Below are 138,156 nucleotides of genomic sequence, written 5' to 3'. Positions count from 1 at the left end.
GAAGTATTTCATCCACAGCTGCTCCACCACCGAGTCTGCTGTGCTCATGGCTGTAGCTTGTGACCTCTCTGTCGTGATCTGCAGCCCGAGGCATACATCCCCCCGACAAACTCCGTGGCACCAAGACTGGCATGGGGTTGACCATCTGGGCAGTACTTCTGGTGTTCCTGGCCTCTGTTCTCCTGAAGATGCTGTAATATCGCTGGGTAAATGGTCCCTTGCACTCTTTCCTGTCTACACCAGTGTGGCTTTGTCACATTTATGAGACAGCAACATTTATGGCTTAAATGTTTGCTCTCTCCTCAATGGCTTTAGACTCACGGTTACTTTTTCTGTTGTTGATCATGATCCTTAAGACTGTCTTGAGTATTGCATCCAAGGAGGAGCGGTCCAGGGCCTTCAACACCTGCACCTCCCATATCTGTGCTGTCCTAATCTTTGACATTGCAGTGATGAGTCTGTCCACGATTCACAAATTTGGGAAAAAATGCTTTTCCTCCTGCTCGCATCCTCATGGCCCACATCTGCTTGCAGGTCCCACCATGATGAACTGGATTATGTACAATGTGAAAACCAAACAGATCTGTACCTGGACCACCAGAAAGCTGCAAAAAGCCAGGTGTGACTCCACGGTCATGGTGTGAGCTGCATGGGAGCTGAGGGGTCTGACCGTGGTTGCACGGGCGGGTGGTAAAGCCTTGCAGGTGGCAGTGGAGTCACCCAACTCAGAGACACAATGAGAACTAGCTTAAAAGTTTAAAGGAAAACTCATCACCTGGTGTCAACTTGAATAACTGCTAAGACTTAGGCAATAAAATTCCAGCTGAAAGGTGTGCCATTGTTATGGTCAGATGCGACTTCTTGAAATACACACATAAGATGTTATTAACTAGAAGAAATGCATATAACTTTGATGTAACTGCATAAATATTTTAACCAAACATAATTTCCTCTATTGGTTTTCCTCTTGCAATAATGTCTAATGGAGAATGATGTTCTGTCTGCTTTCTTTGTTAAAAAAAAATGGAAGGAATAAATATTTCAGTAAATTTTAAAATGTTGCAGCAGAGTACTGGATATATCCACCAATATTATGCTAGGAATAACAGCAATTTGTATCAGTTAATTAGGGAAAACAGCCATCGCAAGGATCAGAAGGGGGTTATCAGTAAGGACAGTTATTCTCAGCGGGTACAAAGGAGAGTTAAATATTAACCAGCAAAGGCAAATGCTGGCTAGCATGAGATAGACAGGGTCAAGCTGACAAGGGAGGTCCTCGAGGTGGGATTCCTGCTGAATGAATCATCTCAGACAGGCTGGCTGAGCTGTGAGACCCACCACGAGGATGGGTCTGCTATAGGTCTGCCCGGGGTTTCATGCACAAAAGTAAAGGTATGAGTCTGCACTGTGAGCCCGGTGTGTCCAGGGCATGCCAAACCCTGCTGCCTGTGCACGGGATGGGCTGTCAGCCCACAAACAGAGGACTGGAGATCTTCCTTCCTTGGTAATGCATGCGTGATTAATCCATGACTTTATCATGTATTTCTATTTCCATGTAAACAAACAGGGTTTGGAGCAGGGGGGAGTTAGTTTTGCTGCCTGGCACTCAAATGCCCTATTCCACCAGTATTTTATACCTGTTGTGCTATGGTGTGAGCTCACCAAGTTTTCCCTCCAGACACCTTTGTGAGCAAAGGCTCTGCATCTTCCATCTCCCGGCACGTGCCATGGGAAGGCTGAACCATACTTCACACTGTTTTTTTCCTCAAAACCCTGAAAGGATGAGCTGATGCACGGCTTTGTGGGACAGAGATAGTAGTAAGGACAAGACATACATGGTCACGACCCATCCTTGAAGACATTAGTGGTCTACTAATTGCATGCCTCCAAGGGAGAGAGGAATTCCTCGGGCTCTGGTTGCTCAGTGGCACTTTCATCTATTTCACGTTGGATGCTGAAGGCAGAGGTGGATTAACACACAGAGGTCTCTGGCCGATCCTCACGGATCTATGAATTTCAGAGAATTGTTTTACCACTGCAGGTTCCCTGCTGTGATCTGGCCCTGCTCATCACACAGCCCTGCCTTACGTGAGCAATCCTCCTTGTCCTAGGACCATGAGATTTCTCATCTGGGGAGCTTCTTGTATCTGCTTCTGTTGGGGATGGTGAAATGAAGGATTTTCTGGTCCATGAGTGGGACACACTTCCAGACCGAAGTGGGGTCTGGCCCCAGCCCTTCCCCATCCCAGCAGAGCTTCAAAAACGTCTCTGGGAAATCCAAGCTGCCCAGGGATGCTCGGCAGTCCCAAGTGTGGTCTTCCCGCCTTCCCCTCCCAACACACTCTGCTCCAGCTGCTTGTCCTGGCCCTGCGACACGCTGCTCCACCTTCTCCTTTCCACCTACCCAGCCCCAGGCTGCAACACCTCCAGAAAATTGCCAGAGCTGCCCTCTTTCCTCAGAAGCTCTCCATCACCTGCAGACATGATGCAATTCTCTGCTTCAACTCCTGCCCCACAAATGGGAGGGTTTTTGCCTTTTTCGTCTGTTGGACAATGTCTCTGCTCAGCAATATTGCAATCAAATCAGAAACCAACAGGGAGCAAGAAAGGCTGAGCAGGAAAGCCAGTGTTTTCTGACATGAGCCTGCACTCAGCCGTGCGTGAGCAATCCTTGTCCCCGGGAGCGCTGGGGTCCTGGGCTTGGGGCAGGTAGGGAGCACGTCCCAGCCGCAAAGCCCCTGGCTGGCTCTGGCTGCTCCCTGCAGCGACGGAGCGATGGGCTGTCCGCGTGGGTCGTGTGCGAGTGGAAATGTGCACATTGCACAGCAGCATTTCGTGTTACGGCAGAAAAAGCCCCAAGATCTTTTAAAACTCTTAAACGCCAGTCGTCTGGAGCTGCAGATCTCTGAAAATTCCTGTGCTTGTTGTTTTAATGCTTTCTGTTGAGACTCCTGGAGGGAAAATATTCCATCATTTGCATACAGTAAATCTTTAGCATCTGGCTTTTTCCTCAAGGCAAACATTTTCCTGAGCATTTCTACCCTGACTGACAGTTTCACTGTCAATATAGTGACCGAGTAATTTCTTAGTTATTGCTTAGAAAGCCTCTCTCTGGAAGTCCTCCTTTCTCCCGGTTGTGGATTTTTCTATGTGAAAACACCCCCCCACACACACTCCCCTGTATGAATTTCCCACACTCCCTACATTAGTATTCATACTAATCCTGACCAACTTCCCCTTTCTTCCATTTTTCATATTTTTTACAGCTGATTCACCTTCCTGTGTAAATCAAAGAAAGCAAGGTGTCTGTGTCTGTCAGCTCCCACATAAGCTCCCGGATTTCTGGTTGTTTTCTACCAAGTCTGACAGAGATGGAACAATCGTGGGGATGTCGAGAGCCTCGAGGTTTAATGAGAAGGGTCCGGTCTCTGGAGAAGTGACAGGCAGGAAGGAAGGGTCTGGAGGGGCAGCTCAACCCTGCGCTCAGCATCGGGAGCCACGTGGGATGCAGAGCAGGGCAGGACAGACATCGACGCTCCCATCGCACAGGACTGATGTGCTACATACGTGGTCTTGAGTGTGGCTCTTGGGAAGATGCAGAACCTTGAGCCACAAACCATTTTATAATAATTCACCCCATTTGTTAAAATTTCTGGGTTTGGTTTCGGTTTTGTTTTCCTGAAAAAATATCTGGGGACAGATCTCCAATTATTACAAATTACCAAAAATTCAGTGGTGGAAAGGGAGCAGTGCTGACGCTTGGCAGTAGGAAAGGCCAGTAAAAATTAAATGATTGATCATGTTTATCTAGCTTGCACTGAAGAGGTCAGAGAAACTTGAACAGTGAATCCTGCATTTAGTCCAACACAGTATGTTTTTCTCAGCTTATACCTAGGAAAATGTTTGATATTTTCTGAAAACTTTGAGATACACGATATAGAAACATGCACTCAATGGGGAGCTGGACATGGCAGAGTCCAAGCAGAAAACATGCATCTCATCACCATGTAGGTCCAACCAAACCCACCGATAAAGCTCTGATGGTAATGGTGTAACAGCAGATTGCATCAGGTCAAATTCCGGTCTATGGTTCCCCACTAATTTCTCTTTTTTCATTAGTGTTGCAATTTAGTCTGAGGAAACATCTAGCAGGAAATCTGATCAGCAGTGATATTGGGCTGAGTCTAAAAAAGGTAGGAAAATGGGTTATATTACATGCGTACACTCTGCTGCTTTGGTCCAGACCATTTCTCCGTGCTTTCCTTTCGAAGGAATAGCATCCCTCTCACCGCACTTGCCCAGTCCTGAAGAGTACTTGGGACACCTTTTCTCGAATTACTTTGTTCTTCATAGTGTAGACAATGGGGTTTAACATGGGTGGCAGGAGCACATAGAGATTGGCCAACAGGATGTGAACATGGTGGGGGACGTTGTGGCCAAACCGATGAGTGAAAAATGAGAAAAATGCTGGCGTGTAGAACATCAATATAACGCAGGCATGAGAGCTGCAGGTGCCAACTGCCTTGAGCTGGGCATCCTTGGACGAGAGCCTGAAGACAGCCCGGAGAATGAGGACATACGATACCCTGATGAGCACAATGTCTACGCCTGGGGACAGGAGGGTGGTGGCAAAGCCGTACCAGATGTTAACGGAGATGTCGGCACAGGCCATCCGGGCGAGGCCCATGTGCTCGCAGTAGGTGTGCGGCATGACGCTGTGTCCGCAGTACGGCAACCTCTGAAGGAGGAATATTGTTGGGAACATCACACAGAAACTCCTGGCGATTGCAGCCAGCCCCATCTTGGCTACCACCGTGTGCGTGAATACCGTGGCATATCGCAGGGGGTTGCAGATGGCCACGTACCGGTCAAACGCCATGGCCAGCAGAATGGTCGACTCTGCAATGAAGCTCACGTGTATGAAGAACATCTGGGTAAGGCAGGCGTGGAAAGACATCTCCTTGGAAAGGGACCAGAATATGCTCAGGGCTTTGGGCACTGCGGAGGAGGATAATACGAGATCTGCCACCGCTAACATGGCCAGGAAGAGGTACATTGGCCCGTGGAGGCTTCGCTCCGTCACAATGACAAACAAGAGGATGAGGTTGCCAAGGAGCGCCGCGATGTACATCAGGCAGAATGGGATGGAGAGCCAGGTGTGCAGGTGCTCCAGGCCTGCCATGCCCAGCAGATGGAAGGAGGCAAGCCATAAGCTGGTTTGATTGATAGCTGCCATGGTGGGGAGAAAGCTGAATTAGTTTGGGGTCCTTTCTCTGTAAGTGAAAATAGGGGAGGAGGTAGGGAGCACAGTCCATAATACAGAAAAACCCGCCTGAGTTTCCTTGGAGCACTTTATTTCTCTGAATGCTAAAGTGTTTTAAAAAATCACCCCCCCCACACATCGGGGAAGCGTGCTTGAGATACTGACTCCGAATCAAGTAATAAAATAAATTAAAAAGTGTATTTCGTACACTCAGATATTGAAATCCAGCAAAGGGATTTACCAAAGTTCACAAGCTGGTGCAAAAGCTTGGCAAAGCACCCAGGAACCCAGCCCCTCCAGCTCCAATGCTGTTATTTACTGCGCTTTTGTTCTGTAGCACCCAAAAGCATCTGAGGCAGGAGACAAGCTGGGACCGACTGACACTGATTTTATTCAACGTGCTGTTTCTTTCAGTAGCTGCCTCACCTCTCTCACTCATTCACATCACATTTTGCATGACGGCAGACTGCGATCCCTGCAAGGCAGGGGAGGCTCGCCCAGCATCCAGGACAACAAGGCTGTTTACTGATGGCTGCATCGCGTTGATACAAAAGGATGATCCATGAACCTGTGCAGAACAAAGCAGAGTGGAAGATCAGCACCCCGCAGAGCACCTGATCTCAGGGAAGAACAGCGTGCCGGGCAGGCAGAACACCCGCTGAATTTTAAAGCAAATTCAGAAGCAAAGGTGTAAGGCAGAGCAAGGCTGTTGATAGGAAAGCTGGGCGATCCTGGCACAGAGTTTGCACGGAGGAGCTCAGGATCCTCAGTGTTTGCTCGTGTCAGAGCCCGGGGATTGCCCCACAGCATAGTGTGGGGGGTGTGGGGGGCATTTGCACTGCGGCTGGGTGAAATACAACCCAGCAGCGCTGCCCTGGTGCAATCTGCCCCACACTGTGTCGCATCTTCCTATGCTGGTCTCAGCTGGCCACATCTGACACCAGATGTGCACTGAACAAGCCCAAATCCTCCAGTGACCCGACATGCACAGGGTTTGTGTGCGCGGAGCCCTCTCTGTGCACACCAGGGGCTGCTGCAGCTTTTCTCCTTGGTGCTGCCTTGGCACTTTTGTCTGTGCTTCCCCTTCCTCTGCAAGTTGCTCAGCCCTACCGAGAAGGTGACTTGCAGTATTTCCAGAGAAATAACGCAGCCACCCATGAGGGCAGCACCAGCCAAACTAGTCGAGATGTGAAGAAGAGCCATGAACCCTTCACAGACGATGGGTGGTCAGGGCTAGGTCTCCAGCTGCTCTGACTAGCAATAACCTGGTAATGACAGCAGAAGGCTTGCTGATAGGCTTTTGCTTCTTTGAATCCACATCCCGGTGCCCTTATTGGGAATTATACATGAAAGGCAACATGAGGTCATTAGGCAGGCCATCAGCTTTGTAGAGCAGGGCTGTGATCTCCTGCATGAAGTGTTGATTCAGGTGGAGCCTGGGGAACTCTCCTGCAGGTAGCTGCTGCTGGTAGCACAGCCTTCAGGTCAGAGAGGGACCCTGGAGCCAAAGTAGCAGTGTTTACATGGCAAACCTTTCCTGGAAAATGGTGTTTCTCATCTCAGAGCCTGAAGCTGCAGACTGGAGTGGTCCAGGAGAGTTTCTCTCCACTGCAGAATTTTACCTTCTAGTTCAAATCAGGCACCTCAGCCGCAGAGACCTGACGAATGACAGCTACTGCAAACAACTCACCAGCTCCTGTGACAGCCAGGAATGAGGATATCTGCCTCTGAACCTGAGGGGACACCTGCAGAGAGAGGCAGGGGGTGGCAATATTTATACACTCCCCCTGAGTCCCCATGGGGCTCACGTGCAGCCGGGAGCGGCAGAGCTCTGGCCTGTTCTGCTTGGCCAAACACCATGGAAAGTACACAAAATTAATGAGGTTTTGAGTAGAACTCCTTTAGCGTGAGCTGCCCAGTGAGAGATTACCTTCCATTGCCTCCGCAGATTATGGCATGGGACAGAGCACACAAAGCCATCTGTGTCATCTCCTTCACGGCGGGATCGGGATGAGGTGGGATGGCTGAAGACACAGGGATGAGTGATGCTGACCTCCTCCAGCCAACCCTACCGGGATGACACAGGATCTGCTGCGATCACTGCCTCTAGCCTTGCTCTGCCTGCCTCCGTGGGTGTTCAAAGGCTGCTGCTTCAAGCACCAGCGTGATTAATACAGTAAATGTGTCTGCTCTCTGCTTTCACTGCCATTCCTGGTCTGAATGCTCAGCCTCGGCTTGTACTCTGTGAGGATTCTCTTTGGGGGCATAAAAAGAAAATCCAATATTAACAAAGAGTGTGAATGGTCAACCAGTGGGTGAGCAGAAAGAGGTTGTGTGGGAATGGAAACTAATAAAAGTATGGAGAGAGTAAAACTTGGGTACCTTAAATTAAGCACTAAATCTAGATTTAGTTGCTGAAATAAAACCAGACAGATTGACTTTAGCCAGATATTTTATTTCCCAGCCAGATATTTTATTTTCTCTTTCTCCTTCCTTCCTTTCTTTTTCCTTTTCTTTCTCAGGAAAATTGTGACCTGACATCTTAGGAATCAACATTTCAAGATTAGATTTTCAAGCCCTCAAAATTGGGATATTTGCAAAACATCATTGTCACCAGCTGTTGGCATGTGCATGCCTTATGGCTGTCCAGCCCCAGCACATATTGCAGCACATAACCCCTGGCTCAGACTGACTATAGTGTAAGTATTCATGGTTTTAATTAAATACGGTCCTCAAGCCTCAGGGACCCACTTGACGTATCTTTGGCATAGGCAGACTAACTTGCTTTCTAATGCCTAAAAGTCAATTTTATACTGTTAAAGTTGGAATTATCCGTGCCCCGCACCTAACTTGGGTATCCCTCGCTCTGGGTTAGTCAGTGGCACATGGGTCTCACAGGGCCTCTGGGGGGGGGCTGGTGTCACCTCATTTCTCTCTCTGCGCGCAGGGACCAGGACCTGGAGCAGTCCCAAGGGCGGCAGGTTTTGTCATTGCCCAGCAGCTTTCAGGGGTTCCTCTCTCCTGTCCCATGCTGGTGGCAAGCTACGGCTCAGGTCTGAAAAGCAGGTGTGGGTATTCAGTTCCTCAGCTTTTGGGTTTTCAACCTAAAAGTCTCAAAATCAAAGCACAGCTACCTTTTGAATGTAGCAACCGTATTCAGGGGTATGTGTGGTTTACTTCTAGACTATCTCCCTGCTTCAGACAAAGGAGGAAAATGAGAAAAGGAAGGAAAAAAAAAAAAAGGAGAAACATCCTTTCTGTGAAGGTCCACACATGGGACACAGAACCTGTGGGGCAAGGCTGGCATGGAGCAAACTGTTGTGACCCCATGGATTTGCTTTCTCATTTGTGGTCCCAAAGCAGAGATACGCCAATGCCCCCACATCCCCCCTTGTAAACACAAGGAGCTCCCCACTGTGGGCTGAGGCCATGGAGGCCTGGGAGCTGCAGGGACCAGGAGCATCCCACATCCCGCATCCCACATCCCGCATCCTGCATCCCACATCCCCCATCCCCCATCCCCCATCCCACATCCCGCATCCCACATCCCACATCGCCCATCCCTCATCCCCCATCCCTCATCCCACATCCCACATCCCACATCCCGCATCCCACATCCCCCATCCCTCATCCCTCATCCCCCATCCCCCATCCCCCATCCCACATCCCGCATCCCCCCATCCCCCATCCCCCATCCCACATCCCCCATCCCCCACCCCTCATCCCACATCCCTCATCCCACATCCCACATCCCACATCCCCCATCCTGCATCCCCCATCCCGCATCCCACATCCCCCATCCCGCATCCCACATCCCACATCCCCCATCCCTCATCCCTCATCCCCCATCCCCCATCCCACATCCCACATCCCCCATCCCGCATCCCACATCCCACATCCCACATCCCACATCCCGCATCCCACATCCCACATCCCCCATCCCTCATCCCTCATCCCTCATCCCTCATCCCACATCCCACATCCCCCATCCTGCATCCCCCATCCCGCATCCCCCATCCCCCATCCCCCATCCCACATCCCCCATCCCGCATCCCACATCCCACATCCCACATCCCACATCCCGCATCCCACATCCCACATCCCCCATCCCTCATCCCTCATCCCTCATCCCTCATCCCACATCCCCCCATCCTTCATCCCTCATCCCTCATCCCCCCATCCCCCATCCCCCATCCCCCATCCCCCATCCCTCATCCCACATCCCCCATCCCACATCCCACATCCCCCATCCCACATCCCACATCCCTCATCCCACATCCCTCATCCCTCATCCCACATCCCCCATCCCACATCCCACATCCCCCATCCCACATCCCACATCCCGCATCCCTCATCCCGCATCCCTCATCCCACATCCCCCCATCCCGCATCCCACATCCCCCATCCCGCATCCCCCATCCCGCATCCCGCCCCGCAGCACCCAGCAGAGGGAAGCAACGAGCCGCGCTCGCCCGCCCGCAGCCTCCCCGGGGTGCTCGGCCTGAGAGTGGCAGATCCCCCGGGAAAGGATGGGGAGTTTGCAGGATCCTGGCTTCACGCCTCCCCCGAACTGCAGCCAGCGCTCTCGGCTGGCGGGACGGCGTCCAGCCTGGCCGCACTGGCCATAGAATCACAGATTTACAGAATGGTTTGGGTCGGAAGGGACCTTTAAAGGTCATCTAGTCCTGCAATGAGCGGGGACATCTGCAACTAGATCAGGTTGCTCAGAGCAACTGAAGCTCTCACCAGAACAACCCCAAACTTTGATACTGGAAGAAGCAGAATTACTGGTCTCCAGGGTCTTTAGTTGGGGCTTGCCATTTCATTATACATAGGAGGATGCATATATGTGTCTTCATGGGTTATATAGATGTGTGCCAAGGGGTCTGAGCCTGGAAAGGCCAGGGAAATCCACTGGACCACTTTTTAAAACAGTTACAGTTCCCAGTAACGGTGCCTCCCAAGGACAGACTGACTTGTTACTGTGCTGGGTGCACCGTCCATAACAAACACTGTCAGAAAACACAGTTCTTAAATGTTTAAACTGTTTTAAAATGCCCATCCGAGGGCTGTCAGTTTATACACCTGCACCTCTGGGTCAGCTGGAAGAGGACAGCTCCTTTTGAAACAGCTCTCCCCTCAGCTCAAGTGGGAAGAAATCAATCTTCGAAGTCCAAATGAGCCAGTCTGAGGAGGCGTTGTGCTGCAGTGCCTTATGGAAACTCTCGCATACTAATTAGTGCATGCTAATTCACTGACAGTTATTTCAAGAAATATAGTGTTGTAACCTAACCCAGGAAAAATGCTCCAGGTGAAACAAAGAAAAACCTAGAAAGGAAAACACTTGTGTTTTAAACAGAAGACAATACTTTTGGTTCATATCTGAGAGTCCAAAAGCCATTGCTTGATATAAAGTGTTCCCCTTGCAGACCTGGGGGGGCTGCTTCTATTATCAGTCCCCTGTTTGGGACACGGGTCCAACTGTGTCTGTGGGGGGTGAACCTTGGCAGCCCCAGTCCCCTGTGCCCCTAATCACCCTCATCCTCTACCTCACATGTAATGGATCAAGTCGGAATGGCCAGTGACCAGCCTGGTGTCCCTGGGGCTGAACGTGGTCCCAGGTAGCCGAAAGCGCCATCAGAGAGAGCAGTGCCTGCCCTGGCACCCGCACCGGCACCAGTGCTCACGTAGACATGGCCAGCATGACCCAGCCCCGTTCCTCCTCAATGGGCGGTCAGGACAGGACACGACCCTCACCCGCTTGGTTCACAGCCACGCTGTGTCCGTGGGTCCCTCGAACCCTGGAGCAGACCAGAAGCCTGTCCAGATCCATGCCCAGACCCTGGGCCTCGTTCGTCCGCTCCCCAGCTCCAGCCTTGGGTCTCTCCACGTTCTGGTCTCCTCCCATCCATCAGTTAGTCCAGCACTACGTTTGTCACCAAATCCCACACATACGCCCCTGTACACAGAGAGCAAGGTCACTCAGAAGAGAGCCAGACGTGAGTTTAATGAGCAGACAGGACAGGCTGCGGTGATCAGGTGCATGGCCTGGAGACTGCATTGACCAGCGACTTGTTTCTACTTGATCAGCCCCTTTACCAGCCCCCTCCATTTTCCCATGCTGGCTCCTTCCCAAAACACCTAGATCCCTCCTTTCCCTTGCTTTTGGTCCTTCTTCTAAACAGCCCATAATACATTTTGCACATTTCCACAAGCCCCTTAAATCACCCCATATAAACTTTTACACAAGCCCCATCAAATATCTTGCACTGCCTGCTCTTTCCCAGGGCACCCATGAAAATTTTCTTTCTCCCTTCTTAGCAGTTCAGCTGGAACCTCTTTGCTCCCAGCTCCTCCAGCCACCCCTCAATCACCGACCTGAAGGTTGTGGTCTGCGTTATTGTCTGTGTTATCTCCTGGGGTCTTGGGTTGGTGTGTGGAGGTGTGGTTTGTTATTTTTCCTGTCTTCTGCCTCTGTTTATATGTTGAAGAGCCATTAACCAGATGTTCTTACAAACCATGTTTCTTACATTGCAAGTATCTTTTACCTTCCATATACCTTTTACCTTCCTTATATCCTCACTTGCCACATATCCTTACATTGGCAGAAGTTTGGCATGTTCCCCTCTCCTGGTTGGTCTTCTTGGGGGTTGTACCCTGTATAAGACAGTTGGCAGCGACCGTCATATTGGCTTCACTGGCAAATGGCAACCCTGGACTTGTGGAGCCCTCTTTGGCAGAGCATCCTCAGTATCCGTCTCCGGATCGGTTTGGTTTTCATGCTGTAAACGATAGGATTCAGGATGGGTGGAGCAAGGAAATGGATGTTGGCTGTGAAAACGTAGGCCTGGGGGGACACGTGTTTGCTAAACCGGTGCATCATGGACAGGCAGATCATGGGGATAAAGAAGAGCAGGAGAGCACAGATACGTGAGATGCAGGTGTTAAAGGCTTTGAGACTCTCCCTCCAAGTTGCCATGTTCAGGATGGTCTTAAGGATGAGAAGATATGATAGGAAGACAAAGAGCAAGTCCAAACCTAGTGTGGAGAGCAGCACAAAAAGGCCATAGATACTGTTAACCCTCGTATCTGAGCCTGCACGTTTGATGATGTCTGGATGCAAACAGTAGGGATGGGAGAGCTTGGTGACCCTGGTGAAACACAGCCGAGTCAGCAGGATGGGGAGTGGGAGCTGGACAAGGGCGGTCCTCACGACGATTGCCACACATATCTTGGTGGTCACTGAGTTAGTGAGGATGGAGGAATATCGTAGGGGGTGGCAGATGGCCACATAACGATCGAAGGCCATCGCCAGAATGACAGCAGATTCAATATCCGTGAAGGTGTGAATGAAGAACATTTGGGCAAGGCAGGTGCCAAAGCTGATCTCCCTGGCCTGCAGCCACAGCATCCTCAGCATGGTTGGGAATGTGGACGTGGACAAGCCCAGGTCGGCCACAGCTAGCACAGCAAGGAGTAGACACATGGGTGCGTGGAGGCTCCGCTCTGCCTTAATGATGGAAAGCACAGTCAAGTTCCCCAGCAGTGCCAGGAGGTACGTAGAGCAGAGAGGAACAGCAGACCACATCTGAGTGGTTTCCCCATGCTGGAAAGCCACCCAGAAAGAATGATAGGGTCCTGGTCTGGCTGCTGTTGGTCCTGGTCAGGATGAAACAAGGATGCTCCATCTCATCCCTGAACAGCTGCCCTGGAACGAAGGCCGTCAGGGTCACAAACCACACGCAGGCAGTGTGGCACTAGGGACAGTCCGGGAGCCCTTCCATCTGCAGCCTTGGATGAGAGGCATCACCCTGACCAGCAACGCGGTGCTGCAGCAAAGCTCACCAGGAGCTGTACTGCAACAGTCTGAGCGTACTCACTGCCGCCTGCGTGCACACTCTGACACAGAAACCATGCACCGGCAGAAAGCACGTGTGTGTGTTGCACGCCCAGTGTAGGCAGGTCCTAGTTCTGGCTGCCTTCTGTTCATAGCAGGGCAATGAACAGCTTAAAAACAAAAGTCCAAGAGTGCTTGTGTAAATGCAAATCGAGAGAGAGAAGTGACATTGCAATTAGAGAGGGCTGTGGTGAGCTCTGATCTTGAATTTTGTGCTTTTGCTGGGAATCTCTGGTGAAAGAAGAGGAGGTGATAACAGATCAGATACTGGTCTGCCTGCAGAGATAAGGCAACTTTCTTAGGAGTGGAGACCAGTAGAGCCTGGCCCTTTTAGACCAACAAAACACAGGCCATCTACAAACATACGGAGGGAAAAAGATCTATGTAAGTTGAAGGATGGTGATTACTCCCAAAGCAACGTCTGTAAACTGCATGCGGATAAATGTAAGATGGAAATTACAAGGACATTGAATAAAAGCGGGATGTCTCTGGACATCCTCCCGCTAGAAACACGGGGAGGAGAGATGGAACTGCTTTTACGGAAAGTTTTCTTTCTGTAAACTCATGGTGCCTCATGCTGCCAGGAAGGATGGGGACAGGACTGAAGGACTGTAATCTCTGGAGTCCTCTCCCCACGGCACTTGCAGGCTTCTCCGCATGCCTAACTCGGGTCCTCACGTCTGTCTTTGAAGGACCACCTACCGCAGGGGTTCCTGTGCTCCCTTGGGTGCTTGTTCGGGGGCTGCAGGGACCAAAGCCAGTGCACCCTCAGCATGCATCAGTGAGGGTCACTGAGGTCCCCGCAGCCCCAGGTTGGCTCAGCGTGGTCCACATCGACTTTCTAACCTCTTCTAGAGAGGTCTTCCCCCCACCACCATAAGGACGTCCCATGGAAAGCAACAGGGAGGAAGGCAGTGGGAATGAAAGAGTGCATAAGAGGGTTTTTAAGGAGCTGCTCTGGAAACGATGGTTTTGACAGCTAAGTGAGATCTGTTATGGAGGTTTACGTCACCTTATCTGGAATATCCACCTGCAAGTGTAGAAAAGTTTTTGAAACGATTTAAATAACTATAAACCCATTACATTTAAAAATACCTAATCCATCTATCTGCTTAGAATATTGCCATTCTTTCCTCAAATTCATAAGGCTTCTAACCCACAGCATCTCTCTTTGCCCTTCCCTGTCCCAGTACACGGGTTTAGGACCCAGTGCAGCCCCCCTGGATAACTGCAAAGACAGAACAAGTCCCGTGCACTGACCTGGGCTTGCACAGAGCTGCAGAATTTAATGTGTGGGAGTTTGCTCTGGTCCTCAAGAGAAGCTTATCAAAGATCATCCGCTACAGTACGTGGAGGGGAAGGAGGAGGAGTTAGGGGAGAAAGTTACCTTCAGACAAAAACATCTGCAGGATCAGCTAAAGCGGCCGTAATTCCCAGTTCAGTCTTCACCCTGAGAGTACAGGAACTGTCAGAGGTTGCTTTTAATTGCCCTACATTTCTGGTGTGCCCCATCTCTTCCTCCAGAGCTCTGACTGTGCTTTACACACACTGTGCTAGACGGATGCTGCATCAGTTGCGTGCACAAAGAACTGGGGAACTCCCTTGTCTCATCCACCTTTCACGCAACAGACCGGCACGGTCCCAGCGCAGCACGCACCGGAGCCAGGCAGCATCGCTGCTTCAAGCATGCAGAGCGTGAGCTGGGACTGGGCTGGCAGCATGCAGGACCCTCCCAAATTTGAGATCAGGTCCATACCAAGCTCTCACATGTCACAGCCTGTCAGGAAGAGCACAAAAGAAGGGTGAATCCTTTTGGTTGCTTTTCTAAGTGATGACTCATTTTTTAACTCTTACAGTTTGATGTACTCCCAAAAATGACAAATTCCACAGATGCACCCCAGAATTTCACTGAGACCAAGTGTCCTCACAAAGCTGTGAGTGGAAAAGGGGCTGCCCCCTGCTCTAGCGTGAGGAGCGGCTCTCTGAACGGATGCAGGGCTGCCTATTCCCCTTTGCAAGCAGGGAACCATGAGAGTTTGGGGTCTCTGAAAGGTCTCCCATCTCCGTGCCAGCCCTCTGGAAAGGGGACAGAGCTCTGTGGAGCAAAACCTACCTCGGGTAGCTGAAATGAGCTGGTCCGTAGGAGGGTGACAGGGGTGTTTGCAGGTGCAGGTATCACGGACACTGTCCACGTCTGAGAGGAGCCAGGACCCAGCTGAGCCCTCACCAGTGGCACAGTGCAATCTGCAATGACAGAGCAAAAAGCCCACTCACGGCTGCCCTGAGCTTCCCCCCAGCTCCGCTGCAAGGAAACAGCCTGTTCCTGACTGTCAGGGCTCGCAGCCGCAGAGGATTTATAGCAGACCGTCAGCAATCCCCCGTGGGAGAGGGCTGGCCTGGGAGCAGGAGGGCTCTCTGTTTCTCAGGACTCAGAGAAGATGCATCTCAGGAGAAGATGCATTAACCCCCACAGCACCAGGTCCACCCTGGCATGGCTCTGCACCGAGCCATTGGTCCCTGCTGATGGCAGCAGGGGATGCACCCTGGAGACGCCTTCCAGAGATGCCCTCCTCCTCCTCCCAGCCTCCCGCTCCCCAGAGGGTCAGGCCAGGCGTGCTGTGGGTGGAGGAGCTCCTGCTCTGTGGCAGGCTGATGGATCGATGAGTCCTCAAGGATGTTCCCAGCCCCACTTCAGTTCTGTGGATGTGTGAGGAAACCTTGGGACAAGTCCAGGGTCTCTGGAGCAGACCAGAGCTATGTGGCCTTGTGTCCTGTCCCCAAAAGTGGTCTTAGGTAGACACCAAGAGAAGAATGTAAGAACAGGGCAAGTGTGGTTAGTAATTCCTCAAGCACCTTCCCAGCCCTCAGCAGTCTGTGGTCTTGGGGATTCCTGAGCCAGAACTGTTTCATATTAACGTAATAGCCCAGGAAGGACTTTTTTCTTCCGCCAAAGGTTCGTTTGAATTTGAATTTTGGTAACTGCAACACACAATGGCAAGAAGATCTAGACCCACCACTTTGTGCTTGTTCTGAACACACTTCTTTGGAGGGCTCCTAATTCATGTGTTGGAAGAGACAGTGTACACTTGATCCCTGCCACCCATCTTAGAGCCATTCAAGGGTGGCTTGTGCCAAAAGCAGCGTCCAGGGTGTGACAACTGCCTTCCTGACCGGTGCTGCATGCTATCTTCAATGTCAGGTCATACATCTTGGTTCTCCAAGATGTGATGAGTTCGCCTCTGTGGTGGGTTGACCCTGGCTGGGGGCCAGGTGCCCACCAGAGCCGCTCTATCACTCCCCTCTTTCATTAGACAGGGGAGAAAAGGTACAGTGAAAAAAAACTTATGGGTCGAGATAAGGACAGGGAGAGATCATTCTCTAATTATCATCACGAGCAAAACAGACCGAACTTAGAGAGGGAATTCATCTTATTTATTACTAAGCAAAACAGAGTAGAGGAATGAGAAATAAAGCCAAATCTTAAAAACACCTCCCCCCACCCCTCCCATCTTCCTGGGCTCAACTTCACTCCCGGCTTCAACCTCCACCCCCCCCAGCAGCACAGGGGGACGGGGAGTGGGGGTTACGGTCAGTTCATCACGCCGTGTTTCTGCCGCTTCTTCATCCTCAGGGGGAGGACTCATCACACTCTGCCCCTGCTCCAGCATGGAGTCCCTCTCACGGGAGACAGTCCTTCACAGCCTTCTCCAACGTGAGTCTCCTCCACGGGGTGCAGACCTTCAGGAGCAAACTGCTCCAGCGTGGGTCCCCCACGGGGTCACAAGTCCTGTCAGCAAACCTGCTCTGGCGTGGGCTCCTCTCTCCACGGATCCACAGGTCCTGCCAGGATCTTGCTCCAGCACGGGCTTCCCACGGGGTCACAGCCTCCTTCGGGTGTCTCCACCTGCTCCGGCGTGGGGTCCTCCACGGGCTGCAGGTGGAATCTCTACACCCCCTCATCCTCCCTCCATGGGCTGCAGGGGGACAGCCTGCCTCACCATGGTCTTCACCACGGGCTGCAGGGGGATCTCTGCTCTGGCGCCTGGAGCACCTCCTCCCCCTCCTTCTGCACTGACCTTGGTGTCTGCAGATGTTCTTACATCTTCTCACTCCTCTCTCTGGCTGCAAAAGCACTCTCTAACTGTTTTTGTCTTTCTTAACTATGTTATCACAGAGGCGCTGATTGGCTTGGCCTTGGCCAGCGGCGGGTCCATCTTGGAGCCGGCTGCCATTGGCTCTATCAGACACAGGGGAAGCTTCTAGCAGCTTCTCACAGAAGCCACCCCTGTAGCCCCCCCGCTACCAAAACCTTGCCACGCAAAACCAACACAGCCTCCCAGGAACATCTGCCTCAAGCTCATTGGTCCCTGTGGGACACACATCTGCATGGTCTCACATATGCATCTCTGCCTCTTCTACCTTCCACCTTTCTTCTTCTTCATCCACTGTTTCAGGACCAATGTCTGCCGCCCTGTCCATGACCATGGCCAGCCTGGACCACGCAGACCATAAGCCTCACTGGGTATGGCATGAAGACCAAGGAGATGTGGGCACGGGTGTCTGGCGTGCTTCGTTAGCGGCAGCGCAGCCTGGAGCCCAGCACTCTCTGGCAGGTGAGGCTAGATGAGCCTGGACTCAGCATCCTCCCCCACGGCTGTCCCCAAAATGCCTCCCTGAGCATCCCAGCTCCCTCCAGCTGTCGCGGGTCACTCCGAGATCCTGCAGTAACTCACCCAGCCTTTAGTCCTTCTGTTGGGGTGCTTTGGGGTGCGGAGCATCGTGATCCCCCGAGAGCAGCCACTGGAGCAGTGAGAGAGAAACGGGATTCGAGGGAGCACTGTGAGATGGTCCGCCTGGATGACACGCTGAGTTCGGCTGGGCCGGAAGAGATTCTCCAGGACATCCACCTCCATCCCTGCCAGCTCTTTGTGGGTCCTCCCTGCACAGACCCCTTGCTATGCCCTTCTCATCTGACAGCAGACACTCTTGCAGTGTGGCAATTATACGTTAATTTGGAAGGTCAGCAGCAGGTGTAGGTATGATTTAAACCTCCTCTCAGCCCTTAGAAAGGTTCTTGTGAGAGGCAGAAGGTTCATGGGGATCTTCCTAAATCTTGGAATGGATTTTACCACAGCACTTGGTGCGTTGATGGATTATTATGTTTTGAAAACAACATCATAATAAAACAAACGCCTTGGGTTGATTTCATCCAACTACAGGAAATGATGAGAACAAAAGGTTTTAATGGCCATTGTTGGTGAGGGGGAGAAAGGGAATATTTAGTGCTAAGTGTTGCAGCTCAAGAGCTTCAGAGTGGATGAAGATGGCCAGCTTTCAGTATCTAAAGTCATATTTATTACTGTGTTCTTTGGGACCTGCCTTCCCCCACCAGTAAAATGCTAATGAAAAAATATGGTGCGCAGGGATATGGTGAATCCATTTTTAGTGCAAGGAGGAATTGCATTAGGGAAATGTTAACTTAAACATCTAAACCATTTGTGTTTGTGCAGCCATCCTGGTGGAGCCATCTCAACCCCCCGGCTGACCATGGGGAACAAGCCAGGCTGGAGGCAGCAGCGCAGCATCTCTGCCTCTGAGCACGGGGCTTGAGCTCTCCAGGACCACGAGACTGATCACAGCGGGTCCTGCCTGGGATGGCGGCCCAGGACTCGTGGCAGGTGCCTTATTTTCAGGGTGAACTGAGATAAGCACACCATATTCCCATTCTGGCTACCTGGGGGCTATTTCCACACAAAACCTGCACTCGCCGTGGACTGTCAAGAGGGAGTTTTGCTCACCACTAGCTCAGGCACGAGCGCTGATGCTTCGCACGCCCCCGGGCACAGCAAAGCGGTGCACAGCCCCTTCCCTCTGCCCTGGCCCAGCAGAGGCACAGCCCGTGCAGGCTGACTGCAGGCTGCAGCACTGGTGACTTCTGCAGCAGGTCACTACAGGGAGCCGGGATCTCATCCCACTGCCTGGACCTTCCTCCAGCTGAGATGCAGCGTTGGGGGTGGCGTTGGGGAAAAAACAGGCACGGGGGTTTTCCCACAGCAGAGCGGAGCTGGACCAGTTTCTGTAAACCTGGGTACCTGGAGGTGATGTTAGAGCCTTCCCAGTCCAGACCAGCCTCAAAGGGGTCTGCTGCCTCTGTGCCCGAACATGCAATGAGAAAGTACCAGCCTCTCTAATGCTTGTGCCTGTGGGTAATTCCCATTAAAGAGAGGTGTGTGCGAGAGCCCCTGAGTGCTGCTATAGGGTCAGAACAAAGGATGAAGTGGGTACAGGGGAGGAAAAGGATGAAACTAGGAAATTCACCCACAAAGTCTGTCCTTGTGCATCTCATCAGACCCAGAAAGTGTGGCAAAGGATGCGGTCCCAGCCCAGAAAAGCCAGAAAATGCAGCAGCTGGATGCCTTGCACTTGATGTAGACAGGGTGAAGCTCTCCTGGGAATCAGCTGCTGAGAAGACAAAACTGGGCTTTGCTTGCAGGGAGGTTTACTAAATTGGTGCAGGAGGTTCACTGGAGCAGCACAGCTTCATGCTCTGCCGGCAATAGTGCAGGACAGGGCATTTATCAGGCAGGGACACACTGTCCTCACCCCTCCCTGAGCCGGTGGCCATGCCCAAGGTCCATCTTTAATCACCCAGATCACCTCAGAAGCAAAATTCCCCCCCAGCCGGATGGTCCGCAGTGTGCACAGGGCCCCTCGCAAGGCTCTCCGTCCCCTCCCCGGCCTCCGCGGGCGGTTTCTGCTGCTGCTTTGTCAGCAGGAGAGGATTGACCCTGTGGGCTGGAGACCTGCAGCAGGTGACTTGAGGTGGTGGGTACAAGGTATTTTAACACACCTTGCTGGTGTGCAAACGAGCGTGCAAAGCACTGGGCAGCAGCTGTGCTGCTGCTCTGGCTTCATGTTGGTAACACGGCTGGAAATGAGTGGGGTAAATCAAGCCTTGGGGAGCTGGGGGGCAGCTCCTTTCCCCCCAGCTGTGCCCTGCTGTCCCCTGCCCTCCCTTTGGGAAACCAAACCTGGGCGGTACTGCCGAGAGCAGCTTCGGAGCAAGCCCCAGATTAGCACCACACACGGCCCAGATGGAAAATCAGCACCCAGACTGGGGAAGGGCTTGGGGCATCCGAATCCTGGCATCACCTCTGGAGATCCCAGTCGCTCTGGAGGGAGCCCAGGTGCCGCTGGGCATCCCCCTGCCCAGTGCTCGCAGGCTGGCAGCACAACAGGTGTCCACGGCTGTGCCTCAGTTTCCCCTCTCACCCCATCCTGGCCCAATTTGGCATGGGCACGCTGTGGGGTTTCACCGACACTAGAGGGAGCAGGATCCCTCCCATGGTAGTGAGGTGCCTGCCGGGGCCCACAGCAGGTTTGCCACCCTCCAAAATTGCAGCCGGCTGTGGACCCACACAGGGCAGGGGTCTGCGGGTCCCACAGCCGCGATGCACCTTTCGCCCAGCAAAGCCACGCTCACAACTCGCACGGGGCCGCGGGGGCTCACGGGGAGATGGGGGGGGTCCTGGGGGGAACAAGCCGGGTCTGCCCAGCGACTCTTGCAGGAGGGCTTGGCCAGCCTTGCTTTTCTTTCCCCGTCCCTTCCTTAAATCCATGCCTCAGTTTCCCTGCCTGGAAAAAGAGGATTTGCTTTCATTTGTATTGCTCCTCTTCCGAATGAACAGGCATTTTAAACGTGAAGAAGAAGGCACTTCCCAGGGCAGCAGTGGTGCCTTCGGTTCCTGCAGCCCGTTTGGAATGGGCTCGTGTAAAACACCAGGGATCCCAGGGTGACAGGAGATCCCAGGTGAATTTTGTGCCTTATGATATGCAGCAGCTCAGCCTGGACAGCTCAGTGCTTCCAAACAGAAATGTTTTGGGCTGTGAATCACCCCAACCCACACTAACCCAAAAGCCCCTCAATCCCAGTGAAAGAGGTCGGTGTCAAGGCAAGTGCAAGAGCCCAGAGCTCGCCCCGAGCGCAGCAGGCTCAGCGCCCGCCTGCATGGAGTCGTGCTCAGAATTGCACAAACACCAAACTGCCCTGGCATCCATTTCCAGCTAAAAAAGCCTGGCTAAAGAAGATTACATCTTGTGGTATCCCTGGTGTAGGAGCAGGGCATGGGACAGCAAGCACCCCCCCCTTTTTTGAGGGGGATCCTGCCACGAGCATTTCGTGACACTTTGGGTGCAGCTGCCCTGCTCGATGCCTCAGTTTCCCCGCAAGGATCTCCGCCTGCCAGCCAGCACAGGGGGAAGCAGGGGGGCACGCCGATCCCCGGAGAGCATTTCTCTGGGAGGGGGAACGAGGTGGTCTGCTTCCCTCTCCTATGGAAAAAGGAAAGGTTTCAAAAGCAGCCGCACATTTCACCACCCCCCTCACACACAGACTTGCAACAGGGCAAGAGGGGAGGATGAAGAAGAGGGTCTGGCTATCAGGACATGTCCTACCGTCCCTTTGGGAATGTGAGTCACCTGAGCCTGCCAGGGGCTCTGCCCCAGAGGTGGAGGGCAGTCATGAAAACCACGCTGCCGCAGGGGAGAGCAGCCTGCGCTCGCCCGGGTAATCCAGGGCCGCCCTGTCTGTCCTGGTTCTGCTAAGAAAAAAAAATAATAAAAAAAAAAATTGCTAAATATTTTTCAGCTGGTTGCTACACTGCCTCAGCAGAAATATTTTCTGCAGCGTCAGAAGTCTGACGCAGCATAACGGGGAACGCTGCTCCCCGGCCAAGGGCTGCCTTATCTCTGCGCAGCCGGGCTCCTGTTTGTGCCGCCCGAGTTATCGCCCCGCCGCAGCCCCGCGCTGGGAGAGGCTGCCGTGACTCAGCACCCTGCCGCGGGTGCTCGGCGTCGGTGCAAACTCATTGCACTCAATTTATGATGGGACAGCCTGCCACAGCAATACGGCAGAAATAATAGCTAAAACATCCCGCTGCAGAAAATGGGCTTGAGTCCTGGGCACGGGAGTGAGAGCCCCGTCTGGCTCTGCCAGGCAGGCGATGTGGGTTTGAGAGCTGCCTTTCTGCCTGGATGTCTGAAACAAGCCTCAAAATTAAGCGTGCCTCTGGGCTGGGGTGAAACAGGGTCTGTGGGATGTTCCCTGACCTCCGTCCTGGCGCAGCGCCGCAGAGGTGCTGTTATTTGGGACCCCCTGGGAGAACGGGGCTCTGCCTAGTGTGCGATGCTGGGATGATGGAGATGGGTGCTGTGGAGAGCTGACCAAATGAGTAAGGACCTTCAGGCCAGTCCCTGGTTCACCCACAAGTCCTGGGACCACAGAGGTGGTGGGATGAGCTGCCGAGCACCAGGGCCTCTGGCGGGACAGCTGGAGAGAGGGTCTGCCAAGGGCTGCCCCACACACAGGACTTTGGTGCATCCCTCCGGGCAGGGGGCTGCTTTCCCTGGTGAGGGGTACCTGGTACAGGCAGCCCTCAAAGAGCTGCTCAGCGGCTGCAGGGGGATTTTCCCGGGTGCCATCCCATTTTCAGAGCAACTTTTGCTACTTGACTAAGTAGCAGGTGCCAGGCTGGAGTCAGGTCTCACTTTCTGCCTTCCTAAAATCAAGTCCCAGCACAGAAACAGGCCTGGCTCTGTCCAGTGCCAGTGTGAACCGCTTGAAAAGCACCAGGGGAACACACAACCCCTACAGAAAATGTGTTCCTCACCCAGCTGGTCCTATGCCGCAGACAGGAGGAGGAAAGTCCTTGTCCGGGCTCAGCAATGCGCTTCTCGGTCCCATCGGAGGAAGGTCCTTGCTCACAGGGGCATCTTTCATTAGCATAAGCCCCAGGACTGTAAGGTCTGAGACACAGCTCTTGTGGTTCCCATTCAGTGCTGGGGGCTCTTTCGGGGGGGGGTGTCTGTGGTTAAGGGACCCTTCTGCAAAACAATGATGGGCAAAGCCAACTGCAGGTCGCAGCAGTTGTAGTGCTGGGAGGACTGGCTAGGTCCCTCGGAGCTAACCTGCTCCTTACAAAAAAGGATGCCTGAGCCTTGTAAGGGGGGGGAACGAGGCCATTTGCCCTTACTCTGAAGTTTAAATGTGTGGAGGGTTTCCTGCTCTCCACACTCTACTTCTGCCCTGCAACCAAGTGTCTTCCCGGAGCAGCGGGCTCCTCTGCTCTTCCTGCAGCAAGACTGGGCTCAGCGTGTCCCAGGAGCCCCAGGCTCCCTTTCTGACCACGGGTGCGGAAGGATGCGGGGAGGAGAGGGGAGCAGCCTTACCTTTCAGGTATGAGAGTGCTCCCCAAGGCACGAGCACGGGCCAGGGCTGGGGGAAGCGATGGAGGGAGGCAGCGTCGGACACCATCAGCGGCAGAGCAAAGGCGGCTGCTGATGCCCACCCTGAGATGGGGACCCACGCGTGCCCTGAGAGCCCTGCAAAGGCCCCAGGATTTTCAGAGGCAGAGGTTTCAGGCCTCTTGTCTAAGGTCTCAAGGATGGTCTCCAACCTGCCTGGCATGGCTGGGCGTCCCTCCCGCGGGGGTTTCCCTGCCCAGCTGGTCCCACAGCGGGTCAGCCCAGACCTCTCTGCTCCACGGCTGATCCTGACCGCCTGTGCCAGCACCTATTCGGTTCTGCATCTCTTCCCCTCCTGGGCCTGTAAAGCACCCAGGGTCCAGCCCTGGGCAATGGGTCTTTCTGGCTACTTTCTGCTCTCCTGCACCGACGACTGTGAGTTTGAGCCCTGCATCAGCAGAATTGCATTTGCAAAAATGCTGAGTCCAGGGGAATTCCCCACCGAGCTGCCAGAGCGCAGAGGCACAGGAGGACAAGGGCACCGGGACAGCCCTCAGCTCCAGACACTGTTTGTGCCTCCAGAACCGCAGGGATGCTGCAGACCACCAAGGATCAGCACCTTTGGATTAGCCACAGTTGAGCTGAATTGCCAGCGAGAGACGGGAGCGCAGCTGCACTGCAGGATTTCAGTGTGTGGGCGCAGGGACGTCAGTGCCTGGGCTTTCTGCTTTGTAGGTTTCCTAACCAGGGCACTGTAATTCATGCTGCTGTGTTATCCCGTGGTATTATAATCACTTATTTCATCTGCATGGGCAGAAGACCCCAGAAGGGATATTTTCCTGATTTTCCATCCCTTTCTCTCCCCTCTGCTCACCTCCTGCTCTGCCAGGGGCCCTGGGGGACACACTTTTAGGGATCCCCACATGGCTAGAGGGGGAAGGGGAGAGACCCAGCTCCCATCTCCTGATCAGCTGTGTTGGTGCACACTTCACTCTGGTGTGAGGCTGCCTTTGGGCACCAATAGTGAAGGAGATCCTGAAATCCTGTACCGTAACACCTCTCACCTGCCCTAAGACAAAAAAGACTAGGAAAACTCAGTTTACCGCACAGATACCAGGGCTGCACGCTGGTGTGACGAGCAAACGGCGGCAGCTGATCTGTGGTTGGAGCCTGTGCTGCTGCTCGTGTGCCAGCAGGCAGCAGAGCCGGGCCCCATCCCCACGAATAACGCAGCCCATTTCTGCTAAATCCAGGGCAGAAAACAGGTTGTTGCATCTTGAGGGCGGCCGGGCGCTGGCTTTTATCTCAGGTTGCAGCGAGGGCGGCGAGGAGCTATCTGGCGCGGGGCTCGCAGGGCGTGGGCGGCGATGGGCTGCCCGCAGGTGATAGAGGGGAGCTGGGCACGGCCGGGGTGGTGGGGTCCGAATCAGCCTCTGTCAGCCTGATAGCCGGGTCTCATGCTACTTTGCTGCGGCCGGGGATGCTACACCGACCCGAGCACGGCAAAGCGAGGCAGAGCCCTGATCAGGGAGAAGTGGAGCAAAGTGTGCACCATGCTGCGATGGAGACTCTTCACACGCCTGGTCACAGCTGGAAAACCCCACCTGCCTCCCTCAACCCCTGCCCTGTTGCTCTTCCCCACCTCACCGACCACGTCCCTTGCTCGAGCTGTCCCACTCGGGTGGCACAGAGCTCACGAGGGATCGTTCTGCAGCCCAGGGCAGAGGTTCTGGTAGGAAGCCACAGGCTGGACCTTCTTGCCTGGAGCCTGTGTCCTTCCTGTGCTGAACAGATGAAAACCCCAGCGAGGGTGAGGGGTGAGCACAAACCAACTCGGTTACAGGCAGGAAGAACACTGCCTTAAATGAGACTGTCTTGGAGACAGCTTGTCATGAATAAAAAAGCTGCTTTTGCCTATTTCTGGATTGCTTTTTCCCAAGTTCTTGTGTTGAGGGATAACTCAGAAGCTGTTTAATTAAATCTTTAGCTTTTCCCTGAATATCCTGGCTCCTGTGCCTGACCACGTGCCTCTCATCCCTTCACCTCACTCAGCTCTGAACCCCCACAGCCTGTGACACCAGACTGACTTATGGAATCCCAGAACCCCAAACTGGTTTGGGTGGGAAGGGACCTCCCAGCCCATCCAGTGCCACCCCTGCCATGGGCAGGGACACCCTCCACTAGCCCAGCTTGCCCAAAGCCCCATCCAACCTGGCCTTCAACACTGCCAGGGAGCCAGGGGCAGCCACGGCTTCTCGGGGCACCCTGTGCCAGGGCCTCAGCACCCTCACAGGGAAGGATTTCTGCCTCCCATCCCATCTCCATCTCCCCTCCTGCAGCTTCAGGCCATTCCCCTTGGCCTGTCACTCCCTGCCCTTGTCACCAGCCCCTCTCCAGCTTTCCTGGAGCCCCTGCAGGGACTGGAAGGGGCTCTAAGGTCTCCCCGCAGCCTTCTCTTCTCCAGGCTGAACCAGCCCAACTCTCTCAGCCTGAGGTCTCCATAGCAGAGGTGCTCCAGCCCTCCCATCATCTCCGTGGCCTCCTCTGGCCTGGCTCCAACAGCTCCATGTCCTTCTTGTGCTGGGGACCCCCGAGCTGGACGCAGCACTGCAGGGGGGTCTCACCAGAGCGGAGCAGAGGGGCAGAATCCCCTCCCTCAACCTGGATGGGGTATGTCCTGGTATGTCCTGGCAGATGGCTTTACAGGGATATAGGGACAGGGATGTATGAACAGGGTCAGGTCACATCTCCTGCTGTGCCCTGGTTGTCCTCTGTGCATTTCTGTCGCAACCAGCCTTCAGCCTCCAGACAGGGTCACTTGAGACCCAAATTTCAAACCCAGGAGATTTCCTATAAAATTAAAGCAACGCAGTAAAAGGCGGTAAGCCAACTAAAACACTGAGGCCCATGCTTGCACGATACGTCATTATGTGGCATGAAATCCAGGCTGGAGCAGTCAGAGCAAGGGGTGCTCCACACCTCCTGGAGCCAGGCCTAAAGCGTACAAAGGGTTAAACCTGGATCCTGAAATTAGAGATCCCCGTTAGGGGCAGAGACGCATTCATTTAACCTGCAGTTATATTTTCCCTTAGTTTATTGTTACGGCGGAGAAACAATTTGAAATGTCTTTATGTTGAAAGCAGAGTGCCTCAGGCGATGAGCCACAGCTAAATTAGATCTAACTCTCCTTGCGGTAATAACATCAAGCTCTCTGCCTGCTTGCTGTAAAACTCCAGTCTGCTCCGAATCTGCACCATGGTGCGCCCGTACCTCTTCTGTTTGTAGTCTTTCCTAGTATCCCTTTTTCTCCTACGGAAAAAGATTGCATTTTCAGACATTCTCCTTGGCTTTCATGCTCAGGCTAGTAACCAGACAGTCCCAACCGGAGAAAGTTGTATAAATTATGGTGATTCAGACCAACCTGCTGCTGCTCTGTGTGTCCCTGAATTCGTCACTGACCACATCCGAAAGGGTTTTTAGCAGCTGCTCTGCAGGTTCCTTATGGTCTGTGAGCATTTGGGAAGTCTTTGCTGTGGTCCCGAATTTGGTGTTCACCTGGACAGTAGCCTGGAGTCCCCTTTTGCCCCAAGCACCCTTTTCTGGAGCAACCCTTCGTGGGGTACCTGCACGAGCAGTGTGGTGGGGCGAAGTCAGCTCTGCCCTGCCAGTTAAATCAAGGCACTGGTGCTAGGCTGGACACCGCCAAAAGGACCGGTGGGGTAGGAGTAGACTGAAGCTCCTGTATGAATTTTACAGCCCAGAGTGGCTGTACAAGGTCGTTCCTGTTATGGACTCTCCACATCCAGAGGTGTACAAGTCTCCAATATGACCGTAACCCGATTAGCTGACTGATTCACCTGCTATTATTCCTTTTCTATGAGTGCTCGTCCTACTGGATTTAAAGAGTTTAAAGAATTACTGTGGGTATAACAGAAGCCATTAGAAGGAATCAATTCAGAAGAGCAGCACCAAATGAGTTTGCCTCGACAAAACAGCTGGAAGGACTTCAGCCTCCCTTCCTCCTGTTTCCTCTGCCTTCTCCCTCTCCCCCTTCCCCTCGGCTCTTTGTCACCATGGTTAACCATCCTGTGAAGAAATGATCCTGCTCCTGCAACTGCACCAGCAAAACCAGACCCAGAACGGGTCAAAGCATGGGACCAGGACCTGAGGTTTATCACTACAAGCCACGTCGCTGCCTGCTTTTCTGCAGAGTGCAGAAAACCAGCATTTATTAACCATAGATTCTTGTTAATACAGTTAATGCTCTCCTCCAAGCCCCTGTGTTTGATGTTGTCCTGCTTCTCCCAGGTTTGCACTCACCCTTCCCTCAGCTTTTTCATGATGCTGGTTCAAATGCAGAAGAAAAACATGATTATCCTTTCTTTTTTAAAATTCAGCTTTGCAGAGCTGAAAATGAGACTCCTATCACAGATGAGGCAAAAGCATTCCTAATAATAGACCCAGATGTAGCTTGGATTTTATTTTCAATGCGGGTCTGCCAGGAAATGTGGACTACAGGACGAGAGAAGTAATAAATGAAATGGCCATGCAGGTCATTTATTGTCATCCCCCAGATGAGCGTACAGCTGTTTTGGTCAGCGCTGTGCTCGGTTGTATGAGCTGGCTGGTTCACATGATGGGAATATCTGCCTGTGAATTTAGGGTCATACACATTTGATTTCACCCTTTGAGTCCCGTCTTATTGAAAATTGACAACTTCTGACATCTTCAGATCTCCTCAGGAACCGAGGGTGTGTGACCGTGTGTCTGCTCTTTAGGTGAGGAGCTAAAGCGAGCGCTGGCCACCTGCACGATACAATTATCTGCACTGAGCAGCCTCTGCTCCACAGCCCGTTATCAGACCGCTCCAGCAACTCACCCGCTGCCCAGAGGGGCCCGTGGGCCTTGTCTGGGATTCAGAAATTTTTTAAAAAAATGAATAATGCCTCCTAGGACCCTGCGGCAAGGAGCTGCAGATGTGAAGCACCCCAGCTGGATCACAGAAACGGGCTTGTGCCGCTGCTCAGCACAGCTCCGCTGAGATCAATGGACCAGTATCGATCTGTCACTGGAATGGGTCAGACGTCTGGATGAAACCTCCTAGGCTGCCTACAGACAGACCCAAAAGTCTTGCCAGGATGCCATACACCTCGTGCATCCTGGCTTTGCCTTTCTGACCGTGGGAGCACGGCTTCACCTAAGGCTGAAAAATGGGAAAATGCCCCTGCAGTTCAATGGGCAGGTGACACCCTGAGTCAAACAAAAGCCTTTGGTCACATCCTGTCCTGGTGGAAAGGGATGTTGCCGGGCTGGTTATAACCTGGTGAGTCCTGCTATCCTTGTGCAAGGCATTTAATTTCCCAGCAGGGAGCGGAGGGTGAGGTGCCTGCCTCGTTAATACTGGACACGCATTAAAAGAGCAGAGGAGCCTGCCCTGGCACCAGCATCCCACACAGGAATTCCTCAAAACCTGGGGCACGGGGAGGTTCCCTCTGTTTCATTAACACGTGGCCGCACATCCGTGGATCTCCAGCACCCGGTTCAGGTGTGGAGGAACTGGACTGACAGGCTGATGTTTTCCACGGTTTCGCCTGATGAAAGGTGTCTGCTTAGGAAAACAGACAAGGGCTTCTCTGCAGGTCTGTGTGTCCAGAGCTGCAGAGCTGCGGCCAAGGGCAGCAGCACTCAGCATCCCCAGGAGCGTGCTCCTGTGCAGAAGGACCTGCGAAGCACCTAAGTTCATAAATCCGGTCATCTATCGGATCGGAGAAATATCCCTCAAGTTTAGAGAGCCTGTAAATCCGACTCAAAGGTTGGGTGCTGCTGGCATGAGGCCGTTGCAAAGCACCTTGCACACGGGTGAGTGCCTGCTGCAGGCTGCAGGGCATGGGGCAGTGTGTGCACGCAGTCATGGGGGGGAAGGAGAGGGAGATAAGAAGGTATTGTGTCCTGAGCCCGCCTGTTAAGCAAGGGCTTTTTCCTTGAAGACCACACCTCAGTGCAGACTGACCACTCCACAGACAGACCAACCCACTGCTGGTGCGGACCCCCACCCCGTCCGCAGCCAATGACCCCGCAGCGCAGGACGGGGAGGAGCTGCCGGCAGTGGATAAAAGCCTCCGTGGGGTCTGCAGCTCAGCTACGGGGTCTGTGTCCTCCTGCAGCTCTGAGCAAAGCCGCCTGCCACCATGGTGCACTGGTCAGCCGAAGAGAAGCAGCTCATCACCAGCCTCTGGGGCAAGGTCAACGTGGAGGAATGCGGCGCTGAGGCCCTGGCCAGGTAGGTCCAGCTCCCGGGCATCTGCTCAGCTGCACCCTGCATGGAGAAACTGTGGCATTTGCATTTGGGAGCACTAACGTGTCTGCTTGTGTCCCTCCATCTCTCCCCAGGCTGCTGATCGTCTACCCCTGGACCCAGAGGTTCTTTGATAACTTTGGGAACCTCTCCAGCCCCACTGCCATCATCGGCAACCCCAAGGTCCGCGCCCATGGCAAGAAAGTGCTCACCTCCTTCGGGGAAGCCGTCAAGAACCTGGACAACCTCAAGGCGACCTACTCCAAGCTGTCCGAGCTGCACTGCGAGAAGCTGCACGTGGACCCCGAGAACTTCAGGGTGAGCAGCTGTGCTTGGGGCTTGACCCTCTGTCCCTCCATCCTGCAGAATAGCTCAGTGCCTGGAGGGTATCAAACAAGTGTAAACAGCACAGAAAGGGGCTGGCTTGGATGGAAACTGGGGGAGAGGAGAAGGCTGGGCATTTGATAATGCCAGGGAAATGCCAGGCTCCAGGCTGTGAGTGGTCTGGGGACAAATATAGGGAGATGCTTTGGAAGCCTGGAGGCTCGTGCAGGCATGGCTTGAGAAAAGCAGGAGATGGATGTAGGGATGCCAAGTGGGACTGAGGGTGGAGAGCATGGGGGGGAAGCACCCGAAGGGTGCTGCTGCTGTGTCAGTGCCATGTGCAGCCTCTCCCTGCACCTCCTGGCCCCCAGGATGGGGACCACTTTGTCTCCCCTTTTCCCAAGACTGGCAGACGTGGGAGGAGAGGAAAAGCAAATGTGGGATGTTCAGGGACTGGACACTGATGGGAAGAGATGAGATTTGGACAGGTCTGAGCATGGAGACAAGGTCAGTAGATGAGGAAGAGGAGCAGGAGGTGAAGGAAGCAAAAGACATCAGGGTGCAGGGGGGTGACAGATGGAGCAGTTCAGGCTGGAAGGGACTGGCAGGGCTGGATGTGGCTGATGGCCTCTGTTTCAGCCTTTCTTTAAGCCTGACTTTGGGGATGTAGCAGGTAGACCTCACACTGACCACAACCCTCTGCTCAAGTAGGCATGGGGTTTCACAGCAGGAAAAAAAAAAAAAAAGACAGAAAATGTCTGTAAATAAAGTCTAGAGGCTGGAAAAAGCAGGTGTGAGACAGAGCAGGTGGATGCTGGTGCATGTGGTCAGCACAGGAGTGTTTTCCTGCACAGAGAATTCAGCTAGAAGAGCTTCCCTGGGGCGCAGCCTCCACGACCCACCAGAGCAGCTGGGTTCCCCCCAGCCCATGGTCCCTGGGTCCTGCATGGGGCAAAGGGGTGCTCAACTCCTGGCGACCTGATTTCCTTCCTTCTCCTCTCCAGCTCCTGGGAGACATCCTCATCATTGTGCTGGCCGCACACTTCGCCAAGGACTTCACTCCTGCCTGCCAGGCCACTTGGCAGAAGCTGGTCGGCGTGGTGGCCCATGCTCTGGCCTACAAGTACCATTAAACCCTCCCGGAGGAAGATGTGTCTGTAACAGTCAATAAAAAAAATCCACGTTTTCTGAACTTCTTAGCGTGCTGCTGTGTCTCTGCGGCTGCCTGTGGGCTGGGAGAGAGGGAGCAGGGGGCAGGAAAGGGGGGGAGATGGCAGCATCACGCTGCAGAGAGGCACCCAGGCTGGCCAAAGGGCCAAAGCCAGTCCTCCTGGCTATTTGGGCTCTCTCCGAAAAGCATCAGCCTGCTCGCTGCCGCCCTTTCCTGCCCGCCTGGCGGGGTTGGTCCTGGACCTCCACATACAAAGTGATTTTGGGATGCCCCGTGCACATGGAGCTCCAGTGGGACATGTGGGGACGTTGGTGTCTAAACCAGTGATGGGCACGTCCCAGCCCACCTGGTACCCCTGAGCTTGCCAAAATCACCAGGGACCGGGGGGATTTCTGACCTATCCTGCGCAGAAGGACGAGCTGCAGGGCAAGCCGGGGCCCCTCTGGCCCTAAACCTCTCAACTTGTGATGCGTACACGGATATAAATTTTCAGAGACTCACTGAAGCCAGCTTAGATTAGGCAGAAATTTGGTCCTTTATATTTCGGTACTGATGTATTTTTAAGCAGTTGATCAAAAGCATTTTCTGAATCAATGAAAATGCTCTTACCATTGCTCTCGTGCATTTTGATCAGAATACGATTATCTAAAAGAAAATGGGTATGATCCCAAGAGGAGGGGATGAGGGCAGCTTTTAAACAGGACTGATCAGAGCTTTTTTTACTCAGATTGGCTTAATGGAAGAATGTTTTTTCACTAGAATGGAAGGATTCTGCGTAAGCACATCAGTTTCAGCAATGCTTTTCCAGGAATAACTTAAAAAGCAACAGGGACAGACCTGTCAGTGTTTCAGAATGACGAAATTCTTGTTTTATATGATCTAGGAGTAAATTTTCTGCCTTTCTCCTGATAAAGCAGGGATTTGCAGTTATGACCCCTCCATCCTACTCAGACAGCCCATCTGACAGGCAAAGGATCCAGCCCCGCCGGCAGTGCCGAGAACCTCCTGGGCTGGGGGAAAAGTAAAAGAAACAAACCCCAGAAACCAGTCCAGCTTTCCTGCAGCACGTCACTCCCCTTTCAGCCAGCCGTCGGGCATTTCAGCGTGATTTCAGGAGGTAACACCGTTCTCAATGTCTTGTTCCAGCTAGCACAGAAGTGTAATTCAAAAGCTTGGAAGTTGCCACCAAACAGAAAAGGTCTCCTGCGCTTGAGGCACGGACGGACACAATTAACGAAATGACCGTGTGTGCACCCAGCTGGGTGCAAGCCAGCAGCACACTCTGTTCGTGCGTCTATACCTCGGGGTCCCAGACCAGCAAGCGCTCGCACAGTGGCTGTGGACCTCAGCAGTGTGTTTCCAGCCCACATTAACGCAGTGAATGTGTACATCGTTCTGCTCCTCCTCTCCTGCCCTGTGCCATGTGGGGATGTGGAACGTGTCCTGCTCCCTGACCGTGTGTTACAGCCAGCACCTGGATGGTTCTGTCGGCCTCAATCTGCAGATAGAGGTACAGGCACGGGGCAGGATGCGGTGCTGGTGTTGCAGAGCCAGGGTGCCAGGCTTTCCAAGCAAGAGTTGCCCCTCTCTTGTGTGAAGCAAGAGCAACTTTTTGACCACCAACAGCCCTTCGGACCCCAAAGCAGGGCTACCGGTGGGCCCTGGATGGCAGGCTAGATGAACACCACGGCAAGCCTGGTGTTGAAATGACACTGCTGCCTAGTCCTAGCAGTGTTGCATCGGTAGCTCCAACAGCTCTTCAGAGAGGAAACGGTGTCAGCAGTACCTCCTTCCTTTGCAGCCGGGGAATGGAGCAGCACAGGGGAAGGGGCTCCACCAAAGCCTCTCCAGCAGCTGCTGGGAAAACAGGAACCAAATGTGCATTTCCAGACCATCAGGCTGTGCAGACCATACCCCTTGGGGAGGAGAGCCCAGCCTCACCAGCACAGCGACAGGGTGAAAAAGCAGTGCTGGTGTTTCTCTGCAAGATAAAACGTCCATTGTAGCATTTCTGCGGTGGCGGTGCAGAGTGATGCTGGGATGCTCAGGCAGGGCTGGGAGCCACGAAGTGCCCAGGGGACGGTGAACCCTCAGCTTGGTCCTTAGCAGCTGGCTAACAGCAGCTGGCTCGTGCTCAGGACCTGACCTCTGCTATCTCAGTGAGCCCTGGGTGCTCACTGTGAGCCCCAGGATCTCTGCGTGGTGCAAACGGCCTTTTGGAGCCCAGAGTTCCAGCCCTCCATGGCCTGACCAAGGCAGGGCTGGCTGATGCACATTCCCATTTTGCTGTCTGCTGCTTCCATGCCAGGGAGAAGGAGCAAGCTCCTGCCCTCAGCTAGGAGACCACGAGAGGCTGGCACGGAGTGGGATGAGGCCCAACAGGGATGTTCAGCTGGTGAAAGAAGATCACAGCAAATAAAGTGGGAACAAAGACACCTTTAAGACCTACTGGCTTAAGACAAAATAAACTTGTGTTTTGGAGGAGAGAGAACAGGCTGGCCTGGATCCAGAGCGGCAGAGGCTGGTACAGCTGCCACCCCTGCTGATAAGGGTGCTGGTAAAGCTTGGCGCGGGACACTGCCTGCTGCAATCAGAGTGACCAATAAATTCTGCTTGTTTCATAAATGCTGTCACTGTAGCTGCTTTTTGCCACCATTGGGACAGTTTATCTATAAAAAGGGAAGGATCTCACCCATGGAAGTGTGCATGGCCCAGTGTGGGGCCACGAGATGAAGAAGGACTGTAGGGACTCTTCCACCCACATGAAAGGAAACAGCCAGCTGGAAGGATGCTCGAGGGAAGAGTCCTGAGCACAGTGAAATCTATCCCAGGCAGAGAGCAGAAATGCCCCTAGTTTTCCTTCTGGGGATGAGCATGCTGCAGGGTATCGCTGTGGGTGCACTAGGGGAAAGGAGATGTCCAAGTGGACACCAGTGACAAGTGGCGTTCCTCAGGGGTCGGTACTGGGACTGGCAGTGTTTAACATCTTTGTTGGTGACATGGGCAGTGGGATCGAATGCACCCTCAGCAAGTTTGCCAACGACACCCAGCTGTGTGGTGTGGTCGACATGCTGGAGGGAAGGGATGCCATTCAGAGGGACCTTGACAGGCTGGAGAGGTGGGCCCGTGTGAAGGTCAACAAGGCCAAGGTCAAGGTCCTGCACGTGGGTCGGGGCAATCCCAAGCACAGCTACAGGTTGGGCGGGCAATGGATGGAGAGCAGCCCTGAGGAGAAGGACTTGGGGGTGTTGGGGGACGAGAAGCTCCACATGACCCAGCAATGTGCGCTGGCAGCCCAGAAAGCCAACCGTGTCCTGGGCTGCGTGTCCAGCAGCGTGAGCAGCAGGTCAAGGGAGGGGATTCTGCCCCTCTGCTCCGCTCTGTGAGACCCCCCTGCAGTGCTGCGTCCAGCTCTGGGGTCCCCAGCACAAGAAGGACATGGAGCTGTTGGAGCGAGTCCAGAGGAGGCCACGGAGATGATGGGAGGGCTGGAGCACCTCTGCTCTGGAGACAGGCTGAGAGAGTTGGGCTGGTTCAGCCTGGAGAAGAGAAGGCTGCGGGGAGACCTTAGAGCCCCTTCCAGTCCCTGCAGGGGCTCCAGGAAAGCTGGAGAGGGGCTGGTGCCAAGGGCAGGGAGTGACAGGCCAAGGGGAATGGCCTGAAGCTGCAGGAGGGGAGATGGAGATGGGATGGGAGGCAGAACTCCTTCCCTGTGAGGGTGCTGAGGCCCTGGCACAGGGTGCCCCGAGAAGCTGTGGCTGCCCCTGGCTCCCTGGCAGTGGTCAAGGCCAGGTTGGATGGGGCTTTGGGCAACCTGGGCTAATTGGTGGGTGGAGGGTGTCCCTGCCCATGGCAGGGGTGGCACTGGGTGGGCTGGGAGGTCCCTGCCCACCCAAACCACTCTGGGGTTCTGGGATTCAGTGGAATCTCCCTTTGACTCTGTGAACTGGAAAAAAGCTACAGAAATTGCCTCCACTTGGCATGTTGTGATGAAGTCTTCCCCTCGCACCCTGTGCCGCTAAACAGTCCCCTCAACAGAGGACCCCTGTACTGGGAGCCCTGAGCATCCAAAAATTGCCAGCCAGACCTCTACTCCCAAGCCATAAAGGATGTGATTTTAAATTGTACTTAAAACACCTTCGATCGAGATGCCCTGTCAAGTAGGAGGGTGGAAAAAAGCCACAACTTCCAAAAATATAGTAACTGAAGGGAGTAATGGTATGGACCAGAGGTAAGGCTGGAAGAACTTATTGACAGTTTTATTTGAGCAGGCAGATAAGAGACAAGATAGTGCTCTTCAGATTTGTAAAGACGGCCGCCAAGTGGGAGACAAGAGGGCAGACTTCATCCTGCATGTAGTCAGAGACAATCCCTGCAAGGCTGTTTCTTAGGGCTGAATTATTTTATGTGAACAGGCAATCTGATCAAGACAGCTCTACTGATAGTTGGAACGCTGCTTTGCCAGGATGGCTTATTTTCAGGCAGGTATGAGGTATGCTATATATTAAAAGAATTCCTTTTTCTGCTATAAGCAGTGTCTGCACTCATGAGTTTGTCAGTGCTAGTGCCTGATATAGCAAAACCATCAAACTTTTGCCATGTAAACAAGGTTTTGTTGCATATTTCTGCTAGCAGTGTGAAAAAATAAGCATGGTTCCCTGTTTGGTTCTGCTTTTTATTTGGTGTAAAGCCCATTTCTGATTCGGGCAGGCTCAGAACTGTGCCCCAAAGCCAGCCAATTATTAGACTAAGGGACAGTCATCAGCCACATACATTAACGAGGCATTCAGACATCTAAAATAAGATGAATGCTGTGTTGTCCTCTTCCTGGAGGGCCAGCAGATAAAATTAACATCAAACTGGTTTTGCACAGTACAGCCTGGTCCTAGACTGCCGTTGGCACCAGGTGGGACTGACTGTCCACATGGGTGACATGTCTGGATTGTTCTCCTCACAGGACTAAGGCTAGGGGTTACACCATGCTCTTGAGACTCGTAACTCAGGGTTGTGCCTTCGAGATGGACCCACGTTCTCTGATGACAGGGAATTGCACTAGGGATGGGCAATAGGAGAGCTTAGAACAGCATGGACAACAATGATGGAGAACAACAACGGACAACAACTCTGAAGGACAGACAAGAAAGGAGGCTCTTGCATTTAAAGTATGGGGTCTGGATTTGGGAGTGATCATTCAGTCCTTGGTTCCAACAAACTCTGATCCTTTAAGGCTGGGCTGGATGATGCCTAGAGTTGTTCAGGATGAATCATCATAGAATCATCATCACCATCAAAGGGTTTGGGTTGGAAGGGACCTCAAAGCCCATCTAGTTCCAACCCCCTGCCATGGGCAGGGACACCCTCCACTAGCCCAGGTTGCCCAAAGCCCCATCCAACCTGGCCTTGACCACTGCCAGGGAGCCAGGGGCAGCCACAGCTCCTCTGAGTCCCAGTAGTGCAGGGCAGCAAGACACCGTTATGACTCTGAAAAGATGGTCAAGGCGAAGATTGCAAACTCTTTGAATGTCAACGCCTGTCATCTTGGGTCTGCACAGCGTGTTCAGCCTCCAGCTGCCTCTGCCGTACTGGAAACCCACAGCTGTGCAGGCAGCTCCACCTGCGCTCGGAGCTGCGAATACAAGTGCATGGATGCGAGATGATGCTTGTCCACTCAAAGGCTGAGGGGGGAAAGGGCCCCTTTTCCCCTTGGACAGCATCCAAAATTGCTATCTTTCCTTGTGCAGCCCAGCTCCCTCCCCAGCCCCAACCAATAGCTACGTGAACTGAGATTAGGACAAGCCGTTACTAGTGTATAAAAAATCCCTGGGGCAGACTTCAGCTCCACTTCCTCGTCATTGTTCAGGGAAGCCCCAGGCAAACCCTCCACCCGCCACCATGGTGCACTGGTCAGCCGAAGAGAAGCAGCTCATCACCGGCCTCTGGAGCAAGGTCAACGTGGCCGATTGCGGTGCTGAGGCCCTGGCCAGGTAGGTCCAGCTCCCGGGCATCTGCTCAGCTGCACCTTGGACAAAGAAACCACTCCGATCATGGGAGCACTAACGCGTCTGTGTCTGCTTGTGTCCCTCCATCTCTCCCCAGGCTGCTGATCGTCTACCCCTGGACCCAGAGGTTCTTCGCTTCCTTCGGGAACCTCTCCAGCCCCACCGCCATCCTCGGCAACCCCATGGTCCGTGCTCATGGCAAGAAAGTGCTCACCTCCTTCGGGGAAGCCGTCAAGAACCTGGACAACATCAAGAAATGTTTTGCGCAGCTGAGCAAACTCCACTGCGACAAGCTGCACGTGGACCCCGAGAACTTCAGGGTGAGCTGTGCTGGGGCTCCAGGCTCAGCTGGGCAGAGGTTTCTGTTCCCTGGAGAGGGCTCTGGGGGGTCTCTGAGGTGTCTGACAGTCAGCGAGAGCCGGGAGAGAAACCCTGAGGCTGCCCAAGCCTGGGAGTCTGCTGAGGGCAGGGGCAGAGGGGGGGAAGGGGGTGTGAATAGGCATATTTGGGGAGAAGAGGCAGGAGGTATGGGGCTGGGATCAGTGAGAGGAGGGACACGGGCAGGCTAGGTGGGTGAGGATGAAACACGGAGTTGAATATGTGCCGGTAGGAAGTGAAGTCGGGTTGGAACTGGCAGCAACGAGAAGGGAAGAAACTGAGACATGGTTTGGAGGGAAGAGCTGAGCTTGGCTACGATGGGGTGGTTCAACCAGGAGAGAAAATAAATACAGCCACTTCGGCAGAAGGAGGGGATCTGAGCCAAGGGAAAGCAGGGTGGGCAGGGAAGTGAAGGGAAAGGATAAACCCAGTAGAAGCAGAGGGAGGATGCTGGCACGGCAGGCAAAGGAAGGTGTTTGGGAAGGAGGATCCAGCACATCCAGGCGTCCTGGCAAGTGCGAGAAATTTGCATCTTGCTGTGCAAGGAGCCTGCTGCTCCACATGGGGCTGTGATAAAGCCGTTCCTTGCTTTGCGATGAATTCCCCAATAACCGGCATCCACACACGAACACCTGGGTGGTGCGATGGTGGGGAAGGAGGTGGGGGGCAGCGCCGGGCTGACAGCTTCTCCTCTCTCCATCTTCAGCTTCTGGGTGACATCCTCATCATCGTCCTGGCTGCCCACTTTGCCAAGGACTTCACCCCTGCCTGCCAGTCCGCCTGGCAGAAGATGGTCCGTGTGGTGGCCCACGCGCTGGCCCACGAGTACCACTGAGCCTCCCGCAAGCATTTGTGCCCTGAGATGCTCCCGGCTCCCCGGGAAACATCCTCTGGTTCTGCTGGTCTCTAATTGCCAAATAAACACCAACTGCTTCAGCCACGAAGGGATGTCTGCCTCTCTGTGGGAATGGGGTGGGGGACCACCCCGGGGGGGCTGGGGAACGGGAACAAGGTGCTCACACACACAGGCTAACAAGAGCCACGGTCTTGTCCATGAATTCATGTAAGTGAGACTCGTCTAAGCTGGAGAATCCAGGGGAACATTGAAGACAAAAACAAATAACAGACTACAAAATACAAACAGAAATACTCTGGAGCTTTTTTGAGACATCAGGTAACATCATTAGGTTTAATGTTTATGTGTTTGACAGACTAGGTGGAACAAATCTTTGTACAAAAATGTATAGTGGGAGAAGTGGCAGTGAGATCAGGTCCATCGTTTGCAATTTCCTTCATGGAAGGAAAAATACTTTTTTTGTTGTTTTTTGTCTAAATCATTATGGTTCTCAAATTGTTAAAGGCAGAATGTAATAGTCACAGCTATCTATTATGGCAGAATTATGCCAAGAATGGTGATGTCATGTGCAGGAAGGACAGAGTACCCGGTTTCGCTGGCCCCTACGCCTAACTTTCCACAAGCAAAACGAAATTCCCTGAAGAGTCTCCATGCCACGCAGAGGACCTCGGCCCTCAGCAGCCTCCTGTCCTCCTTCCAGACTCACAGCATCCCCACAGCACCCAGAGCAGCCCAGGGACGTGTCTGGGGTTTCTGGGCGGTGAATTCCTCCCAGCCCCTTATCAGGGAGAAGGCAGAGTGAATGGCTCTGGAGCAGGATGCAATAAACGCTGCACTGCCCAGCGAGGGGGGCTGGGGAACCGCCTCACCTGCCCAGGACTGCACCCAGGGTCCTTTGCCCAGGCCCCCTCCTGAAGTGAGCAGCAGAGGAGACCTGGTGCAACCATCAGGACCGGTGGCAGCCCATGGCCAAGGCAAACACAGTGCTCCGTGGTCGCCCAGACCCTGCTGGACCAGTTGCCGTTCCTGTGTGCTGCCTGGTACGGTCCCACAAGCTCCATCCCTGGCCCCAGCTCCTGCATCCCACCTCACCACCTCCAGCCTGCTCTGCTGGGTGCCCGAGCAGACGTGCAGCCTCAGGAGACCTGGCTGCCTCTCCCACCGCTCAGGAGGACCACTGCCTCTCCGGTTGCCGAATCGCTAGGGCAGGCACTATCTCCTGCTGCGCATCTGCACATACCCAGTGTACCCAGTCTCCCCACCTCTCCCGGGGCGCCTGTGAGCTAACACCCTACGTGTTGTAACGTTTCCCCTCAGCCTTGCTTGACCTTTGCTAACGGGCTCTTTGAGACAGGAGCTCTCTCTGACTTCGAGCCACTGTCTGTGGTTCTCTTAGTGTTACCCTCAAGTTAGCAAACTTAAATAGCTGATAGGAAAGGACAAGGACAACCCAAAGCCTGACAGGTCCTGCAAGAAGGGGACAAAGAGAAACTTCCTGCACACTGCTGGTGCATTCAGAAGGAGGACCCAACAGCCCCAATTCTGAGTCTTCTGCCTCGCAGCCGTGCAAGCCCGCAGTAGTTTGCACCATCCGAGGGGCACCAAGCCTTGCACGCACCTTCCTCCAAGGGCTTACGTGGGACTCGTGCGGTGCCACGCTCCGATGGTGCGTGGAGATAAATGCCACCCTTTGGGAGCGAGCTGCAGAAATCAAAGACCGGGGGAGGGCGGCCCGCCAGCGCGTCCCAGCCGTGGATCTGGGCATCTTGCCCCGGGGCCCCACCCTGACATCGCGTCCCCTCCCTTGGGGTGCCAGGGCTGCGGGGCCCCCCCGGGGGCCCAGCCAATGGAGGGGTGCACAGGGGAGAGGAGGGGCCCAGGGTAGCGCATAAAAGTGGGGACGGGGAGAGCTGCTCAGCAGCGTGCGATCCCCTCGGGAGCAAGAGCCAAGACTTCCTCCGTACCAGCCACACGCTACCCTCCACCCACCACCATGGTGCACTGGTCAGCCGAAGAGAAGCAGCTCATCACCGGCCTCTGGGGCAAGGTCAATGTGGCCGATTGCGGTGCCGAGGCCCTGGCCAGGTAGGTCCAGCTCCCGGGCATCTGCTCAGCTGCACCTTGGACAAAGAAACCACTCCGATCATGGGAGCACTAACGCGTCTGCTTGTGTCCCTCCATCTCTCCCCAGGCTGCTGATCGTCTACCCCTGGACCCAGAGGTTCTTCGCTTCCTTCGGGAACCTCTCCAGCCCCACCGCCATCCTCGGCAACCCCATGGTCCGTGCTCATGGCAAGAAAGTGCTCACCTCCTTCGGGGAAGCCGTCAAGAACCTGGACAACATCAAGAACACCTTCGCCCAGCTGTCCGAGCTGCACTGCGACAAGCTGCACGTGGACCCCGAGAACTTCAGGGTGAGCCACGCTCCCGACCAGGGGACCCGTCCTCCCCGCTGTGTCTCTATGGGCAGTTTCTGCCCTTACCCCGAGCCCCCCCATGTGAGGGATTTGCCCTAGACATGCCGGTGCAGGAGGAAGAGGGGCTGGTGGTGGTTGGGGCGAGGGGGAGATGCAGGAGAAGGATGGAGAGTAAAGGGAGCAACTTGCAGCTTGGTGAGCGGTGATGGTTATGGAGGGGCTGTCTGGAGGGTGCAAACGAGGATGCACAGGAATGGGAATGCGGCGAGGAGGTGGTTTCAATGCAGAAAGGGAGGGGGAGAGTAAAGCGAAAGCAGTTGTTGAGCAGGAAGAGGTTTGAGCCAAGGGGAAAGCGAAGGAGCATGAGTGAAGCCTGGCACGGAGTAGAGAGATGAGTGAGGAGCAAGAGACAGCGGCTAGATGCCAAAAGCAGAAGAGGAATGGGACCTTGAGGGAGAGAAAACTGTAGCTCCCACATCTCTGCAGCTGAGAGTTTCCTAGTGGGGAAGTAACCCCGACATTTGTCACCGGGAATGGCAGAAATCCCCCCGTGTCAGCACAGCTCGCTGCTCATGCCAGGGCGCTTTGCAGCGCTGCGTGCCAGCTCCCTGCCGCGCGGCAGATGCTCAGCTGTATCTTCTGCTCGGGAGAAACTCCCAAATGAAGCCAGAAGGGAGAAAGAAAAATTTAATCAACAACATTTCTGGAGAATTTTTGGTTAGTCTTCCCACAGCAGTAGCAGAACCTGAATCTTTAGAGTAAGAGCAGAGAACAAGCTTAAGGTACATCTTAAAAAGGACCCTAGGGACATTTTTAAGCCTACAAAATGCCCGGAGGTTTCCCTGGGTCTTATGCGAGTGCTGATGTGAGGACCTGCTAGTTCCTGGGCATTGCTAACTCAAGGATGCTCTTTTCCCCCCAGCTCCTGGGTGACATCCTGATCATCGTCCTGGCTGCCCACTTCGCCAAGGATTTCACTCCCGACTGCCAGGCTGCCTGGCAAAAGCTGGTCCGCGTGGTCGCTCACGCTCTGGCCCGCAAGTACCACTAAAGCGTCAGCAGGAAAGCCCCGGCAGCATCCTCCAACTGCATGTCGTGCACCGTCTGACATGCTGCTCTGGAGCTGACAGCTTCTAACAGTCAAATAAAGCTCACCCTGTGAAGTCTCCACTGAGTCCGTGTGTCCCTGAGGGGCTGGGGGTGGTCGGGGGGACGGGGGCTTGGGGCAGCCGCGGGCAGACTGGGGGTGTAAGCTGGAGCAGGGCGGGCGTTTTGCTTGCAGAAAATACCACCTCCCTTTTTTTTCTGCATGTTTTTGAGGGGGTCGTGTGGGATTTGCCTCTGGAAATCATACTTACGGAGTGTCAGGTAGATGCAGCCCCGCTGCTGGTCATGCACTGGGACGTTTGCCTTGAGGAACTAGGCTGTATTTTACTGTGAAACCTGCGTGTTTTCTTGCAGGCATGGGGAACTTGGAGGATTCATATTTTTTAGGAAGGATAAACAAAGTGGAGACTTTAATCCACCCTGGCTCATTCCTGGCATAAAGCCTGCCAGAAATTAGCTGACTCATACTGGCCAAGCAGCCAGCTGGGTGGGGGTAGGTTTTAGATAAACATTTTGCTATCAAGACCTGTCCAGACTTTGTTTATGTGCTTCTTTTTCACCCTACGCCGCCCATTCTGCAATTTTTTCTTTTTTTTTTTTTTTGGGGGGGGGCAATTCTGCTAATAGTGGTGACTATTAATAATTTCCTGGATGTATCGATCGATGCTCTGTGCATGCAGAGTATTTTGGGTGTTTGTCTGCAGAGTGGGACTCTCTCGGGTAGAGTTTGTTCTTGGCACGGGAAGCACCGTCTGCCACGTCTGATCTGAGCATGACGCAGTAAAAGCAATGGTTAGCTGCAAGGACATGCTTACTTTTTAAAAGGGAAAAAAAGAGGGCATAGTTGTACATCCCAGTGTCTCTGACACCCTGTCTGCACCGTGTCCTACCCCTGCTTCACCCACATTCACGGGCATCCCACTCTCCTGCCCCGGAGCCCCTGGGGGGTATTAAAAGCCCTCTGTGACCCGTAAATCCCCCTTCTCACACACGTTTCTAGGAGACATTTTGTTTCTGGTGTCAGTGCAGACACTGAGAAGGAGAGAAGGTGATTCCTAGGAACTACAAAGAACTTTTTTCCCTGCAGGGAGCCTGGGCAGGTACAGAGTGCAGTGTGCTGGGCAGGTGTCCAGGGTCACAAAAAAACCTGATTCTTAGATGATTTTTCTTAGGTTTCATGATACATACTTGTGGACTTTTGTACGAGCAGGATTCTTCATAGACTTCAGAGAGAAATGCCTGAATTTGAACAAGTAGGTCTCCTCCTGCAAGCAAGGTGTCTGGGGGTAGAAACGAGCCGAGCAGACCTCTGAGGTTAGACCCCACATCAGGGGTGTGCTGGGCTCTTCCTGCTGTTGGGGGTCCTCCCGGGGTACCCCTTCCCGGGAGCAGGGACAGGGGGTTCTATCCCCTGCACCCAGCAGCATGGCAGGACGGGGACGGTTCCCCTGGTGCTGCCCACGGCTTCACCCCCCTTCCCCAGCCCCCGCCGGGGGATGACACCCCGCTCCCTGTGCCCCCAGCACACAGACCCTGCAGGACGCCCTCTCCCCACGCTGCTGTCTCTGCTCCCATCTTGCCTCCTGCATGATGGCAGCACGCTGCTGCGGGAGCCGACCACCCCCTGGGCGATGCCCGGCGTAGGAGGGTGGGCACCGGCGGCATTCTGCCTTCGTGTGCTCTCCCCGTGCACGCACACCGGCAGCGCTCGACTTGATTTATCATCATGCTCCAGCGCACCAGCCAATGTGCACTAAATGTAGGCAACTCTAATAAAGATTATTCATCCCTATTCCGTTGAAAAAAAATTAAAAGGTCTACAGCTAAAGGGGGAAAGGGATATTATCAGGCTGAAAATCTCCCTTAGTATTTTCTTTCTTTCAAGTGATTTTCCTCCCTTTCCTGTATTTTCAGAAAAAGGCCAAGAAGACACTTAGCAGAGGTGGTCCATGGAGGAAGGCAAGCCCCAGTGTCTGGAGAGGAGCTTGGTCAGCTCTTGAGCTCTGCTGCAGCCTGGCCATCCAAACACCCCAGCCCTTACCCCGTCACTAGTCATCCCACCCGTTGCGACAAGACCCAGTGCCGCTTAGTTAGCCCAGTCCAAATCCCATGGAAAATGGCAGGAAGACAGCAGATTGCCCCAGGTGCCTTGGGATCAGGCTTACAGCCCCTGTGCTTTCACCAAGGCTGTGTTTCTTGGGGTTTTATGCCAAAAATAGAAAGGGAGAGCCCCTCGTGCAGGGGCATTGCTCCTGGGGAGGGTACATCACCCCAAGTGTGCTCAGGGGTGCCCAGGGGAGCAATTCACATGAAGGCCAAACACCTCCTCCTGCCAAAGGAGGCTGGGTGCAGCCTGCATGAACTTGGGGGAAAATGTGAAGTATGGCAGCCTTGCCAGGGCACGTTCGGAAGGGAAAGACCCCGGGCTCCCCCCGTGTTGGACATCCTTGAGCTGAGCTTTTGCTGCTTTTTCAGTCCACAGCAGATCCTGCAGTGGCAAACCTTCCGTTCAAATCCTGTTTCACTTGCCCTTTGTGGACGCCGATGAAAGCAGAAATGGGATGAAAAGTTTGATACTTGCTCCTTGCCCTGCAGCACTGCATCTGGCTGGTCCTTTTACAGCTGAGGGAAGAACATTTGGGTGAATTTCCTCCTGCTCCAAAAGGGACCAGTAAGTCAAGCAGATCAAGTTCTGTTACAGGAGGAGGACAATGGGGTTGATGCAGATTTCAGCTGCAAAGCCTGAGCATCCTCTGTGCAACTCCAGCATCGCCCACAGCTCCTGGTGGTGCAAGGGGCCTGGCGTCCTCCCGCAGCGCAGATATCGGAACGGTTTGCTGACGGCAAACCCCTTTGGGTTGCTCTGCCATGGGCTGCACTTTGGCAGGGGCATTCACCATTTCCAAGGCCAAGGCAAGGCAGAGTCCAGCCCTTGGGAAAGCCAAAGCACGAGCTCACACCCCACCGAATCCTGTGCACACGCGTTAAACCCCGATGGATTATTATTGCACGGTGGCTTGTGCAGCCCTTTCTCTGCAAAGGGGCCCAGGTCTGGTGGGTGAAGTGGAGAACTGCCTGCACAGAAGGGAAGGGATAAAGCACTTGAACTCAGGATAACCGGAGGCCCCATCGCAGCGTGCCACACCCTGGCCATCCCCTTCTGCTCCCCCACTGGTGGGGACCCCCACCCCGTCCGCAGCCAATGACCCCGCAGCGCAGGACGGGGAGGAGCTGCCGGCAGTGGATAAAAGCCTCCGTGGGGTCTGCAGCTCAGCTACGGGGTCTGTGTCCTCCTGCAGCTCTGAGCAAAGCCGCCTGCCACCATGGTGCACTGGTCAGCCGAAGAGAAGCAGCTCATCGCCAGCATCTGGAGCAAGGTCAACGTGGAGGAATGCGGCGCTGAGGCCCTGGCCAGGTAGGTCCAGCTCCCGGGCATCTGCTCAGCTGCACCTTGGACAAAGAAACCACTCCGATCATGGGAGCACTAACGTGTCTGCTTGTGTCCCTCCATCTCTCCCCAGGCTGCTGATCGTCTACCCCTGGACCCAGAGGTTCTTTGCTTCCTTCGGGAACCTCTCCAGCCCCACCGCCATCCTCGGCAACCCCAAGGTCCGCGCCCACGGCAGGAAAGTGCTCACCTCCTTCGGGGAAGCCGTCAAGAACCTGGACAACATTAAGGCGACCTACTCCAAGCTGTCCGAGCTGCACTGTGAGAAGCTGCACGTGGACCCCGAGAACTTCAGGGTGAGCCGTATTTGTTTGCAGTCCCAACCCCTTCCCCTGTGTAGCGTGGGGAAAGTCAGGTTTTGCTTTGAAACTGGGGGTATTGCCTCCAACAACACTGTCTAGGGCTATTTCCTTTGGCTGGTGGAGGCAGAGTCACTCTGTAGTACCCAAGTGAGATGACAGCTTGTGCAGGACTGTTTGCACGAGTGTGGGTGACTTTCACACTAAAAATTCACATTTTTAGCACCAGCGAAGCAAGGGGGAGGAGAAGGTGTTGGGAGGTTGTTACTTGAAGTAGGCGCTGGGGATGGGAACAGAAGAAACAAACCCAGGAGGAGGTGCAGCGTGGGCTGGAGGAGTCGGAGGGAGAGGGAAGGTAAGCAGAGCATTTAAGGAAATCATAGGTCCTGTAGCAAGATAAGCAGGTAACTCGCTTGAAAACAACAGAATGGGTGTCTGCCCTGTCCAGCATGGGCTGCCTGTCTGGATGGGACACTGTCTCCTCCTCCAACACTTTTAAATAAAAATGGATCCTTTTCTTCATTAACTTCTAAAGATAAAAAGAAAAAACCCAAAACCCCAGCATTTTGAAGGGTGGATCTCAGGCCAAATTGCTTTAGCCTCCCAAAAATGGGGGGAAATAGTTTCAAGGTTCTCTCTCTTTTTTTTTTTTTTTTTTTTTTTTTTTTTTTAAGAATGAAGCAAATATTGTTTTCCCAAACCCCACAGTTTTCTGTGGAAAGACTGGATTTTGTTGTAGCAGTCCCAGGGAGTGAGCCAGTCCCCGCAGCCAGCCTGCAGCCCCCGTCCTTCCAGGAGAAAGGAAATTCCGCCCGGGGGCTGCAGGGCGGTGGGAGGATAGGAAGGAGAGGTGACAGAACTGAAACTGGAGGGAAGTCTGTAGTAGGAAAACCAGCGGGACAGAGGGCTCGCACAAAGGTAGAAGCTAAAGACATGGCAGGACAGGGTGGGCTTGGTGGAGTTGTGTGCAGCACAAGCGCAGAGCCACCTTTGCGAGGTTGTGAGTCCAACAGCTCAGCCCCAGAGATGTCCAGTCCCAGCTCCGTGGTCCGCTGCAGCACAACGATTCGAGCAGCACTAACCCTGTCTGTTTTGCTCTTTCTCCTCCAGCTCCTTGGAGACATCTTAATCATTGTCCTGGCTTCCCACTTCGCCAGGGATTTTACCCCTGCTTGCCAGTTTGCCTGGCAAAAGCTGGTCAATGTCGTGGCTCATGCTCTGGCCCGCAAGTACCACTGAGCATCCCCGGACTGGAATGGTCCCTGACCACCATGAGCACCTCCGAGCACAGGGAGATGCCCTTCGGTATTAACAGGCCGTGACCACCAAATAAATGCTTCCCAGGACCATGTCTGCAGAGTCGCTGTCTCTGTGCTGGGGAAGGAGGGGGGCCGGGGGCGTTTGTGCTTCCGAATGCAATGCCATCCGCGTGTGGGTGTATTTCTTGTTTGCAAGGGCTGTTGCAGACAGTTTCCTTAACTCTGCAGTGCTCTCTCATGTGCATTCCCTGGCAGTGCATGCACGGGGGTCTGTGAGGAGAAACCCCATGCGAAGGGCCCTGACACTCGGGAGTGTTTCAGATAGGGTCGTAGGAATAATGAGGGATTGCAAAGAATCCACATCTGTTCTCCCACCTGCAGATTAATGGGAAATAAGGTGAATCCATCGGTATCCAGAGCACAGAGCTCCCAGCCAAGCTGCTGCTGCTCTCAGGGAGCTGGCACCTGCCTTGCCGTGCTCCAGGGCTGGGGATGCACTGTCCCCTTTTAGAGCAGCTGATACAGCTGAGAAAGGAGAAAACCTTTGAACTCTGACTCTTTGAGGTTCAGGAGATGTCCACTTCTTCTAGAGACATCAGCTGGCCTAAGAGGAGACGCTGCTTCCCTGAGGGGGATTTACCATGCTAATGCACATAGCAGACCCTCATCCCCAGGCACCCACAGCCCCAAAGACCCCCTCTCTCCACGCTGGGGGCATTCAGCTCCCAATGTCACCCTGCGAACAAAACCCACCATGCTAACTGGTATCCGGGCTTTGCCGTGCCCGGCCTTCCTTCTCCTGTCCGAGGGTCCTTCGTGGTGCGTGGAGTGAAGCAGTGGGTCAGGATTGGTTATTCATTCACTGGGACAAGGGTGACAAGTAAAATTTTTGTTAGCTATCTTATTACACAAAACAGGAGAAAAAAACATAAAAGTGGTCAAGACTGTGTTTATCTTACTCTTAAATCTTGCCTTAAACAAAGACTGGAAATCCCTTGCACAAGGGGGCTGACAACCAGTGCTGTTTACAGCATCTGGCACAGCAGAGTCCTGGCTGTGATAGAAATTCCTGGAATTACCAGGGTGGACACAGTTGTGTTGGGTTGTAATCTTTCACCTCACCTGGGTTCAGCTGGTTTCACCTCTGTGCCAGATCTGCAGGTTTTTGTACAGAGAATAGCACAGTTGCTGGAAATGTTCAGCCAGCAGCAGCACAGCCCACACGCTGACCCTGCTTCAAGCAGAGCATCAGACTAGAGACCCCCAGAGTGCCCTTCCCACCCAAATTATCCCATGGTTCTGCACTCTGAGTTTGCAAGACGCTTGCTTTTCTCACCTATGGCCTGTTTTGAAGGGCTCCATAAAGAAATGAGTCAAAGGTGGCTTTATAAATCTGCTTTGTTTGGATGCTGTAAAAGACATGATAGATGAGGAGCAGGAGGAGGATGTAGAGGTTGGCCATCACTGTGAGGAAGATGAGGGTACCTCTTTCCCAAATCTGTGCAGGACGGACTAGCCAAGTTCTGGGATGAAGAAGACTGGGACCACACAACCTTCAGGCCCTTGTCCTTGGAGGCAATGCTGAGAGATGTCATGAGGACCATGATGGAGAACAACAAAATGAAGAGGAGATCTGAACCCATGGGTGAAGAAAATGAGGTCTGGGGCATAGATGCTGTTAAATGATACCTCTCTGGAGGGCAGTCAGGTCACCGTGGCGTGGCTGCAAAGGCGATGGGACAAAGTGCTCCCCAGTCACCAGGCAGCCAGAGGAGATGGAGAACTGGGGTATGATCACGACTATGCTCCTCTGTGGGTGCGTCAGCCCTGTGCTTGGCTAGCCTCACGCCTGTTGGCATGGTCATGCAGCTCCATGAGGGGCAGAGAGCCATCAGCCTGTCAAGGGACATGGCAAAACGCACCGCTGACCCCGGGAAGGTGAGGGAGCGGAAAAGGAAGAGCTGAGACACATGGTGGTACAGTCTAATCGCCATGACCAAGGACCGCAGCACCCCTGGCATAGTCGAGAGACACAGTCCAAGGTCGGTGAGGGCCAGCATGGAGAGGACATTGCGCAGGGCTGGTGGAGGCTCTGGTCTGCTTTTCTAGCGTACAGAATAACACCGTTTCCAATGCTCGTAGTGACATGAACAGAACAAATTCAGCTGGAAATCTGAAAGATGCTTCACACCCGGGGAATCTGGTTAGTGGAAAGGCTGTGACCACAAGGCTGGTCCAGTGCTCACCCCCATGAGGTGCTCTCGATGTCCTGTCACTTCTTAGGAAATACAATCTGCACAGCCAGGATTTGGTTCGGGTCTGGTTTAGAAATGATAGAAGCCCCCTGAATCCCTATGAATAGCATCATGCAGCCCTGAAATGATGGAAAACTCTCACTAGCAGATTGATGGATTGTTCTCCTCTTTCACAGCAGCTTGTCTCAAACCTGAGACAGCACTGCAACCTTTTGATGGATGACCATACCATGCTGCTTTGCAAAGAAAGGAAAAGAATTTCCACAACAACAGCACAGACTAATAACTGAATAGATTGCATGAGTGGAGGATTACTTCTTGTGAAAATTGGTAGGAAAAGGCATTAGGAAATAGTGTTAAATTATATAAATTAGAAAACAGTTGTATTCTGTGATTGCAATACCTGCTCTTCCTCAGCCGTCAGGAGATGTCACCTCTCCTCTTGGAGCCTGCCCTCCTGCCGACCCACAGCGAAAATGGAGCCCCGAGGTGTGCGCATGGTGGGATGGAAGACAAAACTTCTTATTTATCTCATAATAGATATTGTGTGCAGTTTTTACCAGGTGTTAAGAAAAAGAATGAGTTGAATATCCGTGCTAGGATAATTAATGGAGTCTGTGCAATGAAAAATGTGGTGGTGTGGTTTGTGCTTATGAAAGGAACATTCATGTTTTCTCTACAGTGAAACCTTCTTGTTAACTGCTGTGGCACATTGCCTAGAAATGAAACCTTAAAAACTCCTGCTTAAAAATATAATAAATTAATAAAATGCTAGAGCCTTTTAAGGAATTCTTATTTGAAGTTTAATGTCAGTCTAAGGAGCAGACTAACTAGAGGACTATCAGGTGTAATCATTTTTATCTGTCCTGACTCCCACACTTACCACAATAACAGGAGAAGAAAAAAAACCCAACAAAAAACCCACAAAAAAACCTAAACAAACAAACAAAAAACCCCCCAAAAACCAAAACCAAAACAGTTCACTTTTTAGCATAAGCCAAAAATATCTTTAACTGACTTTGTGCTGCCCCTGCTGGAGTTATATATAGTGTAAGGCATGATTTTATGCCTCTAGAGGGAATTCTCTGTCAGGAGCATCAGCATAATAGAGCATTTCATAAGACAAGTCTTACAGCTGGTGGGACTGGAATATAATCATAACAAAATTCAGCCATCCATGTGATGTGTTTGTTGTGTTTTCCCACACTACTTGAAATGAGGATGAATGGTAATGTACTTGTTCTGATTTTGCAAAAGATGCTTTATTGCTTTTGAGAGGTAAATAAAGATGTTGTTTTCTCCAAGAAACAGTATGGAAATACCCAAGCTGCCTAATGGCTCCGTGGTCCTGCAGCAACCATTTCTGGTAGTTTTTAACACTGCATTTTATGTTACAGAGATATTTGGACAGAATCCTCTTCAGCTTGGCTAGCCCATAGGAGAGTGCTGTAATCTATAGGGCCACAAGCAATCCCACGGGTGAGATTGGAGCGATGGGGCCAGATCTTCTGGCTGTTCTCCATGAGCCACATTGTGCAAGGACTGCCTGGGAAAAGGACTGCAACTTTTTTCCTGTGTCACTAGCAAAATCTGATGTCATGGCAACTGCTTCAAAAACCTTGAGAAAAATCATTTGGATATTAAGAGATTTTTTGATCCACCCCCCTTGGTAACTTTGAAGAAATGAAGGTTTGAACCCCCAGAGTGACTTGTCATAGCTGATCTGCCTCATCTTTCCTTTTTTCCGCCCCCTCACCTCCTCCCTCCTCTGTTTAGTGCCCTTCCAGCCCAAAGTCGCTTCAGTAAGAGAATCAGACATGTGCTCATTTTCCATCCCAAACCAGAAGTGGCAGGGATAACGTTTCTGAAATGATGATGAGTTTCTCTTTCATATCCCAAAGACTCATCTGGCCAGAAGTGCAGTTCTCACTGTCTGGCACAAGGTGAACTCAGAAACCAAATTATTCTCTTTCTTGTTTTTTGTTGGCAAAACAGTTTTGTTGTTAATTTTGTTATTTTTATAATGTCTCTCCCTCGATCTTTCTTTGTCCCAGCTAAATGACCGCTGCTGTGCAAACAGTTCCCCACGTTCCACCCCACAGAAATTAAGACTTCCTGCACTAGAGACCCACATGTTCACTGCACAGTAGCAAACGCCACGGTAGTTGATGTGATTTAGATACATCCACACTGTCAAAGTCCAGCAGTTGACAGAGGGTGGAGGAGCACCACCTTTGTCCATGCAGCAGAGATGTGAAAGTGACAGGGAGGACACGCTGGTCCCCAGAACGCGGAGCACCACAGGGCATGGTACCTCCTGTTGCCTGAGAGACCACAAATGGGAGAGTCATCTCCTGGAGACTTCCAGCTTCACCACAGGGTTGCAGAGCGATGATTAAGTGTGCCCAAAGCCTGCCGCGGTTTGGGGCTCAGCCACATGCCCCTGTGGCCACGGCAGCCTTTCAGCAGCGGGTGGCTGTGGTGGTTCTCTGGGTTGCATCTGCAGGGACAGACGTGGAGCAAATCACCGAGACATGCTCCAAAGCTTTCCCATTACTTCTGCAGCAGTGCTCAGAGCTGCACAGACCACTGCCTCCGTGAGCCATGCAAAGTATCTGCTTGGATGGAGGCTTTTTGCAAATACGCTCACCCTGTCCTACTCAGCGCTCCTACCACCTTCTCCATGTACCGGCCACGTGCTGCCTGGTCGTGACTCAAACAAACTGCTCGTGCTCCTGCTTTGCCCTCTCTCTGTCCTACATCTTCTTCCAGCAAAGAACATCCTGCCATGGAGGGGAGTGCTTCATTTTGGAACACTTTGGGAAATTTCTGTTTTCTTTATTAATAATTTTTATTTTATGTATGTTAATTTTTCAGTGTTTGACCACACTAGAGAGAAGGAACCCCTTTCAGTGTGAAAGAAAGGCAAGAATATTTGTCTTGGACCTTTCTGCATGTTTGAGTCTGTGTCCCCAACAAAGAGCTTAGGCACACGGGCTGAAATGCATGCAGCAGAAACGCAGGCATTGTCAGGCATGACCTGTACTTGAGTCACGGCTGGATCGTTTTCCATTGACACAATATTCCAGCAAAGTACTCCATAAACATGAGCCCTGGCCTTAGCTTTTTCTGTTTTGCCTCTTTGTTTTAGTTGCCCTATCCATGACATGGGGAAAATAAAATGCATGTATCTTTAAAAGGGTTTATTTGGATTCCACTGCTGATGTTTGAAAAGCGATGTGTATGTCACCGTGTAAGAGCACTTTTGCATGGCCAAAAAGTAGGCTCAGCCTCACCTGTGCAGCTATGTGGGGCACTGCACCTCCCTCTCTCCATCCCTCTCCCAGCCCTTTCTCCCCAAAGTTTTGCCATGAAAGAACTTACATCTTCTCAAGCGTACAGAGAAAGGAGTGAGACATTGCTTTTGTGTATTTTTCTAGGGGTGCAAAGATCTGATGATGCACTCTACCCAAAATTCAGTGATGAAATCTCAGCAGCATTTCCAAGGAATTGCATCTCTATCTTACCTTCAGATCTAGTTGGCAGGTGCAGAGCAGCAGTTTCACCCTGGAGCCAACACTTACACTTGGGGTAAATAATTGACTTCATTCAATGTTAAAAACATTTTAAAAATTCATGGTTCTATTTTAAAAGAGAAGAAAAATTTAGTGAAAATTATTTTTTTCATTGGTTCTCTGACCAACATTTCTTAAACATTTATGATCCTCGTGTTTACTCTTGCAGCATATACCCTTGCCTCTGCCAGGACGACATGAAAGGGAGCATCATCCCCTTCCTGGACTGCGTAGCTGGTTTGCAGTTCATGGCCTCAGCCCCTGCAGCAGGTCCCAGGTGACTGTCATTGCTGCTGAGATTTCACACAGGCATTATAAAAACAGACAGCTTCCTCTGCGTGTGGAACACCCAGGCAGGAGTGTGGCTCCCTGTCCCTCTGCGTCATGAGCCCAAGGACTTCAGCTCATCAGAGGTGAGGGCATCCAAAGGGTCAATGCACTTCCCTGTCAGCCTTGGTTCATCATTGATGTTTGAATTTTGGGTGGGTGATTTTCCATTCTGATTTTGTGATAAAGGGTAGCTTTGGTTCACAGCTGACTTGCTTATCTATCATGGTGCATTCTTGCAGCTGTTTCCATCCATCCATCCATCCATCCATCCATCCATCCATCTGTCCGTCCCCCTCTGTGGTGGTTTAAGCCCAGAGATGTTCAGCCATGTCCAGGAAAGCAGGGCTTCATCACATGCAGCAGTTACTTGGGAAGACAAATGCCTTAGCTTCAAACATCTCCCCTTCCTCCTTCTCCTCCAGCTTTTGTCGCTGAGCATGATGTCGTATGGTATGGAATATCCCTTCGGTCAGTTGGGGTCAGCTGTCCTGGCCGTGTCCCCTCCCAACTCCTCGTGCACCCCCAGCCTCCTCGCTGGTGGGGCAGGGTGAGGAGCAGAGCAGCCCTTGATGCTGTGCAAGCGCTGCTCAGCAGTAACTAAAACATCAGCGTTTTATCAACACTGTTTTGGTTGCAAATCCAAAACACAGTCTCATACGAGCTACTGTGAAGAAAATTAACTGTCCCAGCCAAAACCGCCGTGCCCTCCAATCCCATCCCCTCACTGCCCGGGCAGCCATTGCCAGCACACCCCTTGGCTGCCTGTTTATCTATGCACATACATCGTCCTCACCCGTCCCTATTTCTTCCCCACCGCAGCCTCCTCTCAGCATTCTGCACAGCCCGGGTGCCTCTCGGGCAGCACAGGGACGCTGCAGGGGCGCAGCTGCCCGTATAAGATACCCAGTGGAGGAGGGAGCGGACATTTCTATAGAGAGCAACATCCAGTGTTACAACAGCATATTCCAGCCAGGATTTAAAGCCCTGAAGTCAAGCTTTAAGTACTGTGTTTTTTTCCATGGGAACTTTCACAAAACACAGATTATGCCCCATCTGCTGATGGGATGATGTTTTGCTCCTGTCTCTGAAGTGGCTGGGGCTGAGCAGCAGCACTTGGAGATGACGAACCAGTTCCTCTGGTCCGTGCTCAACGAGAGCCTGACAGATGGTGCTATGAAGCACGACTGAGCGAGGATTACGCTCTGTCTACAGGCTCCGTGTTCATCCTTCTGGGCAGAAGCTGAGCATCCACCGGAGTCAGAGCACCCACTCCCCCCCGCCGCAGCACAGCACCCACCTGGGATGTGGAAATTCATCCTTTCTCTGTGTGCAGACACATTGCTTATGTGTCTCGGCAGGGACAAAAATAAAAGGAGGATGGGAGGAGCAGGCGAGGAATATTTCTTCCTCAGCCCCACTGTGCAGCAGTCAAGGTGAACAGCTTCATGGAGGGGCACTGGGGGGGCAGGACACTCAGCCTCTGGGGCAGCCCCATGGGTTCAGGATGGGACTTTTCCCAATTTCATGAGTATTTACCCAGGCCAGAACAGACAGTGAGGCACAGATTGAACACGGCAATCTTTTTATTTGTGTGGGGCATCCAAAGCACATTTACAGATGATGAGGGTGAGGTACATGTTCAAGTCTGTACACTCAGATGCAAATACTTAAATATATTAAAAATATATTTTCATGTTGAAGATAATTAGAGCACCCTGGAAAGCTGTCTGCTAATTTAACTTATCAAGCTAATTATTTAGCTGGTGAAGTAAAGAGCGGAGGCACAGATGTCTGGAGCTTTGTCTGAGAAGTGGGGCAGTTGGAAATAGACTAATTCCATTTTTCATGGCACGCTAATGAGTTTAGCCACATGCCCTCCAATTAAACAATGCCATGTTCCCTGTTTACATAGACAGATGGAGCGTGAATTCCTTGAGTGCGGAGGGCTGGAAAAGTTTAACTTCTTCCACGTCAGCCACTGCAGCCCCTGAAAAGAGCAGCCAACAAGCCAGGCAAATAATTAGCATAGGTTAGAGGAATGTTTTACAGTTGGGGTTTTTTTACCTGCAACCCCAAAAGGTACCGCCCCTGTATTCAAAGCTTAAGCCCTTTAAGCATAGCTTTTATTTTATGATTTGTATTTCACATAGCAGTATTTCCCTGAGGTATCTGGGGGCTGTGGATTGGAAGCCCTTGGCTGACAGTTCTGCAGAAGAAATGAGAGCTGTGTTTGTGTACACGTTGCTTAATTTTACTCATAACTGTTAGCTGTAATAGCATCATTCCTGCTAAGAATGTGTATATTACTAACGCATATCGACTGAAATACCTGTCACTTTGAATAGCTTGGTGGGCTATCAGTAAGAACCGTAGTAACAGCAACATCAATTAGAATAGTAAATAATCTCCAAAGTGAAGGGAAACAATAATTTTCTAAATTTGCCAATAAGTGATCTAAATTTGAGGAGTGACTGTGTCCTCTCGGGGGTCAGAGTGGGTGACAGATAAATGTCAGTAGTTGCTTCTGTTTCTGTAGCTCCTGGGGACCCTTGTCAAGGAGCACAGTCCCACGGTGCCGGCTGCTGCACAGACACAAACCAGGGACAAACTCCAGCCTTTTCCCCTTTCCCTGCCTCTGATGGGCAGGTTAAGCGATGGGAAAGGATGCAGGTGCAGGACAAGAGGACAAGCAGGACCATATCTGCCACGAGCCAAGCCATGGTCCAAACTCAGCAGCTAGTGGTGGTTTGCAGAGCTCCAGACAGCGCATCCTGCACAGGGTGAAAGACGAAAATCTGAAAATCCAGCAAGCAAGCCGAGGGAGCTGGCTGGGCAGGCTGGTACCTGCAAGCAAGGATGGAGAACAGGCTGGAGGCACAGCCTGGGAGGGGAAACAGTCATCCCTTGCCTGCAGCAAGAGCCCACGGGCAAGGGCAGGGCTGCCCAGAGGAGGGGGACCGTTGTCCTCTTGCAATGTTCTGCATGGAAGTGCGTGGGGTGAGGCTGTGTACACCAGGGACCGATAGTGGAGGTGCGGAAAAGGCTGGGGACCGAGGGGAAGCAGTGCAAATCCAATGTAGAGAGCTGGAGAGGGACCCACAGGGAAGCAGAGATCAGCGCCTGAGTGCTGGGGAAGAACGGCAATGTTGCTTACAGCAACTGAGAGAAGAGGCTGTCGCAATGTTTTGGGGGGGGATGTACCAGCGGTAATAAATGATGTTATTATTGACTTTACAGGTGAGGAGTCTGGGGGAAATAAAGGTGGAAAAAAGACTGAACTGGCACTGCGAAGTGCTCGTCTCTGCTCTGGCATATCTTCAAGGAGGAGAAATGAGATCTTCGTGTGGAGACATCAGACTGTTCGTTTTCATTGTCCTGTGAAATTTAATCCTGCATTACCTTTGAACTGCTAATCATAGAATCATAGAATGATAGAATATCCTGCATTGGAAGGGACCCATAAGGATCATGGAGTCCAGCTCCTGGCTCCATACAGGACCAGCTGAATCACAGCATATGACTGAGAGCGTTATCCAGACGCTTCTTGAACTCAGTCAAGCTTGGTGCTGTGACCACTTCCCTGGGGAGCCTGTTCCAGTGCCCGACCACCCTCTCAGTGAAGAACCTTTTCCTAATATCCAACCTCAGCCTCCCCCGTTGCAGCTTTATGCTGTTCCCTCAGGTTCTATCACTGCTCACCAGAGGGAGGAGATCAGCGCCTGCCCCCTCGCTCCCCCTCGTGAGGAAGCTGTAGGCCGCGATGAGGTCTCCCCTCAGTCTCCTCTTCTCTAGGCTGAACAAACCAAGGGACTTCAGCCTCTCCTCATGCGTCTTCCCCTCTAGACCCTTCCCCATCTTTGTTGCCCTCCTTTGGACACTCTCCAATAGTTTGATGTCCTTTTTGTACTGTGGTGCCCAAAACTGCACGCAGTACTCGAGGTGAGGCCGCACCAGCGCAGTGTAGAGTGGGACAATCCCTTCCCTAGACCAGCTAGCAATGCCGTGCTTGAACTGCTAATGGAAAGGGGCCTTTAACACAGGCAGGGCATCAGTGTGGAGCAAACATGTCCCCGGGGAACAGCAGTGGTGCCCTGGCTTTCCTGCTGACCGGCATTCCTGGGATGACTCGTTTCCACCGCTGGGCTTTCTTCCCTTGCTGTCTGATGTATCTCATCTCAATGCTGGGAAATGGCACCATCCTGCTTGTTGTGAAAGTGAATCGAAGGCTCCACCAGCCCATGTACTACTTCCTTTCGATGCTGGCCACCACAGACTTGGGCCTGACTCTGTCCACCCTGCCCACAGTGCTGCATGTCTTTTGGTTTGGCACCGGAGAGATCAGCTTCCCGGTCTGCCTCACCCAGATGTTCTGCATCCATGCCTTCTCCTTCATGGAGTCCTCAGTACTTCTGGCCATGGCCTTTGATCGCTACATGGCCATCTGCTGCCCACTGAGATACTCCTCCATCCTCACCAGTGCAAGGATTGCAAAGATTGGGCTGGGGATGGTCTGCCGCTCTCTGACGCTGCTCCCCCTCATCTGCCTGCTCAGGCAACTGCCGTTCTGCAGGTCCCACGTGCTGTCCCACTCCTATTGCCTGCACCAAGACATGATACGGCTGGCATGCACAGACTACACCCTGAACAGCCTGTATGGCCTAACCCTGGTGCTGTTCGTGATCCTGGACTCGGTGCTCATCATCTTGTCCTACACCATGATCATTAAGGCTGTGGTGGGCATCACCTCCAGAGAGGAGCAAACCAAAGCCCTCAACACTTGCGTCTCTCACTTCTGTGCTGTCCTCGTCTTCTATGTCCCCATGGTTGGCCTGTCCATTATACACCGGTATGGGAAGAATGCTGCACCCTTCAGCCACGTGCTCATGGCCAACATCTACCTTTTTGTCCCACCCATGTTGAACCCCATCATCTACAGCATGAAAAACAAGCCCATTCGCAAAGGCCTCCTCAGGCTCCTGTGTCAAAGACTGGCCTGAGAGGTGGGAAGCTTGCCCTCTTGAAATGCCCATAAAAAGTGACAGGTCGAACATAAGCAGGAGTTTAAGAGAGAGAAAAATTAATGGGAAGAGCACCTTGCAAAGGATGCTCTAGCTGTCAGCAGAATGCTCTTTAAATGCATTGAAAGCAGGAATCCAGCTAGGAAACAGGTGGACCACTTGGTGAGCAAGGGTGAGAAGCATACTCAGGGGTGATAAGGCCATAGCAGAGAAGCTCAGTGAATTCTCTGCATTGGATTTCTATACCCAACACTGTCTTCACAGCAAATGGATTAGAGGATCTTGATCAGTTTGAAGTAAATATGGAGGAGGGGTCACATTAAAGAAATATAGGATGAGGGGTAATGGCCTTAAGCTGAAGGAGGGGAGATAGAGATGAGATGTGAGGCAGAAATCCTTCCCTGTGAGGGTGCTGAGGCCCTGGCACAGGGTGCCCAGAGAGGTTGTGGCTGCCCCTGGCTCCCTGGCAGTGTTGAAGGCCAGGTTGGATGGGGCTTTGGGCAAGCTGGGCTAGTGGAGTGTGTCCCTGCCCGTGGCAGGGGGTTGGGACTGGATGAGCTTTGAGATCCCTTCCAACCCAAACCAGTCCATGATTCTGTGATATCAGTAACTCCCAGGACCCAGTGTCATTCACCCGAGAGTCTGGAAGGAGCTCAGATGTGAAGCTGGTGAGCAGGGTGCATCTCTCTATTGCAAATGGTCATGGTGCTGCAGGGTGGATCATCCCTTCAACTCCACCTGCAAAAGGGGCTCCATGGGGTTCCTGAGACCTACTGATCAGTGGGCTTGATTTCCATCGCTAGTGGGACAGTAGAAGCTGTGCTAAAGAATAAGGTGACTAAGCATATGCGTAAACACCTATGGCTAAAGCTCTTGCAGAGTCAACCAGGCTACTGCAAGGAGGAATCTTGCCACGGTGGTCTGCTGGACTTGTGTGAGAGTGGCTCCAGCTGGAGGGATCCTGTGGCCATAATACACATGACTAAAAGCTTTTAATAAAATTACTTTGTAGGGGGATTGGAGGAAACCCTCTTCTAGGGATAGGAAGTTGGTTAAAGTAAGGGTCGGTCATTTTTAGTCCAGAGAAGCGTCAGCAGTGGCCTCCCCAAGGGATTTCTGCTTGGACTCATTTTATTCTGCATTGTCATCAGTGACCTGGACGAGGGAATGCATAGTGATGTCCCAAAGCTTGCAGATGACACTAGGTCAGCCACTGGACTGATAGCAACTGTCCTCTGTGTTTTTATAAGATTGTTAGAGCTTTCATTGCAATAACAATAAATTATTTGCTCAACATAGATGTGTGCTTCCTTTTGCTGTAACAAGCTTTTGAGTGTACCACAGCCCCAACGTACAGAAACACCATGAGACTTGGTAACACCTGAATGTGATAAGCTATTATTTGGCTCACAAGTCCCATCGAACTGGGTCTCAAAGCAAAGAATTTGAAGAAACTCTGGCTGCATTTTTTTTGGTATTTTTTGTTATTTTGCTTTGATTTCCCTTGGGTATTCATGTGCCCATTTAGGCTTCAGTAAATACCAGTGTTTCTCGGTTGTTCTCAGTAATGACAGCTTTATGTAAGGGAAAAAGAAGGCAGGATTTATTCTGGCCCTTCTTAGCCCCTCCGGGGATGGTGGATGCTGGAGACTGGTGAGGAAGTTGCTGGCCTTTGGTGTACAGCCTTGTGCACAGCAAGGCTGCAACCAACACTGCTACCGATGATTTTGTTTTGGTTTAAGTGCATAGCACTGCTTCCCCTCTCTGCTTTCCAACCTGATGCCACAGCACATCTGTAGATCTATGCTCCAGCGCGTGCTGATGCACTAGAGGCTAGATGGCTGAGCACATCTCGGAAGCATTGGATTTTCCCTGCAGACGAGGCAGTGCTGGCCAGGAGGATCAACTCCCTCGTTCTGGCAGGAGCTCTGGGTCCAGCTGACCCCGTGCCATGGTGAAAGTGGGAAACTCTTACCCCAACACATCCATTGCCATGTCCTCCTTGTCTAAAAAGAAGGGCCATTAGCTTAGGAACCTCAGGCAGTTACAGCTCCTGCATTATTGATCAGGAAGGTATAGAAGACTGTAGATATTGCAACACGCCTTTATACAGCAAAGAAAATGCTGTCAGCCTAGAAACAAGGAGTCCTTCTTCTACTGCATAAGAAGAGTTTAAAGGTTCAGGATGCTCAGCAGTCAAATGGGTGACAGGATGGAGTAGGGAGTATGTAAACAATTGTTCACCAGCTGTTCTACCATATGCAAAACCTCTTGGGTCTTCTGTGTCCTACATCAGCGCCTTCTTGGAGTGAGAAGTTTGTGTATCCCTCTGCGGATCCATTTAGTTTTTACACTGTAAATAATGGGGTTTAGCACAGGGGGTACAAGGAGGTAGATATTGGCCATTAGGACATGAATCAGAGGAGAGGCAGGTTTCCCAAACCTGTACACCATGGACCAGCCAATCATTGGGATGTAACAAATCAGAACAGCACAGATATGAGAGACGCAGGTGTTCAGGGTCTTGAGACGCTCTTCCTTGGATGCGATACTCAGCACAGTCTTAATGATTATGATGTAGGACAGAATGATACACAGCAAGTCTAGCCCAACGGTGGCCAGGACAACAAATAAGCCATACATGCTATTCACCTTGATATCTGCACAGGGCAGCTGGAGTAAGTTGGGGTGCAAACAAGGAGTGAGCCAGCACGTGGGACCTGCAGAACAACAGGTTCTTCAGAAGTATCGGTAAGGAGCAAGAGGCTAACGCTCCTCACTGTCAGCCCCAGCCCGATGACACCTATCCTGGGGTTGGTCAGGATGGATGCATACTGCAAGGGGTTGTAGATGGCCATGAAGCAGTCGAAGGCCATGGCCCACAGCACCCCAGAGTCCAGGATGGCGAAGGAGTGAATGAAGAACATCTGGGCGAGGCAGGCGTCAAACCTGATCTCCCGGGAATCAAAGAGTAGCACTCTCAGCACTGTGGGGAGCGTAGACAGAGACACACCAAGCTCTGTGACAGCCAGCATGCACAGGAGGAGGTACATGGGCTCATGGAGGCTGCGCTCTGCTTTGATGACAAAGAGGATTGCACTGTTTCCCAGAATGGAAATAGTGTACATGCAGCAGAAAGGGATGGCCAGCAACACATTCCCACTTTCCATTCCTGGGATTCCTGATAGAAGGAAGGTAGAAGGTCTAAGGAAGCTACTGTTGGTCATTTTCCTAGTGCAGCATCTTTGTCCTGTCAAAGATCAAGCAGCAAATCCCATCTGTCCTACAAAAGAATTCACAGAAATCATAAAAGGGTAATCATGCCATAAAGCAAAGCTTTCTTCACGTCTCTCTCACTGTGGCGATGGGGATCCAGACTTGTGAGTTTACTGAGACAGCAAGAGGGCATTTTACCTTTGTGATCATCTCTTCGCATGGACAAGTACAGCTCCCAAAAGTCAGAAAGCTTATGGAGATGGAGGGACACAGTACCTGGTTGATGGTTGAATTATGGGCTTCTCTATGCCAGGACAGAGCGAGCTGTTTACAAGATTGGCAGATGTGATACTGTCTTGACTGTGTTGCACCGGAGGGCAAAAAGACTTGAGAGGCAGCATCCTGGATGACGGGTGAAAGCAGACTTGTATCTCATACAGAAAGCCCACCTCTGGACTTGGGAGTCATGGAGAGAGTTCACCTTTCCTTGCTCTGTCTTTCCTTGTCCTGTAGAAGAGCAAGAGACAGAGCACCATGCAGATACCTAGACCTGCTCTGACATTGCCAGGTGACTCCCCCACCCGGATAGCTGAGTGTGGCTTCCAGTGCTTTGTGAATGAGATTCCCATATCCCTTCCATGCAGCTGTTGCAGAGCACGTCTTCTCTGATGGCTGTGAGCTTCATCCTCATTTTAGATTTTTTTTTTTTAAAAAATTCTTTGCACGTCTATTTTCTTTCTGTGAATGAGTAACAGACTTGGTGATCTTTCCTTTCCCTAAAAATAACCTTGGCAGCAAAGACCTGATATAAATGCCTTTGCACCAAGTGGTTTCTGCATCTTTGAGAGCTGTGCGCAGCTGGGAACCCAGATAGTGCAGCAACATTTTGCAGGATCCAGCCAACGAGCACTCACCAGCATGCTGACAAAAAGCAGCACTGTGGACATCTGCTAGCCCAAGAGCACAAGATTTTGGACTTGGACATTCTCATATGTACCAATACAAGTGCTGTTTCCCAGTATAAATGGAGTGAACAAGAACCAAATCACCCTCTCGCAGGGAGGAGAACTCTGGCGGTTCCCTGTAGTGTACAGGGACCACTTCTGCATGCTGAGGAGATTTCAGTCCTACTTACCCACCTTGCCAAGCTGTAACACAGGCAAGGATTGTCCTTCCTTACACGTCACTGTCCCCTCACCTGGGTGCAGGTGCCTGCTGTGTAGGTATCAGCATCTCAGCTGGTTGTCTGGACCCCACCAACCACATTGGGGAACAGGCGCTGCCAGAAGGCAGTTTGTCTCACCCTGATGTCTACCCCAGTCAGATCAACGGTGCGTACAACCCTCATTGACAAGAAAAGGGTTTGAGGGTAACAAGCTCTTCATTACATGTGCATCCCCCTCCCTTTAAAACTAATCATCACTTTAACATTAATGCTGCGGAAGCACTGACAAAGTTATCTGAAATGATATAACAGCTGCCATGTGAAAAGCAGCCCAGAAAAAGCAGGTCACTTTGCCTTAAATATGGAGCAATACCCAACTATGACCTGTCTGAGCATCTTGCCTCCAGGCTGCCAGTGAATGCATCTTTATATCTCCACTCCACAAAATCCCCCAGGACTCCCAGGCTCACTGGATACTTCTGCTTCTTTTCTTGTGGTTGATCCACTATCTCAAAGGAGATGATGCAAACACACTATTAAGAGTGAATCCCAGCGTCAAGTGGGGTGCTACTGTGGAATTGCCTTGCGTTAGCACCAGGAGCTAAACAGGACTAGAAACTGGGTGTGAAGTCAAAGCAGGACTTGAATGTGGTGTTAGCTTCTGGCTTCAACAAGGGGACATCAGACAGGAGGAAACTTTCCTAGGAGGCCCTCTGCAGGGGTTAGAGGGACAGATGTGAACCTACCAAGAGGAGAGAGTGATGGTGGCAAGATCTCCCTTTCCTGGCAGCTGAGGCCTCCGGCACCACTGTCAGGAGATGAAACTCCTGAAAACACTGGGCTACCTGTCAAAACGTTCAGGTTTGGCCTTTTTCAGCAATGGGACCTTTTATTGCCTTTGGATTTCAAAGCACCACCCCAAAGTTGTACACCCACCCCCCCAGTCAAAGTGTGCTTGTGTTCCTGGTTTGGGTACAGAACTCCTTGGCTTTCCCACCACTTTCTGCAGGCAGCTCACGTGCAGGGTTAGCATTGACCGGAGGGCACTGCTGACCCCCTCCCACCCCAACAACCACCCTATCCATCCTGTGCAATGATCCAGATGTCACAGCCAGCTTTATTTATTTGCAGAGAAGGGAATCCTAGAGTAGGAGCCCAAGCTATTGGTGCCAAGTATCTGACGTTATGTGGCGGCGATGGCTTGTATGGACACATCCCCTAGGTCCCAAGGAGCTCTAGGAGTCAGGCAGGCACCTTTGCTGACCACAACAATCCCTTGCTGTCATTTCTTACTTGAAAAAGGCACCTCTTAGAAGACCTCTCCCATTGCCACTGGAGGAGACAGCATAGTGGATGGATGGACATTGGTCATGTTCTTAATGAAAATGAAAACAACATTTTTTGTGGAGTTTGCAGAAAAACAGGAGTTCTACCTCTACCCACTCACTAATGTGGGTGAACATTAGTCCACAAGAAATGGTGCAGCCCTGCTTTATGAAGTGGGTGCTCTGAGACTGGCTCTTAGATGAAATGCAGTTGTAGCTCTCCTCCTTTGGGTTCCCCTACCTCTCGTCTGTGGTCTGTGAAAAGCTACTTCTCTTTTAGCTGGAGGAAAAGGATGAACTGAGGTGAAATTTAAGTATTCTACTGAAATTGTGCCAAAAAAGAATAATTTCGCATTTTGTCTGCAACCCAACATCTGCCTTGCTTCAGCAGAAGTGCATGTTCTCTTCCTGGGCACCCTGTCCTGCTTCCCCGCTGGTATCTGGCTCACAGAGAGATAGCAGAGCCCGTAGGCTCCTCATGGGTGGCCACAATAGTCAGGGCTGCTCAGGAAGATAGAGAGCTGCAAGAAATGCCTGGCCAGGTCAGAGATCTCCTCTCCATCCATTAGTGCTCTTCAGTTTGCACTAAAAATAGAGCAAAGGTTGGTAACATGCTTGAGTTTCGTTAACTTGAGTTTGGGTCATCTAACCTTCACCTCCTGCTGCTGCTTACCTTTTCCAGATATAGAGAAGTGATTTTGTAAACCACGTTTGCCTCTTTATTGGGATAGTTGACATATTATTATAGTGCAATCCTGTTAGCAACGGTCTCCCTGTGATAGGACACTCCAAATAATTGCATCAGTGAGGATTCCTGATATTTTTTTAAAGGGTTTACATTTACATGGGACTTTTGGAATTTGCTAGCATAGGATTATTGTAGGTTTTACCTGCCTTACAACAACAAAAAAAAAGGTTAGTGCTTAAAAATGAATTCTACCCATTTCCTTCCACAAGGACAGTCACCATTCCCACCTGAGCACCTTCCCACAGAATCATAGAATCATTTAGGTGGGAAAAGATCTCTAAGATCATCGAGTCCACCCATTAACCTAACACTGCCAAGTCCACCACTAAACTGTGTCCCGAAGCCCCACAGCTGCATGTCTTTTAAATACCATCACACAGTCCAGGGAACACGCTTCACATAATGAAAGCTGCTGCAGGAAGGTCTTTTGGAGATACTCAGCCTTACGGTGTAAATATTTTAATCATGAAAGGATATTTTTTTAAGGAAAGGGTATTTATTTTAATAGTGACAGAATTTTAACAGTGAGGAGTTTAACTTCTGGGAGGGGCGAACTCTCCATCTCCCAGCGGTGTAGACGCCAGACTGAATGTCTTTATGCCAAATTTCATCAGACAATGGATGAAACCTCCAAGACAGTGATAACAGAAGAGACAGTCTAGTGATTTCTGCAAGAATGCATTGCTTAAACTCCTGGAATTGAGGGAGAGTTTCTCCCTGAACAAATAGTCACAGCATTAACTCTTGTTAAATTTACCAGCATCATCAGTAAGTTACGAGAACAGTTTGAGGCACATACATATGGGTCAGTTTCCCTTCTGCCGGAAGAGAAGGACCACCCTGTCCCAGATCTTTTTGGTTCTCACACCATAAATAATGGGGTTTAACATGGGGGGCACCAGCAGGTAGAGGTTGGCGACCATTTTATGGATGTAGGGAGGGATGCTCTGCCCAAACCGGTGGGTGAAGAATGTGAAGAGGGCAGGGACATAAAAGGCAAGGATGACACAGACGTGGGATGCACAAGTGCTGAAGGCCTTGAGTCGTGCCTCTGTAGATGGTTGCCTCATTACCACCCGCAGGATCATGGTGTAGGACACAGAGATCAGGATCGTGTCAGATCCTATCACTACCAAAGCCACAAAGAGGCCATAAATGACATTGACTCTGGTGTCCCCACATGCCAGCTTCACCACAGCCATGTGCTCACAGTAGGAGTGGGAGATGATGTGATGCTGGCAGAAGGGCATCCTGTGCAGGAGGAAGCAGCTGGGACTCACCAGGAGGACCCCACGCACCAGCACCAGGCTTCCGAGGGCTACCACCACCGTCACAGAGAGGATGCTGGAGTGCCACAGTGGGTTGCAAATAGCGATGTAGCGGTCGAAGGCCATGGCCGTGAGCACGCCCGACTCCACCGACGAGAAGGTATGGATGAAGAACATCTGAACAAGGCAGGAGACAAACCCAATCTCCCCAGAGCCCATCCAGAAGATGCCAAGCGTTTTGGGTAGCACGGATGTTGATAGGACCAGGTCAGTGAAGGCCAGCATGGCCAGGAAGAGGTACATGGGCTCGTGCAGGCCTGGTTCTGCCTTTATAATGAGGAGAAGGGTGATGTTCCCCAGCACAGAAATGGCATACATGATACAGAAGGGGAAGGCAATCCAGAACTGCTCCTTCTCCAGCCCAGGGATGCCAACGAGTAGGAAATAGGGAGGGTGGAAGAAGGCAGTAGAGTTCAGAGACATGAAAGCCTTCTTGTCTCTTGCCTACACTGAGGGCTCTTGAGTCCTGTAAAAAAGCACCAAACACCCTTGATCTGATCTGGTCAGTGGCAAACAGAGACTGGCATGAGATATCGTCTAGAAGCTCAAATTGCCCACACAGCCAGTCCTCCTTGTGACAGCTGCTCGCACGGGTTCAGGAGAGCACTTTTGAAGCAAGTGTCCTGCCAGTGGCCACTGAAAGTGCTCTGTCCCACTTGGTGGGGTGGTCCTGGAGCATGCCGACTGGAGTCCTCCTGGATCAAACTGCACGGGAAGCCTGCCCAAGGTGCACATCTCCAGTGTCCGCAGGGTGTCCAGCCCAGGAGACCAGACGAAAGCTAGTCTGAAGTAAACTTTCTTGAAATGTGCGTAGTGGGGATATGAGGTCAATAGCACCAGCCCTACAGAAGCTTTTAGGAGCGCTGTGCTGCTTGCCAGTGTAAACAGATAAAACAAGTGCTTGCCTCAGTCAAGAAACATCCTATTTCAGAGCAAAAAACCCTGAGCCAGTGCCACAGTATTTGACAATCCCCCCTACAAAAGCAGTGCTCCAGCAACGTCCGTTCTCCTCCCCAAAAAGACCGCAGCTTGCTCAGCCCCTGCACATTGCTCAACGCCTAGGATTTCCCTACTGCCTGGGAAAAGGATTTTGTGAAAAGCCCTGCAGCAAAAATTAGGCCCATGTTCCAATGTTCAGAAACCTTCCTGGGGCTGACCGTGCTTGTGCTGGAGAGCTGCAGGGAGCGGAGGAGACAAGAGCAGCTTCCCAGAAGGGAGCTGGACTTTTGCTCCGGTGCTAGCCAAGCCGGCTCCAGCAGCGGGCTCAGCTCCAGCTGCATCCGAGTGAGATTTCACACCACGACCACCGCAGACCAGCCCAGCCCAGCACGGCCACCAGTCACCAGCTGGAGCTGGGCTGTTGGGGCTGTGCTTGGAACCCTACAAATACGTATGGCTCGGGGTCACCTGCACTCTGGAAGAGATTTCCTGGGGTTTTTTTCCATGTGGCTGTAAACATCCTAGGAATGGGAATTACTGATGTTTTCCTTTCTTCATTCCACCTCCTTCCTCCCAGCTGCCTCTGTTGGTGCTGCTTTACCTAAAACTTCATTCTTCCACGGAGAGCACCGGGACAGGGAACACCATTCCCAGGCCAAGGCAATGTGAGAGACCAGAGCGTTCCTGCAAGCTCCACTGACTGGGGGCTGCTCAACACTTGCTGCTGCTGCCCAGGAGGACTGATGGCATAAAAGCCTTATTGCAGAGCAACAGGTTGCTGCACGAACCCTAAATGCTCACCTGCCTCCTGCAGCTTTCCACGCAGGGACTCTGCACTGCAGAGACCAGGAGACATTTATCTGTCAGATAAATCCCAGCAGGGAGCTCTGCATTTCCCCTGCTACTTAACAGATAATTGGAGAGAGACAAATAGGCAGTTTTTAACCCCCTCAGCACTGATGACCTCACAGACACAGCTGCATTTTGCCCAGTTTTTTATCTGTTTTCGTGCAGTGTGTTTATTTGGAGGAGACTTAAGAGACTGCACCTCCCTGGGCTGCTTTTGAGACGTTCACACAATATAGCATCTCTGTGCCAAACCTTTGGCAATGCCAATCTCAATTAAAAAGCAAGTCCTGCAAAGAACACCCCTTCAGTTATTGGGGAACCATATCAAATGCCAAGGCAGAATATTGAGAAAGTCTGGGACAGCAGAAATGCCAGAGTGTGAAAAGGGAGAGAGGTGAGAGAAGGGAGCAGAGAGAAGAGAAGAGAAGAGAAGAGAAGAGAAGAGAAGAGAAGAGAAGAGAAGAGAAGAGAAGAGAAGAGAAGAGGAGAAGAGGACTCAGAGATCCCCCAGGAGGTCCTCCAGGAGATGTCCAGCAGTTGCTCCAGCCCCCTGCGACTCCTCATTGCCTCTATTGCCACCTCCAGGCTCCTGTGACTCCTGTCCTCTCCCCACCACTGTGCAAACCACACTCCCATCCTGTCCTCCCCTCCCTCCCTCTCCTTGTCCCACCTCTTCCCTTTTCAGTGCCTTTTGCAACTGAACTTCGCTCTTTCCTTGCCTTCCCAGAGTCAGCTAAGTCAGTCCATCCCCTGGCTCTGCTCGTGGAGGAGATGTGGGTTCGGATGCCCCACGCTCTGGTTGGAGTTTTCCTGCTGCTGCAGGGCAGAGGTGACCTGGGGCCTCAGCAATGGACATTTCAGCTGGAATGGGACAGTTTTCACAGTCATCATCAAAGACACATGTTGAGGAAGAAGGCTCGTTCCCTCCCTTCCCCAGAAAAGCAGCGCTCTGGACTAAAGTTTGGAAAACAAGATGGAGCGTGAGAATCCCATACAGTTTCCATCCATACCCAGGAGAAATTCATCATGCCTCCCTGCTCTGAGGCTCTCTTAACTGTTTTTCTGAGAAACAGATGGCTAGGAAATATAATACAGCATTTTCAGGATGGTTCATTCATTTCTCTTTATTAATTTTTCTCTCAGCACAAAAGGGAAAAAAAGAGGAACATATGGAGAATGAGCAGGAGCCATTTCTCAATGCCATGGCCATCTGAAAAGAGTTTAGATCCATGGTGCACCTCTGAAAAATTCATTCACACTTCCCAAATCACATTAGACAGGTACAGATTGTTTTCATTTTTATGAAAATTTGTTACCCTTCTAAGCTCTAATAAAACAGAATATGACAAAAATATGACAGGGGGCAAAACTGCCTTTAAGTCAGAGATGGCAACTACTTGTAACTTACTTAAATGAAAGTATTTATTTTGAAATAAAATGTGCTTTAATTTAGCAGAAAATGTTATAACAAGATGTGTTTCACAGACACTGAAGCTATACAAGCACAGACTACAAAAAGGACACCCATTTTACTCTCAGCGTTAACTGGCAGTTGGAAGAAACTGCACCAAACTCCACCAAACACTGATGTCATTTGAAAGTCCTGATGCAAGACAGCGTGTGTCTTTGGTAAGATGCCTCTTTTAGCACACATAGAAGTTACGGACAAGATGCAAGAGCCCTGGAGTGCAGTGCTTAGACCTGTCTCCTATCATCCTGGACAGGCTAGAGAAGAAGCATATGAAATTCAACAAGGGCAAGTGTCGGGTCCTGCACCCAGGGAGGAATAAGCCCAGGCACCAGTACAGGTTGGGGGTGACCTGCTGGGAAGCAGCGCTGCAGAGAAGGACCTGGGAGTGCTGGTGGACAAGAAGATCTCCATAACCAGCAGCGTGCCCTCGTGGCCAAGAAGGCCAAAGGTGTCCTGGGGTGCATGGAGAAGAGTGTGGCCAGCAGGTTGAGGGAGGTTCTCCTCCCCCTCTGCTCTGCTCTGCCCTGGTGAGGCCACAGCTGGAGTTCTGTGTCCAGGTCTGGGCTCCCCAGTTCCAGACAGACAGGGAACTACTGGGGAGAGTCCAGCGGAGGGCTGAGAGGATGAGGAGGGGCCTGGAGCATCTCTGGTGTGAGGAAAGGCTGAGAGAGCTGGGGCTGGTTAGCCTGGGGAAGAGAAGCCTGAGAGGGGATCTGATCAACACTTCTCAATATCTAAAGGGTGGGTGTCAAGAGGAAGGGCCAGACTCTTCTCAGTGGTGCCCAGCGACAGGACAAGGGGCAACGGGCACAAACTGGACCACAGGAAGTTCCACCTGACCGTGAGGAAAAACTTCTTCCCTCTGTGGGTGACCGAGCCCTGGGACAGGCTGCCCAGAGAGGTTGTGGAGTCTCCTTCTCTGGAGAGATTCCAAACCCGCCTGGACGCCATCCTGTGCGACCTGCTCTGGGTGATCCTGCTCTGGCAGGGGGTTGGACTAGATGATCTCCAGAGGTCCCTGCCAACCCCACCAGTCTGTGAATCTGTGAATCTGTGTGAAACTGTCCCTGATGGAACTCATTGTTCATTTCCTGCTTGTCACATATTTCCTTGGTTTTCTCAAATAATTTATTTCTTTTTCACAGCTAAACTTGCTTATATTATGCCAGCGTGTACAGGGGCAACAGGATCACATGCCAAGCAAAGGTAGGTTGACCAGAGGGCTTGTGCTGCCTCCATCTTTGAAGGATTTTAGGACCCAACTGGATAAAACCCTGAGCAAACTGGCCTAACACTAAATGAAACTTCTCCCTACAAGTCTTAGACCATCGAACAGAACTTCCACTTGCATGGTGTGAATCAGTGCAGATTTACATGCTCTATAATTTTTATTTTTCTTTTTCCACCTTCTCCAGCACTTCTTCCTGATATTTGTTGTTTTGGGCTCTGGGTAGACCTTTCTGGAGAATGATCTGCCATGCCCCCAAAGGATTATCCCACCATCTACTCAGCACTTGCAAAGCCACATCTAGATACTGCATCTGGTTTTGGGTCCCAGTACAAAAAAGACATCAACAAAGTGGAGTGAGTTCAGCAGATGGCTCCCAGGGTGGCTGGGGCTGGAGCAATGCTCCATGAGGAAAGGCTTAGGAAAATGGGCTTGTTCAGCCTGGAAAAGAAAAGGTTTTGGGAAGACTCAACAGCCCAAGATCAGCCTTCCACCCATGGGGAGGTGTTCAAGAAGATGGAGCCCAGATCCTCTCAATGTGGCACAGCAGGAGAATGAGAGAAAGCAAATGTAAGTTGAAACAAGAGAGATTCAAACTGGGTATAAAGAGAAACTTCTTCACAGTAAGGACAATCAAGCACTGTAATAGAGACCTAAAGAGGTTGTACTTCCATGGAAGCTTTCAACACTGAACTGGATAAAGCCCTGAGCAACCTTGTCTGACCCTAGAGCCGCCCTGCTTTGAGCAGGAGGTTGGATTAGAGATGTCCTGATGTCCCTTCCAACCCGAATTACCCTGTGAGTCTGTGATAATCATCTACTGATGGAGACATCAGTGTTCATGAGCACCTGTGCTTCCCGATAGACTGTAGAACAGTCTTCTCAGTAGTACCCAGTGCTGTTCTAGTCATCTGTGAAGGGTCCTGATGTGCAAGGTTTTCTGCCCTAGTGATTTACCTTCGGTTACTCCCTTGTGTAGTGAAAGCCAGCGTGTCCAAATTAGAGATCACACACCCCTGGCACCTCTTGCTGGAGGAATCTCAGGGACTGTTGCAGTGGGAAGAGCAAACACATCCCTGCGTGTGGCAATGCGGCCACCTCAAGGATGAAGACTGCAATTCATGATAATCATCAACAACAAAGTAAGAGCTTAAACTGAGAGGAAAAAGAAGAGATTGCTTGTTTCTTTCCATTTTTAAAGAAACAGATTTATTTTTTAAAGGAGAAAAAAATTAGGAAAAAAACCCCAAAGTGAACACTCTTCAAACCTGTATGTTTCTATGTAAAAATCCTCCTGTACAACATCCTTTCCCGGGATCTTTAACCTTTTTCCAAAATATGAAGTGGTGTCTCCATCTTTAGAGATATTCAAAAGCTGTGTGGCCACAGTCCTGGGCTACCAGCTCTAGGTGGCCCTGCTTGAGCTGGGGGTTTGGACAGGACGACCTTCAGAGGTGCCTCCAACCTTAAGCCTTCTGTGATTGTGTGATGCTGTGAAAACAAATGCACTTTACTTTCAGACCTTCTTCATTGGTCTTCTTCATTGTTCAGATCTTGTTGGCTTCTATCATGTTAAAAGAGTTTTGCAGTAGTGTCCCACTGGTAGGAGAATCACATCCCTGGCAGTGTTCAAGGCCAGGTTGGATGGGGCTTTGGGCTACCTGGTCTAGTGTAGGGTGTCCCTGCCCATGGCAGGGGGTTGGAACTAGATGATCTTTGAGGCGCCTTCCAACCCAAACCGTTCTGTGATTCTATGATTCTGTGAGAATAAAGAGAGGAAAGGCTGTCCGATACTCTGTTTCATGGGGAATACCTAGGAAGTATAAAAAAGCTTGAAAGCTGAAGATGTTGAACTTAATTCCTAACATCTTAGGAATTCCAAGCATGTGTGAAGTCAAAGGTATAAAACACCTTCAACTTGGAAATACCATTTCCTTCAGCTTGGAAGTATCACTTACATTTATAACTTGCTTATTTTTTCTCTTGAGAGGTTGTCATTTTATTGAATATAATTATGAATTGAAATGATTTTTGCAATTGCTACCAATAACTCTGAATCTGAAATTTTTCTAGAGCATCTGCTACAAGGAGGCTGAGCTGTCTTGACTGAACACCCAATACATCAGAACAAGACCACAGAGGTGTAGGACTTCTGAAGTGCCTTTCTGCATTGATAATGTCACTTGCTGTAATTATTGTACTTAGACATAGTTGCTACAGCCAAAGTTTCTGAAAAAGATTTTGCTAAAATGTATTTTGAAGGTGAATGTGCCACAAGTGGAAACCATGAATTAACAAAATCATTAAAAAAACCACTGCAGCATTCATTAAGCTCTGCTATTGTTACGGGTGCGATGGAAACAAAGAAGTGCAATGTCAAGATGAGTTTCTTAGTTTGCTGAGCCACGTTTCCTTCCCATTACACTACCTGCTGGATCAGGGTTGGATTTGGATCATTGTAGTAGATTCACTCCAAGTTTGGTGAAGATAAACACTCTTGGAAGGAGTGTACAATTGCTATTTACTTTTTGTCTTGCGGTAGCACCTCAAAGAATCTCCTACCACATGCTGGGTGCCATACAGAGGAAAGTCCTGCACCAAAGACTCTACGTGTAAAACAAGATGAGCTGGTGTGAGGATGCAGAAGACAGCAGCTGAGCACAGGTCACTGGGCAGTTCTGTCATTGTGTATATGAATTAAATTCAGGATCCTCCTCTGTATCTGCTTGGTCCTCACGCCGTAGATGATGGGGTTGAGCACAGCGGGCACCAGGATGTAGATGTGGCCCATGATGATATGGACCAGTGGAGCCAGGTCCTTCCCAAACCTGTGCACCACGGACAGCCCAATCAGGGGCACATAGAAGGCCAGGACCACGCAGATATGGGCAATGCAGGTGCTGAACACCTTCAGCCTCTCCTTCCACAATGCCAGCCGCAAGACAGCCTTGAGGATGAGGACGTAGGAGAGGCAGATGAGGATGGCATCCAGCCCCATGACCAGCAGGATGGCGGTGAGGCCGTATACCACACTGGGGGTGGTGTTGGCGCAGGCCAGGTTCATCACATCCTGGTGCAGGCAGAAGGAGTGTGACAGCACTCGGGACCTGCAGAAGGGAAGGGGCAGGAGAAGCAAAGGCAAAGGCAGGAAGAAGATAACTCCCCTGGCCATGGCTACCAGTCCTATTTTTGCTGTTGCAGTGTTGGTGAGGATGGCAGCGTGTCTCAGTGGGTGGCAGATGGCCACATACCGGTCCATGGCCATGGCCAAGAGGACAGTTGACTCAATGGCTGAGAGGGTGTGGATGAGGAACATCTGGACAAGGCAGGCACTGAAGCTGATCTCCCTGGTGTTGAACCAGTAGAAGGCGAGAACGCGTGGCACCGTGGACGTGGACAAGGCCAGGTCAATGGCAGCCAGCATGCAGAGGAAGAAGTACATGGGAGCGTGCAGGCTGGGCTCCGTCTTCACGATGAACAGCACCATGCAGTTGCCTGTGACTGCCACGATGTACATGGAGCACAGAAGGATCGCCATCCAGAAATGGGCAGCCTCCAGCCCCGGGATGCTGGCCAGGATGAAGGAGGATGGGTTGAGGTCAGAGCTGTTGGGGAAGGGCATGGCAAGTGGGGTGAAGAGCAGTCATGCTATGCCATGGCACATCCCCTGCTGCAAGGGAAAGAGAAACAGCAGCTTTATAAATTCTTTCCCATGGCTGTGAATCCCATGGGGCTGTGCTTGTGAAATGCAAGGGGATCTTATAGTTGCCATACTGACATGGAGAGCTTCTCTTGTTTCTTTAGCCCATCGTGGCTATATACAACAACATATACAGCCACAAAATGGTGGCATTTGAAATTGAATGGGAATTGCTTGAAGTCTCTTAAATGCAAAACACTGTAAAAGCAATATTTTAAATTATAAACCCAACAGCTGAATTTGTTTTCTTTTATTTTTAAAGACCAAAAGTATAAAAAAAAAAACAACAAATTTTTATTGCTTCCTGTTAGACTTCAGTTCTGATTGAGTTTTTCCACATGTGCTGTGCTGCCGGTCAGAAATGCACTCTGTGAAACTGGCTGTGCTGCCTCCCACGGTCCACCACTCCCAAGTACTGCAGACATGCACAGTGAGACACGCATATTTATTTGTTTGCACATACAAATAGGATTTTCACCCTTTCTGCCTGAAAACACATATGGAAATAGTAGAGAAAAAAATTCTGATGGTTATTCACCCTATTCTGTACCAGTAAACTTTTGGGGAGTGCTGTGATCCAAGGAGAATGGCCAGGAAGATACGCAAAAGCCTTTCCTTTAGGTGCCTTTCTATTCTCAGGGATCAGATTTTTAAAAATACTGGGATTTAAAAGTGTCGGGATGGAGCATCAAAGGCTGATGCAATGGTAGTGTTAGAGCCGCAGAGCTGCACAAGCGTGCAGCTGGCGGGAGGGCTTGGGGCAGGGGTGCAGACCCTGCCTGACTCCCAGCACCGACCTCTGACCGAAGAGAAGAGAAGAGAGAAGAGAGAAGAGAGAAGAGAGAAGAGAGAAGAGAGAAGAGAGAAGAGAGAAGAGAGAAGAGAGAAGAGAGAAGAGAGAAGAGAGAAGAGAGAAGAGAGAAGAGAGAAGAGAAGAGAAGAGAAGAGAAGAGAAGAGAAGAGAAGAGAAGAGAAGAGAAGAGAGAGAAGAGAAGAGAAGAGAAGAGAAGAGAAGAGGGGGATTAGCTCGACCCCCTGGGGGCATGGGACTTCATCCATCCACCCTGATGGACCAGGCAGCAAGTCAGTGGCCGGTGGTACCTGCACTGGAACACACCCACCGTCTCCCCTGCCCTGGCTGAATAGCGTGAGGTCCAGCGCCCAACTCTATCTGCAGCTTTCTGATTATGACTTTCATGCCCTAGCCATGTGAAACACGAATGCAAGATATTTTCATGGCAAGCTCTGCAGGCTATTAATACAAATATTTTTTAAGTAACATTCAGTTGTTGAAACGAGTTTTTTTACTGCACATCTGTGGCGAAGCCCTTATCGTAAATTAGCAATCGTGATTTATTTCCCTGATGTGGCATTTTTCCATCTTGAATCTATAACAGATAAGACTCATACTCTAGTTTTTTATACACAATTTACAAACAGTGTAGGCGGACTGTTACTGTCAAGATGCCTAAAAGCAATTCTAGTGATGAAATTTTCAACCAATGACTTACATTAACATGCAAGCTGAATGAACAAAGCGCTTCAGTAATTGCCAAGTACCTGAGCCCACTTACCTGCCAGCCACTGGAGTGTAATTATAGTATGAGTCTCATTGTAAAATATTTGCCACCCTATGCATTTCTTTTGAGAGAATGTGACTGGGAGAGACAGACACACAAAGTAAATAAACCCTGGATGTTTCAGTTCATCTTTAGTTCTTTGGCATCGATAAATGCACCATCGTTTTCGGAAGTGACTAATGATTTTGGATTGCTAGTGGGATGATGACCAGCTACTGGAAGGAGCTTGCTTTCTGTAGAGATGAAAACTGGATCTGTGTCTTTAAAAACACCAGTAAATGCAGATTTATTTTCCTGGGGTGATCTTTCCACCAGCAAGCCCCAGTAACTGCATTTAACGAGAGGTAAGCACATGCAGACAGTAAAACCATCCAAGCCAGAGGACCACTGGCAGCAGCCACAGCAGCTGATCTCTGTAAATGCTCATAAACATTGACCAGACTTGTCCCATGGAATCAAAACTGGTCTGAGACCAACTTCCCAGGATGGAGCAGGCAATGGGACAGTGTTCACCATCTGAATCCATCTCTCCACCGCTCCCTCCTGCGACGTGGCGGTGAGAGGGGATATACATAACCCCTCAAAAGCCCTCTGAGCCATTTTGAATATGTAGACATTTTTCCATATCATCTCACCAGAAAAAAAGTATACATCAAGCCAAAATATTACTCCAGAGGGAAAAGAAAAGACTGAAACCCACAAGACATCACTCAAATTCAAAGCTTTTTTGGCCCAAAATTAAAATTTCATCTTAATTGATGGTTTGATCAAATGTGTGTGGGTTTTTTCTAGCTGTTTGTCATCACTTGTAAGCAGAAAAGTTGTACCCACTTGTAGTTCTGCTGCTATTTTATAAATATTTTATAAATATGCCCAGGTCCTGGCTAAGTCAGTTGCTCTGAGCAGGCACTTGTATTTGGAGTCGTACAAGCTATGTCTGTACTAAAGCCAGCAGGACATGGCTCGAGCCTCGTGCCACCGTCATACACACTGTTGACCTGTTCCTCACCTCCAGGGACATCCCCGGATGCTTCCAGCCAGCCCTGCCCCTGGCAGTGCCCAGGCATGGATGAGGGGGTACCACCAGCCAGGGAATAACGTCCACTGGGCTGTGGAGTGAAGCCATCCTGGTTAGAGAAGGAAGAAAGGATAGACGTGGATGCGGCTGAGAAGCACCAGGTGTCTCCAGGACAGAGAACTGCCCGTATCCCTCTTGTAATTATAGTGTGGACAAAGCCACAGAGCTCAGCAGGGACTGCAGCCTGGCTCCGCAGGAGTGAGGGTAACGGGACGGTTTCCTCGGGCAGAGGAGATGCACAGCGCAGGGCTCAGAGAGGGGTCGGGATGGGAGGAGATGGCAGTGGGAGCCAAATGGAGGTGGCAGGAATGGCCTTCCTTCCTTCCTTCCTTCCTTCCTTCCTTCCTTCCTTCCTTCCTTCCTTCCTTCCTTCCTTCCTTCCTTCCTTCCTTCCCCCCTCCCTCCCTCCTCCCCTTCCCACCTTCCACCTTTCTCCTTCTCCTTCTTTCTCTTTCTCCTCCTCCCCCTTCCCCTTCCTTTTTCCCTTCCTCTTCCCCTTTCCTTTCCCTTTCCCCCTCTCTCCCTCTCCCCTTCCCCTTCTCCTCCTCATCCTCCTCTCCTTTTCCTCTCCTCCCCTCTGCTCTCGTTAGGAGATGCCTCTGATATGTCTCACACTGCTCTTCCTGTGCCTCACTGGAAATAAATCCACTGGCAAGTACCGTGAGTTATCCCCTGGTACCAAGTGGAGAGCTCAGGGCATCACAGAATAGGAATTAGCAGCTTTAAGTGGTTCATCTATCTCTTTTTTCTCTCACACAGATGTTAAACCACAATTAAGTTTCCCATTCCCGGAGGCAGCCACAAAGGTTTTTGAACATATGTTCATAAAAGACAGTACCTTATATAGAAGTCCCCAAATCTTGAGCATCTGCTTGGTACCCTCCAGCTACACAGGTTGGGAAGCAAACGGGGTGGCATATGAAGCTCTGCTGAACTGGGTGATGGAGAAGCACCAAATGCTTTGCAAGCCGTGGTCTCCAGCTATGTTATGTGCTAATAAATCTCCCACACATTTCCTCCCTGGCTGCCCCCCAAAACATTTGCTTGTTGTGGCACAGGCTTCTTGGACTTTTGCTGTTTTGGAGAATGACTGTAGCCAGGAAGCACAGACGTCCAGGGAGAAACTCTGGAAGTGTTCAGAATGGGACCAGTGCTGTGCAAGGATCCTGCAAGCTAAGCATATCTCCAGCAAATCTCTTTTCTAGGCTTTTCTGCTGGAAGTTCTGTTTGTTCCCTTACGTTAATCTTTCCTCTGGTAATAGCTGGCTACAAGCACCAGGTTAGACCTTAGATACTTTGAGCAAAGAGTGCTCCCATTGGGTGCTATCTCAATGCAAACAGGACCTCCACCCCAAGACCTGCCGTGCCAATGCTCAGGCAGAGGTTCTGACGGTGGTCTGCTGAGCAGTATTTCACCCTGCGCAAGGGCCCACTGGGATCCTCAGCAAAACAGCTAGCACAACACAAAATAAACAGTGGCTTGGGAATCCTCCCCTCAGGAATCTTCCTTTTTCCCTTTCCATTTTCTTATGGAGATGTTCCCTCACTATTCTTTTCTCTATTCTAAGTACAGTTATGTGTAGAGTAGCATAGAAAAAAAATTAGTGGGAAGTGAGAAGTGCTTAGCAGCAGGCAGAAACAGACCAGTTCTGGTGTGTAATGCTGTCCCAATACCTTCTGCTGCTTCACCCTTCCAAGGTGAACACTGACCATTTCTTCCTGTTCTCCAACGTGGTCCAGACTGGCCAAAATATGGCTTAAGACCAACAAAAATACTGCTCTAATTTGGAGGCATGAAAGGTTTTGGGCCATTTTATTCTGTCTGTGGGAAGAAGCAAGCCAGGAGGATCATGAAACCTTTCTGCACGCCTGGCTGAGACCCGTCCTACGGCAAAGCAACAAGATGCTGGGAGGCAACGTCACCTCCCAGCTGTGAACTGCCCCTGGAGGTCTCCTCCTCCCATCCTTCTGAGGGAGATGGTACCTGCCAGATCTCAGTTGGAAGATTGTAGTACGTGGTCCGTAGTGTCAGGATGTTTAGCCATTCCTATTATGTTTTTGAACCCCCTTTTTTTCAGTGAGAGAGCTAGCCACAGCAGACCCCCAAGCACCATCCTGATGCATACCTAATTCATACAATCCTGTGCTCATCTACAGCAAATCCTGAAGATTTTAAGCAACTCCAACCTAATATCTCTGCATCATATAAACACACACACAAAAAAAAAAAAAGCTTCATCAAGTCCTTTTGACCTTTATTTTGACCAAATAGATGTCTTTTATTGAAGATATTGTACACATACATTACATTCAATGCAAAACAATGGCTGGAACATTAGACTTAGCAAGATGGTAAGGCTCAATGACATCAAAAAGAGATGCAAAAGCAGCACTTTTTCCACCACTGTAGATGTATACGGCACTTTAGAAACACAGATGAAGAGGAAGGCTGAGCCTTATTTTTAGAAGGACCGAGAGTGCTGCAGGCCCAGTTAGCAGGACCTAATCTTCAGAAAATGCTCTGTGCTCAGTCTCTGGAGCTCCGTCTTGTGGGATGCTTCCAGTTGAACAACTAATGACTGGGATATTCAGAGTGGCTCCAAACCCTTGGCCCAAGCCCTGTCCTATTGAGCTTGCTGCCTGGGTTAGCTATGCTGTAACATGCGGTGAGAGAACGATGACCTCAGGCAAAGGAGTCTGAGTGAAGCTTGCATGCTATTATCCAGCTACTAGAGTTTGCATAACATGTGTTGTAGAGGTTCCTTGATCCACCCCATTGCGTGACTTGAAAAGAGAAAGTAATGCAGCCCATTTTTCTGTAATTGTTTCCCTCTAACTGGAGTTTCCATCTGTATATATCACTGGCATTAATGGCTGGGGTGTTAGCAGGCTGCTGGAAGGCACAAAAGCATCATGCTAGGACAAGACATGGAAGATCACAGCTCTGGGTTGAGGAACAGCATCCAAGTGGATCTACAGTTCTTTCATTGGGCAATGACCTCTGTGGATGGTGCACCAAGAAACCAGTTCATAGCTCTGACCAAGAAACCAGTCCACTAGCACTTTCTGGCAGAACTGGTGGAGAAAGCTACCAGTCAGATTCACTCTTCCTCCACAGTGCCCTGAGCAAAGCCTCACGGATATGGCTGGATTTTATGCTGTAGATAATGGGGTTGAGAGCAGGGGGAATTATAAGATAGGTGTAGGCCACCAAAGTGTTAACCAGAGGTGGAACGTTCTTTCCAAAGCGATGGATCATGGACAGTCCAATCATTGGGATGAAGAACACTAGAACAGCACAGATGTGGGAGACGCATGTATTCAAAGCCTTGAGACACTCTTCTTTGGTTGCAAGGCCGATAACAGTTTTAATAATCAGGATGTAGGACACTACAATAAAGATGAAGTCCATCCCCACCGTTGATAAGAGAATAATCATACCGTAGAAGACATTGACTTTTATATCTGCACATGCTAGGTTCATGATATCAGGATGGAAGCAAAAAGAATGAGAAAGCTCAGTCTTCCCGCAATAGGTTAGTCTCTTGAGCAAGAAGGGTATGGGAAGGAGGGAGACCATACCTCTCAGTATAATTGCCAGACCTATTTTTATGACAGTCGTCTTGGTCAGTATGGATGAGTGTCTCAATGGATGGGAGATGGCAATGAAGCGGTCAAATGCCATTGCCAGGAGCACAGAGGATTCAATGAAGGACAGTATGTGGATGAAGTACATCTGAGTGAGGCAAGCATCAAACCCAATCCTTCGCATATTAAACCAAAAAATGCCCAGAGTAGTAGGCAGCGTACATAGAACCAAGCCCAGGTCAGTGACTGCCAACATGGAGAGGAAGTAGTACATTGGTTCGTGAAGACTTTGGGTCTTCTTTATGATGAAGAGGATCATACAGTTTCCCAAGAGAGCAATAAGGTACAGTGCACAGAAAGGGATGGAGATCCAGTGATGAAGGGCTTCCAGGCCTGGGATGCCCATCATGAGGAAAGCTGAAGGCTGATAGAAGGAGCCATTGAATTCCAACGTGGTATGTGAGTCATGCTCCATCCCAGCTCAGCTCTCACATGACCTATACCTAAAACAAATCAACAACAGAAACCCCATGTTGTTGGACTCTCCACTGAATATAGAACTGGGTAACGACAAGCGCCACATCCCTCCACCTCCCCACCCACCTGTGCAGATGACCCCATGCTGTTTAGGACACTGTTATAATTACCATAGTGTCACATAAGACCACACTGTTGTTTATGCATTTAACTATAAAATGAAGGAAAAGGATGGACATCTTTTCTTAAAATGGAAGGAAAAAAAAAAAAAAAGAAAAACATTTTTTCTCAAAATGAAAGTGAAAACCTTCCTGGTGAGTGCTACTGTTTTACAGTTGTCCCCAAATTCCACAGGTTGAGATGCTCTTTTGAGTGAGCAAATGCTTTTTCTATGGTCATCTCAACCAATACTAAGCTGCTAAGCAGCTGCCTTCATTTTGATGCTAACTGGAGATTGAAGGACATGAAAATGGTGAAAGTTTAGCTCTGGCTTCTCAGTTAAGAAATCAACACTGGATACAAATGACAAAATGTAACAGAGAATCAGGCACTTAGACGCCAATGCTCCCAGCTCAGAAGATGGCCACCAGGGTAAGGTGGATTTTCAGCAGCTCTCACATCCAAGTTGTTGCTCATTTCATAGTCTACCACATAATCAGGCGAAGGGAAATAAATGAGCAAAATTCCATTTGCGTGCCTGTTGCTTTTATTAATAACAGGCAAACGCAAACCAGATCACAAGAAGTTTCAGGTTCAGAAGCATGGGGGAGGCATCCACGGAAAGTCTCTGGGTCTGAATCAGAGGGAAGGGGCACAGGGGATATGGTGGGGTTTTTACTCAGGGATCAAGAGTATGAGGTGAGAGAGGCTTTTACAGAAATCTAGGAGATGTCTACTCTAGTGAGTTCAGCAGAAGACCACTGAGATGGATGGGGGTTGGAGCAATATCTCAGGATAAAAGACCAAGGAAAGAGGCTCGTTCAGCCTGGAGAAGAGAAGGGTTTGCAGGGACCCAACAGTAGCCTTCCCCTACCTACAGGGAGGCTATCAAGAAGACCAAGCAAGGTTCTTCACAGCAATGCATGGTGGGAGGATAACAGATAACAGGTATAAGTTGAAACAAGGGAGGTTTTGACTGGATATAATGAGAAATGTTTCCCCATGAGGACTGTCAAGCATCAGAGCAGGTTGCCCGGAGAGGTTGTGCAATCTCCATCTTTGGAAGTTTTCAAGACCCAACCGGATAAAGCTGTGAGCAGCCTCATCTGACCAGATAGCTGGCCCTTCTTGGAGCAGGACATTGGACTAGAGATCTTCTGAAGTCTCTCCAACCTGAGTTATCCAATGAACCTATGAGCCTGTGATCTTACCATTGGCTTCAGTCCTCTTGGAGGATTCAGCCATCTCATCACTATCCAGGTTCCCATACTGCACGTGACAGTGCACCCTAGCAGAGAGGGTGGAGAGGCTGACGGGGTCCCCAAGCCCCCTCTGTGCCTTCTACGACAGAATGACTGGTTGGGTGGATGGGGAAAAGCAGTGAATGTGCAAAACAAGAGCTAATTAAAGGAAAAAAAATGTTTGTGGCTTCAGTCTCAATGTACCTTCTGTAGGATACAAAACTAGCAGGTCAAAGAGTGCCTGAGTTATGAGCAAGAGGGTTTACTCTACCACAGTTAATTTTTGAGTAAACACACATATCTTCCATGATGTATTTATTATGTTCCTAATATGATTTTACGCCATTAGACTCTCAGCCTGCTTGAGAGTCTAATCTGGCAATAAATCCCAGCGCTTAGCAAGGATAAACATCTTCCTGCTCCAGGGCAAAAGCGACACGTAACCGATGGGAACTGGGGGAGACCCAAAGTCATTTCACTTCCTCCAGGCAGGACCACTTTATCTTCATTGCAAAGTTACATATTAGTATCAGGAATCGCCAGCACGTCGCCCTGCCGTGAAGGGACAAGTCACAGCCCTTCCTCAGGAGAGCCTCGTCAGCGCGTAAGACAGCACGGACTGGATAAAGCTGCCTGGCAAAGGGCAGCCAGCGCCTCCCTTCAGACATCAACAGTGGTCTATGTTGGCAAAAGAAAACCATCCAGAGGTACCTCTGGTCCAAAGTGGCAGCTTGGAGCTCCCCAAAGGTAAGAGCCGTCCCTTTCTACCAATCCAACAGCATCTGAGCAGCAAGAACTAACCTGCAGACTCGTGCAATTCGTTCTCATTTGGAAACTGGGTTAAAAAAACTAAAAAACACCAAGTACATGCATGAATGTGTGTCTGTCTAACTGCCTCCCTTACAGCAGCATCTTGGCAGTTATCCTGAACTCTCAAAGATATTGATATTCAAGAGATTTCCAGGAATATGGAGGTGCATAAAGAGGAGAGACACTTAGAGCACAGTGGGAAAGAAAAGATTGGTGAGAACTCACTGGGGTCTGTAAGAGATGCTCCTCCTGCAAGAAAACCTTCATGCAAACCTGACTGTGTTAGATGCTGGCAACTCCCACCACACTATATGAAGTTATTTAGGAATGGGCTTTGCTAGCTCTGCTCCTCTCTGAGACACTCTGGTTTGTTATGTACTCCTTGCGTTACAGATATGGATCCCTTTCCAAGCTGTTTTTTTACCCTCCATGTTTTATGCATGTGTGCATGTATGTCTGTAAATAATGTATACATAAACATACGAAATACATATATAAAATACATAAACAAGCATGCATGCTTATGGTATTGTGTCTGGCTGAGATGGAGTTAATTTTCCCCACGGCAGCCCCCATGGTGCTGTGCTGTGTACCCAGCAAGGTGTCGGTAACACACCGGTGTTTTGGCTGCTGCTGGGCAGCGCTGGCGCAGCATCCAGGCTGCCTCTCCGGCATCCCCCCTCAGCAGCAGGCTGGGGGTGGGCAAGATCTCGGGAGGGGACACAGCCAGGACAGCTGACCCCAACTGACCCAAGGGATATTCCATATCTGCTGCTCAGATCATTTTCTTTTTATCTACTCAGCAATAAAAGCTGAGAGAAAGGAGGATGAAGCGGGGGGACATTCGTTATTTACGATGTTTGTCTTCCAGAGCAATCACCACACATACTGAAGCCCTGCTTCCCGGGAAGTGGCTGGACATCGCCTGCTAATGGGAAGTAGAGAATAAATCTTTTGTTTTTCCTTTGCTTCTGTATGTGGCCTTTGCTTTTGCTTTATTAAACTGCCTTCATCTGGACCCATGAGTTTTTCCACCTTCTTTTTTCTCCCATCTGTCCTGCTGAGGAGGGGAGTGATAGAGCAGCTTGGTGGGCACCTGGTGTCCAGCCAAGGTCAACCTGCCACAATTATTTACTTTTATGTACATTCATATGTGTGTATATAACATATAACACACATATATATGTCACACCTCCCACAATTACTGTGGGACACCAATTACAGCTTTCACACTGCAGCCAAGCCCTGACGAGGAAACAAACCTCCAGTTACAGGAAAATATCAATGTAAAGAGTAATGGCAGCACCGGGGCAGGGTTTGCTGTTTGTTAGACTAGAGGCATCCTACCAGAGAGAGAAAACTGTCCGCCCGCTCAGCGCCCAGGCGTTCCTGCTCCCCGGGAGCTCCTCAGACTGCCTGCGGGAAGGGGTCAGGCTCCGATGCAGATGCCTCATGGAGGACACGGTGTCGTCTCTCCTTCTCCCGCCCTCAAAAGCCACGTCCTCATTTCTTGCCTGTCTCTGATTTTTCACCAATAACTTAAGTAGAGTACTGGTGCTTTAAGAGATCTTCTCAGCCTAGGCAGGAGCAGGGGCTTGGGAGCTGGGGCTGGGGAAGGATGAGACCAGGATATTTGTGTTTTTCCCAAGAAGAGAGTTTGCTGTTTTCACAACCACATCACTGCCAACTCAAGCATCAAAGCGAGGGCTCGGCCACTCAGCAAAGGGAGAAGGATTAGCAAAGGGACTCTGGGGATGCAGTACCCACAGAGAGGAATTTATGTTGACTTTACAGGCAAGGATGGAATGTGCCATTCCCACCAGCTGAACCGGACCACCAGATGGTGGAAGAGCAGGCTGACTTTTGCACAAAGCCCACAATGCAACGGCAAGCGGCACCGCGATGGCCAGACCTTCCTCGGCAGTACCCCGGTGCCAGCGCTGCCTGAAATTAGTCACCCATTTCCTCCAGCACATCCGACCCAGTGGGTCCCATGGAGTCGCATGGAACTCCCGAGCAGCACTTTGGAGACGCACCTCCCTACCCGTGTTGGTGTCCAGCCCCATAAACCACAGCGACCACACTAGTAAATGAGGAGTGCAATGATGGAGAGCCTGCTAATTGCCCAGGGTACTTACCGAGCGCGGCGGTGGGGCCTCAGGGGCTTTATGACCTGCGCAGGCAGCACAACCCTGTTGCGATGCAGAGGAAGAACCGGCATCCGCATCCCGGCGTTGGGAGGGCAGCGCTTATAACGCGCCCCGAGGACTGACCCTGTCCAATCAACCGGGAGCCGCGCGGAGCCCAAGCTCCCCATGCGTAAACAGCATGAGGCGCACCAGTGAAAATAGTGTGTGAAGTAAATGATCTTTTCCATTTATGATGCTCTCCCAGCAGGCATGATTTTCTCCTGATAGTTTGTTGGGCGACATGTTTATAGCTCCCTGTGATTTATGGCTGGCAATGCTGCAGCATGCTGGCAATACACATAATTTTTATTGTGAGAATGGATCTGTAATGCAAATAATGATAAGTTTTGCAAGAAGAGTGCTTGCAGCATCTCTCCGAGGGAATAACAGTGGTGAAGTTCTAGCTATCCCCCCTGTGACCAGTGAGATACAAAATGTTTAATTAAAATCATATTATCTTGCACAATAAAAACAAACTAAACATTACAAAGCCAAACACAGACACATTAGTGGATATCCTCTCAGATGGCCCAGAAGCCTGTTGTATCCAGATGCCTCGTGGTAATAAGTTTATCTTGGCCACCTCAGCTGTGAAGTGGAAATTGTTATTAACCCCTGTTTCTGTGGCTGCCAAACCAAGACACAGGACACCTAACGGGCTTGCCCATTCTCGTGTGAGTGTCTGTAGTAAATACAGCCACTGGACTTGAGATGCTTCTGTAAACCAGACTGTGCTGGGACACTGCCCACGATGGACACCAGTAAATTGCTCCCACAGTCCCTGGCACGCTGCTGACCTGAGCATCCAGCGCTTCAGCAAGTCCCAGGCAGGGGCTCAGGTGTCTGCATGATGCGGTCATCTCATTTTAGAGGCTAAAACGTTTATTGGCATGATCCTGGACCGCCTGGTGCTGGGTGACCCTAGTGCCAAAGAACAATTAATTTACAAGCATTAATTTTAAGACAGCTGCCTGCTCCTACCTGGTTGTTAAACCTCACAGCCAGGCTTATGTGCCTCATTGTGCCCTCATTACACTCATCTTAATGGAGAGGATAGGATAGGCTAGGCTAGGCTAGGCTAGGTTAGTTTGGTTGGAAGGGACCTACAATGATCATCTAGTCTAACAGCCGGACCACTTCAGGGAAGCTGCTGTAGAAGTGGAGATTATCAGAAAATGACTCTTCAGCCTTGAGACAATAAAGCAATACAAGGAAGGTCTATGAGATAACAAATGGGGAGGAGAAGATACATATGGGGTGATTATTTATACTTTCTCACACTATGTGAACTAGGAGGGGGAGAACACACCCTGAAAATAACAGGCAGAAGATTTAAAACAAATAAAAAAATTACTTTTTTTAAAGACCTCATAATGAAATTATGAACTCCTCACTGCTGGATGTTGTGGGAGCCCAAAGTATATACAGGTTCAACAAGGTACTAGACAAATCCATGGGTGAGAGATTCATTGATTTCTATTAAACATGATGGCTAAGGTTCAGAAAGGCTCTAAATTGATTGCTAGATGCTGGGACGTGTGCCAAGGGAAGGATAAACTGTAAATTACCTTCCTAAATGGCCACTGCTAGCCACTCTTCAAGGCAGGATGGCAGGATGGAGGGACTTTTAATTTGATCTAGTAGAATAGTTCTTATGGTCTTCAGAGCAAACATGCTTTCGCCAGACAACGTCTTTATGTTGGAAATTGAACGCTGTGTCACAGCTGGCCACACCAAGAACAGAAAAACATGGTGTGATGGGTTCAGAGTGGCTGAGATGCCGCAGTGCAGAGCGAAAGCAGAAGATGGACTCAGAGGTAGCAGGGAGAGGAAAGTGTCCTGCAGCGAAGCAAAGCGATGCTGCAGAGAGGTGGGAATAACCTGCGGGGCCAAGACAAAGTGTCACGGGCTGACCTGGCAGGAAGGAAACCTGAGGGGTGGACAGTGAAACTGGGCAGCAGATTGGCATGGGCATGGAGTCACCACCACAGATGGTTTTGCTGAACGTCTCTCCATAACTTTTTCAGCTGAGCTGATCCTGTCTTGGGGCAAAGGCACAGGCAAGAGACCCTCTCCAGGCCCCTTCCAGACCTATTTTTTCCACAGTTCTCCAGAAAAGGTATAACCTTGAATCTTTTTGGACTCATCCATCTGCGGTATCTCTTTCCCTGCTCTACTCATAGCCTAGCTGCATGCACACGCTCATCTTTCACACATCCTGGCACATTTAGTTTCTTTCCCTTGGGACTCTCTGCAATCATTTTACTCTACATATCAGGCAGTTTCCAGCATTGCTCATTCAGCCTCCTACACTGGGAGCCTGCAGACAAGCTGTGTTGAGCAAACCCTCGTCTATGCAGCTGGAAGCGATGATCTGGTTTGCAAACTGCAGCATCACCCCTAGGAACTGCCAGAGACAAAATTTCCCCTCATTGGCCATCTTGTGTGTGCCAAAATGATAATCTATTTCTAGCATGAATGTCACGCTTGAGGGTGCTGAGCAGCCTGGCTGTATGCATGGCACAGAGAGGGGCTGCATGGGGTCTGCTGGGACGAGGGAATGGCTTGGAGATGAAAATGTCTGCTCAGAGTTATCCAGCAGACCTGCAGCTGAATGAGAGAAAGGGCTCAGGCTTCCAGCAGCCACTATAAAATGCCCAACACTGATCTTGCTTGAATCACCCCCATACCTATTGTATAGTGTAAGATAATTTCATCTTTTGCCAGATATGCTCAAAATCCTACGATTAACTCCTATTTGTGTCTCAAGGCTCACCCACATGCACCGAGCTTCCTGCAGTGATGTTTGCATACTGTGCTCCCATCAAGTCACTCTTGCTGGTTTGCTGCTTAATCTCTTTTCCCAGAAGCGTAGGTATCGCATGTATATAGGGAGGGGTGTGAGGATCTGTTCATCTATTTTCCCATCTTAAAAAACAAAACAAAACAAAACAAAACAAAAGCCCAAACTGTTTTCCCAGAATGACAGCTAAGGGGAACACAGCCACTACTTGGCACACATCAGTCTATTTGCTGGAAATGTTTATAATTTGAGCCTAACCCAGTCCTAATCATATTTACTGTACAGGCCAGAGTTCAGTGTGTGAGTGCTGACAGGAGTGTGAGAAGGGATGGTGAGGAGGGAAGGGAAAGGTGGCGGCTTGGTCCTCCCATGTAAAAGCCTTTACAAGACCCTGTTCAAAACAGGCGCACTCAGAACGTTTAGGAAGGTGATGCTCATTGGAGACACACAAATAAAGAATGAGGAAAGGGTTGAGGAAGATCCAGGAGAACAGGAGCACCATTACTACGTAAAATCACCACAGTGACACCAATTCTGGATTCATTCTTTTCTCCCGGTGAGGGATTCCGCTGTCTGTCCATCCACACACAGACCTGAGCTGAAAGGTGAGACCCAACGGCTGCTGCTGGGGAGGTTTCACCTCCCACCAGCCCAGCAGTGTCCCTCAGGGTTGCTCCAGACTTTGCAGATCCAGGGCAAGGGAGGAAAGATGCACGTCACTCATCCTTTTCTGCTTCAGAAAGTTTCAAAAGTACAAAGGCTGTTTGATCGCACGCAGATTTCTTTGGCTGTGTCGAGCTGCACAAAAATATCCCAGCTGCCTGGAAAGAGAGATTGCAGCCCAGAAGTGATCTCTTCTCCTTGGCAGGCTGTCCCTCCTGCTTGCCACCAAACGAGCAGCTGACCGCCTTGGCACCAGCAGCTCCAACATCACCAGCAGTGATGCAACATTTTTCCAAGTCAGCCATTTACTGAGGCTCAAAAATAGCACTGAGGAAAAGAGCTCAGCAGGACCTGGACACAGACCAGCTGCTCTAATGACAGATTCCCCAAAGGACCATGTAACGTCGGAGCCAGGCAGCTCTCCTGCTTTGGGATCTCCCTTGGGCCTTAGCATTAGGGGGAATCCCTCTCCTGTGGAGCTTCTAGCACCAGCTCACCACCCAGGGCAGGTGTGGTGGGTTGGACACCTAAGATCCAGCAGCTCCTTGCAGCTGGCAGTCATTGCTGGTCCCTGCTCTGTGTGTGTGTGTGTTGAGGGTTGTGGTCGAAGGTGGTGGAACTGGTGAGGTCGGAACTACAATCGTGTCCTGGAAGGTGTGGGTAGATGCTGGAGAAGGATGCCATGGGGCCGGGCTTTGACTTGTGGTGGGAAGTTGTAGAATCATAGAATCATTTAAGTTGGAAAAGACCCTTAAGATCATCAAGTCCAAGCATTAACCTAACACTACCGAGTTCACCACTAAACCAGGTCCCTAAGTCGTGACTCTGGATCAGGGTCTGGACCTGGAAACAGAGTTTGCTGCAGACACCTCATCTGCACAAGCCTCTGCAAATGTCATCACTTCAACCCTGGAACTTTAATGGTGTTGAAAGAGGATGGGAGGTCCCTCCCTTCTGCCCACAGCTTGCTGCTGTGCCTGGTATCAACGGTGGCTCTCCTGCACTCTGTGTCTGAGGTATCTAAGCTGGCTGCAAGACTTTTTGTAGTCTGAACTGTGAAAGGCAGGATCAAGAGGTGGTGAAGCCCAGATGTGGCTCTGTTCATGTATTTCCATGGAGGGCTTCTGGGCAACTTCCAAAACTGCAGAAACCCTTGTTGGCTCCTGTCCTGTGCTGAGTGCCCTGCCAGGACAGCACCATGCTGTAGATGTGGGCAAAACCCTCCCAAACTCTCCCAGGTTCTGCAGTGCAGCTGCGTTGCTGTATTTAGTGTTCATCACCTTGCTGCTCAAGTGAAAACCCTCGTTCAGTGGTTGCTAATGGAAGTCAGTCTTCTGCAAGAGCACCACAGTCTCCAGCTCTATTATCCATCCTAAAGCTGGTCTGCTTTAACTTCACCACCTTATGACAACAGGGTGACCTCAGCTTAGAGCTTGGAAGAAATTATAGAAGCTGACAATACAAATCCATCATGGTTTCTACAGGGAGCAGAGCAGTTAAACCTGCACGGAGCACTTTTAAGCCTGTACAACTGCAACTCGTTCAGAGGCCAAGCTGCCTGGACTGTTTCAGCAGAAAAATAGCGTCTTTAATTGAAATCATCACAAAAAGACCCTGGGTAAAGTGGAGTGGTGACAACCAATTTCCTGTGCTACCATGAGTGACACACAGAAGATCCTCAGTCCCCGGTGCTTCGTCCTGAAGAAGTGAATGAGCTCTTGTACGGGCAAACATTGACATATTTAATGCCTGACTTGGTACATCAGGTAAATAATACAATGGGGGGATGCAGAAAATGCAGAAAGGACAGCGAGTCCCGTCGCAAAGGCAGCAGGCTCTCTGCTTTTAGTGTGCAGGGTGGAAAATCAAATAATCCCAGATAAATCTGCAAACATTGCGAAGCCCTGTATTTCATTTTCTCATATTAAGAGAAGCTGGTAGATAGAGGTGATTCAGAGAGGTGAACGTAGGTCAACACAACCTGCATGTAATTTGCTAAAATACAAACTCAAAGCAGCATCATGTACAGCGTGTCCCAAGCCTCCACCAGCAGGATAAGATTGTCTGAAGGCTGTAAAAAACAGCTGGGGTGCAATAAATCTAACCTGAGTGGGAAGGAATGTCGAGGCAAAGCTGTGAAACTCGCTGCCGGTGTGCGATCTCAGTGAGAGTCGTGCCTGCCTCCAAAACTCAGCGTTGCATGCCGCAACTCTTGGACAAGCATCGTTCCTTAGGGACTCCCTTGCAAGCACAGTTTCTACCTCCTCTTCTCACTATCCACAGCACAGCTGTGCCAGGAAAGGCTGGCAGAAGGAGAGGGCATGGCATTAGCTGTAGAGACCATGGTTTTGCCAAAAAACAACAAAAATGTATGCGTGGAAAGCATGCTTCACTTTTAAGTGCATCCCCAAGTGCCTAAAGTGGGGTCAAATGGATCCAGGTGCTTGCTGGGGGCAGGGACAGCTGTGGTCTGCTCTGCAGGAGGGTTTCCTTCTCAGAAGGAAAAAGAATGGTGCCAATTAATTAATCAAAAGGTTTTCCAGGTTGCCTGGCCCCACCTGGATCAAGGTGGCCGGATCACAGTGCACGCGTGCTGCAGGAATTTCACATTTGTCTTCACCCTGTTTCTCAAGGTTTAAAGAGACAAAAATTCCAGAGTATCAATTTGAAAAGGTTGAAAAGACCTTGGGTTTTGATCTCATCAACGTGTTTTGTATTCTGTAGGTTGAAGTAGCTTCATTCTGATAAGGCCAAACGTGTCTGCAATAACGTCTGCCTGTTAGAGAGCAGAGCACTGGGCTGCACCACAGTGTTGCCCCCGCTAAAATATACATGTACGGAAGCTCGATAATCACAACCAGCCATCTCCAGCCTTTCGTACTGCTCCCGGTGTCTGTGCTGACGGGGAGGCTGTGCCTGGTGAGATGGGTTAACACCGTCTCTCGAAAAGCAGAGCAGCTGTCGGATTTATATCACAAATTTAACAAGATATCACAACGGGCATCTCAGTAACAGCAGCGAGGAAATGAGAGCAGAGCTGAGAGGAGAGACAGTAACAATGTTATGTTGCTAATCTGCAATGATTTCCTCAAAATAAATCGCTGTGACATCATCAAACCAGTTAAAATTCAATCTGGCAATTGAGAAAATGTTATCAGATGACTCTGCTCTCAAAAGGGACTGGGGGAAGAATCAAGTGGATTTGAAAATTGACATGTGAGTAACTCTGACGTTGAGTGAAGTCAGAATCTCATGCATATACAATTTTTTGTTTGTTTGTTTCACGGACTGGTTGTATTTCTCAAAGAGATGGGGTGGAAGCAAAGCCAACAGAAAACACCAGCCAAAGGAGAAATACCAGTGTAACCAGAGATGCAATCCAAAGGATTGCAGGGGAAATTTCCATTAGAATTTGCATTCATAAATCCTCCAGTTTCTTTGAGAAGCGATTTTGTGGCCAGTGGTTCTTTGGACAGCCTGGTGGTTAGCCCCGCAGAGCTGCCCGGTGTTCGGGCTGGCAGCCCTGGGCACACGGAGACGTTTCCCCAGGCTGTGCACAAGCACGAGTCCCTGCAGGAGAAGAGGAAGGGGGAATTGGGGGAGGCTGGTGGGAGAGGTGCTGGTTTGGGGGCTCTGAGGTGCTTTTCCTGGATGTCCAGCATGACCACAGGGGTCAGAAGATGAGACACCACAAGGACCGTAGGGCCAGCCACAGGGTCCCATACTCAGGTCCAAGAGGTTGTTGGCCTTTATGTCTACAGAGGCCATCTTCACTGCCCTCTGGGGTTTTATTTAACAAAGCCAGAGGCTGAGAGGACAATGCAGGTACTTCTGGAAAAAGTCACTGCTCCTACTTTCTCCATTAACAAGGTTAGGAGGAATGAGGTATTTGTCTGATGAAATCACTGAAGAGCACTGAAATAGAGACACCTGACCTAACCTCATTGAGGAAGAAGGTGTGAGGAGTGCAGGTGCTGAAGGCAATTTCCATGGAATTAGACCAAATCAGGCTTGGCAAGGCTGGCAGTATCAGAAAAGGTAGGACTGGATGTAAGAACTTGCACAAAACACAAAATATATCTGGGGGCACGGAAGCTTCTTTCCACCTTTGCAATAGGGAGGATGTAGAATTTCTAGTGAGTATAAGGAGATTAGAGCACAGAGGCTGGATGAAATGTCACTGGCACCCATCAGGATGGGTGTCTGATGATTAAAGATGCTGCTGTTGCTGGGCAATAGTTTCTGGACACGGTAGCCCAGAGTCCGTAATGCAGTACCCTGCAACAGAATCAGAGATGAATACCTAACCAAGTGCCCTAAGGACCATCAGAGCCGTGTTGGTACAGTTTTATGCTGTCTGTTCTGTACTGATCCTAGAAATCACAGACAATTTGTTCAAAAGGGACTTGAAGAAATCATCTGGCCCATCCATCACAGTGAAGTGCATTCACAGGTTTCTAAATGAGGCTGGATAAACTCCTCTTGTCTGCAAGGAGACACAATCGTAGGGCCAAGAGCCACAAGACTCACCGCACTTGACTGAGGTGCTGAGAGGAGGAGGAGGAGGAGGGAGAGGACATGGGAGAGCCATCCCCCGGTGACAGTGGGCAGCAGCTCCCAGGTACGGGCTGGACAGGTCCCCGCATGATCCAACAAGGTCACCTTCAGCAACCACCATGCTTCATTTTCTCCCACAGCTGGAGACTGGGATTATTCTGCAAATCCTGAAGCCCACCTTGAACTTTTGAAGGACACTTGTGGGGCAAAAACTGAGGGTTTATTCATGCATGACCTACAAGAACGAGAAATGCCTCCAATTTATCACACCCATGGAGTGAAATATAAGATGGTTCATTACCTAGGATGGGATTTTGGGGGTGGCATTTAATTTGGAGTTTCCTTGTCTGGACCTACAGATCATCTCAGCTCACTGTAGAGCAGATGTGCTCCACGGGCTGCAGTGACTCACCTCCTCTGACTGCCATGGGAGCTTGGACCCCAGACCCACATCTAGTCCCAAATTTGGGACACTGAATGCAGAGCCGAATCTAGGGAAACTCGGAAGCTGGATTTTTTGGAGTTATTCCTCATCATTTTGAAAAGCCATATGCCCTTTTATGGTGTCCCAGTTTGTGTACTTGAAACGTCCAATTCATTTTGGCCTCAATCATGATCTACTTCATTCTCAAGGTTGATATTAATGTATGGAATTTGTTTACATGGAGCTAAAGCTGCTTTGTCCGGCAATGTGCAAACATATGGATATGGAGGCGTAAACAGAGGATTTTGTGGTCTTTAGGTCAGAACATCAGTCCATGTCCCTTTCCAAAGATAAAACAAACTTTCCCAATGAACATGTAATCCTCCTCAGGATCACCCCATTCATGTTGATTTACTACAAAGTTCTCTGGAATTTAACAGGACCTCATAGTGGTGAAATCCCAAGATGCATAAGCTGAGGAATTGGATGGTTGCTACTAAAAATAATAAAAAGAAAAATCCCCCAAATATCTCAGTGGTACGCAGCAGAGTATCCCAGATCTGACCCAGTTTCAGAGCTTGTCTGTAGACTCCTTTAACTTCATAGTTTGTCTGTAGACTCCTTTAACTTCATAGTTGGGGACTGGTTTTTATGTCTTACAGAGCAGATGAGGTTTTACCAGTAAGAAAGTTGTGCTGCTGCAGAGAGCCGTCCCCCTTTCTTGGAAGAAAACCCCTATGAAATATGTTAATACAAAACCAGCTGGATCTGTTGCAGAGGCGCTGCATGGTTAGCTATTTCAGTAGGAAAGTTGCACACCCAACTAAAATATGACAAACACAAATGTTGACCAGAAGCAGCATCAAGCGAGGCAGTGTCTGGACATTGTTTATTTCCACATCCCTGTGTAGCATCATCAGAGCTGCTTCACTTACCAGGCTGTGAAGGTGCCGGTGTGAAGTAGAAGTTGACAACTTACGCTGTTTGCTGGCAAAAAGGAATTTTGTGATGGCAAATGTAGTATGTAGGTACAGGGCTGAGCAAATGTAGATAAGAGAAAGGCATCGACAGGTGGAAAGCACTTGTAGAAAAATTGGTATGTACATTATTGCTTTTGGCGCCATCGATGGAAAGTCAAACATAGAAAAGCAAACAGCAAACGTTAGGAAAACGTGTGGTCCTGTCAATTATTAAATGAAACTGGCGAATTGCTGTGACTCAGAGACAGCTGGAGAATAGCCAGGTTTAGGGGGACCTGCAGGTATGGCGAATGCATGCAAGCCTCAAGGTAGCACATTTCATACTGCAGACCTAAATCAACAGGCGGCAAGGTACCTGGCCACGTTATTCTGTAAAGTGGGTGAGGTGTTTTTAGGATAAATATAAACTAACATTACTGTGGATTTCATCACTCAGCATCACACAGACCTTTCGGGGCTGCAGTGCATTAGCTGCGCTCTAATTCTTGGGTGGAAGGCCACCTCCCGGAGGGCTGGGAAGCCCCATTGCCCCATTAGTGCCGGATGGACAAATTGTCATATTGCATCTGTCCCTGGAAGGAGAAACTGAAGGAGGGGAGATGGAGATGAGATGTGAGGCAGCAATCCTTCCCTGTGAGGGTGCTGAGGCCCTGGCACAGGGTGCCCAGAGAAGCTGTGGCTGCCCCTGGCTCCCTGGCAGTGTTCAAGGCCAGGTTGGATGGGGCTTTGGGCAAGCTGGGCTAGTGGAGGGTGTCCCTGCCCATGGCAGGGGTGGCACTGGGTGGGCTGGGAGGTCCCTGCCCACCCAAACCACTCTGGGGTTCTGTGGTTCTGAGATGCAGGGGCTGTTTGGGGCTGGGTGACTGAGAGCCACGGTGTCAATCAGCACTGCTTGGCTGAAATGAGAGAAGTGCTCGTAGCTTAACCCAGTTGTGGATGTCGCCTGTGAGATAAATGGTTCAAAGCAGCCGCCAGATTTGTCAGCAGCTGACATGCATCAGCTGCATTAACCTCCAAGGGAACTGCTCTGTACCTGCGGGAGCTGCTCTCTACGGTCCGCAAGATGATTACAGCAACATTTGCTCTTCCCCACGGCTTGCCCAGTCTGGATCACTGGATTCAGCAAAACTGCTGAATAAACTGCTCCTTCGTGTGCTCACACAACAACATGCCTGTGGTTATTGCACAGCATAACACTGATGAGCGCTCAGGTCTCGTGGTTAGGTCCCCAGCTTCTGAGCTCTTGTGGGCATATTGGAGCAGCTTGACAATTTCAGCAGGCACGAATGGACATGTACAAATTCCCTGTCTTCAGACATTTATTTTACAGACCCTTGCAAAAAACATAGAAGAGACTTCTGGCAGCTTCCCAGCCACGAGGCCCAGAGTCTGCATGTTAAACTCTCACATTTGCCTTGCATCCACCTTTATTTTTGCACAGAGTACGTCTTTTCTCCTGCAGACACCAGTTCCTTCCCAGCATCTGATTGACAGGACGCTTTGCAGCATGCACAGCAGCACCCATGTGTACTTGCCGGTTTTACTGCTTGACACCTTCCTGTGACAGCACCAGAGAGACTGTGGAAGAGATGGAGCATCTCCTTCCCCTGATGAAAAAAGAAAAACCCAGGTAGAATCTTCCCATAACTCTCATGATTGCCAAAAAAAAAGCACCTAACTCCCTTTCACGGCACTGATCCTTGCTGTTTGGATTCTCCATAGCAGCACCTAGGACAGATGGGAGAAGCTCTCAGTACATTTACCAAAGCAGATTTTGGAGCTGTAGGGGGTGGGTGGGGAAAAAAAAAACCCAACCAAAAAACCCCCAAACAAACCCCTAAAAAGAAACACTACTTTTTTTCTCACTACCAAAGCTCTCCAGCACATCCCTGCAGTGCACAGCATCTCCCAGTTTGCTGGGACCTGCTTACAGAGGGCCAGGGCATCCCAAGCTCCAGTCCTGATCCTGACCTCGTAGCTCTTCTTTGCATGGCTGGACACTGACCCTGCCAAGTGCCTGAACTGAAATTGGTGGTTTCCTCTGCATTCATCCCTCCCCAGCACCAGTGCCGCTCACAGCATCACTGCAGCGTGCTCTCTCCCATGAGACGAGGGCTGCTCCCCCCTCACCTGCAAGGTCATGGTTTCTCTTTCTCCTGTTTTCACCCTTCTCCCTCCTTCTCCACCACTCAGCTACTGGGATGAGGCAAAAGCTGGGCTGAGAGAGCCCAGAGGAGGAGGCTGGCCCACAAGGAAGACCGAAGGCACTGATTTGGGAGCAGAAAGGAGAAAATGGTTTGGTATGACCCTGCAGACATGACAAAGTCTTGTTTGGCTTGCAGGGAGGATTATTGTACTCAGTGACAAGGGTGGTTAATCAGGAGGTAGATTAACTTGGGACAGGGTGGAGGCTCCATAATGACAGCCTGATGCTCTGAAAGGTGCAGCTCAGCCAGCCCGGGTATGAAGCGTGTCACATACATCACACGCATCCCTAAGGAAACGTGGCAATATACAGATAGCACCACGTGTCACAGGGTGCGTTTGGATTGCATTGCACGCCCATTGCACCCTATGGCTCCAGTCCAGACCAGCCTACCCCCATTTGGATCATAACCTGGGAGGTGGGGAGAGATTTTCATGATGTTCCCAAAAGAGTGATAGGCAGAGCAGATGATATCATCTGAGATGGTAAAAACCATACACTCCCCTTGCAGACCCTGCAGTGAGATTGGACTCAGTTTTCTCATTTTGTGTCCTTAGGTCATTAGTACCTGTTCATCCTCCATAATGGTAAAGGATAGCATTGTTTGTATAACGAGAGCTGAGGAGTCTCATATGATCACATCACCCTGGGAACTCACAGTTTCATATAATGGACAGATATAGCGATGTTGTAATTAAAAGCACAAGTCTGGCAACACTGTTTGTCTGTCTTCAGAGACCAAAACTGCTGTTAGCCATGAATGCCTTGATGAAAGCCTGCTCTTAGCAGTCTTCTCTCTCCATACCTGCAGGGAGGACAGCTTCATCACAGCCACAGCAGCTCTGCCCTCTTGCAGACTTTCTGAGAAATGAGGCATCCCAAAATGTGAATTGCCATAATCCGTGGCTCCATGGAGAGGAAAAGAACTGTATTGCAGAAGAAGTGACAGGTTTCTTCTGGCACGAGTAACTTTCTCTGGGAGAAGATATTGACCATGAGCAACCAGCCTGGAGAGGAAAGGAAGGAGGAGACTGGCTTTCAGGCATTGCTGCGCTGGGACTAGACCTGCTGTGGGGTCCTCCTCCGGCAGAGCAGGATAAGGATCCGCCTGCGGATCTGCTTGGTTTTCCAGCTGTACACGAGCAGGTTCACGACAGGCGGCACCAGGAGATAGGCATCAGCCAGGAGCGTGTGAGTGAGGGGGGGCAGGTGCTTCCCAAACCTGTGGATGATGGACAAGCCAATGAGCGGGATGTAGAAGATCAGGACAGCAGAGAGGTGGGAGATACACGTGCTAAAGGCTTTGGCTTGTGCTTCCTGGGAGACGACGTTCAAGACAGCTCTGATGATCATCATGTAAGACAGGAGGATGGTCAGGGAGTCCAGGCCCTCGGTGAGTATCACCGCGGTCAGCCCGTACAAGCTGTTGACCCTGACATCACCACAGACCAGCCGCAGCATGTCCTGGTGCAGGCAGAAGGAGTGAGACAGGACACGGGACCTGCAGAAAGGCATCTTCTTAATAAGGATGGCAACGGGTAGCACCACACAGATGCCCCGCATGAAGATCATCCCCCCTGCCGTCATTATCAGGGAGCTCGTCAGGACAGAGGCATAGCGCAAAGGGTAGCAAATAGCAACAAAGCGGTCGAAGGCCATGGCCACCAGGACCCCAGACTCGATGGCAGAGAAGGAGTGGATGAAGTACATCTGGACAATGCACGCCTCAAAACGGAGGGAGGTGGATTCAAACCAGAAAATGGCCAGCATGGTGGGCAGGGTGGAAAGAGACAAGCCCAGGTCTGCCATGGCCAGCATGGAGAGGAAATAGTACATCGGCGTATGGAGGCTGTGGTCTGTCTTTATTACCCAGAGTAAGGTGCAGTTCCCCAGCAGCATGAGGAGGTACAGGCAGCAGAGAGGCAATGCCATCCAACAGCTGCTCATCGGCAGACCGGGAATGCTGGTGAGGATGAAGGTCAGGGGACTGGACCCAGTCCTATTGGAAGATGACATCTCACACACTGGTGGTCCGGGGGTCTGGAAATAATAGTGTCTTGGAATAAAAGCCCTGCTATGAGACCCCCCACACACACCCCAGCTACAACAGTGTTGGAAGGACAGGCTCCTGAGAGCCAAGAAACCCCTGTGCAGCTGCCCTCATGCCTATCCATCACATCAACCAAGGAAAAGCCACAGTGGACCAACCCCTGGGTCACTGTCTGGGCTGTGCACATCAGCAGACAATGAGGAAAGAGCAGTGCACCATTTAGTCTCCCCCAGTTGTAGTCCCCAATATTTAAATACCCAGGCTTTCAGGAGATTTGGTGCTCAGCCCTTTGGGAGGTGCCTGAAAGCTTCTCAGCAGCACAGGCAGGGCAAGAGCCTGGGGCCAGGTGCTCCTGGGCAAGGAGGAGAGGTGGGACGGAGACCTGGAGGTCAGCCCTGGGAACGGGGCTGGCTGCTCCCACGGCAGGAGGAGGAGCAGCCCTGGCTGGTCCCTGCAAGGCTGAAGCACCCGGACAGGAGAGGGAAGGGGGGATGGAGGGGGAGAGAGACACAGGCAGAGAAAGGTCAATGTTTGTGCTGGACCGAATGCTGTCAGACCACAAGAGATAACATCTCGCTCTGAGATGAGAAGTAGCCCCATTATATGCGACTCCGTATCGATTTCTTCCCTTTTTGTTTAAGTATGGCAAAATGTTTTAGGGAGCTTTATCAGCTAAACCTGCAGGTCAATTAACCAAACTAACCCTGATGGAAGGAAAATGGATTTGTGCTTTACAGCTGCCAAAAAGGTTAAATGGAAAGGAAGACATTCAGAGGCTCAAATAAGACCAAGAACCCGAAGCGGTGTTTTGTCTGCCTGAGGCCATTAGAAAACCCAACAGCAAACACCAGGTCTCCATTTAAGCACTCTGGAAGCTGCCTGCTTTCCTGGGCAGCGTCACTGCCCCGGGAGCACGGGCGGTGGCCCGCGATGCTCAGCGACGAGAGGCTGGGGCAAGTGGGGGGGATTTCCACAGAAATATTCCAAACAGGCTTCTCTGCAAATGCGGTTAAATTTAGTGCATCTTAAAAGCACCAGCTGAACAGCTGGTGGTCACAGCAGTACATCCTCACCTCTTGCCACCCACCGATCAGGGAAAATGCACGTGTCTCTATTCAGCTGGAAATGAACACGTTTTGCATAACTGAGGAACACAAACTCATTGAGATTTGTCCCAGAGTTTGTCTGCACACACTCACGCACACACACTCTCTGAGACCTCATCTGCTATCAGGAAAAAAAAAAAAGAATAAATCAAGTTTCCACATGGCCAAAGGGTCAGGCATGAAAGACAGCGGTGGGAGAGCAGTCGTGCCTGCAAGAGCTCAGCTCAGTGCGGTGCTGCTCTCCTCCAGCAGCCCGTGCCGCAGTTCCTCAGAAGCCGTCAAACACCCGCTTCTTGATTAGGGGAAGGAGTCACTAGGGACAGAAGATCCAGCTGACTGTCCTGGGATGAGGGGAAAAGCCTCTGAAGCTGAACCAAGCAGTGTGGGAGGCAAAAGAGGTGACTGAGGGTGTAAAGAACTGAAAGCCGAGGAGCTGAAGACCCCCCCTTTGCCCCTGTGGGATGCAAAGGCATTGCAGAAATAAACTTACATGTCCTAGCACTCGACAGAATGAGGGAAATTTTTAATTGACCAAGATTGACTTTTAGGGTGGTTTTTCATATCAAGCCCATCTGTATATATGAGATCAAAAGAAATATTTAGTAAAGCAATTTGCTCCTAGTACTTTTCTAATATGCTGGTTTGTTGTTTCTGCCAGAGACTTTTGTAAATTTTTGTTTTGGTGCAAGCCCTCAAATAAATTATCCTTCCTGAGGAAGAACATATGTATTCTGTCATCTTCAGGCAGCCCACCCCGTACTTACCCCGGGTGACGGCAGCGGACGCGGGCTGTGGACCAGCAGCAGCCCTGGCTGCGCACACTGCTGCAGGCAGGCGCTGGGCAGAGGGCTGAGACGCCGCATTTAACCCAGCCAGAGCAAACCCCACGGGTCACAGGTGACTTCTTTGCTCTTCAGGGGGTGTGAGCACCACAGGACTGTGTACAAGTAGGTTTTCCTGTCTTCGCTGAAAAAATGGCGGAGTGTAAAAATGGGAGTGAAGGCAGATTTGGGGCACTGGCAGGGGAAAAAAAAAAAAAGGCTAAAAAATGTGTATTCAGAAAATTCCCCAATTTTGCCTTGCTCTGTGAAACTTTTGCACTCTGGAAAGTGAAGAGACCCAGCCCTGGTGCCTTCCACCCCCAGGGTGTCTCCGTGCAGCTCCCCAATTTATACATAGGTATACTTTATATATGTATATTTGTATATGTGTAGATATCGCATTTTGATAGATAGTTAGGTTAAATATAAGGAAACAAGGACAATAAGAAAAACCCACAAAAGTTTCCCAAAAAAGAGCACAAACCAAAAGAACCAGCCAATGGATTCATAGTCAGAAACTTTATTTTGAGAATTTTTTTGATTCTGTGATGAATTTCACATAGAGATAGTGGGTGGTGGGGTATGGAGATGGAGGGTGGTGGGGTATGGAGATGGAGGGTGGTGGGGCACAGAGATGGAGAGTGGTGGGACACAGAGATGGAGAGTGGTGCAGAGATCCCTTTATCCATGGCTGTGAGGAGCCTCCACCATTGATGGGGCACAGACTGGGGCTGTGTATGTTTCCTTACCCTTTGGTCAACATCCTTGTAGAAAGCTGTGATGCTCTTGGGCTGGTGGTGAGGAGGGAGAGGACAAGAGCATGGCGTGGTCCGATCATGTCCCTGTCCGGGCTGTGGATCAAAGGATCAGAGGAACTCCTTGCTGAAGGTTGCTGTGGATCCAAATTATTTACATGAGTTCGAAAGGAGATTGGGAGAGTCTTGGAAGAGGGACTGCTGAGGGCTGCCTAAAGCAGACCAGCCCCCTCCTGAAGTGAAAATAGCAGGACACTGGAGGAGAATTAAAAGCCATGATCAACCACCTCCCCACTGGTTTTGTATCATCTACAGACATGCTGAAGATGCACTCTGTCCCGTCATCTGGGTCATTAATCACAGAATCACAGAATGGTTTGGGTTGGAAGGGACCTTAAAGCCTGTCTAGTTCCAACCCCCCTGCCATGGGCAGGGACACCCTCCACTAGCCCAGGTTGCCCAAAGCCCCATCCAACCTGGCCTTCAACACTGCCAGGGAGGGGAGTGGTTAAACAGTACTGGCCCCAGTGCTGACTCACTAGTCACACTAGTGACTGGCCTCCAGCCTGACCTTGTGCCGCTGATGATGACCCTTCGAGCTGGGCAGCTCAGCCTCTTTTCTCTCCTGGGACTTGAGGAGCCTGTCCAGGAGGTGAGTATTTTGGTGTGGTGAGGAGAAGACCAAGAATCATTTTGCTTTGCAGAGCTGTGTGCTCAGACAAAATCACCTGGAGCAGCTGAGTCCTTCCAGCACGGTGCTGCGCCCCAGGGGACCGATAAGGGAGTGCCATGGCAGGGGGGTTGGAACTAGATGATCTGTGAGGTCCCTTCCAACCCAAACCATTCTATGATTCTGTGATTCATTCTATACAACAGGGCAGCCTGAGGCTTGTCCCGTGTTGGCAGCACGGAGCCTGGCCGGGATGCTGTTCTGCAGTGAGCAGTGCAGGTCTGTGGGTGCCTTGGGAAGCTGTTGGGTTTTGGTCTCCAGGATCTCCTCCATCATCAACGCGTGACCTCTCTGTGCTGCAATCTGATTTTATCTGAGCTTCCCTCCGCCGTCTACAGCACTGCGCTTTTTGTGATTGTCAGGATTTGTCCCAGACTTACCCAAAACCGCCTCCAAACACCAGGAGCCTGAGCTTAGACATTGAATTGCTGAAGCTTAATGAGCTGTGGGTATCAGACGAGCACGGTCATTCCTCGGGGCTGTGTTACCTTTCAGACATGATGTAGCTCAGCTTACAGTGAGCAAAGCTGAAGCCAAGCAGAAGTTCCTAGCATTTTTCTGGGGGTTAGAGCAATCTCTCCAACACTTTCTGCAGCTCAGATGACGCAAAATGCCCTGAGAAAGGCTCTGGCTGCTTTGCTTGTCAGGCAGGGTCTTTGTCAGGACTGTGGGAGGAAAGAAACTATTCCCAGATGGCATTCTGTGAATGTATTTACCAGCTTGAAATTTCCCTGTTGTTACCATGATATACTTTGTGCCCTGGCTGAGAGTGCAGGTGTGGGAGACGTCCAAATTGACAAACTGTACTATGAACACAAAAACTACAGAATTTAGACTAAGCAGAAACATGCTCACTTTGGACTTGGCAAGGCAATTTTTTTACCCTTACCTTCAAAGTCCACTGAAATTTAAATTTACAGTCCTTACCCTTTCCTGAGACTTCTGTTCCGTGTAAGATAATGTTTGCTTGCAACGGGACAAAGCATTTACCACCAGCTCCTTCCTCCACAAACACCGCGTGTCTGTGTCTGTGATAGATCCTATCAGGAGACCTTCAGGAGCACGGATGTCTTCAGCTGTAGCAACTGTTCAACGCCCAGGATGATGGGGAATGAGTCTGTGAATACTATTGCAAGCGCTAGTAGCATGAGTTGCTCACGGATTGTACTGGGAATTTGAAATAGAGGCCCTTTTCCTTTCCTGCTAGAGTGCAAATATTTTCACTGGCGTCAGTGAAGTAGAGCTGAGCCTGAGCCAGGAATTCAGAGCAGGATATACTGACAAGGCAGGTCCTGCTTGACCAACCTGATCTCTTTCTGTGACAAGGTGACCTGCTTAGTGGATGAGGGAAAGGCTGTGGATGTTGTCTACCTGGACTTTAGTAAAGCCTTTGACATCATTCCCCACAGCTTTCTCCTGGAGAAACTGGCTGCTTATGGCTTGGACAGGTGTACGCTTTGCTGGGTAAAAAACTGGCTGGATGGCCAAGCCCAAAGAGTTGTGGTGAGTAGAGTTACACCCAGCTGGTGGTCGGTCACAAGCAGTGTTCCCCAGGGCTCAGCACTGGGCCGGTTCTCTTTAACCTCTTTATCGATGATCTGGATGAGGGGTTCGAGTGCAGCCTCAGTAGGTTTGCAGATGACACCAAGTTGGGTGGGAGTGTCGATCTGCTTGAGGGTAGGAAGGCTCTGCAGAGGGATCTGGACAGGCTGGATTGATGGGCCGAGGCAACTGTGTGAGGTTTAACAAGGCCAAATGCCGGGTCCTGCCCTTGGGTCACACCAACCCCAGGCAACACTACAGGCTTGGGGCAGGGTGGCTGGAAAGCTGTCTGGAGGAATAGGACCTGGGTGTGCTGGTTGACAGCCAGCTGAACATGAGCCAGCAGTTTGCCCAGGTGGCCAAGAAGGCCACCAGCATCCTGGCTTGCATCAGGAACAGTGTGGCCAGCAGGAGCAGGGAAGTGATCGTCCCCCTGTACTGGGCCCTGCTGAGGCCGCACCTCGAGTGCTGTGTTCTGTTTTGGGCCTCTCACTCCAAGAAGGACATTGAGGTGCTAGAGCATGTCCAGAGAAGGCCAACGAAGCTGGTCAAGGGACTGGAGCACAAGTCTGATGAGGAGTGGCTGAGGGAACTGGGGTTATTTAGCCTGGAGAAGAGGAGGCTGAGGGGAGACCTGATTGCTCTCTTCAACTACCTCAAAGGAGGTTGTGGTGAGGTGGGTGTTGGTCTCTTCTCCCAAGTAACTAGCCAAAGGACAAGAGGAAATGGTCTCCAGTTGTGCCAGGGGAGGTTTAGATTAGATATTAGGAAAAATTTCTTCACCGAGAGAGTGGTCAGGTATTGGAACAGGCTGCCCAGAGAAGTGGTGGAGTCACCATCCCTGGAGGTATTTAAAAGACATGTAGACATGGTGCTTAGGGACATGGTTTAGTGGTGGGCTTGGCAGTGCTGGGGTAATGGTTGGACTTGGTGATCTTAAAGGTCTTTTCCAGCCTAAATGATTCTATGATTCTATGATTCCCTGTGCTTCATCCTTGCTTCTAAATTCTTGTTGCCGGTTATAAATGCATAGTTGATAAATATCATTCTTCAGTTCAAGGTCAATGTGGAGGATGCTCTGCATGGGGCAGGGCAGGGTGTAGTGGCAGAGAAGTGTGGAGGAGTGAGGGGTTCCTAGAGGGGATCCTCACTGATAAGAGAACTTGCGACCTGATTCACCATGTAGAAGAGATGATGGAGCAATAACATCTTCAGAGGGTTTGTGGTGTTTGATCTGCGGTTAAAAGAAGGGCTATTGAGGGAAGCCTAGATGAGTCACTCCCTCATCACTGCAGGGCAATGGCACAGAACAGAAAAGCAGAAGGAAGAATTTTGCCAAACACAGGAATTGCTCAGCTGGGTTACAGGGAGCAGGTCACCATCAGTACCTAGGTGGTGTCTCATTAAGGACAGTTATTTTCAAAAATGACCAGATTGGAATTTCTTCTGAAATCCACATCACTGTCCCCGTTGCTGTTGTCTCAACACTCTGAGCAGACTTTGCTTTACACTTTCAACAGCCAGGAACAGCAGTGTCTCCAGCCCTTTTGCAACTTACACCAGTTCTCCAGCTCCAGTTTGCCTAAGCCACAGTCGGTGCCTTTAACCCTCAAATCTCTCCTTTCCCCTCACAGCTGCATAGTTTGAAGCAATCTATGAGTCCTCAAAACCAGGCATGCACCCACTGCTCCACACTGGTGCAGTGGGTCTGGGCTCCACATCAGTGATGTTCCTCCAGGGCACAGCGGTGAGGACACAACACAGCAAAGGGCATGACTAGTACATGAAGTAGCCCTGGTGAATGACTCATCCCAGTTGCTTCTAAGGTAGATAATAAATAACCCACAGAGTAGTGCTGACCTGCTGGTGGTCCCATAGGCAGTATGTTCTATATGAATAGTTACCAATGCAAACTATTGTCTTTTCTGAGTCTCAAGCACCTTTAAGGGAGGCGTTGTCCCTGTCAAAGGGCTGTTTCCCTTGGCAAAGATATTCTGTGCGTTGAGCGTGCCTTCTTAATCTGTATAGATACCTGGTGAGATGGAGTAATGAAGACAAAGCCACATTCTTCTCAGTGGTATCCAGTGAAAGGACAAGAGGGAATGGGCACAAACTAGAAAAAACCAGGAAATTCCATTTAAACATAACAAATATATTTTTTTTTTTTTATGATGAGGTTAATCAAACACTGGCACAGGTTGCCCAGAGAGGCTGTATAGTCTCCATCCTTGGAGATACACAAACCCCAGGTGTACACGGTCCTGGGCAACCTGCTCTGGGTGACCCTGCCTGAGCAGAGTGGTTGGCCAGGACGATCTCCAGAGGTCCCTGCCAGCCTCAGCGACTCTGTGACTCTGATAGCACGCACGCCTGTTTCCCACTATAAAAGCACTGCTCTGGGGCTACTACAGTGCAGCTCTCATGCTTGTAACATTATTTCAGTTTAAAAAAATAAGCACACTTAGCGTTCTAAAGACTGCCAGAACACCCCCTGGCTCCAGAGGAGAGACAGAAACAAGCCCTGCTCTGCCCCATCCCTTCTGCAGCTCCCGGGTGCTGTCACACTCCTTCTGCCTGCACCAGGATGTGATGAACCTGGCCTGCGCCAACACCACCCCCAGTGTGGTATACGGCCTCACCGCCATCCTGCTGGTCATGGGGCTGGATGCCATCCTCATCTGCCTCTCCTACGTCCTCATCCTCAAGGCTGTCTTGCGGCTGGCATTGTGGAAGGAGAGGCTGAAGGTGTTCAGCACCTGCATTGCCCATATCTGCGTGGTCCTGGCCTTCTATGTGCCCCTGATTGGGCTGTCCGTGGTGCACAGGTTTGGGAAGGACCTGGCTCCACTGGTCCATATCATCATGGGGCACATCTACATCCTGGTGCCCGCTGTGCTCAACCCCATCATCTACGGGGTGAGGACCAAGCAGATGCAGAGGAGGATCCTGATTTCAGTTAAATCCTCCAATGGCAGAACTGCCCATTGAACTGCACCCAGCTCTTGACTTTTCTTGATTTAGCTTTGAGGATGGGGAATGTGCTCCTTTTCTTTGACTATCCAGCATGCTGCCTTAGCCCTTGGCAGACTCTTAGTCACTATCACAACACAAATAACAATAATTTATGACTGCAAATTGTAGAGTAAATATACATTGTGCAGCAAGCACTAGTACTGTAGTGAAAGACTACACAAGCTTGGCAGATTGATGGCTTTATGGATGCAGTCGGAGCCCTTCAGGAGTTAACGTTTAGCTGGGACTTGTTCTTTTCCTTGCAGCACATCACAGTGCGTCCCAGAAAGGCACTGGGACAGACAGACAGTATAAAACACTTTAATATTAACTTTTCACTGTGTCTTCTTTTCCTTGCATTTATTCACTGCCTATAATTCAGAAAATTACTTTTGGAAGGAACATGTAAATACCACTTTGTGGAAGCAGAAATTTCTAGCACAAATCTGATTAAGAGCTTAATTTCCTGAATTAGGAACTAATTAACTCATTATCCACACAGCACAAAGCAAAACAATATTTGTAAATAGCAACTCAAGATATTTGTGGGGAGGTGTACTGGGTGTAGGTGGTAAGGTTTGGGTAACAGAGGGGGCTGCAGGGATGGCCAGGAGGGAGGTCCAGGATTGCGCTGTGCCGGGCACAGATGGTTCCAGCTGGATCAGGAACAGATCCATCATGCAGCAAAGCTGAGCCAGCCAGGGGAGTTTGTGGTGCCTCTGAAAACATATTTAAGAAAGGGCAGAAATTGTCAGACTAAGAGAGGAGGAGTGAACAAAAAAAGTGAGAAACAGCAAGGGGACCACCAAGGTCAGAGAAACAGGAGGTGCTCCACGGTGGTAGAAGCACTCCCACCGAAGGGAGTGTGGACCACGGAGGACCCACACTGGTCTGGAGCACCTCTGCTCTGGAGACAGGCTGAGAGAGTTGGGCTGGTTCAGCCTGGAGAAGAGAAGGCTGCGGGGAGACCTTAGAGCCCCTTCCAGTCCCTGCAGGGGCTCCAGGAAAGCTGGAGAGGGGCTGGTGCCAAGGGCAGGGAGGGACAGGCCAAGGGGAATGGCCTGAAGCTGCAGGAGGGGAGATGGAGATGGGATGGGAGGCAGAAATCCTTCCCCGTGAGGGTGCTGAGGCCCTGGCACAGGGTGCCCCGAGAAGCTGTGGCTGCCCCTGGCTCCCTGGCAGTGTTGAAGGCCAGGTTGGATGGGGCTTTGGGCAAGCTGGGCTAGTGGAGGGTGTCCCTGCCCATGGCAGGGGTGGCACTGGATGGGCTGGGAGGTCCCTGCCCACCCAAACCCGTCTGTGGTTCTGTGATTCTGTGGAAAGGACAAAAGTCATGAGCTCCAGTGAGATACAGGCTTGATGCTGGGAAAATGCTCTGAAATGGGTGATTTGGGGAAAGTATAGAGTTTCTGCAATGGGAGATCAGCTCATACATTTATCTATATCAGAAAATACTTTTGATCTTATACTGGGGAAGGGGTATGGACTAGACTGTAGCTCTCTTAACACCCAAAATTCAAGGGATGTTTCTGTCATGACAGGCTGTACGCTGATCAGGAGTGCTGGGTGGCTGTTAGCACAGTCAGATCAGCATGTGGTTGCAAAAAGCGTTGGCTATATGTTTTTCACAGGGTCAGACTGCACGGCTGGTAGATTTACAATGTCTAAGAATGACACAAAATGTTAAGTGCATCAAATCTGGTAAATGTAATGATTATTGCTTAGCTGCAGAGGGGCAGAGCTGACAAAAATGAGTGAGGAAAGAGTTAAAATGTCAACTTCAAGTACCAGGATCTACTCCTTCCTTACGAAGTCAGGGAAGCTTTGCCAGCATGCTAGCAACCACAGATTTACACTCCTTTTGCACTTTTTTCAATACCGAGCAGCTCGTTCTCTGAGGGTATTTTAATCTGTTTCACTGTTTAAAAATAAAGTACAATAATTTTGCAACAAATCTAATGGGATACAGCAAGCTAGGTCAAGGTGCCTGGTAATGTCCCCTGTTTCTAGAAAATCTACTGCAGTGACCAAAACTCGTCACTTCACAAGTTACTGAACTACTGAATCACACAAAATAAAACTCTGTCAGCTTTTCCCGCCAATGAAGCGCAAAGAAAATGCTCAAAAGTGTGTCAACAGGCCTGAAAGCGCTGCTCCACTTGAGCAGCACCGAGTCTGAAAGTGCCGCTCCCATCCCTGTTGCATGTACAACTCACAAATAGCCAAAATCACAATATCTTCCTAACATGGCATTTATACGTAGGCTGCAACTGCAGTTGTTCTTGGGGGCTGGTGGTAGAAGTGAGAGGTCCATGCGAGGCTGGGTTGGAGGTGATGAGATGAAGGAAGAGCTCCTCCGGGTGAGATGCTCTGTGTAGGGCTGGGACGTGGCAGTAGCTGCCTGTCACCTTGTGTGTCCGGGGTCCGGAGGCACCTTTGATTGCTAGCACACTGTCACCGTGGCTGCAGGGCACGTCAAGAGGATGCATGAGATGTAGAGGAGGTCCGGTGTAACGTGGATGAAACTGAAGTGCAGTGGGGACAGCGTCTTTCCATGACCCAAATGGTCAGGGAGACTGAGCTAAAGAGGTTGCTTCCTTGGTATTTCGTGTGTTTACGTGTACCCAAGAAATCAGAGCCTGCTAAGGGCACAGAACTAGCACAGCACTGTGAACATACATGAAAAGGACCCAGTAAAAACTGAGCCTGATGCTTGTTGAATAGCATTATCTAATAATCCGGATAGCTTTATTATACAAGATGAAGTACCGGTAACACTGCCCAGAACAGTACACAGGATTTGTAGATCAATTACCTCTGACAGAGAGGAGGGAGGGAGGATCTTCTTTTTTTCCAAGCCCAGGATTACAGGATCTCAGATGTGTTTGCCCATTCCAGATAAATAATTCTAGCACGAGACAGATTTCCTGCTGGACTGGCTTCTGCCAGCTGTGGCTCTGCCTCCCTGAATTTATAGCCGAGGTAGCTGACTACACTGCAAACAGTCTCCTCTTTGCAATAAACTATTATAAATAACATTGTCTTGGCAGTATTTTCACAATATTGGCTTGGCCTTACATTGCAAATAGCAATGACTAGAAACAGACTGAAATGCCTGTTGGTTTGTGTCATGTGGAGGAGAGATGAAACTATTTAGGGGTCAAGGAAGTCAAATGTCTGTAAAGCCAAGGAGATGAATTCTGGCCTTTTGGTATGTTGGGGAAAACAAAGGGTACGAGTGCCTGAGAAACTTGCATCTAATTCCCATACTGCCAGCAGGCTGATTTAACCCTTCTGTGCCTCTGTTTTCCCGGTAAAACAGGGACAATTAACAACATTTCTTTCTTTTGGCAAGGGCTTGAGGAAAAGGAGGGACGTGCACCGTGGGAGGGTTAGTGCTGGAAGGGACCAGCACTGCAGCCTCACGGCAGTTTTGTCCATGACACTGATTTTCCTTCCTAATGCAGGAGACAGGGACCCTGCAGGTGGGATTCAGAGAGGGACTCCAGCGAGGTGGTTTGGATTTGGGCTCCAGCGGGGACAGCCCCACAGCCGACAGCGCTGGCCTGAAGCAGGGCACGTAGCTGGGGGATGCCCGGGGTCAGTGCGCTGCTTCCACGGGCATTGGCTCTCACAGCAAAAATGCTCTGGGCAGCAAACAATGCTGTTGCAGATATACATCTGCTGCAATTTCCGAGGGTGGGAATCACGCCAGCCCAGGAAGGGATATGGCTTACACCTGCAGAGGTGTATGAGTGGCTGCAGTCCTGCTGAGCTGCATCCTCAAAGTATTCTGGATCTTCCCCTTCTCCCATCTTAGATTTACTAAGATTACTGATGGCAACTAAATGTACTCAACTTTTAGTTCGTAACTCCCAAACTATGGAGTGGAGGGGTGGGGACAACAGCCAGACGCCAGTCCAGGATGGGAGGAGAAGATAGATAACTCCCATATGTTTGGGCTAAGACAACGTGTGTTTGCATCTTGCTAATGAACCTTGATAAGAGGCAGGCGGATGTGATCACAGGTCTGTGTGCCTGAGAAGTGGCTGGAGTCCACAGCATGCTTGCTACAGCTCGCTCTTCTCCCCATCTATGCCAACTGTTCCTGTGGCTTCCTTTCCAGCTCTGCAGCAGTGCCTCATGTCCTACCCAAATTACTCCAGTCCCTTGTCCTTCACCCTGACAGTCATCCCTGGGGCGGAGGATGCTCAGTTCTGTATTGCCTTCCCATTCTGCACCATGTACTTCATCGCACTGCTGGGGAACATCACACTCCTCCTAGGGATTAGGATGGACCCAAGCCTGCACCTGCCCATGTTTTACTTCCTCTCCGTGCTGGCTGCCATTGACATCGTGCTCACCGCTTCCACCATGCCCAAGCTCCTGAGCACCTTCTAGTTCTGCTTCCACGAGATTGAGTTTGAGGGCTGTGTGGCCCAGATATTCTTCATCCACAGCTTGTCCACAGTGGAGTCAGGGGTCCTGCTCACCATGGCCTTTGACCGATACTTGGCCATCTGCAACCTTCTGCGCTACTCTGACATCCTGATTGGCCCCACCATTGCCACTGCTCCCAGTATCACCCCACCTTCCCCTTCCCTGGGGACACCCAGCCAGGCTTGGTGCAACTCTTCTCATCCCCTTCAGGGAAGCACACCACTGCTTTCAGCAGCCCTGTCACCATGCACTGCCAGCCCTCTTTGGCCAGGGGGGGTTCCATGGCAAACCCTGGCTTTGCAGAAGAAGGAAACTTAGGCAAAATTAGTCTCAATTAGGTCAAAGTGGCCAGAATTGGTCTGCCACATGATTTCTATCTAGCTGCTGTTGTCTTAGAGGATGTCTTAGAGGTGTGGGACAGGACATCTCTCTCCTAGCTCGCAGCCTCTGGCAGGATGGAGACAACTAGGAGCTCCATCTCATGGTCACACAGACCACGGAAGGAGACCCAGACCTCATTCACATCTGGGAAGATTCATTGTCCCAGGAAGAGGGAGCTGACGATGCCAGGCTCAGGGACTTGTGTTTGGAAGGCTGCAGGCTCAAAGGGTGAGGAAGCGTTCAACCTACTGCAAGGGTTATAAGCACTATATGGGATTGGCAACATTATCTTCTCAATTAAACAAAGTGAATTAGGAGGTTAGTCAGTAAATGAGCCAGGCAGCTGTACACGTGTGTGTGTGTGTGTGTGCGCGCGCACGTGGACTTACGAGTTCTTGAGCCACGAGACAGACACCCCAGGGATTCCTCTCAGCAAACTTATAAACGTTTCCACCGCTACAAGCTGCTGGGTCAGAGAAGCAGATGACTTACCCGGTGGAAGCAGGGCTGGCCAGCATCGCTCCCGCAGGGGCTGGGTGAGTTGGGCACCTGCTGATTTATCTGGAGAAACCTGCAGCAGCCAGACAGGTAGGAAATCCATCGGTGCAAGGATTTTAAATAGAAGCAGCACAAGAGGATTTGCTGCTGCAGTCTTTTCTTTATAAACTTAAAAAAATAAGAAAAGAGTCTGAAAAGTCCCCATGACCCTCTCCAGTCCCAGGTTTGTTGACCACATTCTCTATAAAAAAAAAAAAGCTCCATGAGTTTTGAAAAAAATCTTAGACAAATGTGGCTTCTTGCAAAAGAAAATTCTCAGACCAGCTTGCACATTGTCATCTCAGGGAGTTTGCTTTACAACTGAATAAATTTAAGGGTAGATTTTTATCTGCAGACATAGAGCTTTTATTCTCCTCCATTCTGTTTTCCTGCTTTCAGGAATGGGAATGCGTGGCTGGGTGGAGTGGTGAGGGAATGTGTGTGTGTGGGTTTCGAAGGTGTTTCTGCAGTCACTCCATGGACCACCTTCAGAAGTCTTACAGAACAGGTAGGGACAAAACCTGTTCCAATCTGGCACCCTTGCCAGTACAAGGTGGCTGTACCAGGGTCATCCCTAACAGATTTTTGTCCTGCTTGGTCATCTGCAAAAGTGGAGTGTCAGTCTCCTTGGGCACGGCAGCTCTATCTTCGTCAGTGCATACCATCAGAGAAATTTTCTTTAAGCCTAGACTGAATTTCTCCTACTCTTTCTGGGATTTAAACCCCTGACTTGTCTCTGCAGAGGACATGTAGGACAATTATTCCTTTCCACTTCACTGTAGCCTTTAACATGTTTCAAGGCTCTTCTCAAGACCATTCCCCAGCTGAGCCAGTCCCCTCAGCTCTCCAGCTTAACTTTCATCCTTATTTCTGAACTCCCTCTACTTTGACATTGTTTTCCATAAAGTGCCCATCACGTTGCACTTCAATCTGCAGACCTCCAGCTTAGTCCTTTGCCCCTGCCCTTCACATTCATCCTACTTAAGTGTGATCCACTAAACAAGCAATTCTGAGTGTATGATTTGCTCAGAAACTTTAATCTGCTAACATGTTTCATAAATGACAAGAAAGCAAGCAATCAGATTTGCCTGGGAAGATCTACCCTTGATAATGTGATGCTTTCTGGACATGTCAAACTCTGCCTGCAAGGTCCTGCTGGAAAACAGCAATTAATCTGGCTGAGAGATGGGGTGCATGCCTGGGAAACAGAAACCCCAGTGCCTCTTCTTCTCAAGGTGAAAGTGATGTAGGCAACTGGACCTCAAAAGCGTGGGAGTATTGAAACCACATGTAAAGTGGAGCTCTTCAAAAACTGGTCTTGGGCAAACTGTTGTGCATCATCCGAGACCCCTTTGTGAGACCTCGTCTGCATGAGTCTAACCAGGCACGGCCAAGAAAGGTGCTTTAAAGGAAGGTGTAAAGAGGAAAACTGCTTGTACAACTAGGAGCACACACTGAGAGAGGAAAGCAGAGGTAATTTCCCAGTTGTTGGAGCAGGGTGGAGGGTTGGAGCTGTCTTCCAGCAGATGCATGAAAGCAAAATATCCTAGGATGCTGGCTTCTGTTTTTCCTGGGTAAGATAAGCTGACACACCTAAAGCAACAAGCACTCAGGTCTGTGACCCAGAAAGTCCTTTTCAGCTTCATCTTTCTGGATAGAGAGCAAGACAAATGGGAGACGAAGGTGGGAAATCAAACAGTAGGTGCTGATGGAGAGGTTAAAAATGATCTTGCACGTCTGGAATAAAACTTCCATCATCTGAGGTTTACTTACTTCCATGTCTCATGGTGGCATGTGGAGGAAGAACAAGGGTTTGACTAACCCTTCTCTGCCTGTTTTGATATATGGGTCCTCAAATGACACTAGCAAATGTCAGGCTCAGAAGAAAAGGAAGGGGTTGTTTCACAAAAGGCACCATTAGTTTGTGAAACTCCTTGCTAAAAGATGATGTGGGTGCTAAAATTTCGCACAGAAGAGGCTAGATGGGTTTCTGGGATGGGGTTAATTAAAATGGAAAAAAACACATCCAGTCCAGGAAGTCCCAGAGCTTCAAATTGTTGGAAGCTGGGAAACCACATAGGAAAAGTGTGATGATATATTTCCTTTCTCATATTCTTCCCTAAGGATCTGCTTTTGATGCTGGACATAGAATCTGAGACTGGATGGACCTTTGGTGTGACCCAGGGTATGGCTGTCCTTGTGTGCCTGGGCTCTCCTCACTCCGGCTCCTGCAGTGACCACCATGCTCCACTCGCATCCCACCAATGCCTCGCTGTTGGAGCTGCACCTGATGGGCATCCCGGGGCTGCAGCACCTGCACTACTGGATCGCCATCCCCTTCTGCATCATGTACCTCATCACCCTGGCTGGGAACAGCACCCTCCTGTGCGTGATAAAGGCTGAGCCCAGCCTGCACCTGCCCATGTTCCTCTTCCTGTCCATGCTGGCTGTCATTGACCTTGTGATGTCCACCTCCATCACCCCCAAAATGCTGGGCATCTTCTGGTTTCACTTCACTGCCATCAGCCTGGATGCTTGTCTTACCCAGATGTACTTTGTTCACGCTTTCTCTGTGATGGAGTCAGGGGTGCTGGTGGCAATGACCTTTGACCGCTACATGGCCATCTGCAATCCACTGCGGTACTTGTCCATCCTGACTAGCCCTGTTGTGGCTGCCATTGGCTTGGCTACCTTGCTCAGGGCCGTGGTTTTCATGAGCCCCCTCACCGTCCAGATTCGCCACCTGCCTCTCTGCAGCCCAGCAGTCGTGGACCACTCGTACTGTGAGCACATGGCCGTGCTCAAACTGTCCTGTGGGGACGCTGCCTTCAGCAACACCTACAGCCTCTCCATCTCTACCTACGTGGGCAGCTTTGACTCGCTCCTCATCGCCCTCTCGTACGCACTCATCCTCCGAGCTGTGCTCAGCCTCTCCTCCCCACAAGCTCGTAAAAAAGCTTTCAGCACCTGCGGCTCACACGTCTGTGTCATGGCCCTCTTCTACATCCCTGGGCTGCTCTCCATGTACATGGAGAGGTACCACCAGGAGCTCCCGCCCCATGTCCAGGTCCTATTGGCTGATATCTACCTCCTCATCCCACCGGCATTCAACCCCCTGATCTATGGCATCAAGACGAAGCAGATTCGTGATGGAGCACGCAGGATGATCTCCAGGAGGAGACCTGTGGCAGGAGGGATAGGGCCTGGCCTTAAGGGCACAGGACTGGGACTCATGAAGACAAAATCCATTTCCCAGAATGGTCAAAACCTCTGCTGGACCTTGGAGTAGCTCTTAGTGTCCATTCAGAGCCACAGGTGCCCCAGGAAATGTTGGCACCCACTGAACTAAGGTCAACATCAAGGGCTTCTGCTGGTTGTTCTGCCTGTCCCTAGCACAAGGCAGTGACCTTGGCACAGCACCTCTGGGTGGTCCAGTTCCTCCAGATCTTCCAACATAAATAAGGATTGCAGCCACCACCTGACCTCGTTCTGGCAAAATGAGCTAATGCAGCTGAAGCACAGAAAATAGCTGTTTCCTTAACATATCACTTTATGTGCAGCAGAGCCATGCCAAGAGATGTAGAGGACATGGGATCACAGGGCCACGGGATAACTGAGGCTGCAAGGGACATCAGGAGGTCTCTAGTCCAAGCTCCTGCTCAAAGCAGGGTCACCTAGGAGGTCAGACCAGGTTGCTGAGAACATCCCCTCCCTCTTGGTGGTCTGTCAGCCCTGGGGAGCAGGTACCCACACACAGTCACTACCGTCCTGGGTGCACAAACACAGCACACACTTTATCTGTCACCAAAGTAAATTACCTGAGCACCGCTCTGACTCTGTTTCCTCCCCTAAAGTGGGGCTACGGCAGAGCATCAATTCAGCAGCATGCAGTTGCCATCTCCTTGACAACTTCTTCATGCTGTAATAGGTAAAGTCTCCCCAGTGGAAGTGGCAGTCAGTCCCTCTGCGCAGGAGAAGTGCCATGGAGGCCAGCACGGACAGCTCAGGTGCCCGCTGCTCTCTGGGCTTCGCTGCACCTCTGTCCTGCGCAGGGACAGAGGGCTCTGCACTGCTCCACCAGCCCTCTCCGTGCACCATGGAACGGGTTTGACCTGGGATGGAGTTAATTTTCTTGATAGTAGCTTGTGTGAGGTTGTGTTTTGGACTTGTGATGAAAGCAATGTTGATGATAGCACATCCATGTTTTAGCTATTGCTGAGCAGCGCTTGCACAGCATCAAGACCTTTTCTGCTCCTCACCCTGCCCTGCCCGTGAGGAGCCTTGGGGTGCACAAGGAGCTGGGAGTGGACGGAGCTGGGACAGCTGACCCCAACTCACCGAAGGGATTTCCCAGGCCATATGACATCACACTCAGCAATAAAAACTTGAGGGGAGCTTTTCCAGGGCTGCTGTTGCTCAGGGACTGGCTGGGCATTGGTCAGCTGGTGGGGAGCAATTGCAGGTTTTCCATCACTTGTTTTTCTAGGGTTTAATTTTCTTTGTGGCGGCTAGTTCTGGTTTGGGGATTTTTTGCATTTTTATTATTAAACTGTCTTTACTTCAACCCAATAATTTTCACACTTTTACTCTTCCGATTCTCTCCCCCAGCCCACTGTGGGGTGTGAGTGAGCGGCTGTGTGGGGCTTAGCTGCCTACTGGGGTCAAACCACAACAACCATGGATGCCATCGTCCTGCAGGGATCTGCAGCAGGGATCTTTCTGCTGGGTGCCGACGCTGTCGGGTTGTGTGATTGAAGGTTCACCTCCATAAACCTAAAGGAGCAGAGGAACATGGCAGGCAGGGGAACCCCAATATCCTGCTCAGAGCCAGCAGAGCCCCCAGCCCATCTGCTCCCCAGGAGGATGCTCAGCCCATGGGCACGTGTGGGACCTCCAAGTTGGTCAATGCAGTGGGTCTCCCTGCTGGCAAACTGACATGGGGTACTGCCTACGGGGGTGGGGGACAGGACACAATCGGTATGAGGTGCCAGGAAGAGCAGTTTGGGACTGTGCAGCACTCAGACACGGGATGTTTAGAGGAGGAACCAAAAGCTGGGAATGGGAGGGATAAGGAGGCTTGGGGGCAAACAAGTGTAGGGGAACAGAGGGATAAGGGGATGAAAGAGTCCAGTTACATGTAAACAGGCTGTTGGTCAATTTGCTTGTCTTGTCTGTCCATGCTGTATGCCCGATCAGCACAGTCTGACCTTTCTTCTCATTAAACTCCATTTCTAACAGCATCCCTGGGTGAGGGTCCCCTAATCTGTGTGCGTGTGTGAGCACCGAGGGATGAGCACCAGCTGCTGGAGCGAGGACCACGGACCATAAGAGCCCAGAAGCCTGGGCTGCCGGCACCTGGAGAGACTGGGGTGCACACGTGGGGTGCATACGTACATGAGTGTGCAATCACCAGCAAACATCAAGCAGGAAACACCAGCCAGGAAGCAGGCTGAGATTTGTGAGCCAGGTATCAGTGAGTCTGTTAAGTCTGAGCTGGATGCCAGATCCTTCTTGTCCTGGGGACCCCCGAGCTGGACGCAGCACTGCAGGGGGGTCTCAGCAGAGCGGAGCAGAGGGGCAGAATCCCCTCCCTCGACCTGCTGCTCACGCTGCTGGACACGCAGCCCAGGACATGGTTGGCTTTCTGGGCTGCCAGCGCACATTGCTGGGTCATGCTGAGCTTCTCGTCCCCCAACACCCCCAAGTCCTTCTCCTCAGGGCTGCTCTCCATCCATTGCCCCCCCCAGCCTGGAGTTGTGCTTGGGATTGCCCTCACCCACGTGCAGGACCTTGCCCTTGGCCTTGTTGAACTTCACACAGTTTGCATGGTCCCACCTCTCCAGCCTGTCCAAGTCCCTCTGGCATCCCTTCCCTCCAGCATGTCAACCCACCACACAGGTTGGTGTCGTTGGCAAACTTGCTGAGGGTGCACTCGATCCCACTGTCCATGTCACTGATAAAGACCTTAAACACCGCCAGTCCCAGTACCGACCCCTGAGGAACACCACTTGTCACTGGTGTCCACTTGGACATTGAGCCATTGACCACAGCTCTCTGAGTGCGACCATCCAGCCAAGGCCTTACCCACCGAGTGGTCCATCCATCAAATCCATGTCTCTCCAGTTTAGAGACAAGGATGTCATGTGGGACAGTGTCAAATGCTTTGCACAAGTCCAGGTAGATGACATCTGTCACTCTTCCCTTGTCCACCAACACTGTAACCCCATCGTAGAAGGCCACCAAATTTGTCAGGTGTGTTTTGCTGTTAGTGAAGCCATGTTGGCTGTTACCAATCACCTCCTTATTTTCCATGTGCCTGAGCATAGTTTCCAGGGGGATCCGCTCCATGATCTTGCCAGGCACAGAGTTGAGACTGACCGGTCTGTAGTTCCCTGGGTCTTCCTTGTTTCCCTTCTTAAAAATGGGAGGCAATCTGGAGAACTAGCTCCAGTTATAGACTGACATCATGTTTACAACTGCCACCTGTGTTCATTCAGATGAATCCCACCCAAAGCATCATGTTTAGTCCTCACTTCTACATTCATTTAAAAATAAAACTCCGTTAAATGCATTCAGTTTCAAAACTGGTTTGGATGTGTCATTCCCCACGTCAAAAATATTTTTTCCTGTCTTTCTAATGTTTATCTGCCTTTCTGCTGTGCTTTTCCCTGACATCTTGAAAAAACAGTTGACAGAATGTTTCTGCTATCCTGAATTTGCATTTTTTGCTATACTGAATTTGCACATTTCAGTCTTATGCTGCCTAGGGCTTGGGGAGGGAGTCTGGTGAGGGCAAGGACAGCTCATGCCATGGCATGGCATTGAAATCAGAGCCGGGAGACACTTCCAGCTACTGGTTCAGCAGAGCCAGAAATGAAACCGCACTTGCATTGCTCCAGGCAAAAACACAAAGCAGGTCTTTCATTCTGCTGGAGACGACTTGCGCAGCCTCTTCCTGTCTGGCTTGGTCATCTCCTAGCACCTCATTTGTAAAAGAAATTAGACGAGAGAGCATTGACTTGGGACCAAGGTCCCCTCGCTGAGGTTGTTGCAGAAGATGCCTGGAGAGTACTCGTGCTCTTGGGAATCTCCATCCAGGAGACTCCCGTCGGCATTGCCTGGGGCGATTTATGCACAGCCCTTGTGCACAGGAGATGTTTCTTTCTCGGCGTGAGCGTCCCAGAGGGTGGCAGCTGTCTGCAAGCAGAGACCAAGGTGGGTGGCTGTATGGCAGGGCTGGCATGAGCCAGGGCACGGCAGGCTGCTCCAGGTGCCTAAGGACGGGCGGGCTGGTGGGACCTCAGCATCTGGCCTGTAGGCATTCACAGTGTGAGTCAGTTAGGAAAAAAGGCAATTGCCAGAAAAAAATTTTTTTAAAGCAGTTTTTTCAAAATTTTAAAGTTTCTTATTAAATGAAACTGCAGACTCAAGGCTGCAGAATTCTGCAGAATTCTGCCTTTTTAAGTATTTTTTTAGGTAAAAATAGGACTTCAGTTTTAAAAAGTAAACAAATAAATACCAAACCTTTTCACCAAAACCAGAAATTGTTTGCTGCAAAAGAGTTGGTTTGTTTCTGTTTGTATAAATTAATTCATAATTAGCTAAATACACATTTTCTGTAAAACAAACTAAGTTTTCAACAGCAGATAATGTTCTTAATCCCTTGCATACAGCAGCAGGTATCTGAATAGAAAGCCACGGGCAGGCAGCTGGTGGTTCTCGCTGACAGGCAGAATTTGGTGAAATAGGCTGGATTATGTCACACGTGGTGCAGCTCGCTCAGGATCGGGCACAGAGGTGCATTATTTTGGGGAGGTATCCTGCATCCACGGTGCAATTTGTGGAGGAGGAGCGAGGACCCCAGGGGCACACACCAGACCAGCTACGTGCTCATCGGTCAGGGCACGTTTGGGGCTGGAGGTTTGCCTTCGACGCGAACACGCGTCCCAAACACGGCGGTAGCAGCCAGGTTAGGCAGCATTTTGTGCCGCGTCCGGAAATAACCTTGTTTTGTCTCCGTAGGAAGGTATGTTTGAAGCATGGGCCGTGCTGCGGTGGGTGTCACCGAGGTGACACTGCCACCGAGGTGTCTGCGATGAGGAGGAAAGGGGTGCAAGGCTTGAGGTGGGGAGAGCTCAGTCTGGAAGATGTGACAAAGCAGACGTAACATGTCACAGGAGAGAGCAGGGACCATTCCTTCAATCAAAGGGCTCTGCGTCCAGCACTAATTAACTGTGAGGAGTAAAGAGGGATTAAACTACTTGGTGGTGCCTAGGAACCGGTGGCAGCGATCTCAATGCATTTCAGCCTGCAGTACTGATTTTTCATTAAAGTTCCGTTTTTCCCAAAGCTGAGGGAACTTAAAGGCAGAGGGAATATAGACCAGGAAACTGCAAAGTTAGGAGATGTTTTGAAGGGGTTCAGCTAATGGCCAAGCCTGCTGCCCTGCATGCTTGCAGAAAAGGACAGCGGGGGTTAGGAAAGTGAACGGAGCAGTGAGAGCTGCAGCTAAAGCACCGAGGACAAAGTGAAATGGGGGACCCGGTCAGGATCTGATGGGACTTAGAAGCTGCTAAGTAGAGAAATTGGATAAAAGCAGACAAAGGCACCTGCCCCTCTGCATGGAGAAGAGAGGTCCATGCTTACCAAATAGAGAAATGCAATCAGAGAACTTTATTTTTTAATGTAATTTAATTGATCGGTAGCTCAGAAAGATGTTAAATAGCTTCTGCTAAGAACAGAAAACAAATACAGGAGCAGGTCTGGGTAATTTGCACGAGGGAATAAGCATCTCTGAGTTGGCCAAGGAGGTCTTTGGCCTGTTCTGCCAAACTTTTATGAGTCCTGGCATGCTGTGGTGACTGCAGACGCTTCCTCGGGCCATTACTTTAGTGAGAAAGTACGATGATGTGATTAGCTGCAAATTGCTAAGCCCAACGTCAATGCCCAGCAGAACGCCCAAGAAGTTAACAGGAGGTTTGGTCAATAAAGATTTAAAGGATTGGAATCAAATTAAATTATGGCAATCAACGCGGCTTTGCAGGAAAGAGCTCTTGTCAAACAAAACTGATTTCATTTTCTGATGAGAAGGCAAGCTTAGTCAATCAATGTGTGCATGTGTGTGTTTGAGTACAGTACACAGAGTTATCTAAAAGAAACGTGCCTCCACCACGCTGCTTTCAGGTGAGGAGCCGACAAAATGCAACATCTGTGAAGCATCAGCAAAGTGGATGAAGAACTGGATGGTTAAGAGACTTCAAAATGAAGCTGTCAGAACCATCATCACAAAAACCTTGTGTTTCTGCAGGGATGCCACAGCGGCTGGCTCTAGACTAGAAGTTATTCTGTATGACTTTCACCAGTTGTCCCAAAATCAGCACAAATTGTGCCTCAAATAATGCTGGGGAAAGGCAAGTCACGCAGAGCAGCCTAGAGAGATTGGCAGACTTGGTCATTCAAAGGACCTGCCTGCCACAGAGGCTCTGGAAAGCAGCTGACAGCACGCTCAGAGACCCAAAGGGCGAGGATTTAATTTTGGATGCATAAGAGGGAAACGGAAGAGGTTATATTTTTTTCAAAAAACGCGTTGAAATCTTGGAGAAGTACAAAAAACCCCTCTTGATAAAAGAGATAGCGGAACAAGTGAGCAGAGATGAGAAACTTGCAGCGCTTCAGGTTTTCGTCAAGAGTAACTCCTTGGTGATGGGACGCGCATGCAATGAAGGTACTCTGCCACACAGGGCTCTCCGGCCAAGCACAGGAAGGTAGAGCAGGATACTGGCAGGACTAGACAGGCAATGTCAAATGGGAAGAAAAGCGTGTGGTTATAACCATGAGGATGATTAGCACATACCCAGGGCAAATATCAAGGGATGGAGGCTCTCCATCTCTGGATGCCCACAAACAATTTCTTCCAAGAAAGTGTGCTTTAGTGAATCCCATGTTACTGGGCTCCAGAGAGGAAAAAAATGGGTGTAACTCCACTGTTTGTGATGGGACAGCTTTCTGCATTCTGGTTTGGCCTTCAGTCTCATGGATGGATGAGTGTGGAGGAGGGGTAGTACTGTTTTAATTGTACCTTCCTTGACTGCAGCTAGCAGCTAGAGGCTGTCAATGATGCTTGTGTCCCCATAGTGTCAGGCGACAGCTTGGAGCATCACTCTTCTTGCTGCAGTTTCTCTCAACCCTGTTTCACCATGGACATGTTGTCTAGGTGCAGCTTCTGCATGACTCAAAGTGACAACAGGCTGGAACTTGTGTGACCTGGACCCCTACGCCCAGTCCTCTCTCTGAGCAGGGCGTAGGGAGGGAGGGCGAGTCCCTCATGAAGGGAAGTCCCTCATGAAGTTCCTCATGCACTGCTCATGAAGGCTGGGCAAGGACCAAAGAGCCTGGGGTCATTATGCCCCACTTCTTCCCACTGATAGCAGCAATCGTGGCTGGAAGCCATGACAGGGCAGGACACCATGGTGCCAGCCGTTAGACAGACAAGCATATGGCAAAAACTAGAGGTAAATCAGAGGGTCTGGAAGGGGAAGCAGGAGAGAAGGTGGCCCCACAAGAGCAATAGGACAGCCAGGACTCTCCAGTGATGTGTCCTCTGGAAAGCACTGACCACAGCATCGGTTTAAAAGCCTGACTGCAGATAACAGGTTCTGACACTTTCCCCAAAATACATACAACAAAGTTGTTTGACACTTGAAAACTACAGTGTGCATGGTTTTATGATAAAACTGATGGCAGCAAAATCCCAACCTTTCTGTCATTGTTACAGGGAAAAAACATCGGGAACAAAGATGTGGCTTGGCCCACCTGAGCCATGTCAACCACCAACCGATCCAACACCAATTCTTTGCCTTTTCTTCTGACAGGCATCCCTGGCCTGGAAGATCTCCACATGTGGATTTCCATCCCATTCTGCTTTACATACATCATGACCTTGCTGGGAAATAGCATGGTCCTTCTCACTGTGAGGCTGGACAAAAGCCTCCATGAGCCTATGTACTATTTCATTTCCATGTTGGCTGTCATCGACCTCATCTTCTCAACTGCTGTAGTTCCCAAAATGCTGGGTGTATTCTGGTTAGATTCAAGAGAGATTGGTTTTGAGACCTGCTTCATCCAGATGTTCTTCATCCACACATTCACTGCAGTGGAGTCAGGGGTGCTCCTGGCAATGTCCTTTGACCGGTATATAGCCATCTGCAACCCCCTGAGATACAGTACCATCCTCACAAGCTCAAGGATCATCCAGATAGGTCTGCTGTCGCTGGCCAGGGGAACTGGTGTCATGACACCTTTAATGTGCCTCCTCACCAGTTTACCATACTGCAAAACCAGAGTCATCCCTCACTCCTACTGTGAGCACATGGCCGTGGTGGAGCTGGCCTGTGCCGACCCATCTGTCAGCGATCTCTACAGCCTCATCGTGGCAACACTATTGGTGGGGACAGACTCCATCTTCATCACCTTCTCCTATGGTATGATCCTCAGGTCTGTGATGAGGTTTCCATCCCAAGAGGCACGTCTCAAGGCCCTCAGGACCTGCGGGTCCCACATTTCCATCATCCTGCTGTTTTACATAGGTGGCCTACTCTCCATGTACCTGCAGATGTTCTCTTTCGGCTTGGCACCTCACGTCCAAGTCCTGGTGGCTGATTTCTATTTGACGGTCCCTCCCATGCTCAACCCCCTCATTTATGGCATAAAGATGAAGCAGATCCAGGGAGGGATCTTCAAACTGTTGGGTCAGTTGGCAAGACTCAGTATCTCACAAGCTGATAAAGACAGGTCAGATGCTGAGAGAGGGAGGCACCGCCAGAAAATAATTTATCCCATCCTAGAATAGGTGTGAAGTTAAGTGCAATGAATGATCCCCTAGAAATGTCCATCTCTCTCCGGTGACTTGAAAGGCAACCTAGATCAGATGCCTACTGCTGACATGGCAATAGCTTATTCACATGAAACCAGTGGGCCAGTTCTGATGGGTGCTGGGCAACCATCTCTTTGGCCAATGCAGTCATGTTTTCCAAGATATCACATGGAAACATTACTTGGTGGTACCTCTCTAATCACTGGCAGCTTTTCAGCCCTTGTGGCACATTGTTGAGGTGTCCCACAGACTGACGTGCATCAGCCAGAGAGGACAGTGCAGCCCACCAAGCACCAGCGAGGCGATACCACAGCACTCCGTGCCTCAGGTCCCTTGTGGAGGGGAGGAGAGGATGCTCTGACCCCCTCCTTGCACAAGGGATGGGAATGGCTCCCTTCTGCATCTCCTCCACTTGTCCATGCAGATATCTGCTCTCCACTTTTAATCAGGAGTAAGGCCAGTGTATCTGAGAAACGTCATGGCTGCCAGGCCATTAAAGAGACAAGTCTGCTTTAATCAAAGGCAATGGTTAGACATTCACTGTGGCAGTCAGCCATCACCTCCCACACCACTTTGTGCATCTCCGCTGTAAAGCCTGACTGGGACCATATGCACGTCGATGCAGAGGCAACATGGTAAGGTCCTGAGTTCTTCTACAGGTGTTTGCAAGTCCAGCAAAGCCAATGCAAGGAACCATGAGCCCACCCAAGCATCAGCGCTGCAGGAATCAGCTGGAAAGGAGGAACCCAGGATGGGGGTGGTGCTCTGCGTAGAAGGAATTGCTGCTGTGTACACTGACCTCAGAAAATCACTCAGAAATCTAAAGCGAAGGCTCTTTCCTATTGCTGACATAACCTATGGTTACAGGTGCCAGGAGTGATCACAGATCACTCTAGGAGAAAGAGTTACTTCATAATTCTGCAAAGAGTGAATGCGGATTTATCACCCCCTCTGGAGAGAGGGTGGTCTACTCAAGAAGTGAGGAAAATAAAATGTTTCCTGTAAAATGTGATGCATACATCCATCTTTGCTCCTTTCCTTCCTCCTTTTCTAGATCATCCAAATCTCTCTCAAAACCAACATAAACCATCAGAATCCCACTGATGCATCAGCTGGCAAACTTGCATATTAATCTTGGCTATGAAAATTTAGGTTAGACATGTTAAAAAAAACCCCAAACATCTACCAGGAAGGTGTTTAGCACTTGAACAGGTTGCTTGGGAAGGAGGCAATCCACCACTGGAGAACCGTAGATGAGTCTCTTGGTGATCCTGCTGCAGGGCAGGAGAAAGGGCCAGGAGACCTCCCCAAGCCCTCTGGCATTGGGTATTGGCAGGGATTAGATAAACCCACAGGGAGTTAATGTTTAGTGTGAGATTGAAACCAGGAGCATTTTGCTGCATAGAAAAGGACACAGCATTGGGTGCTCCCAGCTTGCATTAAAAATCTTCTTCCATATAAGTTCTTACAAACTCTGGTTGTGTTTCTCATCACTTCCTCAGTCAGCGAGGCAAATGGAGGGTTTATCACCGCTCAGGACCAGCACCGCTGTCAGCGATGATGTTGTGCAACATGCTCCCTGCTATCAATGCCTTAAGAGATGTTTCTGTCTTCATAGAACATGGCCAGAGATGAGTGCATGACTCTGGACAGGGGGACTCTGAGAGAGCAAAGGACTAAAAATACAATGCGAGTTTTTCTGTCTCTGCTTCCTGTTCTCTGCATCAAGAACATCTACAACATGGTTTTTCCACAAATAAAAATTTAAAATCTCAGAACCTGAGTTCCAACAGAAAAAACACATGAGGTCCCAGCCTGGCACCTCTCACCCCTCCATACGCAGAAATGCCCAAGTGGTGTGCGTGATGGCAAACTTTACCCCTGTGCCCGGCCATGCACCATTGCCAGTGCTCACCTGAGCCACCAAAATATCTAAAAGGAAAAAAATCTCCACATAGGATTGTAGAATCAGAGAATCATTTAGGTCAGACAATACCTTTTAGATCACCGAGTCCAACATTACCCCAGCACTGCCAAGCCCACCACTAAACCATGTCCTCAAGCACCACATCTACATGTCTTTTAAATACCCCCAGGGATGGGGACTCCACCACTTCCCTGGGCAGCCTTTTCCAGTGCTCGACAACCCTTGCGGTGAAGAAATTTCTCCTAATATCCAACCTAAACCTCCCCTGGCACAACTTGAGGCCCTTTCCTCTTGTCCTAACTGTATTATGAGCTTGGTCCAGAGCCACTGGCATGGGGCATCACTGGACAACCTGGCTCCAGCCCCTTGGCACCCTCCCTTTGGGTATCTATATACATTAATAAGATCCCCCTGAGCCTGCTCTGCTCCAGGCTGAACAATCTCAGGTCTCTGAGGCTTTCCTCATAGCAGAGATGCTCCAGACTCTGCAACATCTTCGTGGCCCTTGGCTGGACTCTCTCCAGTATACCAATGTCTCCCATACTGGGGAGCCCAGCACTGGACCCACCACTCCAGCTGTGGCCTCCCCAGTGCTGAGGAGAGGGGCAGGGTCACCTCCCTCAACCTGCTGGCAATGCTTCTCTTAATGCAGCCCATGATACCATTCACCTTCCTGGCTTATGGTCAGCTTGGTGCCCACCAGTACCCCCAGGACCTTCTCTGCCAAGCCGCTTTCCAGCCACGTGCCCCGGCCTGTGCTGGTGCCTGGCCTTGTTCCTCCCCAGGGGCCGGACTTTGCCCTTGTGGAACTTCATGAGGTGCCATTTCTCCAGCCCACCCAGGTCCCTCTGGACACCAGCACACCCATCGGGTGAACCAGCCACTCCTCCATGTACTTTGTAAGTACAAGCATGGAAAGGTTGGTCCTGGCTGAGCAGGCGATGATCGTCAGCGGTGATCAGGATGTGTCCCCCATACCCGTGATTTTGCTGAGAAAACTCCCACCAACTTGGCCGTGAGCAGAATTGGGTTTGTGAAGCGAGGGACCTGCTCTCTGCCCACTGCAGACGTAAAATCAGCGATAAAACAGCACTGCTGGTGCAAGTCCCAACTAGTTATGGGGTCCTGGCTGTTGGGGAGTTTGGGGGACAGCATTTGTCTTGGCACCGTGCAAAGAGCCCCATTTGCTAACGAAGCAGATGCTTTGGTCTGCCCTCGCACGGGGGGCATGGGGCGGCTCGGTGTAGGGGTGCCCAAGGGATGGGCTGAATCCATCCCAGGCACCGGTGGCCAAGGCCACCCCACTGCACCCGGGGCTGCGCCCCAGCCGAGCCCTGCGGGGTCCCCTCTGCAAACAGCCCCCGAGCAGCCCCCGCACCGAGCTGCGATAAGCAGGGGGCTCGGGGTGTCCCTGTTGCCAGAGCTCAGCCTGTGACACCGAGCTGCTCCCAGCGTGCGATTTTCCTGTTCCCGGCTGGGGCAGCTCCCCCAGACCCAGGTTTGTCCATCGAGGGCCCAAGGAAAGAGGCGCTTTCCCCTGTTTACCTGCAGAGTAGCCATGAGCAGCAAGAGATAGATGCATCAGGGCTGAGTAATTAGCCTCAGGACACTTCCAGCTATAAGCCATAGCTCACTTGCTAATTTTTAATCTCTCCTTCGGGTGAAGCGTCCAAAGAAAACACCAGTTTAACCCTGTGAGTGCTGGGCAGGGGTAGGTGCCCACTGGCAGGGCTGTTTGGAGGTGAGCGGGGGGGGCACAGAGACCTGCGCTGCCCACCGGCCCCTGCAAAGGCCGGTGGGTTTGGGCAGCGATACCCAGCCCCAGCCGTGCGTGGAGGTGTCTGCAGGATGGCATGAAAGAGCTGGACGAGCGTGCACATGGACAAGAAGGCTCTTGATGCAAGCAAATGAAAAGCTTTTAGCCCTTACTGCCCCTTGCAAGCGTGGGACCCCAGGCTGAGCGCAGACCCCAGCTCCCACCATTCTCCTTGCCCGTTCACCTCCTGCCTGCACCATCCCAGAGCCTGCACCATCCCTGCCCACCATAGCCCATGCCCCAGGCCACTCTCATAATGAATTTATATTTTAATCCCAGCCAAATTAACACTCTACAGCAGCATTTCCTTACACGGCTGTAGCATACAACCCTTCTTGGGATCTGCAGCACGAAAGGTCCCTTTTCGAAACACCACCTGAACTCTAATTCCCAGCAGTGGGTGCTGGAGGTGCCACTGGAACCAGTTTTCTATTTTACCATGGCGTTTTCAGCCCCTAAAATGTCCCAGCCCTGGGGCCGGGTTTGGGAGAGGGTGGCTCTGATTTTTACAGACCTCTGAAAAGTTTGGCTTTGGTTGATGGTTTTCGTACCAGGCAGCTGCCCCGTGGACCCAGGGGAGCTGCACAAAGTCTGCAGCCGCCCCGAGCGCAGGGCACTGGAGCAACCCCCCCAGCACCAGGAGGGGACTTGGGGGTCCCCATGGGACACCCCGGGAGAATCCCTTCCTGGCCATAGTGAGCACCGGGGGACAGCGAGGCGCAGCTGCCCAAACACCTCCCTCTGCAAAGGGGACAGACGGCCAGGGGGACAGAGAGGTCCCAGTGCCACCAGTGCCCCCGTGCAGGGCTGGGGGGGGCGTTGGGAAGGAGGTAATTACTGCGGGGCGGGGGGAAGTCTGGAAAGAGGGACTGGGGTCCTGCAGTCAGGTCTCTCCCCGCAGTGCGATGACCGAGGGGACGTGGAGATGGTCACCCCACCCCAGTGCCACCAGCTTGGGCTCCAGCCAAGAAACTGATGCAAAATCCCCAGAGAAGCATCATTGTTTGCAAACCTGCTAATTGGCCCCTCAGCAGCCAGCCGGGGAGGCTGGGGGCCGCAACAGCCTGGCCACAGCAATCAATCCTCCTGTGGCCCTGTGCTGTAATTACCATCCAGCTCGTTAGCGCTAATTGGACTACTCCCAGGAAGGGAGCCTGATGGAAAAAAACAACAAACTTCAATTGTTTTTAACTTTATTTGAAAGCTCAGAAAAGAAAATAAGTCAGAAAGCCCAAGACATCTTGGAGGGATGCTCCTGCCTGGTGTCACAGGCCACACAGCCCAAAATCTCTGCCCAGGGCAAGGGGATGGGGCACGAGTCTCCTGCTGAGGCGAACGGCTCGTGCCCTTCTGCAGGCAGGATCAGGCCCAGTCCCTGGGGTGTCCGCAGCGCTGTGCCCGGCTGCCCCTGCGTCAGCTCCAGTGTCATCAGGAGCTGGTTGAAGGCCAGGTCCCAGCAGAAGGCAAGCTGTGGAGCCGGCCGGGGTGGGCTTCTTCAGGGCCATGGAGGCAGCAGCAGAAGCTGAGCACCTTGGTGACAGGTCCCTGGGCCACCGGTTCCTCCTGCTCCCATCCCAGCCGGGGGACTGGGACAAGCCCCAGCAGGTCTGGGCAGGTGAGGGGTGGCCAAGAGGACGGGACCCGTTTGGCAGTGGTCAGGGAGAGAGTCCAGATTGCGAAATACCCCCCCTTCTCCTGCATCCCCCTGTGCGGGCACAACGACAGAGCCAGATACGCTGGGAATGGGGGTCCTGTGTACGCCTAGAGCATTTTATCCTGGGGGAAACAGAGGGGCGAGACTGGAGGATGGTCTGGGCCTGTGGACGGCCCCGGGGGGGCTGCAGGGAGCTGCTGGGCTGAGCCCCCGGCACAGCACACACAGGGCGGTTTGCAGGAGCCACCAGTGACCTTCCCCAAACCACCCCATCGTGCCGCACCGGGCTGAGCCCACCCGAGCCGTGCGACTCCAGGCGCTGCCTGGCCAGGAGGGGGATTTGTTGGTGAACCCGTTTGGCAATGGGCAGTATAAGAGATGTGTGCATCCTCCCGGTCCCAGCCGGCCCCCGGCAGGTCCTACACATCCAGCTCGCGGCTCCTGGAGTGAAATGGGACCTGCGGGGTGTCGGAGCCACCAGCACTGCTGGGATGGTGCCTGAAGCCCCTTCCACGCTCGGATGGTGGACCTCACAGAGGGACATCACACACATCCCTAACACGACGTCAGACAGGTGGGCGGGGGTCCCACCCTGACACCGAGCCCTCCTCAACCCCACAGGGGGGCTGCGCAAAGCCGAGCTCCTGGGGGAGATTTCTCCCTGACCTGAGATTTGCACAACTGGACTGTGAGCTGGGAGGATGGTGGCAGCCGGAGCACGTGCCCTGCCCTGGGGCTGCAGGGGCAGCGAGAGGAGAGGTGCCCAAATCCTCCAGCTCTGGCCCGGTGGGTCAGCGAGGGCCATGGGTGCAGTTTCGGGTGCAGAGGGGTGCGTGCATCCGGGTGATGCCCCGTACATCTCCAGCACCAATCTGGTAAACCGTGGCCCTTCCAAGCTGCCGGCACCTCTGCAAGGGTGGCAATTGCCCTGCTAGCTAGTGAGCACAGAGCCCAGGGAGGGCAGCCCTCCCCTGCTGCTGCTGCTCGCACTGCCAGGCTATCTAGGAAGAGGAAAAAAAATAAATGAAAGCTACTCCAAACCTCCTCCCTCTGCTCTGCGGGAGCAGCAAGCAGGCGGCCGGGCTGCCCTGGGGACACCGCTGTGACACCGGGCACGGCACCGAGCGTGGAGCGCGGGAGGCACCTCCTGGCCAGAAGGCAGCACTGCCTCCTCCTGCCACCTCCTGCCTGCACTGCCACATCCTGCCTGCACTGCCACATCCTCCCTGCCACCTCCCTGCAATGCCACCTCCCCTCTGCGACCTCCTCCTTGCCACCTCCTGCCACCTCCTTGTATTGCCACCACCTGCCTGCAATCCTCTCTGTCACCTCCCTGCACTGCCACCACCTCCCTGCCACCCCCCTGACCCTGCCACCATCCCAGTTCTTGCCAGAGCTGCCGGTGCTGTGCACGTCCAGTGCCCAAACCCCCCGCCCTGGCCGTCCAGGCAGGCAGGAGGGCTGTGCCACCTTTCCCAGGAGCGTGCAGCCCTGGCTCTGGTTTGGGACAGCAGCTGAAAAATGGGATCCTGTTTGTCCAGGAGCTTTTAAACACTCTAATGGTAATTTTAGTTTGGTCCCCCCCAGCCCTGGTCCAGGTGTGGGTGCAGGGGCTGCAGTGGGGAGCGAAGGCTGGGTGCCATGGGCAGGGACAGGCAGGCAGGCAGTGGCAGAGGACAGCCCCAACCTGCTGTCGTTCCTGCCTGTGCACTGTGCTTTGCTGCAAGGATGGGATGACCCTGCAGCACCCCACGGCCCAACGGGGTGGCCTGGGCGAGGCCTGGGAAGGGATGGGGCTCTGTGCCCTCCAGGATAGAGGGGACCAGCAGAGAGCAGAGCCCTGACAGCCCCACAGCTGTCCCCATCCAGTGCTGCTGCGCTCCCCAGCACCCTCTGCCCCTCTTCCCTGGGAGGAGGGACTGCTGCCCCATCACAGCCTCCTCTCCTCCTCTCCCCCTCTCCTACCCATGCCCAAATCTCTCTCCTGCCCCATTTCTTACCGGTCCTTCCTCTCCCTCTGCCCGCAAAGCACTGCGGGCTAAGACCACCGCAGGGACTGTCCTCCTCAGAGCGCAGCCCAGCAAGGCTGGACACAGTCCACCCAGCCCCTGCTTATGGAGACATCTCCCAGTGCAAAGCAGCACCGACCTCGGCTGAAAGCAAAAAGCACCAGCGCATCCACCTGATCCTTCCAGAGACCATCACAACGTGGGCAGAGGAGAGCATCCCCTGCTCCCAGGAGCTGCCATGTCACTGGTGCATGGGCAGCACTAGAAGGATCTATCATCAGGCACCACCACAGGGGGCTTCAGATTGGACTTTACAACTGGGAATTGTCTATGGACAGCTCTGACACTGCTCTAATATCACCCATGAACATTTGACTGGTTTCCCTGAGCTGTCCTCCAATCCAAGTCCATGCATTAAACTCTCTTGGCCTTCAGAACAGGAGGATTCTGTCCACCTGCCTGTGGCAACAGTCCCTGGACCCTGCTGGGACCCACTGCTGGGACCTGGTTAGGGGATGCTCGTTGCGTACCAATAGCCAACAGCCTGTAGGGCAGGACTACGTGTCCTGGAGCCTTTCCTGGTGCTGTTTGACAGACTTTGCTCCCAGGTCTTTATAAGGCCAGGATTAGCCCAAGGAGGCCATGACTGGGGCTTTAGATGGTCCCACCATCCAGTGACAATCATGCTGCAATGGACTCCATCACCAGAGGCAAACCGCAGTAAGATGCTTCATGTTGTGCTTTTCCCACCTGCCCTGTTGCCAAGGCTCTTACCGATCCCATGTGCTGCAGCATGCACGGTTAAATGCAAACAGCACAAGCGGCAATGTGAAGGAAGAGGCTGCAGGAACAGCCTCAGCTTCCATGGAAACCCAGAGCAAGCTCACAGGATTCGGATCTCAAGTGCGAGGCAAGAGCCATTCCCTAAAGCTGACAGTGGCCCACATCATAAGGGGGGGCAAGGAAACCTGCACGGCATCGCCTGGTCCCGCTCAGAGGTGCTGGTTGGGAGCAGGGTGTCCGCCCTGAGCAAAGGGGCAAAGATGAAGATTGTGGAGGAAAGCCACGAGGACTGTGGAGGGAACAGGGGTGTAGAAGAGCAGCTGAGTCAGGCACCTGAATGGGGAGACACTGTCAAAGTCCAACAAGAAGCTGAACTGCAGTTTTGGGGGGGGTGGTGCCAATGCACAGAGGATGAAGAACAGAGACCAGCAGATCTGTGGGCCAAGGTGACCCTCTTCCACCTGAACATCCCGAGGTAGTGGTGGACCTCTCCAGGAGGATCTAGAGAGAGGGAACAACCTCTGTTGGCTCCTTCATTTTGATACCTTCCTCCCAGGGGGATGTGAGACTGCAACACTCAGACCTGGAACACAAAGCAAATGGACAAACTCACTGTCCTGGTTTCAGCTGGGATAGAGTTAATTTTCTTCCCAGTAGCAGGTAGAGTGCTGTGTTTTGGATTTAGGATTACAATAATGTTGATAACGCACTGATGTTTTGGTTGTTGCCAGGCAATGTTTACACCAAGTCAAGGACTTCTCACCCCACCCCACCAGCGAGGAGGCTGGGGGTGCACAAGAAGCTGGGAGGGGACCCAAACTGGCCAATGGGATATTCCATACCATATGACATCATGCTCAGTATATAACTGGGGGGAAGCTGGCTGGGGGGCGACTGTGGCTTGGGAATTAGCTGGGCATCGGTTAGTGGGTGGTGGGAAATTGTGCTGTACATTACTGGTTTTGTATATTCTTTCATCTTTATAATCATCATCAGCTCACTACCCTGAAGCAAGCTCACTGCCCTGGACTTCAGGAGAGCAGACTTCGGCCTCTTCAGGGACCTGCTTGGTAGAATACCATGGGACAAAGCCCTGGATGGAAGAGGGGCCCAAGACAGCTGGCTAATATTCAAGGGTCACCTCCTCCAAGCTCAGGAGCGATGCATCCCAACAGAGAGAAAGTCAAGCAAAACCACCAAGAGGCCCCCATGGATGAACAAGGAGCTCCTGGGCAAAGTCAAACGCAAAAATGAAGCCTACAGAGGGTGGAAGCAAGGGCAGGTAGCCTGGGAAGAATACAGAGAAACTGTCCAAGCAGCCAGGGATCAGGTTAGGAAAGCCAAAGCCCTGATAGAAATTAGTCTGGCCAGGGATGTCAAGGACAACAAGAAAAGCTTCTATAGGTATGTCAGTGATAAAAGGAGGCCGAGGGAAAATGTGGGTCCCCTCCGGAATGAAATGGGTGACCTGGTTACCCAGGATATGGAGAAGGCTGAGGTACTCAACGACTTCTTTGCCTCAGTCTTCACTGGCAAATGCTTGAGCCACACTGCCCAGGGCACAGAAGGCAAAGGCAGAGACTGGGAGAATGCAGAACCGCCCACTGTAGGAGAAGATCAGGTTTGAGAATATCTAAGGAACCTGAAGGTGCACAAGTCCATGGGACCTGATGAGATGCATCTGCGGGTCTTGAGGGAACTGGCAGATGAAGTGGCCAGGCCACTCGCCATCATATTTGAGAAGTCCTGGCAGTCCAACGAAGTTCCCGCCAACTGGAAGAGGGGGAACATAACCCCCATTTTTAAGAAGGGTAAAAAGGAAGACCCAGGGAACTACAGGCCGGTCAGTCTCACCTCCGTGCCTGGCAAGATCATGGAGCAGACCCTCCTGGAGACTATGCTCAGGCACATGGAAGATAAGGAGGTGATTGGTGACAGCCAACACGGCTTCACCAAAGGCAAATCGTGCCTGACAAACTTGGTGGCCTTCCATGATGGGGTTACAGCGTTGGTGGATAAGGGAAGGGCAGCTGACGTCATCTACCTGGACTTGTGCAAAGCATTTGACACTGTCCCGCATGACATCCTTGTCTCTAAATTGGAGAGACATAGATTCGATGGATGGACCACGCAGTAGATAAGGACTTGGCTGGATGGTCGCGAAGAGCTGTGGTCAACGGCTCAATGTCCAAGTGGAGAACAGTGACGAGTGGTGTTCCTCAGGGGTTGGTACTGGGGCCGGCACTGTTCAACATCTTTGTTGGCGACATGGACAGCGGGATCGAGTGCACCCTCAGCAAGTTTGCCAACGACACCAAGCTGTGTGGTGTGGTCGACATGATGGAGGGAAGGGATGCCTTTCAGAGGGACCTGGACAGGCTGGAGAGGTAAGCCTGTGCAAACAGCATGAAGTTCAACAAGGCCAAGTGCAAGGTCCTGCACATTGGTCGGCGCAATCCCAAGCACAACTGTAGGCTGGGGGAGGAATGGATTGAAAGCAGCCTTGAGGAGAAGGACTTCGGGGTATTGATTGATGAGAAGCTCAACATGAGCCGGCAGTGTGCGCTTGCAGCCCAGAAAGCCAGCCGTGTCCTGGGCTGCATCAAAGATGATGAGGGACTGTTTATGAGGGAGTGTAGTGACAGGACAAGGGGGAATGGGTTTAAGCTGAAGGAGGGTCGATTTAGATTAGATGTTAGAAAGAAATTCTTTACTGTTAGAGTGGTGAGGCACTGGAACAGGTTGCCCAGAGAGGTTGTGGAGGCCCCATCCCTGGCAGTGTTTAAGACCAGGTTGGATGAGGCTTTGGGCAACCTGGGCTAGTGGAGGGTGTCCCTGCCCATAGCAGGGGGTTGGAACTAGATGATCTTTAAGGCCCCTTCCAACCCAAACCATTCTATGATTCTATGATCTTCCTCCTCCTTTTCTGTCCTATTAAAGTGTCTTTATCTGAACCCATGAGTTTTACCTTTTTTTTCCTCCAATTCTCTCCACACCTCATTGCAAGGGGCAGTGAGCACATGGCTGTGTGGTTGTTTTAGCTGCCTGCAGGGTTAAACCACAACACTCACAAAACTGGAATTTGTGTAGTTGTTTCCTATATGCACTGGATGTGCATGTGCTCATCCTGCAGCCTTTCCCCCAGCACCCTCCTGTCCTCTCTCCCACCAGCCTGTTCCCATGAACCCTGCCAGGATGTCATCATTCGAGGTTGCTCCTCTCCGCCGTGCTGGCAGGAGTGGGAGGCAGCAGCAGCAGCACGATCCCAAAGGCATTGCTTGCTTTGGGACAGAGACACAGCAATGACCACAGGGGTGATGCCACCTGGCCGTTGCAGTCTGGTGATGCACATCCCGGGACCAGTGAGGTGGGAGATGATGGAGGAGCATCATGTCTGCTGCCTGCTGCTCCACCAGCCGGGATGCTCGCAGAGCTCTGCAGAGCTGGTCCACGGCCAGGATCTCTTCACCCCAGCAATCGCATAGTTCAAGGGACCGGTATTTATTAATCTCTTGAAATCCTCAGCGGAGAGCTAACGAGTATCCTGCCTCAAAGAGAGCAGCAACAGCAGGATAAGAAATTGCTGATGTCTTGTTCTTTCTGACATCGCAGCCCTGGGGCCCTGCAGCCCGGGCGAGTGGCTGCCTCGGGGGAGCAGGGCCAGGGCAGGCAGGGTACCCGTGTGAGAAGGGTTTCTCTGATCGGGGAACCCCAGCGCCCGCTCGTCCTGGGCCAGGAGGAGTCCCGAGTCCCAAGCCTTGCTTGCACGACTGCTGGCATCCACCCCAAAAACCAGGCTGGAACAACCTTGGGAAACCACTGGGTCAGTCCCTCTGCCCCAGCACTGATCCAGCCACACTGACACCCATCAGGGCTGATGGCATTTAGCCGGTTCTCTAAAAAATTTGCAAGTGTTTTGAGGAGATCCCATCTCTTTGAACTGTATCTCTCCTTGCTGTTAAAAGCTTTTCCTGATCTCTCTGCAACAGCTTCTTAGGTGTGCGATGACTGGTTTTGTATCTTACCTCAGTCTTCTCTGTACCAAATACCAGCAGATCACACAATCGCAGAATCCCAGACTGGTTTGGGTTGGAAGGGACCTTAAAGATCATCTAGTTCCAACCCCCCTGCTGCGGGCAGGGACACCCTCCCCTAGCCCAGGTTGCCCAAAGCCCCATCCAACCTGGCCTTGAACGCTTCCAGATCCTTCAGGCTTTCCTTCTGGCCACCTTTTCTGATTGTGTCCCTTTCCTGGCTCATACTGGTCAGTGGGTTTCTGGCAATGCCAGTCTTCTCCCAAGATCCCATGGACCCCCCATGTGCTGCCAGCTGCAGACCCAGTTCACGGGCTACGCAGCTGGGTGAGAACATGTCCCCATGATGGTCATGCACCCTACGATGCGATGTCTAAACAGGCACGTCTCCCAGATTACCTGACTTTGGAGTTTGTTTAACACCAGGTGGCCACACCAACTGCATCAATGGCCTTCTGCAGCCTGACGCTGATGGCACTCTCGCCAGGGAGGGAAACCCAGTTATCCAGGACTGGTGAAACACCAGCACATCCCAGCTTCCAGATTTTGGGTCAGATCCCTCTCGTCCAATTCAAATATGAAGAGATGTCAGATGGTCAGTTCAAAACCATTACCTACAGTGGATGATCAGACACTTTGTCCCCAAGGGATCTAAAGGTGTTTCTTAATCTGCCTGTGATGCTGGGGCAATGGCTGGCTTCTCTTCAGACAGTGCTCAACCAAACGCCTCCCTTTTCTCTGCAGCATTACCAGCAATTTTACCACATCCATCACTTAGAGTATTTGCTTTGGTTTATATTAATTTTAAAATATTTTTGCAATATATTTGGTTGGGTTTGTTTTTTTTCCTCAGCCTTCACCCTGCACTCAGGAATCTTCCCTAAAGACTTGGGTTTTTCTTTCTAATTCTATTAATGTCATAATTAGCATTCATACTGAGTACTCCCTAACTATCCTCTATTGTGTAAGAGATGGGGGGGGGGGGGGTTGCTTATAAATCAACTGCCAAAACAGGATTTGATTTTTGCCCAAGTCGTGCTCCTCTGTGACTCATCCAGTAAATGATCGCTGCCTTGAAGAGAAGAATAACTAGACTTGAGTGGAAATGGGGTAAAACACATCAAGGGTCGATCCAAAGGGGAGGGTGGTGTCAGACCCTCTGACTCTGATGACCCCTGCCCATGGGGCCAGGCCAGCCCAGACCCCAGTAAAGCATCGGATGCCCCCAGGACAGCTCAGGAGAAGGAGGTGGTGACCAGATGAGGAATTGGCCGAGGAGCAAGGACCAGGACAGATGGTATCAGGCAGCACTGACAAGGGACGTACTGGCCCCAGGGAGCTCCGGAGTGGACATCCTGGAGCTGGTTTGACGTTGTCGTTAAGGACCTTATCACAGACTGCAGGGGCTGATGAAACCTGCTGACAGCCCAAGGCTGGGCGGCGTCACTCAGGGAGGACGGGGATTTATCACAGGGCACCCGGAGGAGGAAGGTTTCAAGACCTCATACTGACATCCAGATTGCCAACAAAATCTTTAATAGAAGTGGAGGAAGAAGCAATTGCTGGAAGTCCTTGCTGCGAACAGCCTCAAGGCCTCCCAATTAATAACGCTGCCTTGAGCACCGCAAGTGACTCATCAGCCACTGCATCCTCCGATGCTCCCTGCTCATCCCTCACAGAACAAGGTTTAGAGCTCTTGCAGCACTCTGTCAGAAAATGTGGAGAAATCCCCCTGTGGTGAAGCCCACGCGCTTCAGTGGAGGAACATATAATCCTGCAGGAAAAAAACAGCCTGTTTCCTTGCCAGAAACCTGCCTCCTGTGAAACCGA

At 51.1% G+C, this 138,156-nt stretch overlaps 14 protein-coding genes across 18 annotated transcripts; 7 read left to right on the top strand and 7 right to left on the bottom strand.

The window, feature by feature from the left end:
- Positions 1–4,149: 4,149 nt before the first annotated feature.
- Positions 4,150–5,258, bottom strand: LOC104639189 (olfactory receptor 52B2). Its single transcript, XM_010307218.2, has one exon. It carries the CDS (start codon positions 5,234–5,236, stop codon positions 4,286–4,288), a length of 951 nt encoding a protein of 316 aa, XP_010305520.2. The 5' UTR covers positions 5,237–5,258; the 3' UTR covers positions 4,150–4,285.
- Positions 5,259–11,263: 6,005 nt separating this feature from the next.
- LOC104630105 (olfactory receptor 51L1) lies at positions 11,264–15,404 on the bottom strand. 5 transcript variants are annotated; one of them, XM_075742780.1, is made up of 2 exons: positions 14,548–15,404; positions 11,264–13,514 (listed from the first exon to the last, which is right to left on the bottom strand). In XM_075742780.1, exon 2 carries the CDS (start codon positions 12,849–12,851, stop codon positions 11,958–11,960), a length of 894 nt encoding a protein of 297 aa, XP_075598895.1. In that variant the 5' UTR covers positions 12,852–13,514; positions 14,548–15,404; the 3' UTR covers positions 11,264–11,957. The 5 variants fall into 5 exon arrangements, with proteins under 5 accessions (XP_075598895.1, XP_075598896.1, XP_075598897.1 ...); XM_075742781.1 differs by having other exon boundaries at positions 11,264–13,436; XM_075742782.1 differs by having other exon boundaries at positions 11,264–13,391.
- Positions 15,405–29,481: 14,077 nt separating this feature from the next.
- Positions 29,482–31,177, top strand: LOC104640000 (hemoglobin subunit rho). Its single transcript, XM_010308227.2, has 3 exons — positions 29,482–29,682; positions 29,793–30,015; positions 31,026–31,177. Exons 1-3 carry the CDS (start codon positions 29,591–29,593, stop codon positions 31,152–31,154), a joined length of 444 nt encoding a protein of 147 aa, XP_010306529.1. The 5' UTR covers positions 29,482–29,590; the 3' UTR covers positions 31,155–31,177.
- A 5,840-nt stretch (positions 31,178–37,017) lies between these two features.
- LOC104639176 (hemoglobin subunit beta) lies at positions 37,018–38,513 on the top strand. Its single transcript, XM_075742785.1, has 3 exons — positions 37,018–37,176; positions 37,289–37,511; positions 38,276–38,513. The coding sequence occupies exons 1-3, from the start codon at positions 37,085–37,087 to the stop codon at positions 38,402–38,404; spliced, it is 444 nt and encodes a 147-aa protein (XP_075598900.1). The 5' UTR covers positions 37,018–37,084; the 3' UTR covers positions 38,405–38,513.
- A 1,623-nt stretch (positions 38,514–40,136) lies between these two features.
- Positions 40,137–42,010, top strand: LOC104639174 (hemoglobin subunit beta). Its single transcript, XM_010307198.2, has 3 exons — positions 40,137–40,510; positions 40,617–40,839; positions 41,765–42,010. The coding sequence occupies exons 1-3, from the start codon at positions 40,419–40,421 to the stop codon at positions 41,891–41,893; spliced, it is 444 nt and encodes a 147-aa protein (XP_010305500.2). The 5' UTR covers positions 40,137–40,418; the 3' UTR covers positions 41,894–42,010.
- A 3,132-nt stretch (positions 42,011–45,142) lies between these two features.
- LOC104639175 (hemoglobin subunit epsilon) lies at positions 45,143–47,047 on the top strand. The gene is made up of 3 exons (XM_010307199.2): positions 45,143–45,364; positions 45,471–45,693; positions 46,807–47,047. The coding sequence occupies exons 1-3, from the start codon at positions 45,273–45,275 to the stop codon at positions 46,933–46,935; spliced, it is 444 nt and encodes a 147-aa protein (XP_010305501.1). The 5' UTR covers positions 45,143–45,272; the 3' UTR covers positions 46,936–47,047.
- A 10,040-nt stretch (positions 47,048–57,087) lies between these two features.
- Positions 57,088–106,849, top strand: LOC104637366 (olfactory receptor 51E2-like). Its single transcript, XM_075741710.1, has 2 exons — positions 57,088–57,685; positions 106,408–106,849. The coding sequence occupies exons 1-2, from the start codon at positions 57,180–57,182 to the stop codon at positions 106,847–106,849; spliced, it is 948 nt and encodes a 315-aa protein (XP_075597825.1). The 5' UTR covers positions 57,088–57,179.
- LOC104639178 (olfactory receptor 51G2-like) lies at positions 60,426–61,360 on the bottom strand. Its single transcript, XM_010307202.2, is given in 3 exon segments — positions 60,426–60,831; positions 60,833–60,892; positions 60,894–61,360. Coding segments are annotated over 3 exon segments (933 nt in total).
- On the bottom strand, positions 65,264–66,338 carry LOC104639177 (olfactory receptor 52R1). The gene has a single exon (XM_010307201.2). It carries the CDS (start codon positions 66,336–66,338, stop codon positions 65,394–65,396), a length of 945 nt encoding a protein of 314 aa, XP_010305503.1. The 3' UTR covers positions 65,264–65,393.
- Positions 72,929–85,253, bottom strand: LOC104643611 (olfactory receptor 51E2). Its single transcript, XM_010312972.2, has 2 exons — positions 85,174–85,253; positions 72,929–74,072 (listed from the first exon to the last, which is right to left on the bottom strand). Exon 2 carries the CDS (start codon positions 74,022–74,024, stop codon positions 73,068–73,070), a length of 957 nt encoding a protein of 318 aa, XP_010311274.2. The 5' UTR covers positions 74,025–74,072; positions 85,174–85,253; the 3' UTR covers positions 72,929–73,067.
- Positions 79,295–86,340, bottom strand: LOC104643610 (olfactory receptor 51G2). Its single transcript, XM_010312971.2, has 2 exons — positions 86,319–86,340; positions 79,295–80,792 (listed from the first exon to the last, which is right to left on the bottom strand). The coding sequence occupies exons 1-2, from the start codon at positions 86,338–86,340 to the stop codon at positions 79,849–79,851; spliced, it is 966 nt and encodes a 321-aa protein (XP_010311273.1). The 3' UTR covers positions 79,295–79,848.
- LOC104643609 (olfactory receptor 51H1) lies at positions 97,917–98,873 on the bottom strand. Its single transcript, XM_010312970.2, has one exon. It carries the CDS (start codon positions 98,871–98,873, stop codon positions 97,917–97,919), a length of 957 nt encoding a protein of 318 aa, XP_010311272.1.
- A 7,624-nt stretch (positions 106,850–114,473) lies between the features above and the next one.
- LOC104637365 (olfactory receptor 52K2-like) lies at positions 114,474–115,622 on the top strand. Its single transcript, XM_010304823.2, has one exon. It carries the CDS (start codon positions 114,474–114,476, stop codon positions 115,518–115,520), a length of 1,047 nt encoding a protein of 348 aa, XP_010303125.2. The 3' UTR covers positions 115,521–115,622.
- A 7,428-nt stretch (positions 115,623–123,050) lies between these two features.
- Positions 123,051–124,079, top strand: LOC104639000 (olfactory receptor 52K2). Its single transcript, XM_010306959.2, has one exon. The coding sequence runs from the start codon at positions 123,051–123,053 to the stop codon at positions 124,077–124,079; it is 1,029 nt and encodes a 342-aa protein (XP_010305261.2).
- Positions 124,080–138,156: the final 14,077 nt, after the last annotated feature.

The sequence above is a fragment of the Balearica regulorum genome, chromosome 1 (genome assembly GCF_011004875.1).
Source record: "Balearica regulorum gibbericeps isolate bBalReg1 chromosome 1, bBalReg1.pri, whole genome shotgun sequence".
NCBI lineage: Eukaryota > Metazoa > Chordata > Aves > Gruiformes > Gruidae > Balearica > Balearica regulorum.
Note: the sequence above shows the minus strand (reverse complement) of the source record. Positions and strands in the feature narration are given on the sequence as shown.

What these genes read in the sequence shown, in the direction of transcription:
- LOC104639189 (XM_010307218.2), bottom strand. Translation starts at nt 5,236, where the DNA reads ATGGCAGCTATCAATCAAACCAGCTTATGGCTTGCCTCCTTCCATCTG.
- LOC104630105 (XM_075742780.1), bottom strand. Translation starts at nt 12,851, where the DNA reads ATGTGGTCTGCTGTTCCTCTCTGCTCTACGTACCTCCTGGCACTGCTG.
- LOC104640000 (XM_010308227.2), top strand. Translation starts at nt 29,591, where the DNA reads ATGGTGCACTGGTCAGCCGAAGAGAAGCAGCTCATCACCAGCCTCTGG. An exon ending in GGCGCTGAGGCCCTGGCCAG is followed by an intron (nt 29,683 to 29,792) that starts GTAGGTCCAGCT and finishes ATCTCTCCCCAG; the next exon opens with GCTGCTGATCGTCTACCCCT. An exon ending in TGGACCCCGAGAACTTCAGG is followed by an intron (nt 30,016 to 31,025) that starts GTGAGCAGCTGT and finishes TCTCCTCTCCAG; the next exon opens with CTCCTGGGAGACATCCTCAT.
- LOC104639176 (XM_075742785.1), top strand. Translation starts at nt 37,085, where the DNA reads ATGGTGCACTGGTCAGCCGAAGAGAAGCAGCTCATCACCGGCCTCTGG. An exon ending in GGTGCTGAGGCCCTGGCCAG is followed by an intron (nt 37,177 to 37,288) that starts GTAGGTCCAGCT and finishes ATCTCTCCCCAG; the next exon opens with GCTGCTGATCGTCTACCCCT. An exon ending in TGGACCCCGAGAACTTCAGG is followed by an intron (nt 37,512 to 38,275) that starts GTGAGCTGTGCT and finishes CTCCATCTTCAG; the next exon opens with CTTCTGGGTGACATCCTCAT.
- LOC104639174 (XM_010307198.2), top strand. Translation starts at nt 40,419, where the DNA reads ATGGTGCACTGGTCAGCCGAAGAGAAGCAGCTCATCACCGGCCTCTGG. An exon ending in GGTGCCGAGGCCCTGGCCAG is followed by an intron (nt 40,511 to 40,616) that starts GTAGGTCCAGCT and finishes ATCTCTCCCCAG; the next exon opens with GCTGCTGATCGTCTACCCCT. An exon ending in TGGACCCCGAGAACTTCAGG is followed by an intron (nt 40,840 to 41,764) that starts GTGAGCCACGCT and finishes TTTTCCCCCCAG; the next exon opens with CTCCTGGGTGACATCCTGAT.
- LOC104639175 (XM_010307199.2), top strand. Translation starts at nt 45,273, where the DNA reads ATGGTGCACTGGTCAGCCGAAGAGAAGCAGCTCATCGCCAGCATCTGG. An exon ending in GGCGCTGAGGCCCTGGCCAG is followed by an intron (nt 45,365 to 45,470) that starts GTAGGTCCAGCT and finishes ATCTCTCCCCAG; the next exon opens with GCTGCTGATCGTCTACCCCT. An exon ending in TGGACCCCGAGAACTTCAGG is followed by an intron (nt 45,694 to 46,806) that starts GTGAGCCGTATT and finishes TTTCTCCTCCAG; the next exon opens with CTCCTTGGAGACATCTTAAT.
- LOC104637366 (XM_075741710.1), top strand. Translation starts at nt 57,180, where the DNA reads ATGTCCCCGGGGAACAGCAGTGGTGCCCTGGCTTTCCTGCTGACCGGC. An exon ending in AGGCAACTGCCGTTCTGCAG is followed by an intron (nt 57,686 to 106,407) that starts GTCCCACGTGCT and finishes TCCCTTCTGCAG; the next exon opens with CTCCCGGGTGCTGTCACACT.
- LOC104639177 (XM_010307201.2), bottom strand. Translation starts at nt 66,338, where the DNA reads ATGTCTCTGAACTCTACTGCCTTCTTCCACCCTCCCTATTTCCTACTC.
- LOC104643611 (XM_010312972.2), bottom strand. Translation starts at nt 74,024, where the DNA reads ATGCCCTTCCCCAACAGCTCTGACCTCAACCCATCCTCCTTCATCCTG.
- LOC104643610 (XM_010312971.2), bottom strand. Translation starts at nt 86,340, where the DNA reads ATGATCATTGTAGGTCCCTTCC. An exon ending in GATCATTGTAGGTCCCTTCC is followed by an intron (nt 80,793 to 86,318) that starts AACCAAACTAAC and finishes CCACGTTGGAAT; the next exon opens with TCAATGGCTCCTTCTATCAG.
- LOC104643609 (XM_010312970.2), bottom strand. Translation starts at nt 98,873, where the DNA reads ATGTCATCTTCCAATAGGACTGGGTCCAGTCCCCTGACCTTCATCCTC.
- LOC104637365 (XM_010304823.2), top strand. Translation starts at nt 114,474, where the DNA reads ATGCTCCACTCGCATCCCACCAATGCCTCGCTGTTGGAGCTGCACCTG.
- LOC104639000 (XM_010306959.2), top strand. Translation starts at nt 123,051, where the DNA reads ATGTCAACCACCAACCGATCCAACACCAATTCTTTGCCTTTTCTTCTG.